At 38.7% G+C, this 144179-nt stretch overlaps 1 protein-coding gene across 1 annotated transcript; it reads left to right on the top strand.

The window, feature by feature from the left end:
- Positions 1 to 51214: 51214 nt before the first annotated feature.
- Positions 51215 to 143823, top strand: LOC146002987 (uncharacterized). The gene is made up of 3 exons (XM_083141142.1): positions 51215 to 51449; positions 51764 to 51896; positions 143589 to 143823. The coding sequence occupies exons 1-3, from the start codon at positions 51215 to 51217 to the stop codon at positions 143821 to 143823; spliced, it is 603 nt and encodes a 200-aa protein (XP_082997268.1).
- The last annotated feature ends 356 nt before the right edge of the window (positions 143824 to 144179 follow it).

Raw genomic sequence — 144179 nt, 5'->3', positions numbered from 1 at the left:
CCACAACACACGTTCGTATCAATTGAATAATGTTAATGTTTGTAATGTTATCTTCTCGTTCTCTATAGAGCGGAATCTATTGTCGAACCAGTATCTCCATTGTATCAAAGACAGCCACTGAATAGATACATTCATCATTTACATGGAATGTGGAAATAATATTCACGAGTTTTGTAATATGAATTTACATATTTAAAATAACGTACTTACTCGAATACTGGGATGCTTGATCTGAAGTGTTTAAAAAATAATGTTTTGGGATAATCTCAAAGAAAAGTTCTCCCAAATTTTCCGTACTTCAAATTTGAACCATTCACATATGTTATTTCTAGAACTGAGGCATATTCGGTCAAACCAACCTCATCAACAAAAAGCGTTCAATCGATCATAGATCATAATGACAGACGCTATAAAGTTGCGGAAGTGATGACTAATTATATACAGGGCGTCCGGAAAAATGAACCTATTTATTTTCTTTCGTTTTAAGTAACCAGTTTGCAGAGCTTGCAGACCACCAATTGCAACTAGACTGAAGAAGTTTTACTTGAAATACACCCCCCCACACACACACACACCTCAAAAACAGGCTCTTGTAAATTAGTGTAAAGAAATGCTCAAAAAATTCAACCGAGGTAAGTCAAATTTGGTGTATTACATCGTTACGGGACGAAACTTGGATCTATTCATACGAACCCGAAACTAAACAGCAATCCACTGTTTGGGTGTTTCAAAAAAGTGAGCCGAAACCAACAAAAGTTGTTCGTTCGAGGAGTGCTGCCAAGCAAATGATTGCTTGTTTCTTCGGTTATACCGGACATGTGGCAACAATAGTTTTAGAAGATCGAAGGACTGTAACTGATGAGTGGTATACAACAATTTGCTTGCCAGAGGTCATCAATGGATTGCGTAAAACAAACCCAAATCGTCGCATTATTCTTCACCACGACCCACTCAGCGCACCAAACTGTTGATTTTTTGTCCAGTAAAAATGTCGAATTAATGACTCGTTGTCCGTACTCACCTGATTTATCACCTAATTACTTCTTTTTGTTCACACACATGAAAAATAAGATGCGTGGTGAGCGATTTGTGTCGCCTGAAGAAGCTGTTGGCGCATTCCGAACAGCGGTTTCTGAGGTATCAGCTTCAGAGTTGAAAAAATGCTTTCAAAATTGGTTTGAGCGTATGCAAAAGTGTATCGATCTTAAGGGTGAATACTTTGAAAAACAATAAAGCCATTCGCAGAATTGCACATGTCTTTTTTCATATTGATTGCAGACATTTTTCTAGCAGCCCTCGTATTTATTAAGGTTTTACATTATTGTTACATCACACAGAGGCATTTGTACTGTTCGATAATGAAAAACAATTCAATGACTAACTAATTTTGAACATACTCTCTTCCGATTTCCCTCCCTCTAAGTCCAGAATGGTTTTTGAAGCTCTAAACAAAACAAAATGTCTGGCGCCACTGTTGCCTGCACAGTCCAAAGTACAAACTTCTGATCCGCATACTTATGGTGCTTTCTAGCATTCAAATTTGCACCATTGACTAAGCATCTGTTTAAAGATCATTTTCAGCATAAATGATGGTCCTCACAGATAAGAGGCCGGGTTTTGTCTGAGGATAATGTGAAAAATATTGTTATGTATTGTGCAGGAAATTATACCTAATTCATTTATCATATCGATAAGTAACTTTTGCTAACAGTACAAGTATTAGTATTATGATAATTAGTGGAATAATTTTGAAAATGATGCATCGAAATGAAAATTTGGTTAGAAAATTAATATTTTTTTATGGTTACATAAAGCTATTAAAATTTCTCACGGTTCCTTTGAAATGTTGTTTTTAACAATTGTACCTATAATTAGTATCTTTCAGGATCTTTGAACTATTTTAAGGTTACTTCAGGACTTTTTTAGTCTAATGTAATATTTTTAGAACCTATTTTAGGATTTTTGGAACTTATTTTAGAAATTTTAGAATTTTGAGAAAATATTTTAGGATATTTAGGACCTATTTTAGGATTTTCAGAGCCTATTTTAGGAACCTAAAAATTTGAGGTCTAGTAATGACACACTTGGAACACGAAGTGTACCAGAACATGTCGTAAAATTCGGCTGTATTACTAAAATGACGGTCTTCATACTGATGTTCTGGACACTTAAAGTATCAGGTATGTGTCCACATAAGTACTTTACCAAAACCATCATAGTGTCGAAAAAAGGGGGTACGTCAACTTTGTGACCACTCTGTATATTGTGACCTTGTATTACATACAATGTACAGTAAAAACTGCATATCCCGGAACCTCTATTAGAAGGAAACCTGTAGATACGGAAAAAAAAGTCCCCAGAACGGACCGATTTTATACCTTAAAATGACCTGCTTAAGGCGGAAACCTCCTTAACGCGGAAACGGAACACCATTTAAAGACCAACGAGATGTTTTTATTCTCAGTAAGACGGAAATTTCTTCCTTTATTTATTTCGCACGCAAGAAAACAATGCAATACTGTAAGTGGAACACGCCTCTGTTGCCACTCGCTTATCGGTAACATTGTTGATATGAAAGAATGCGCTACAATACTCATGGCTGTTACGATTCCGTTTCTTTCTTTCATCTCTTACCCTCTTTCTCCACCTTTCTTTGTCTATTTCTCCTCTGTTCTTTCGTCATCTTTCTATTTTTCTTGTTATCTCTCTTTGTTTGTTTCTTTCTTTCTTCACTTTTATCTCAATCTTTCTTCACCTCTCTTATTCCATCTTTCAATCTTTCTCTTTCCCTTTATGCACATCGCGCTACGACACCAGGGGTCCCGGGTTCGAAACGTACGACTGTAAGTTCTTACAATGCTGTAAAAAGTGCAGCAACATGCTTATTGAGACTGTATCGCATTTTTATTCATGTACGTACATGCATTAGTACTCTACGTTATAAGTAAGGCGAAATGTAAATCTGTCTTTCGATTATTTCCTCCAGCGCTCTATACTGTATTTAAAGTCAACCCAGTATAAGAAGGAAAACTGTTAAGACGGAAAATTTTGCTCCCAACCATCATGTTCCGGGATAGACAGGTTTTACTGTATTTGCTTAATATTATCCATTCCAGAATGGCGTGACTTCAGCGATTTTTCAGGTTAAATGCGCAAATTTTGTGGCGATTATGTCTCCCTTAAATTCACGGAAGAGAGTTGGTCACTATGCAACCGCCTCGTAGCTAGCCACGGCGCCTCTCCTTCGTACAATCTTCAGAAAGAGAAACTTCCCTAAATCAGAGGGACGAGACAGAGAGAGAGAGAGAGAGAGAGAGATAGAGAGTTTCTTGAAGCCTAAGGAGCATCCACAAGTTCACAGTAGAGAGTGCAGCAGGGAAGGACAAAATGGAAAATGTCATTCCTATTTCTGCCCCCTTCCCTTCCAACGGCGAGCGAAAGGACAAATGGGGACAGCGGAGGTTGTGGCCCCCTCCGCCCCGCAGGCGTTGAATATCATAACGACTCCTACGGACGCGGGGCTCTTGTTTATTCCATCAGACGTTCCGACAGTCAAGGTCGAGATGTCTTTTTGATGAGCACTGACCTTCTCCAGGGTCGGTCACCATGGCAACAGGCAGATCCGGAGCGAATTTTCACGCCTCCAACATCACAACCTTGAACGGAGCGGGGGTGGGAGGGTGGAATCGGATTCTGGTGTGGTCAATTTGATGAGATGGTTTTAACCGAGGACGATGTCGTAGGAAAGGTGCCCCTCTGGTGGTTTGTTATTAAAAATGGATTGCACCGGAGTTTTTTTAAACTTTTGTTTCAAGTCCACCTTTACGCTCATTTTGGCTAATTTCCACTTGACCCACAGTTTAAAGCGGGATCCGAACCACTATGTATCTCCACCGGGTATTCAACCCGGGACCCCTTGAATATGTCGCGATGACGTTACCACTATGCCATCGGGGAAGCCAGGATAAAACGGTAGTTTCGACACACAGACATACACACACACACGTGTGGCGTGTGTATACATGTGTGTGTGTGTGTATGTGAGTGTATACACGGGGGCGAATCGAAAAGTCTTTTTCCCATTTTTTCAGCCGAATTAATAAACATGCAGGGAAATCAAAATATAGGAATCGTTCTATGTATCTTGCACTATTTTTTACATAGTCACCACAGCGGTTCAGGCATTTCTCCTATCGCACCACTAGTTTGCAGATGTCGCTGTTGTAGAATTCGGTCTGTTGATCGTGGACCCACCAGCGGACAGCGGTCTTCGCTTCGTCGACGCAAATGAACCTCTGTTCTGCCAGGGACTTCTTCAGTGGACCGAACACATGGAAATCACTGGGGGCAAGGTCTGGACTATACGGTACACTCTCTAGAATCTCTCGTTGGAACGACTGAAGTCTGTCGATGGTCCTGTTTGTCACATGAGGCCTGTCGTTATCGTGGAGGATAACCACATTGTCCACATCGAGAATCCCTTCGCGTTTTTTCCTTATGGCAGCTCGCAGACGTGAGAGTGTGCCACAATAGCTGTCAGCGTTGATGGTGTCACCTCGTGGCATGAAATCCAGCAGCAGGAGTGGTCCTCGTCGATCCCAGAAGACCGTGAGAAATCTTTTCCTTTGTGAACGAGGAGCGAGGAAGCCCCGATCGCTCAATGTCGTGAAGGTGTTCTCGGCCATTTTCGAACTCACAACCACACCACCGCACTTTTCTCAACGAAAGGCACTTGCCCCATACGTCGGCTGCATTTCCCTATGGATCTCGATTGGCGTTCGTCTCTTGCTCCATAGAAAACGAATAACACTTCGCTGCTTATAAACGTGGACGTGTTGAACGCATGAACATGAAAATTAGCCTCGTCACTCTTCACACTTTTCATTCCAGTGGAAGCGTCAAATTGTAACTGCTCGAAACAACCAATCACAAAATTCAACCCTTCGGGAATATTCCCGATTAAATCATATACAATGGCATGCGAACTTCTCTCCCTAGACGTCAGTTTGATCTCGATGCGTTACTGACGCGATAGAGACATTTTAATCTTTTTTCTGACACCTCGAAAAGGAGGAAATTGGTACAAGAATTCTTTAAAAACTTTTTACTGGTTAAAGATACGTCAAAATAAACTTCACCACTGCATTTCTTGTGCAATTCTAGCCTGATTTAACCGGCCCCAGTGGCGGAGTGGTTAGTACATCAAGCTACGACAACAGGGGTCCCGGGTTCGAATCCTGGCCTGAGCATGAATGTTTGTGAGTATCCATTCATGAATTTCATCGTATCATCATTCATCCCCATCTTCGCAAATTAGACAAAAGTGGCATAAAAAGCGAAGTATGACATAGCAAATTAATCAATCAATTAATCAATCTAGCCTGATTTGATATGTCATTCGCATTTAAAATTGTGAAGTTGAATTCACAATGGCGGCCGTCATCGTCATATGCCTTATGACATTAACCCCCACCCCTATTACAAACCTAGAGTGTTAGTTTTGCGGCGCAGTACGTCTTTCAACTTTTATTCTGGTGTCTCCATATTTTTGGACCACCCCATATTTTAGGTATACGATAGAGCTAACAATTCCAATACACTTCACAAGCCAATTTCTTGTGGTAATGTAAACGATAGTGTTGCATAGTGGACACTGATAACATAATACTCCACGGCTCTAGATTTTTCAAGTTCATTATTTTGTGTTATGTTTTAATTATAATTACATCACCAGTTCTACACGAAGTTGTTGAATTTGTTAGCTTTTATCTAATGCGACAGCATTAGCCACTACCCCATCACAAGTTTTTATCCAACTGTATTAACTTGTCTTTTCTACACATTTTATTTAGGTTCTGATATTTCCTGAAACAAACAAATCACTCTACTGTACACTTAAGGGTAGTTTACGCCATCTTCCAGAATGTTTTAAAAACACTCATATTTCCCCGGTATGTTGTCAGTCAGTAAGTTGACAGGTGAGTTTCAATTCCCTATCTTAGGAGTGAATTATAACGTGTATGTACGAGGGGAATAAATAAATAACAGGAGTTTTATCCCAAGCTTCATAGAGATTTATGCACAACGAATATTTGTATTTCGGAACTCAAAATGCTTCCTTAGCAACACGCCATAAAGGTGTCGTGACGATCGAGCTGTATGCGCATGCGCATTAGCTCGTACAACATGGGTGCTACACCGTTGACTTGCACCGTAGAAGAGCAACGAAGTGTTATTCAGTTTTTGTGGTCAGAGGGAGTGAAACCTTCTGAAATCTACAGCAGAATGAAGGTTCAGTACGGAGACAATTGTTTAAGTCAGGGGAGAGTGTATGAATAGGTGGAAAGATTTAAAGACGGAAGACGAAATGTCAGTTATGAACACCGGAGTGGGAGGCCAGTTTGCGTGGCAACTGAGGCAGTGAAGCAGCAGATTGACAAGTGAATCCGTTAATTTAGTACACTCTCTTCTACTGTTTTAGAGTACCAAACATATGAGATGAACAATCACATTTTTTCTTCTTATGTATGACAAAAATCTCCCCTAGAGTACACTGTGTGTTGAATGAATGTATCTTGAAGCGAGATAAAAGTTATATTGAAAGTAACAAAAGTAAATTTATAGTCCCCAATTAAAAAAATAAAAGACAATAAAATCAAAACTAAACTTACCTCATAAGAAATAGTTTGAACAACATGTATCCTATAATATTCATGTGTTCTTTATAGTCTCATAGACATCGCACACAAATTGTGATAGAAGATAAATGACCATGTATTTCTGTTCTAAAGGAAACTCGTAAAGTATGTAATATAGTACCGAATGTAAAACCTTTTTAGCCTAATGAACGATACTCATTGTGTGCACAGAAAAAGCACCCTTGAGTTGAATGTATTAAATTTCAATTTCGTTATGTAGAAATTTTAGGCTCGAAAATGCAGGCTCGACCAGGACTCGTAATAATAGCTTAGTCAGATTAGTCATGTTTGGAAGAAAACCTGGACATTCAAAAAAATGGAACGAAACTTGCTGGAATATGTAGTACTGCTTGAGGTGTATTTGTCACAGAAAGTCACAAAGAATCCCGTTCAAATGAAAAATCAAATCTTCTCCTGAATGTGTTAATATATTTCGGACAACGTGTCAAATTGAAACAATATACTATATTTTAGAGATTCTCCAATTGATTATCTTTAATTTGGTCCGAAGGTTCTATCTTTATTCTGTGAGAAGTTATACGCGTTTAAAGATTACGCTACAAATTCAAACAGCGGCCATATTGATGACGTCATATCTCCGAAACCCTCAACAGGAATCTTTGCGACTTTCTGTGGCAAATACGCTTAAAGTAGTAGCTACTACATATTGAAGCCAGTTTAGTTTCATTGTTTTAATTTCCAGTTTAAACTCTAATTTGACTGGACTATAATACGTATTCGATTGTTTAATCTGTATCAGAATAGTGCAAATCTTCATTTATAATACCAAGTCAATAACAATCATCGTGCTTAATAGAAAATTTACATTTACTCTTTCGATCTTCCTTCCCACGTTGTGAAACAATTGTCAAACTCTTTCAAAGTATATTTTATGAGCAACCGTGTCTTACAGCCTAAAGTGGATATATCATTTAAATGTGTCTCCCTCGAGAATCAAACACCAGACACTTTGATTTCCTTCTTGCATAGATAATTTCAAACTTAGCCAAAGTCTAATTTGAAATAACTCAAAACTAACTCTCTAGGCTTCTTAATCAAGAAGGTTTATGGATGCAGCAACACAATCCTTCTATCTGTCTCTATCTGGGCAAGATTAATCCAATCTTATCCATCCTTACCGATTTCCATTAGGTGCATCTCAACATTATCCCTCCAGCTTCGTCTTGGCCTTCCTACTGGTCTCTTACCATCAGGTTTCCCAACAAGAATCCTGTAAACTCTTCTTTCCTGTCCCATAAACCGAGCTTTGAAGTAAGCCTTTCCTATGAAAAGTTGGGAATGAAGAGGGCGTTAGTGTATTGTCACGAACAAACACAGACAGGTTTTGGAATCTAGATGTGCAAAGTTACAGCTGAGCGTGAGTCATTCTTTCAATGTGTCGTTTCGTGTTTTCGCCGTAATGTCAGTTTCCATTGTACGTACGTATACAAGTGCAAATTGGATTATGTAGGAATGTGAAACTATGGTAAAAATTTTCGTTTCCGCAAAACGTATTTCTTCAATTTTTCAGAAGAAAGTATTGACCGAAATGAGTTTATTTATACTTTAGGAAAGTCTTTGAAGTGTGTTTCCCCCTCGCTGAAATTTTTTGTCGGTAAATCATGTAATTTTTGACATTAATTTCACTCCGATGCACGAAAGCTGTTCCCTTGATGTCCGTCTACTACATGAACCAAATTTTTGAGTGCGTTTCATGACGTAACAACCGGTCAGTGTTTCCAAATACGCGGTTTTGTAATTGTGGTTCGTGGGTTTTCGAACACGAAAAAAATATTTTTCTAATTTTAAAAAACAAATTTAACTATGTGCCTAACCTAACAGAACCTAACCTAACCTTGTCGTGCATGGTTCGTGGGGCTATTTATGAATGGTTCATGAGGCTATCCGTGCATGGTTCGTGGGTTTTTTGAACCCGAAAAAAAATATTTTTCTAATTTTAAAAAACAATCTTAACTATGTTTGCCTAACCTAACAGAACCTAACCTAACCTTGCCACGGTAGCGGTAAGGGGGCGGTAGGTCAATTACCCCAGGGGCGGAGCCAGGAATCGGTGGGAAATTTGGACTCAAGAATTTCAAACGAAAATATTTTTTTACTTTAAATTACCCACCGATTCCGGGACGGATAGCCCCAAAAACCATTCACGGATAGCGCCACGAAACATTACAATTTTCTTCGTAAAACAATGCGAAAAAAGTTTTTTAAAAAAAATTGCATTAGATGAGCTTTGTTCGTGGGTTTTTCTTGGGTTCCGAAGGTTGAAACACTGCATAATGAATGAAAATCGACAAAACACAAGCACGACGCGCGATTATGTAGGAAGGTGTACGCGCCATATTGTGTCTCAGGCAAGCGAAAAGACTACAAGAAAGAAGTACTCATAATGTGAAAAATGCAATTACTTTGATCATCAAAACGTCAATACACCTTAAGGAATGTTCTGCGAAGCAGATAGGTAAGTACGAATGTAAAAAATTGACGAAACGAAGATGTTATAGGTGTTCGACGGATAGTAAATTTTTACCAGAATTATAAAACAATCTGAACCGTTACGGGGGTTGCCGTAAGAGTAGTTTCAATTGCCTATCTGGACAATGTTAGCCTAATTGTCGTAACATCATGTTCCTTTTTCACAAATTATTGGGTATATGAAGAAATTTTAATGTTATGGTGAACTTGAAAATGTTTAGTGTGTTGGAAAGATTGTGATTCATATGAACGTTTCACGTTGGTTTTAGCGTGCGGAGATGCCTTGTAAGCGAATAATTAGTGATTTTACGAGGTATGATTTATGACGTCACGCACGAGGAATGCCTACGTTGTTAGGTAAGGCCTGTTAGGTTTCGTTCTCTTAGCATAAATATCGTTGAATTGAACGCCAAAGTGGAAAGTGTGCTTGCTACCAAACATGTCACGTTGTTCTACGATATTTCAAATTTACGATTTCTTCAATAGAGAGCCTGCGTGTACATTTGTGAGTTGTCAAGAACAAGAAATGTGTCAAATGTAGAAGACGTTATTTTTAAAATTTACACTTTTTTTCCATGGCGATGGTAATTTTCCTTCGATTTCCGCCGTTGATTTCTTGCCTGTATGACGAAAATTTCTACAAATAATTGGAGAAAGTTGTCCGGGTGCGAAGAATTGGACGTGCCGTGGTCACATTTCGAAGATAAATATATCTCTTCTTTGTGGTTTCCGCATGTTACAATGACGGACCTCTTGGCCGAGTGGTTAGCACATCGCGCTGCGTCAACAAGGGTCTTGGGTTCGAATCCCTCTCGGGCTTGGTTGCTTGTGAATGTCCATTAATCAATTTCATCATTTCATACCCATCTTCTCAAATTAGTCAAGAGGCACAAAACGCGAAGTAAATTAAACTAAATCAGTCAATCAATCAAAACCGCATGTTAAAATCATTTTCAGGCATCTTAAAACATCGAAATGTGCAGATTGGAAAGAAAAAGTTGGGATTTTCGAGATGGTACGATCGGTCACCAGTCTCACAATAGTATTTAAGTACTGAATGTTGGCGATGACTAAGGAAGCGTGGGGTAAGTTGTCCTCCACTTTTTGCCATTTTGCCACCGCACTATGGCATATTAATGCTAAACCTTGTCTCCCAAGAGAAAGCAAACTTCTTGATCGCATAGGTTTGGAACCCAATCGCCGCCAAATTTTAGAATTTGGCACATAAAATGTTATTTTTGGTTGACGACATAGTTTGAAATATGTGATGTAAGTAATTCACAAATTGTGTGTGAAAGTCAGATTGCTGATAAGTGGAGGCAAACCGGGGCCGTTTACCCACTGTACCCCCTCGAGAATTATGTCGATTTTTTTAATCGACAGATTTCAATTTTGACATAATGTAAAAGTGGTTCCAGCTTTAGGAAATTACAAATGTCGGAGATATTTGATCCCACGTAAGTTAAAACCTCCAATTTTGGAGTACCTTCGCCGCTTTCTTTTAGTAACAAATATTTGTATGTGCACTAAAATAGCGAAAGAACATGTCGAAAATATATATCAGTACCAAACCTAACAATCTTAACCTAACTATACGTAAAATTATAGCTACTGTTGTGGAAAGTCGTTTTGGGTGCTATATTCACTTGCGCGAAGCCTTCGGGCTGTTTTGCTACATGGTAGAGTAACAGTTTAAGGTAACAGACTTACTTTACTTCACAATAACACATTTCCAAGAGCTAAAATAAACTGAAAAAGTGCTTACAAAACCTTCATAAACCATGCAAGATATTTCACTTTCTCTAGGGGGTACAGAGGGTGAAGGCTACCAGCAAACCAAGCATAATGCCCCAGTAACCACTCTACACTGTCCCGCAGTCTGGGTCCAAAGTACAGTGCCTTAGATTGCACGGCCACGGAGGTGGACTTGATAGTTAATACCATGTGTTACACGGTAGAGTTCTAGCTTTCAGATGCAATCAAAATCTTATAATTGATATTTTTATGGAACTCCCATTATTGAAGTTAATACGATGCTTTTTCTGTGATTTACAAATTTACATTACATAACTTCATGAGATATGACCTTTCATGAACATTTCACAAAGTAACCATAACGATAATAGAATAGTTACTTTTATTACTTGCAGCATATTTTAATCGAAACAGATATTAAATTAAATTAGTTACAATATAACTGTAAAGCTATTTTAGTTTACAAACGTTCAAGGCCTTATTTAACATTTTTGTATACTTTTCTTTAAACATATTTCAGACTGGCCTTCTGAAATTTGCCTTGCCTGAAAATTTACAATGATCTGAATTAGCAATCATATTATGTAGTAATACTGGCTAAAGTGTATAAAAATATATACATTTTCAGATTATATTATTATCCACTTGGGACTTCAGTGGTCCAGTGTTGTTTGTAGGTCCATTAGGAAACATAAAAAGTTTATTCACCACTAAAGTAAATCGTAAAAAAAAAAGAAACGTTTGTCAACCTTATTTGAAATAACAACTTCTCATTACTTTGTGCCGTTATTAAACCACTAATATTATCATTTCATAAATTGCACAGAGCTACTCCAAAAAATGATTTTTTTTCTTGTGTGTATTGTTCCGATAACTACAGCAATCTTCTTGTTACATATAGGGTTTTCCAATAAGAACGATATGATTTTACAATGAAATGAAATAAAGAGACTATTTCAGATACAACAAAATTTTTATATTATTTTGAAGCATAGTTTATTACATTATGTTTTGAATAACACATTTAAGTCTCCACCTCGACTTCGTGCACACGAGTGAATTCGATGAACCCAATTTTCGATGACTTTGTGCAATATCTCGGGCCTAATGTCACGAATGCAGCGTTCGATGTTCAATCTTAATGCATCAAGGATTCGTGGTCTGTTTGCACAGACTATAGATTTCAAATAGTCCCACAAAAATCAATCTAAAGGAGTTAAATGACAAATTCTTGGAGGCCAACTAACAGTTGCATTTCTTGAAATTATCATTTCACCAAACCGTTCTTGCAATACGTCAATAGTGGCATTAGGAGTGTGACATGTGGCACCGTCTTGTTGGAACCACATGACCTCCAAATCAATTACATCTAAATCTGGCCACAAAAAATATGTTAACATCAATCGGTATCGCTCACCAGTCACTGTAAACTGCATCTCCTACCTCGTTTTGGAAAAGAAATGGTCCGATGATACCCCCATCCCATAAACCACACCATACAGTGACCTTTTGCGGATGCAAGGGTTTCTCGTGAACCTCTTGTGTAAAAAAAGAGTAAAATCCCTTTCAAAGTTTTCAACGATTCGACGAATAGCAAGCCCAGAAGAGCGATTATGTGGACCATAGTTTTCGCGAAGTACACGCTGAGTTTTCACAAATGAACGTCTATTTTCATAATTTTTTTTTATAATAACCAAACGTTCTTGAAGCGTGTATTTAGCCATGATGAATTGTCACAGTATACTAAACACAAATGACAACAAGTGACAGTTATAACATTTGAATCATAATTGCCAGTTTATTTCAAAATCATGTCATTCTTATTGGAAAACATTTTATGTAAATAAACAAACAAACAAACAAAGAGAGAGAGAGAGAGAGAGAGAGAGAGAGAGAGAGCAAGAGAGCAGGTGTCACAATTGAAACGAAATTCCTTACTTAAAAATATATATATTATTTTCATCATGTTTGCTAGTTACTACATTTTTTATTTTTTGAGGACGCAGGGTGCCCAGGCAACCAAAGTGCGCACCCAATTGGTCATGTCCCTTACCAAAACGAGCACTCGAAACTGTGACACTATACCAAATAATTCCTCGTTAGTTGATTTGAGTTGGCAGGACTGAAGCAGTGAAGTTGCCAGGTAATTTTATTCTAGTGGACTCGAGGGTGGACGAAATATTTCCAGATGAGGTCTGCTCCTAGATTTTCTCTGTATCTTTCTCTTCCCTTCTTTTACAACTTTTTCTATCTTTCCTTCTTTCTTTCTCTTTACTTTCTCTCCTTCAATCTCTCTAATCTCTCTCTCTTTCTTTACTTTTCGCCTCTTTATCTTTTCTTTTTCGGCCTCGCGGGCCGTTCTTACAACAAACCCTTTAAAAAAACATATTACAATTGACACTTTCCACTTTTTGAAAATCTTTGTTGCAGTAGAAAGAATAAAAATACAAATAATAATAATAAATAAAAAAGAAATAAAAAACATTCCTACTTATAATGTAGACAATTAATGTACTGAAGGTACAGAGTTAAATCTAAAACCACAATTAGAATTCAATTATTACAGCTAAAACTACAACCAATACCTCATTCCCATTCATTACAGAAAAGACAAAGCCAGGCACTATTGTTTGGACAGCAGATGCTTCTTTAGATTTATTTTGTATGTTGCAGGGTGGAGCTCCCCTGAGGTCAGTGGTGGGGGGAGGTTATTCCATTCTTTTATTGCGGTGACTATGAAAGAATTCCCATAGAATGTTGTTCTGTGTACAGGAATCGTAAATTGTGATTTTTGACGAAGGTTAATTTGTTTTCCTTTCTTCCTGTACGGAGCAATTTGATCATATAAATATCTTGGTTCCTTATTGTTCAGGATCCTGTACAATAAAGACAATGCCAAAAATGTTCTCCTATTCTTAACGTTTAACCACGTTACTTTATTTCTCTCTTCTTTCCCCTCTTTCTCTTCTCTCTCTCTTTCTTGACTTATTCGTCTTTGTTTTCCATCTTCTCTCTTTCATTTCTTCTCTCTTTCTTTACTTGTTCCTCTTTCTCTCTGTTTTCTGTATTCTCTCTTTCTTTCTTTCTCTCACTCTTTCTTTACTTTTTCCTCTTTCCCTATGTTTTCCGTCTTCTCTCTTTCTTTACTTCTTCCTCTTTCCCTCTGTTTTCTGTCTTCTCTCTTTCTTTCATTCTCTCTGCTTTTTTACTTTTTTATCTTTCTCTCCATTTTCTGTCATCTATCTCTCTTTCATTCTCTCTCTCTCTTTCTTTACTTGTTCCACTTTCTCTGTTTTCTGTCTCCTCTCTTTCTTTCCTTCTCTCTCTCATTCTTTGCTTCTTCCTCCTTCTCCATGTTTTTCTGTCATCTTTCTTTCTTTCATTCTCTCTCTCTGTCACTTTCTTTCTGTTTTCTGTCTTCTCTCTTTCTTTCTTTCTCTCTTTCTTTCCTTCTCTCTGTCTCTTTCTTTACTTGTTCCTCCTTCTCTCTGTTTTCTATAATCTCTCTTTCTTTCGTTCCCTCTATCTTTACTCGTTCCTCTTTCTCTCTGTTTTCTATCTTCTCCCTTACTTTCCTTCTCTCTTGCTTTTTCTCTCTCTCTTCCTTCCTTCTTTTTCTTTCTTTCTCTTTCTTCTTCCTCGTTTTCTATTACTCTCTCTTCTTCCCTATTTCTTCCTCACTGTCTCCCTGTTTTCTTTCCTTTAAACAATTCAGCTCTTGAGGTTTAAGACATGAAATGAACAATTAAAAAGTTTTTCCTCCATCTTATTTCATTTTTTAATGAGTACACTGCACTGAAAGAAAAAACTTTCATCAGGAAGTGTTCCAAAGTATCTGAAAGAGCATTGTTTGTTTCGAACACCAAGATCATCTGGCACAGTCGGCAAAAATAATAACCTGAAGCCGAGTTCAGAGTTAGAGGTTTAGGTTAGAGGTTTGGGAATAGCAACGGGGTAGCATAAATTAATCCTCAGAAGAGCTAGGAGAGATTTATGTCACGCACTCTAAAATAGTTAATTCTAAAATATTTATAATATTCTGTCTAGACGATATTTTGGGATTTAGAGAACGAATACAACAGCTAAATGGGCACACTATCACAATTGTTGTGAGGGTTAAATACGTAAAATGGCATATCGTTCGTCGACGATACATTTTGATAAGCAATTTTAATTGAATTTCAATAATTGTGTGAGAACAAAACGTGTACAGAGAAATCAACTTATAGTTAATTGTAGATAGAAATCAAATATTTATTACAATTGCACCGTATAGTTCTCGTTGTTGTTTCTGTGGTCAAGTTAATGTGGTCTATGATTTTTAACAACGGGAAATAAATTTTGATTCTGAGTAAATCTATCTATATATATAAGGGTCTTTCATTAAGAGTGATACTTTTTAATTTTTTTTAAAAAATAAACCACTCAACGTATCAAAGTAAATTGTGCTTTATTTTGAAGCTTAGACATTGCAGTTATGTTCTGAACAAAATATCGTTCAAATGTCCACCACGGCTTTGAACACACTGACGCACACGAAGCTCCAATTGTTAATCACTCTGGCCAACATTAGTGGCGTTATGTCTGCGATAGCCTGACGAATGTTCGCCTCCAATGTTCCAAAGTTCATGGCTTGTCAGCATAGACCTGGGCTTTGATGTAGCCCCAAAGAAAAAAATCCATGGGTGTTAAATCACACGACCGTGGCGGCCAATTCACACATCCACGTCTTGAGATGATCCGGTTGCCAAACTTCTCCCTCAGCAAATCGAGCGTAGCATTTAGCTGTGTGGCACTTAGCGCCATCCTGCTGGAACCACATGTTTTCAATATCTATGGTGTCAAGTTCTGGCCACAGAAATTCGCGTAACATGGATCTGTAGCGGTTGCCATTGACGGTAACGGTTCTCTCATCATCTCGAGAGAAATAAGGTCCAATGACGCCGCCACGCCATAAACCGCACCACACAGTGAGTTTTTCTGAATGCAATGGCACCTCATGGACCACCTGTGGGTTCTTCTCGATCCAATAACAACAATTTTGTGTATTGACGAATCCACTAAGACAACAATGCGCCTCGTCTGAGAAGATGATTTTTCCACTGAAATCATGATCAGTGGAGCCATCGTGTGCGTCGGTGTGTTCAAAGCCGTGGTGGACATTTGAACGGTATTTTGTTCAGAACATAACTGCAATGTCTAATCTTCAAAATAAAGCACAATTTACTTTGATACGTTGAGTGGTTTATTTTTCTTTCAAATTTTAAAAAGTATCACTCTTAATGAAAGACCCTTTATATATAAATGGATGTATGTATGTATATATGTATGTTTGTTCCGGCATAACTCTCGAAAGTCTGGAGCAATTTCAACCAAACTTGGTACACACGAGACTTACAATCTGCAAAGATATACTGTGGGGGCAAGACACACCTAGCACCCCTAGGGATGGGTGGGAAGGGGGTGACATGTAAAATAATCGAAAACGACCGATATTAGTGTGGAATCTATAGTTTTCGGGGTCGCTAAGATGAACAGTGACACTCCGAATGCCGTTCAACTCAATGTCCATCACCTATCGGCATGGAGTGTGAGAGGGGAGTGAAAAATAAAATGTCAAAAATGACCTACATTAGTGTCGAATCCATAGTTTTCGGAGTCGCTGAGCTAATTAGTGACATTCACGATGACATGTAGTTACATTTTACAATATAGTTAGAATTCAATATTTCCCTGTCTAATAGAAGATTGGGATAAATAAATACCCGGACAACGCCGGGTAATCATCTAGTATTATATTAAAACATAAACATAGTAATGAATGCACATCTACACAAATGTTTGTAAGTATGGAACACAATGACAAGTGATACAGAGAGCTAACTGATTTATTTGAAATAACAAAACATGTTTGTGGTAATTATAAACAATACGTTTGTTGGTCTTTACTAAATTTGAGAATTTTGATCAATTTTTTGGTAACCAGTGCTCGTAGTGGAAATTACTAGCAAGTTCAGTTTGGAGATATATAAGGGATGTTTGCATAAAACAACATGGAGACAATACTACAGGTGGGGGGATGTCTATGCAAATTATCTTAGCTGGGAGGGAAGTTTTCTTAACTGAGGGGACAGCATATGCCCGGCTTCCTCACACCGCAGTATGAGCAATGTTGGTATCTATAAATATATTCACACGATTACTAAGAGAAGTTAATTCTTGCAAACAAACATTTGCTGGCACCGATTTCAACAAATATTTGGCTCCAGAAAGTACTTTTTGATATTCCAAACAAACTTTTAAGTGTATACCAAGTTTCACTCCTTTCGAAAAATCGTTTCAGTCTTCCAAATTCTGTCTCTGGAATCTGAGGCAAGCAAGGCAGCGCGTAACGGTAGACAAGGAGAGAAAGAGAGAGAGCGGAACAAAGCAGTTCCTAGCTGCTGTAAATGGATGGTAGCTGAAGTTGCACTTTCCTCTCCATGCACGCATTTCCCCTCTAACGCATTCATTGATCAAGCCCTCTCGAGTCCTACTTGCGCAGACTTGATTTCGTTCGCCTTGCTCCATAGATTCCCGGGATAGAGTGTACCGTCACCGTCAATAAAAATGGGACATCTAGATCCTGTACACGTACTCGCTTCCTTGTAAGGCGTTGCCTAAATCTACGAAGACAAGTGGATTTTAATAGTACATTTTCAATGGCAACTTCTACCATCGCCGTAGAGTTAGGCAACACACATAGCGCATTGCAGGGAAGCGAGTATTTGAGGATCTAGGTGACTCATTTTTATTGCCTGTGACTGTACATCTGTTTCGAATTACTTCTATAGAGTGTCTCAACCTTAAAAGTCAGTATGGAAGTAAATGGAGTACTTCCCTCTCTCTCTAATACATGAGTTTTGCCAATAGCTCTGTCCTTGTCTACCACCACTGCGTAGCCAGATGTTACAAAATTTACTAAATGTAAAAGTCATAAATTTCAAACAGTGAAATCATTATCTTGTAGAGTTTTTTATGCTCTATTTACTGATGGCATTATATAACCTGTCACAAATTCATGTGATCTGAAATTTCCATAATTATGAAATTTTGCAAAACGATTAATTTTTTTTCTAGTAAATACTTCAAAAGCCATAAATATCACACCGCTTGAACAACTTCGCCAGTTTTCTTTCTATGGAATCTATGGTGTTTGTAGGTAGATATGATATTCTTCGCCTGAGTGAATTAATTTGCTTACGAGGAGAGTTATATATATTGCATATTTTGTATAAATCATCAGACCGTAACATGAAAAAGTTAGTTACGATACACGTGCAGACCAAGCGAGATAAGTGTTGACCATTGTTTGAAGTTATTTTTAGAAAGCATTGTTACTCCACAGCACCGTTATTTATTCCGCAATCGTAGTTTGTTTATGCGGGCCGTCTCGCTTATCAAATTCTTTGCGCCACCGAGGTTACAATTCAGTTGCAGGCAGGTGCCCCGGTTCGTAGGAAGTGCAGTGTGCTTTATTTTCCGAAACAAATATATCTTAATGTTTGTTTTGCATTTATTTAATTCTGGTTATCTAAAGGATACAACATTCAACGCAAGAAGTAACAATAGTTGCGTGTATTACACATATAATGCAAATGTAAAATAGTAAATAGTTACGTTGAAATATAGACATTTACATGCAAATCTGGAGGTAACTATAGTTATATATCATATACATAGATTTTGAAGATTTCCTATACGATATTAAGGAAGTAAATTTGTCGCAATCATTAGTTATTAACAGCGACTCGATGCGCCTCCGTTTTATGATCTGGCAACTCCGCGCTCCATTTAACACATAGGTCTACTAACGTTTAAGGTTGAGACGTTCTATAGAGCTTCGGTTCTCGAACTTTTTCTCATTGTACCCTTTAGTCGTAATTAAATGTCTACTGACCATAGATTTTCTCCGAACAGTGGGTTTTGTGGTTGCCTGATTGGTAAAGGGTACTTTATATGTTTGAAGTTTATATCTGCAATAGAGAAAAATGGCATTTGGGCTGTATGTGGAAGGATATTAAACAAATAAACATTAGAATTCGACGTTTATTATTTTTCTGGTGTTTTCTACGTTAACAATCTTTATGATTAGTTACGAAAATAAAAATGTGAAACACATGTATGCTAAGAAGTAAATAAAATACTTTAATATTCATATACTTTTCCAGAGTTATTGGGAAAAAATAAAGAACAGAAATAAGTTTGTAAACATACTATCAAGCACAATTTTGGAGCTTTTATTGTAAATCCTCAGAGTTTGTAGTTAGAAAGATGTGTCTGCATAGCCTGACACAGTATCTTGATATCTGGTTGTGCACTTGAAACTTTCGAGCGAAGATTAGACTACAAATTAGTCTATTTCGGTGTTTTTAGGTACACCAGTAGTTTACGCACCCGAGAACGATTCCGTGCTCGTATCGAGCACGTACTCTTAGCGAACACCTGAAGGAAAGGATTTGCAGGTGCGTGCTGTTAGCGAAGACACAAACTTGCTCTGCCTTGTTTGTTCATGAAAGTGGTCAACATGCAAGTGTTGCCGGTGATACCTTATAACCATTTTGTGTTTGAAATTAGCTAAATTAAGGATCCTCAACAATTTAGGTTAACTACATGAAAGTTTCTGTTAGCTATATATTTTTAATTCTATTTCACTTATCTTGCTGGTTTCACAGTTGATTGAAGAAAGGTCTCGCTTATCGCACAACACTTGAGCAACCTTGTGTTCTGACGTCACGGGAGAAAGCTTTTTAACTTAAGGCTAAATGCCTGCGTTGTTATGTTAGGCTAGCTATGTTTAGTTCTCTTAGCCTAAATAAAAAATTTTCATTGTATTTATGCTAATGGAACCTAACCTAACCTCGTAGGCATTCCTCGTCTGACGTCAGAACACAAGGTAGCAAAACTGTTGTGCGACAAGGAAGACCCGATTGAAGAATGATCAGGGGTGAGTCAGGTCAGGTCAAGAGGCACCAGCCACTGAGGTGTTTCTCCACGCAAGTTGGCTTATCACTGGCAACACTTGCATGCTGACCAGATTCAAGGACAAATAAGACAGGACAGGTTTGCGTGTTCGCTAACAGCACGCACCTGCAAAACCTTCCGTAACTGTGTTCGCTGAGATCACGTGATCGATACGATCACGTTCGCTAACAGCACGGCACCATGGTGAACAAGTCTCTGCGCAAGTAGTGACGCGAGACAGCTCCACCAATGAACAGTGAGAGAAACGGGATTGCGTAATGGACGACTGGAGTTACCCGCTTTCTCTGCTTCACTCTGTCAGTGTTGCAAACTTTCGAAAAGGATAATACCGTACGCACATGGCAAACGGACCGTATTTTTGTCTCCAGGTCCGTACGCTTGATTTAAGAATTTCTTAGGAAATATAAGGGATAAAAGGGTAAGTGCAAATTTTGACAAGCCGTGCATTTAGCATACGGAGTAAGGTCTGGACCATATGTCCGTACATGTCATGAAATTTCCATACATGTACAGTCAGGACACTGCGCTTTCACCACTCGATTTTCCTCCTCCTCTGGCGTTATGCGCGCCCTTAATTCTGAAAATTAAACACCACTAAGAAATTCTGTACGCCAGAAGCCAGTACTAACTTAGCACTAACGATCAATAAAATATAGCGACTTTTTTCCCCCCGAAAAATGGAAGCTCTACAGACCTGTTCAATGATCACCAAAGAACCAGAACATATTGACTCTCAGTAATGAAACGTCAGATCTACTTAAAGGTATCTATTATCACTCTCGGCGTTAATTTTGAGACCCATGCGACTCTCTGTCCGTTTGACGCTTGAGTTTCGTGGCAGGGGACGAGACGGCAGTCCTCCCCACTCGGCCGTGATAAAGAGGAAAGTGACAACGTTATATTTAGACCGCATAAAGCTAAACCAGTGTAACTGACAGGTCTAGAAATTAGTTGCAACGTGCGACGGGTACAATGCGTAAGTCCAGCCAAAATCGCAGCTGTCACTGTGACCTTCATAGAATTACGCATAACAATAACAACGGAGGGGGTGGGGATAACACTGAACATGACACGCATGTCGTTTCGCATAAAAGCACTTCCTGGATACTTGGTTCAAATTCAGTCGCGTATCAGCTGATGACACTGCAATTTGTTGATGATTGGGTTGTGTCCGTGTTTTCATAGCTTTTTTGTGTGGCAGAAATTAGGTCGTGTCTGACACTCCGACATCTATCGACAAGTTCTATAAGTAGTGTTCAAGTACCATTTGCGAGGCATACCAATGAGGAAAACTGTAAAGAATGGTACGATTTTGCCTGTGTTAATTATGATCAACACACATACAAAACATACAAAAACTTAATTACATTTAGGCACACACACACAGCAGATATACTACGTGGATTATTCAGCGAAAAATGCAAAGTCGACCAGCTCTACCACCGAGTTACCGAGCCTGCCTGACCTCGTCAAATTTTTCGCTGTTTTATCTGTGTCGATTCATCTCTGGAAGTGTTACCGCAACGGGATCTGTTGCCTTTGAAACACTGTGGTTTCGGTGGTAGAGCATTGGCACTGTATGTCAGAGACCCGGGTTCGAGTCCTAGTCGAGCCTGCATTTTTCGCTGAGAAATCTACATGATCAAAAAAATTGTCTACCGTTATGATAAGTGCCTCACTGCCAGTGATGTGCCACAGATTATAAGTTTACGTCTGCATGCGTTATCTACACGTAATCTACGCGTAGGTTACATTGGGTTGTAGTTTACATAGACTACGTAGACAATCTAAAGTGCATTAAAATTAATTTTCAAGGGTTTCATGAAAGGAAAGTGACATTTTCAACTATATTGGTTCCTAACGAAATGAAAATAATTCTATTTACAACAAATTTCTCTTCTCTTCTATTATCAACTATGGAAGAAGATAAATAGTATGCAAAAAACAACAACAGATGGCAGTCGTGAGGCAAGAGTGGTCTTTTCCCCATAAAACAATAGAATATTTCCTATATTAGGTTTCTTCTTAGGTAAGAAATTGTTCGAATTGGAAGAAAGAGTATGAAAAGTTCTCCTCACACATCAGCAACCGATAAGCAGTATAATTTTCTTCTAACTCCACGACGCCCTTTGATAGGTTAATAACTTTCGCCATGTTGTTTACATAGATTACGTCATCGTGTATAGAATTGTCTACGTGTAGAATGTAGACTATCGTTGTTTACTCGTAGACGCACCTCACTGGCCACTGCCATGACCCTATGTAAACAAAATATCGCAATGTTTGTATTTTTCAGAGTGAAAAATTGATTAGTTCAACTAACTTATTTCGCACTTGTGTATTTTCAAACGGGTACTTCTTTCTGTACGTAAGGTAAAGGTAAAGTTCCCGTGCATATAGCACCGTGCCATGATGGCACATTTAGGGGATGTGGGGATAAGGCCCCACACGATCTCGACCATTTTGCAGGTGATGTGCTTAGCACCACGCTCCAGCATCATTTACACCCCCACCAGATACCCATTGATTTGAGGCTGGGTGAGCACAAGGCCGGAAAAATTCGCATCTTAGATCACCCAGAATTCGAACCCGGGTCTCTCGCGTGGCAGTCGGACGCCTTACCGACTTATTAAATATATATTTTTATTCATATTATAACATTTTACAATAAGTACTGTTACAGGGTTTACTTAATTTTTATATCACTGGTTAACAAGGATAACTAAGAAGTTTTTAAGTCTTACATTTTACATGAATACAAGAGATTTTGGAGATAATTTGCATAAGTCCTTCTTCGGTCACTCTGTATGTGTCGTTCATATGCACTACGAAAGTAATCACCTAAATTGTCTCCTGGACGTAGTTTGGAGAAGATGTACTTCAGGTTCGTGCTGATGATCCATTGTATTACTCGGTGTCTTGTTGGTGAGTAATAGCCGAATTCTGGGAAGCACAAGAGTCTGGTGGTAACAGAGGAAGCTGTTGTTCTACAGATACGTAAATGACATCATTTTGTGTTGTTCCTTGCAAGCGTGTTGTGCCTTTCCATAGTTCATTATCCGGTGTTCCATTGTGTCGTTTCTGGAACACGTTTCGCAGGTAGGGTCTACACTGAATCAGAGTCTACATCGTTTTGCTTTAGGCTATGGTCTATTATCTCGTTTACCACTTGGTACCACTTAGTTCGTTGGCTATTGGAGAGATGTTTTGCTGAGGTGTTAGCAGAAACCTTTGTCCAGTTGTATTGGGGATACTTTTGAACTACGCGTATGTGCGGATCATGCAACTTTTGTTTTCTGTATTTGTTGTATAGTCAGCGAACTGTTGCTGAGTAAAATCAGTCTGTTGTATTAGTCCATAAATATATTCTAGTACTAGTTGATTGGCCGGCGTTCGCCGGGTATTTATTTATCTCAATCTTCTATTAAAGTTGTCCGCGGGAGAAACATGGCGATCTTAAATTCACTCCGCAGTACTTAATAGACTGCCCCTGTGTCTTGTTGATATCCACCACCTATCTCTCTGTCCCTCCCAAATGTCATCGTGAATGTCACCAATTAGCTTAGCGACTCCGAAAACTATAGATTCGACATTAATGTAGGTCATTTTAGACATTTCATTTTCCACCCCCTCTCACTCCCCATGCCGATAGGTGATGAACATGGAGTTGAACGGCATTCGGAGTGTCACTATTCATCTTAGCGATCCCGAAAACTATATATTCCACACTAATATCGGTCGTTTTCGATTATTTTTACATGTCACCCCTTCCCACCCCTTCCCTAGAGATGCCAGGGGTGTCTTATCCCCACAGTATTTCTTTTCAGGTTGTAAGTGATATGTGTACCAAGTTTGGTTGAAATTGCTCCAGGCATTTGAGAGTTACAAATGGAACAAACATACATACATATATACACATACATCCATTTTTATATATATAGATTGCATCTATGTACACCTTTTGAGGGGGTAGTAATTTCAGTTGCTTCACGGGACCGAATAGACCGCCGCGGCTCCTGTACTTGCCTCGTATAAAGCGTTGTTTGATATGGTGGACACACGAATTCGTTAAGGAAAAGTTACAGAATTTAAAGTTGATAAGCGACTGACTCTCTCACTCTCTCTCTGTATGTTTGTGTGTTTCATCACCGATACAGGAATATAGACGGAAAAATATAGTGGATATAATTCACGTGCAACTGGCAACATTACTGCCACCTGGAGGTGAGTAAGAAGCAGAGAAGTAGCTTTTGGCTATACAATCTTAACTGCAAATTTGAGAGAAAGTGAGAATAGCTTGTGTTGTCATGTATATTGCTTCTTCCATGCTAGCTTTATAGACCTGTAGGTTAATCGTGGCGACGAGGATGAGTTATGAAGTGATGAAATAGATCACTGAACAAATATGAGGGAAAATCATGTATCACGCAGGATTCGAACCAAGAAAACATGGATTCCCAGCCGGAAGGATACACGGACGGCGAATACTGAAAAATACTGATTTTTTTTTTCAACTTTTCTGGTTATTTCTCTTAAGGTACCAGGGGGTTTGTGAGCCCCGAACAGGAGTTCTAGAGTTAACTAGCCTACTGGGACAGACAAACAACCTAGTCCGCTAGCAACTCTCTGAGGTTCCTCCAAGTGTACCAAATGCCGCAACAGCTTCTGTGGATTTGCTGAGCCAACAGAGGGAGCTTCGGATAATCAACGAAAGTGTAGACTGGTAGGGAGAGGAGCTTTCGCATTGTGCAAAAAGGATATTCCGGTGTAAATGTTTGCCTTCGGGACTGAACAAACGCCGCAATCTTGAGCATTTAATTACTGGGGATGGGAAGGCATTAGGCGCCCCTCATCCATTCCTTTAATTATATGTATCGTTGCTACGGGGCCCGGCTGGAAACCGCGATCCCCAGGCCAGCTGGCTTGCTTGGGAGGTTTACAGAGAATTGGCTTGTTAATAATTTCCTTCGGTGATGCAGCTAATTGTGTAGACCAGCCACGTAATAACAGCGCCCTCAAAGTCTGTTCGTGGCTAGTACGCAATGGTGAGTAGTACAAAGGATATGATCACAAACAATTATTAGATAGCTGATATGTTAGTTTAGAAAAGGAACAGTAGATGGCAGTATACGGATAAAAGTAGTCAAACTACTTTCGGAGGTATGCGCTTATGCCCTAGTACCTGAAAATTAACCCAGGGCGTCAGATCCGCGAATTTTCTACGGATTCCCCCGCTTTTCTTTGATTCATCCTTTATTTACCATTTTTTTAATTACAATAATTCACTGTGACATTGGCAAGAATGCTCCAGTGTGAAGAACCAAATTTGTTCGGTTTTCCTGAACAAAGTTGGTTTTACATCATTCTACAAGGTAAGAAGATTAAGATAAAAGTTAGAAATAGTAGGAAATAGTAGATAGTGTTTAACATTAATATTATTTATGATCACAGATAAGAAATTACATAAGTGTGTAATTGGGTGGGTAATGTTTTCTTAGGATAAGTTTTATTGTGTCGTGTGCATTAGTGTTGATGGATGAGATGAGGAATAGACATTAACACGATTCTATGAATGTTAAGCAGGGTCTATGTTCTAGTATGTTATGTTTGAGATAGTGAGAGTATTATTGGCTTTGAGATGTAAGTATTAATACTAGGAAGGGATATGAAAGAGCGAGTGGTGCTTGATACAGGGAGACTTGCGGGAGACCAGCAAGAGTTGGTCGGACTGGGATGATCATCGGTACGACGGTTGGTACCCGGGACATCATCAGGAAGGAAAGAAGTAGGGAGATTTCCTGGGAAGTATCGGATACATTAGTACGTTCGGCAGTGGAAATATGGAGAATTGTCAAGAATCAGTGAGAGAAGTTTGCAGAGTGTTTAGTAACGAGAATAAAGAAGGGGGTGTAAGATTACAGTTTAAGAAAGAAACGAAAAAGAAAAATCTGGGTTAAATTCGGTTGGTTCCTGGGTCGAATCCTTGCATTGTTATCCTTTACCTTTCTCCGGGGAGGCGTAACCTTCTTTTCCTTTTTTCGTATCACTGTCTTGTGTATTAGTGTGTCCTTCTTGATGTTCCTGTGGGAGGTTCTGCTTCATTATCCTCTTAGTGATCTTAGTCCGAAGGAGGGATGTCCTGTTGTTGAGTTTGTCGAAGGTGGATTCTTTGTGATCTTCTGGGGGGTATATTACATTCCGGAGGTAGGGGTTGAATGGGGAGGTGAGTGATGCCAGATTTGAAGAGGGAATGTTCCTCTTTCGACACCAGGTTTGTTAAGTCGTTTAGTAACGTAAAGTGCTCGGGATTTCTTATTAACTGGTACGTGTTGAAGTTTGGTAGCTTTTGTCTTAAATCTCCGATTTGTTTGTTCGATGTGTGGTAAAAGAAGGCTTTATGTTCCGGTGTGTCCGTCTCGGTTGTACATTTGAGGCATTTATCAGTCTGTCTGAGGTTGTGCTTATTTAGGCGTTGACCGTAGGGACCGTGTCCCGTTAGGAAATGTATGAGACCTCTCGTGGGATGGAAATGGTCCATCGAAAGCTCTGAAGTCTCCTTCTTTGCGTAGCGTGTGTCCATTCCTGTTGCCAGACGCTAAACAAGTGGTGGTAAATTTCTGGTACCGTGGCAGGGCGTATTCCAATTAGTTTATAGATTTATAGATGGCAGTACAGTCCAGGTTGAGAGTAGGTTAGGTAGCACAGGTCTCGTATATCGCACAATTCTCAAATACCTTTTGAGTCAAGTCTAAGGTGGCAAGATATTTAAAACAACAAAATGGGACATTTTTCATATTTTTTTAAAAGAAAAGCAGGACTTTTTTCACATTTTCCTGAAGAAATAAACGGACAAACGACACAGGCAGACCTCCATTGCAGAGTGGTTAGCACAGTGCAGAGTGCTCCGGTTTCGAATCCCGGTCTGAGCATGGGTGTGTTTTCTGAGTGTTTCTTCATCTGTTTCTCACTCATCCTCATCTTCGCGATTAGCCAAAAGTGGCAAAAATGATAAGTAAAATTAACTAATTTAATAAACAATAAAACTGGACGGCAAAATGTACAAATGTACACATTTTAATACAGATCTTATTTCATCATTGTTTAAAAACTACATAATTAAACAAGTACTGTGTAAATAGCATGCATAATACATAATGCATGATATGCACTGCACTCGGATCTTCAGTACATCGTTCATTTCAAATAACATTTTGTAAAACTTCACACGTGTAATGAAAGTTCACCGTATGAATCAACATAACTTTCAATTTTTGTACTAAAAGAGCGCCCGTCACTTGTCCACAAACCAGTGAGCAGCACCAAGTTGTTTTCGAGACATTAACAAACAATTGAAAGTCAGATTACGTTGACACTGAAAGAGTGAAATGACCTTGAAGGGATTTACAAAGCAGAAGAGCATGATAAGCTTATCAGGTTGGCTATTGTTGCTGGTCAAACCAGCTGTCTCTCTGGGTAACTACCATTATTTGGTTTTGAAAACAGGCTTTCCAGTTCCATGTGTTCGCAATTAGGACATGGAATTATTTCTCCCCGTCAGGGGCGTATACAAGAAAATTTGGGGGGTGTCCTGCCAGGGGTGCCCATCATAAGTCCTAGCCGCACATCCACTAAAATGTGCCTTCATGGCACGGTGCTATGTGCACTTTACCTATCTCTTCCAATTTTCAAAATTTGCTAGGTGGAGGAGGTCCGAACCCCCTGGATCAACACCTTGGACACGCACTTGCTCACCTTCGTGTTCGCAATTAGGACGATTGTTTGCAATTGCGACACTAACAGTTAACATTCCGAAATGATTATTTTAATATGAGTAAATAGCATGTGAATATATAGAATTTGTCAAGTTCATTAGGAACGTGCGAAAAAGATACTAACTAACTAACTAACTCCCTAGCCTTCTTAAACCCGAAGGTTCATGGCTGCAGCAACACAGGCCTTCCATCTTTCCCTATCTTGAGCAAGTTCTATATACTCTTTTCCATCCCTACCGATTTCCCTTAGGTCCATCTCAACGTTGTCCCTCCATCTTCGCCTTGGCCTTCCTACAGGTCTCTTACCATCAGGTTTCCCAACAAGAATCCTGTAAACTCCTTTTTCCTCTCCCATTCGTGCCACATGGCCTGCCCATCTAAGTCTTCTTGATTTAATTATTCTAATAATATCTGGACATGAATACAAATTATGTAGTTCTAAATTATGTAACCTTCTCCACTCACCTGTCTCCTCATCCCTTTTAGGTCCAAAGATTTTCCTAAGGATCTTATTTTCAAATACTCTCAATTTATGTTTCTCTTTCAATGTAAGGGACCAAGTTTCACATCCATATAATACTACAGGCAAAATTACTGTTTTGTATATTTTAACTTTTAGTTTCTTAGATATTAAACGAGAAGACAAAAGTTTATGCTGAGAGAAGTAACATGCATTTCCTGAATTAAGCCTACTTTTTATTTCCTCTGAGTTAATTAAATATGGTGGAAATTCATTAATATGTCAAATTCATAAATTAATTGGTTTAATATGGAATAAAGAAGAAATCCCTCAACAGTGGAAAGAATCCAAAATTGTTCCTGTGTATAAAAAAGGTGATAAAATGAACTGCAATAATTACCGTGGAATTTCTCTACTCTCAACAACATATAAAATATTATCTAATATTCTTTTAACAAGAGTAAACCCATATGCTAATGAAATTATAGGGGATTATCAATGCGGATTTAAACGTAACAGATCAACTAGAGATCAAATTTTTCACATCAGACAGACACTTGAAAAAAAGTGGGAATATAATCAAAATGTCCATCAGCTATTCATTGATTTCAAAAAAGCATATGATTCGGTCAAAAGAGATAAATTATATAATATATTAGTAGAGTTTGGAATACCTAAGAAGCTTGTTAGTATGATAAAAATATGCACCAGTGAAACAGAAAGTAAAATTCGTGTGGGTATTAATATGTCTGACAAATTTACAATTCATGATGGGTTAAAACAAGGAGATGCATTATCTCCATTTCTCTTTAATTTTGCCTTAGAATATGCTGTTAGGAAGGTAAAAGAAACTAAAGAAGAACTAAAATTAAATTGTGTGACTCAGTTGTTAGCATATGCAGATGATGTAGACTTACTGGGGGATGATGTGAATACAATTAAGAATAATGCTAAAATATTTTTCAAAACTGCTAAAGAGATAGGTTTGGAACTTAACAAAGAGAAAACTAAATGTATGCTTACAGGCCGAAACCAAGTGTTAGATAATAATCTAATGTGGGAAAAAGGTACACATTAATCATTTGATTTTTCACAGATTTGGGAGGAAATGCAAATTGTTGCTCTATGTGAAAACCACCAGCATCCTGAATCCCCAAATTGCTGTCCTAGTCATAGACTCGTTCTCAATCCGAGCGCATCTTCGAGTTATGGAACAGAGATGTAATTTGGGAGGCTTCCGGCGTCTGCAGAATTCCGAAGCAATCTATCGGCGGTTTCTGAGATCATTAAACGAGCCTGCATTCCACGAAGACGGAGACAGACTTGACAAAGTTTCAAGGGAAAGTTCACGACAGTTCAACCAGATCAAACTTCTGAATCCACAATTTGTTGATCGAGCGAATTACTTTCACTTATTACAACAATTAGGCTGGGTTGTTAAAGTTCCAGGAATTTTAAATAAATTCAATTCCGGTCCTGGAGAGAAAATCAGCAAACGTAAATAGGTTCTGGACCGTAAATAGCCTTTTTATCTGTAAAGTACTTCAATTCGGTCCAGGAACCTTTTTTCCCGATCAATTTAAATACGGTCCAAGAACCTTTTTTTCTGAATGAATTTAAATACAATCCAGGAACCTTTTTTCTGGATAAATTTAAATACGGTGCAGAATTTTTTTTCCGAAATTCGGTCCAGGAACATTTTTTCCGAACGAATTTAAATTCGGTCCAGGATCAATTCAAGTACGGTCGAGGAACCTTTCTTTTCCGAATCAGTTTAAATAGTGTCCAAGTTCCGTTTTGAAATGAAACAATACGCAACTTGGATCGAATAGAACCTGACGATAAACAATTATCCACTTGTGAGATTGAAAGACTAATCCAGGTGCTGGCTGTCTCGAGAATCTAAGGTACAAGGTAGAAATTGGCGAAACGCAAACGCTGCAGTCACGTTACCCCTCTCCATGTAGTCCCATTCTATCGCGCGCGTTCCTTCCCTTGGCTGTAGAAACACTGCCCGTCCCTGTTGTGATATCTGCTGGGAAGACAGCAGCCTCACGTTATCTCATCGACGGCTGCTATTGGCTGCGGTTCCTGGATCGGATGCCGGAGCAACACGTGACGGGTTTGTTTGAACACAATGTGACGCCACACTGATATAGTCCATTGCGTTATGTACATGTACAGTAGCTCTTCGACAAGGGAGTTTTTGAACGTGGCCCACGAGAGAACAACAGCGTTATGATTTTTTTCCTGCAATACGGTTTCTACAACCGCAGTGTTACATTCCATTGGAGTTACGAGAAGGACTTGTGTTAGGTTTCATGAAAGTTTGGTCTAAGGACTTTTCTCTATCGAAGAGCCTTCACAATCGGCTCTTAGGCTCATTCAGGCTTCCATCAATGCCCATCTCCAACCCGGTAGGGGTACAAGAGAGTTTTAAAAAGCCCTCGGGACTATAGAAAATAATCCGTCTGCTATGCAGCATTTGTGATAACACCATTAAGCCTTGTTTCCATGATAGAGAGATACGAAGGGAGAAGAAAGTACTAGTGAGAAAATGGAAGGATGCCAAGGAAATAGAGATGAAAGGGGAAGAAAACACAATAAACTGGAATGGGGGAATGAAGATAAACAAAGAATGGAAGAAGGTGTTAGAAAGTGTAGAAAGGACAGAGCGAAAGAGGAGAAAAGAAGGATGAAGAATGAAAGGAAAAAGAGCGTGAGATAAGGAGTACAACCACTTTCCAGATGAAAGGAAATGTTTATCTAAATCGCCTGTCAGGTGAAACAAAAGTTGACAGGAGTAGGCCACCTGCTGGAACACCTGGAAAGGAATGTTCCAGGTAAACAACTTTCTAATATTCTTGTATTTGGTACAGAGTATGAAGAAGATCTTGCTAGAAGGTTGAAACGTAACCTTTAGTTTATGTTTTAAAATAAAATATATTCTGCCTTGGTCAGCATATTAAGTTTCCAGTTTCCAGTTGGATTCCTAAAAAAGTTGCCGACCTGCATGACGGAGTTGTTAGCATAACGCGCTACGACGCCAGGAGTCCCGGTCTGGACACGTGTTCTTTGTGAGTGTCCCTTCATCAATTTCATCATATCAGCCCTCATCTTCATCTTCGCGATTAGCCAGATGTGGAAGAAAAGTGAAGTAAAATAAACCAAATTAATCAAACCTAAACAGTAGTTTTCATCTGTTATAGAATTCAATAAAACAAGAAAGAGAGATACGTATATAGATTGATTGATTGTTATAAAACAAAACTTCTTTCGGATTGTTTAAAAATGAATAGCATGTAGCGCGTTTTCAGGAAACATGTACCATGCTGCTTAGTCGTGTGATCTACCCAAAGAGTTCATATTTTTCGACAAGTTTTGAGACGACTTAGTTGCCACGTAGCCGATGAAAACATACCAAGAAAAATCGCCATCAGGTTATTGTGTGTCCCTTGAGGTCATGTTAAAAAGAATTCTTTACCAAGTAAAGATTTACACAAACAACACATCTCATGTATCGTGCCTACAGACACGCCTGCACTATTAGCGTCCATCTTGCTTTGGCAACCTCTGGCACGGCTGCAACACCATTGGCCCTTACGGATGCCCTATCCTGCAAGCCACAGTAAGTGGCTGAAACAGCCGATCAGATGAGCATGTCCTTGGAATTTGCCCTTGCTTTTATGAACGTAATTTATTGGGTTAAAAATTAATGGTGGCGCTACGACGCCAGGGGTCCCGGGTTCGAATCCAGGCCTTGAGTGTTATTTGTGAGTGTCCCGTCAACAATTTCATCTCAAAAGTGGCAGAAAAGTGACGCTAAATAACAAAAGTTTAATAAAAAATTAAGGGTGCAGATTCATATGGATCACACCTTACCTAATCCCATGAACCCTTGATCATAAAGTGTATTTTAAAACAAACAAAAGCGTGAACTGAAGGATAGACTAACAATACTATAAACCTTTTATAGATTTTTTTCCTTGTTGTTGATATCTTACTATTATAGTTAATTACCAGCTAACCTCGGCCTATTTCAATTACACGCACTGTAACAGAGTTTTCCTGGAACGCGGTAATTGGACAAAACTCCAGAAAATGTTTTAGCGTCAATCGTGTTCAAAGAGTATGTAATTTTGCATAGCAAAAGTTTCACGTAGGTAAATATTTCATGCAGTTCAGTTGATGCTTCATCTATTGAACAAATATTAAGGAAATACACGGCTGGTATTTCCCTTTACTTAAATCAATACATTTCTCCTTAACATCTTCAAATGTCTAAAGCAGTGTTTCTCAAACTGTGGTACGCGTACCCCTAAAGGTACATGAACGACTTGAAGGGGGAACGCGATCACCTCTGAAGAGAAATGTCGAGAATACCCAGACGACAGCATACCTATGTGAGAGTGTTTTTTCATCCATGGTGTAAATAAAAGACAAGTATTGAAATAGACTAAAATTTGGAACGAATCTCCGCTGGAAAGTTTGAAGTGCGCAACTAGACATCAAGAAACTGTGAAAGAGTATGCAGACGCGTCCCTCTCGCTAGAAACTCTGAGGATTTACAATAAAAACTCGAAAATTGTGCTTGACAGTTTGTTTGCGAACTCTTTATTATTCTTTACGTTTTTCAATTATTCTGAAAAAAAAATATGTTTCTTAGCAACACGTGTTTAACATGTTTATTTTTGCAAGTAATCATAAAGATTGTATTAGAACACCTCATAATATAATAAACGTATGATTCTAATATTTATTTGTTTACAATCTTTCCACATATAGCCAAAATGCCATTTTGCCCTATTGCAGATACACGCCTCCAACGTATCAAAAACGCCCCACTAATCAGAGACAGCCAATGAAATTCCCCAAAGCCCACTCTTCGGAGAAAACCTATGGTGGGTGTACACTAGACGTTTAATTACGACTGAAGGGTACAATGAGAGAAAAAAAGTTTGAGCACCGCTGGTTCAAAGCATACCTATACCAGCATATAATATAAGTTGATAATTATCCAGTACTCACATAGTGGGGTGTAAGGAGTGAGAATTTCCGGACACCAAAATATCAACCTCCCTTCCACTACACCCTGGACTGCATTTTGCAGACAAGCGGACCCTGGCGTCTCAATTCACGGCCAGTGTAATCCTTCGTTGGGATCGTGTTGTGCTTTCCCCATATATTTGCAGTTTTGTTAATACAAAGAGAAGAAGTGATTCTATGAAGAGAACAGGAAGCCATAGGCAGTGGTGGCATCCTCGATGGCGCAGTGGAAGAAAATTAAGGGGTGCGCCGCACCTGGCCATAGGATACCACATAAAATGTTGAATGAAGGATTTCCACAACGGAAATAAAGAATGTTAGCAAAGTTTGTTTTTTAAATACAATTAGTGCTCATATAGGGTAATGGGAACTGGTCCTACAGTTTAAAGCGGGAACCGACCCACTCTGCAATGTGCCTCTAGAGAGAAACGAACGCGGAACACATTGATTAAAGCACCCCATATTTAGACATTTAGCCATCGGGAACGCTCTCAATAAGATCAAGTGGACGTCTCAAAGAAGATGGTTGGGAGAGAAACAGAGAACTGCTGACTGAACAAGATCACAACCTACAAAACCGATGCAAGAGATAAATCACACCGCAAAAGATAATAGTGGAAATAAGGATTACAGGTTAGACAATAGGATACATGTAAATTTTCTTGTTTTTTAAAGAAAACAACTTGATAATTTAAATTTTACTGGTAAATCTGTACATGCACTACTTATGGTAGAAGAAGCCTCCTCAATAGCGCAGTGGTAGCGTCGTCGCCTTGTAATCAAAGGGTCCGCGTTCGATACCCGGTGGAGGCACATAGTAGTTCGGATCCCACTTGAAACTGTAGGTCCAGTCCCAATTAGCCTTACTGTACATAAAGTGGACTTAAAACACCAACTCAATCAATTATGGTAGAAGAACAGAGTGGATATATACGTAGTATATATTATATATATATGACACGGTCGTGCCAGGTTCAACCATAGATATTATTAGCCATAAGAATATATTTATCTGAATACAAATTGAGAATGAGCAACATGAGACTGTATAGTGGTATACGCATGATACCTCCCAGGGCATGGGAAAACATTAAGATTTGCAGTAAAAGAAAAAAACTCAGCACTTACATTTTAACATATAGATTCAGAATGTATTTATCTTCATTATGCAATTAAGAACATAATTGTACATCATATCGAAACGCACTAAAAGTCACAGTAACAGCAGCACAAAAATTATCACATGCACTTCCATTAACTTCCAGCAACAAGATTCATATCTATCAGGCGGGATGGTGCACTTCAACATTCTGTTTCTTACGTCCGGGAAGCGATTTTTTTTCCAGTCAACTTGTGAATGCGAGTTCATTTCTTGCTCTCTGATTGGCCGTTTGAAACTTACGGTGCTCTGATTGTGAGAATATCTTATTGCCTATTTTTCAGCGAAAATTTGTTTACTAATCTAACCTAACCTACCCTAGCCTAATCTAACCTAACGTACAGCGCAAGTAAGATATTCTCACAATCAGAGCACCGTAACTTTCCAACAGCCAATCAGAGAGCAAGAAATGAACCCGCATTCACAATTTGACTGGAAAAAAAAATGCACGTCCGCGAAGGACATGTCATACCTGTGTGTGTGTGTATATACATACATAATATGTTATATATAAATATATGTATGTGCTTGCGCGCGCACATAAAATTAAATTAACTTTTACAATTGCGGTTCTTCGCGATGTCGTAGTGGTAAAGGAATAACACAAAAATAAACCACGCTCTTACGATGACGTACGTCTTAGATCATTCCCTATTCTCGTAATTTGAGAAAATTGTGACCATCTGTTTAAGCATTTATATTATGAAATAATTGAGGCGTTGAACAAGAGAAGGGGCCAAGCCACAAACCTATGCAAATTGAGTTATATGGTGGAATGCAAGTGACTGCCATCTATCGAATTTTTTGCAAAACAGTAGCTTAGTCGCTTGGCTCCTAAACCACGCATTGGCCTAGATCAGAAAGTGGGGAGCAGTGTTGTGAAATTACACGTAAAAATATGTTTTCTATATGATACGTAAATTACGCGTAAAATACACATCAAAACGAGGCTTTAAAAAACTTTCCTTCCGAATTTGTTTGTGCTCTTACATTGGAATTTTACAAACCTCCATATTCACATCATAATTAGCCTATGCAAGTGTATAATACGCATGAAAAAGAAATTTGAAGCTGTTACTAAAACTTTGAAATCGAATCCAAATCAATTGTCGCTATTGTAGTTATGTTATGTTATAAATAGAAGTACTAGTGCAAGACGTATACACCAAAAGGTTTCTCAATTTTCAAAAATAAGTGAAATACCAGTTCTAGTTTTAATAATCTGTTTGTGAGGGTGAGGCCGTGAGATGGCTGTATAAATAATATTCACAAAAGAATGACTTTTTACTGAAATATGTAAAAAATTAAAGTTTAAAATATAATATAATGAAAGTAGTTTTTATATTACTAAATCATGAATGAACTTTAGTTTTTTAGAGCTGAAAAAGGTTTCTACGCGAAGTAAATTACTAAGAAATTACACGTAATTTACGTAAAAAGCGAAACTAGTAAATTACCTTGCCAATCCTGGCTTGGCCCCTTCTCTCGTTCAACGCCTTAATTATTTGTATTTCTTTGATGAACTTTAATATTCTGGATCGGTTGTTACATGCGAATTATTGCAAGGGAGAGCATGGAAGAAGATTATGGAAAAACCATAAAAGATGTGTTTTCCACGCACGTGGCTTGTTGGAGCGAACGCCAGATTGCTCTAAGCAAACAAAACTGCACTTCCTTCCTTTCCTTCAGGTCAAAGATCTCGCTGATCCCAGTGGTCCACGTCAGCATCCATCCATTTAAACAGAAGGGCCCCTGGTCTTTCTCCGTTTGTTTGTCTTGTATGCAAATAAGTCCATTACTCAAGCTGTAAAATCACAGATGATACTCTGCGAATCACAGGGTGTTGCTAACCGATTTCTATGCTAATTTATCGCGTGCGGTATAATCAATTAGTTCCCCGACTGATGTTAAACATTCATCTCCAGAGAAATTGAAACGATGAAGTCATCGTGTAGAGAGCTTGGTTCAAACATCATTCATTATCACGATTGACCTAAAAAGGTAAACAGTGACCTTATATGTTGATTTAGGGTCCCGTGTTAAGTCCACTTGATGCACAGATAAGCTAATCAGGACTGGGCCTACAGTTTAAAGTGGGAACTGAACCATTATGTGTCTCCACCGGCTATCGAACCCGTGACACCTTGAGTACAAGGCAATATATGCATGGGCGTCCGCAGGATTTTTTCCATGGAGGGGCAAGCAAGAATTTTTCAGGGGGGGCAAACAAGGCCATAATAGTGTTGTTCCCTCAAGGATTATTGCTTCAATTTAAATTTACCATGTTCATGCAATAATTAACACATATTTTTGATGTGAAATGAAATTGTGTGTGTGAAATATATAATTTTTAGTTGAATTTAATTTTCCGGGGGGGGGCCCCCTTGCCCCCTTCTTGCGGACGTTCAAGAATACATGAGCAGATTTCCATGGCGGAGTGGTTAGCACAGCGAGCTACGATGAGTGTCCGTTCATCAATTTCATCATAGCAATCCACGTCTTCGCGATTATCCGTAAAGTAGCAGAAAACGAAGTGAAATATACCAAGTCAATCAAACATTTTATGACGAAATTAAAATACCATGCAGTGGAAAGATAAGATTGTTTAACACAGAGACAAATCCATGAAACTATGATCCAGAGGCATCTTCTCCCGTGGCCACCTTAAAATGCGTATTGTTACAAGTGGCAAACGATTTCCGCAGAAAAAGAAGTGAACATTTGTTTTCTGCCAAGGTTCTTAATCTTTGCAATGTTCCTCTTAAATATCTAATTATTTTAAAATCTCTTCCCGTAATTTATATATTTCTTTCAGCACACGACAGGAAATATTTTCTGTACCAAACTTCTATTTATGTAGCTTCTGATAGTTGATGGTATTATTTATTTTTGTGACAAATTACATAATTAATATGATTTTCAGAATGATAGGAATACTAGTATACTTGAAATTCAAATTGCACCTTTCATCTGTGATTCTAAGTTTTCCTTAGATTTAAAAATTTATAAATTTTCTTCTTTTCTTCCACAGGTAAGCAAGTTTATTTCCTGTCCTTTTGTTGTCCTCTCTGAGTAAGTACAATTAGAACTAATACATAATGTTAAAATGTAATGTTGAAAATAAATTACTGTTACATTTACATTTCATATTGTTCTGTTTTGAACTCTAGTGACGAGAAATATTTATTTCAATGAACTAACTATATCAATCTGTAAACACTTATTTTGAGAGATTTGGCCAGAATATTTTGACGAAAAATTGAATTGTAATTGTTGAAAAAAATGGCTCAATTAGAAGCACTGCAGACAAATGTAAGCAAGTGTTCGTACATTAAATTTAATATATTTACGTAAAATTCGTTTCATAAGACCTCTGGTTTTTAGAACAGCGTGCCTGTGTATACAGGGTGATTCAGAATTCCTATTACACACTTCTAGGGGTTGGAGAGGGGACTTAATTTACGGTGAAGCTGGACGTAATGGTAGAGCTGCGCAACGTCTGCATGCAGAGCGTTTTCCGCATTGTGTCACTCCATTTTTGCCCGATTAGATGATTAGATTAGATTATATCTTGTCATCTGTGTAGTACCAAACACGGTACGTTTCCGGACATGGGCTCCTCATCAAAACTTGATCCACTAAGTCTCTTCTACAACCCCTAGAAGTGTGTAACAGGAATTTAGAATCGCCCTGTATACTAGAGTATACTGCATGATACCACTTTCGCTCCCAAGCGTTTACAATGGAATCATTTTAATGTGACAATAATCGTATACACATGTGCGTAAACTATCCGCCTTGGTAGTTTCAGCCCACAATCGTCTATTTCATTTCATGTATCACTGTATTGGTAAGATAAACTAAACTACATTTTAACATGGAGATGATAACTATGTTCACTTTAGTTTCAATTTCACTGCGTTTTTCATTTCACGATCCATATTTGAGGGCCCACTACCACAGACAAATTACGGTTGTACGTGTACTACTGGGCTTCGAGTGTATGCCGCTCGTTTTCTTTCTGTTTGAGCGTCATTCGCTCGAAGGAAGAAGCAGCTCTAAATTCCGTACGCTATCTAGCGTCGTCCGTGGGAACTATTTCGTGCTCGAGCGAAATGCTCTTCCTGCATCACTCCAAGTGACTAAATTTAGATGTATCAATTGGTGAACTGAATGAACACAAGTATAATAACTTTTATTATATTAGTTCTGAGTTAACCAACTGATCCATTTACCGCATCGACGATCAGTATTTAACTCTCGTGCCTAGGACATACATTCCTCTGAAGTGCAGTGAACACTTCCTTTTATTGTAAAGACTGAACCACAGTTCCAGGCGTTAGCACCAACTGTATTCATGTTATGTAATATTATATAATCTAACATTAGTGTAGGAAATGAACGATTTCACGTGGAAATAATTGCAACACAAATGGTTTTTGCAGTAGAGTGTGTGAAATGGTACAGTGAATAATACATTAAATATCCGCCATCCAAATGTTTGGGGAAAATCCGCCATTTCGGAAAATAGCGGTAAAGGTAAAGCTTTCCATAAAATATTTGTAAACGGCCGGCCTGACCCACATATACGAGGGCGGGCTGAAAAGTAATGCCTGCTATTTTTTGTGACGGTGTAAGGACATTTTGGATTTTGAGCAACCATTCATTGTACTCTTCAGACTTTCCCCCTTCTCCATTCCAAGTTTCAAACTTCTATCACCAGGGGTTGCTGAACTAGAGCGAGGAAAATGGCAGCATGTAACCATACTATGTCGGTGCATCTGAAACTGCGGATGGTGACCGAGTTTCTAACTGCAGAAAATGTGTCCCCCAATTGACATTCATCAGAAAATAAAGTATTTTTATGGCAATGAATTTGTAACGTTAGTACTGTATGACGTTGGGCTGTTCATGCTCACAATGGAAACCCTAACCGAGGAACTCTCAACGTGTGTGACAAGGAATTTCTTGAGAGTTCAGCGTTCCTCGGCAGGGGTTTTCATTGTGAGCATAAACAGCATGAACAGCCAAACATCAGGAGAAGGGGAAAGTCAAAAGAGTACAATGAATGGTTGCTCAAAATCCAAAATGTCTTTACACCATCACAAGAAAATAGTAGGCATTACTTTTCAGCCCGCCCTCGTAATTTCATGATAACGACTAGCAAAGTCAATTGACTAAAAATAATACCCAGTTATGAATTAATTAGAATTGTGGCAGATTGTGTGTTTGTTGCTTACACATACACACAGATTATATATATTGTATTATATTGTATATTGACTTTCGAAATCAACTTGGCTGAATACTGTCCAACGCCGTGTACAGTCTTAGAAAAAAATACCTGGGCCACGGGACGTAGAATTTCGTAACGTCTTAAAGCCTGTTGTTTATGCAACCCAAATAACAAAATATTCGCTTCAGTTTGCCTGGTGATTCTGAGTTTTCGGGAAGGATTGAGCTTTGATAGCATGAGTCACATGACTCGTGCCCCAGCCACAACAAACAGCTGGGTGCTACGATGCCTCCAGAAGAAAATTTCAGGAACTGGTTTCTTGACAAGAGCTACTCGTAAGGAAATACTATTCTTTCAAGTGATATTAGAGTCATCGTCAAGAAGGTTCGCTGAAATGATGGTTCTCATCACAGACCACATGCCACACGTTAATTGTTTAAGTCCAGTTCACGCACTGGACCTACAGATTAAAATGGGATCCGAACCAAATGCCTCTCTATTTGGTATTGAATTCGGAAGCCTTTCATTACATGGCGAAGACGTTACCACTACGACATCAGAGAGGCAATGGAACCCCTTGAGAAATAGATAAGCGAAAATTGCTACGTGACAAACCATATTTGCCCGTAAATTTTAAAAATAAGACAATATTTTGTACTGACAGCTTCGAACCGTGGGAGAGGCATATATTTTTTTTGTACCATCGTCCATTTCACGAGTTTATAATTCTTCCTCACCGACACAAGTAACGCGAGTGGTAGAAGAAAAGCGAAGTAAAATAACTGAAACAGAAATAAAAGGAAAAAGCGAAATAAATTTTATTCATAATATTCTGCAGTCACTTGAGTTGTATTCACGGGATGCTATCTTTAAAGAAAGCCGTGGTCTCTTCCTTGTTTCGCTTTCCTTGTGCTCTTGCTTCCCCCGTCACGATTGGTCTAAAACTAATTAATGCGACGTTAATTAAACAATCCAAACAACGAAACAATGCACAATCAACTGCACAAAACAATATTCCAAATGTTTTCGAATCGGAAAACAATTGAGATGCTGTAAAATTACTTAAGATGCAGTAATAAAGTGGGAATTCGGTACCGTATAGAATTAAATCGGTAGAAATGTTCGATTTGATTGGATGTTTGTTATTTAGATTTGCTATTCTGTCACTTTTGGCAAATAGCGACGATGAAGATGAGTGATGCTATGATGAAATTGATGAAGGGACACTTACCAAGGACACCCACGCCCAAGTCGAGATTCTAACCAGGGACCCATGGCATCGTAAGCGCGCTGTGCTAACCACTCCTCCATGGAGTGGGCATTATAGCATATTTTGTGTGCTCAATTGGGATCAATCAATGGAATGAATAGGCATATTATATGATTAATAAATTCATGTCATAATACCACGTCATATTATTCGGCACGAAGTAACATCAGAGACATTCAATCTTGCATTTTTGCCTTTCAACTAATTCTTTGAATTCAGGTTAATCACAACAATAAGATAAATTATGAAGCAAATGATAGTGAATGTGGGATATTATTACGAATTACCTGACAGAAACAACATTAAGCAGGCTCGGTGGTCAAGCTCATTAAGTGATTGACATTCGATATCGTCGCAAAAGTTTCCGGGTTTGAGTACCGTCCTTGTCGGGGGTATTTGATTATTTCGTCATCAATTTCATGTAATGGTCACTCGTCCTTATCGTCGCGATCATCGAACAGGGAATAAAAATTATAAAAATAAATACGATGGAAGAGTACTTATTTCATCTCTCACGAAATCTCCTACAAAACCGGAATATATAAAATACATGTATATTCATTCACATACATTTTCGATTTCTATATTTAACTAATCGAGACCGAGAACGGGAGAGCAATTTTCAATTCGACAAACCGAGAGACGGAGAAACTGTAAAGTCTCGTTTCTTCTTGGCACCTCCGTAATCGAGTTGTTCTGTTTGTCATTGGCTTTGTATTGACAATTATTGTCATTATTCTTCCCCTGCAGGTAAACCATAACGATGAATTATGATGAAATGAAGCAGATAAAAGGGCAAGAACAAGAAAGTCATGCCTGTTCTAGACTCCAACCCAGAACCTTATGTAACGAGATTTGAAATTCTGGAGAAGGCGTCCGTGTTTCGCTTGGTTTTCTCTTTCCTCTACTTCTCTTATATTATCATACATGTATAATAAAAATGGATCTGATACGATATGTTGCGATTCATAATTGTGCTGGTTAGATGCTACAGATGTGAACTCCAACCTGCAATATATTATTCCCTTTTGTTTCGTATCTGGTTGAACATGAAATTTTCTTGCACTGTGACAATTTCTTTCTTAGTTTTGGTTTGGTGCACAGATATGCTAATCTGGACTCGACCTTTAGTTTAAAGTGGGATACTAACCACTATGTGCATCCACCGTGTATCAAACCCGGGATCCACTGATTACAATGCGACGACGTTATCACTACGCCATCGAGGAGGACCCATGACAAAATGTTATTCACTCGATCTCTACCATAATTTATTTCAGCATTTACATTTTCGTTTTCTTCTTCTTTTTTCCTTTTGTTAACTACTCTTATACAACTCTTTTTGCGTCTTCGAATTTCTTCTTGTTTCAGGAAAAAATAATACATGCAGGCTGTATAAAAATCCCCCGTTCAAATAGATAAAACGTTCACTCTCGAGAACTAATTTACATGTTTATCACTAACGTAACCATCAGGAAGGAAACTATTGAAATGTTAACTGATATAACTGCAGATGAAACAATACTTACAGCCACTAACGAAATATCTATTCTTGTGTAGCCTCACAGACAACAAGTATATGGTGAGTCATTCACTCTTGCTGACTACGGGCAAAGGTCACTGAACCAAAGGGTGGTGGCAAACAAGCAGACTTCTGCTTTACCAAAGACGAGGTCACGTGTTCCAGTTATCAATGGCGTACGAAATAAGGAGGAACACAGCTATCTGACGTATGTTTTGGTCCCGTCATTGCACGCAGAACACTTTATCGTCGTGGCCTTGAAGTTCCCTCAGGGCACTCCTACGTAAAGGCTTCTCAGCTAGAAGGATATCTTCCCCATTGACTGGAGGAAAAGTGGGTGCGTATAGAGGTCCTTCAACTTTCGTATTCTTTTTCATTTCAGAACCCGTGCTGTATCGTCGACGTAATCCAATCTATCCGATGTGGGTTTTAGGTTCTGTTTCTGTTCGGTTATTTCACGTTGTCTTCCTGCTTATGTTATTCGCGACGAAGGTTCTGGATTCGATAATCTGGACAATAACGGGATTGGGTTGGTTGCTTGATTTGGTGTCTTAAGTCCACTTTATGTCCTGTTAAGCTAATCGTGAATGGACCTACAGTTTAAAGGGGGATCCGAACCACTATGTTCCTCCACCGAGTATCGAACCCGGGATCCCTTAATTACAAGGCGCCCACGATCCCACTGCGCCATCGGGGATTGTGTTCGAAACGAATGAATCATATTTGAGTGATATGATATGCAACCATTGGAAGACTATTGAAAGAAGAGCTATGGGAACCTGCCAGTTTTTCTACTGCAGACAGGAAACCATAAACATGGAAGAGAAGCTTATATTCTATGAAACCTGACGCTATGTGCTCGAATACTTGCTAAATATAATCCATAGAGGCATAGCAATGTTAAACAACCTCTTATATGATACATATAGGTTTAAAAAGGTCGAAATACAAAGATTGTGTGCGCCTCACTGATGGCGTAGTGGTAAGGCCTTGTAATCAAGGGGTCTGGGGTACGATACCAGGTGATCGCACATAGTGGTTCGGATCCCACTTTAAACTGTATGCACTTCAGATTAGTCTATCTGTGCCGGTGACTCAGTCGGTAACGCGTCTGACTACCATGCTATAGGCCCCGGGTTCGATTCCCGGCCGGTTCAAGCCCGGGAACTTTTCTAACGTTGGAAGCGGCCCCAGCGCCCACCCAGCGTCGAATGACATGGGTACCTGGGGGAAACCCTGGGGGTAAAAGCGGTCAGGGGCGTGATGCTGATCACATCACCCCCACTCACGAACGAATCAAGAAAGTGTGGGGCGGCGTGATGCTGATCACATCACCCCCACTCACGAACGAATCAAGAAAGTGTGGGGCGTTACCCCCACACCCCCTATACGCCTTCATGGCGTAGCGCCAAGCACAGGTAAGAACTTTATTATTATTATTTTTTTTTGCATAAAGTGGACTTACAACAAAATTTAAATTTGCGATAAAGATTATGATAAGGTATTAAAGAATTGGGTCTAACACATTTTTTTATTGTTTACCAATGACATTGTTAACTAATATTCTTAATTTCAGTTTCAAGATGAAATCGGCTACGAAATAAAAGGAGTGGGTTCATATTTCTGTTACGAAATTCCACTTTTGTAGTAGACCTGTGCCACACTAAGATGTGACAATAAACAAATCTGAGACACTTTCAAAGTATTAAATTGATATCTACGTATTTGGGAAAAATCTTTCAATATAATACTTTTTTTGGACGCGTCAAATCATAGTATTTAATTCCTGTTTTAGCAGCTTTAAGAAACCTGATTTGGGGGGGGGGGGTTACAAATGCCCTTTCTGCTCCCGTCAAGTTACGCCTATGACGAACAGGAATTCAACGTAAAAGACTGACCCGACTAAATCGGGAGACACGTCTGATAGATTTACAATTGGGTAAATCATAATTAAGCGTGTAGTTGAAAACAACCTATTTTCATATATTGCATGCAGCTCTACTTTTTCTGCAATGTGGATCAAGAACTGGGGACGTGGAGAAGCACAACACACCACGTAACCAATAGTCACGTGACCCTCTTTGCTTTCCTGTCATGTTGACCTTCGCGTGGAACACATTTCTCGGTGTTAAGACAGGCAAAATCACCCGATCATCGAAGGGTGCAATATGTGTTGCCTACCCTCCTGCATTACTTGCTCCTATTAAAGCCTTATGGGGAAGAACTTTTTTCCATGACTGTACATCGGCTTTTAGTTGAAGTTGAAAGTTATATATTTTTTTATATATATCTGAATGGATTAGTATTATTTTTATTATTGAACTTAACAGCTTTACACCAATTTACATAGTTCATATTATAGTATTATAATTTCTTATACAATGCATAGAATAACAATACTGTAGAGTTTCATAACATATTTCCATCTGTTTTTCTAGCCAATGTATTCATATATTCATAACTGTTTCCTTGAATTGTGAATATGACATTGCGAACAAATCGATGCTTTATTATGTTTCTCCATAGCATTGCAAAACGTACTCATTCTCTAAACAGGTGACCTTTTTCACGATAGTTGTTCGTGCTTTGCTCACATAGAAGGTTCCATGCTTGGTAGAATATGATTCGAACCTATGGTATTGGCCTTCCAGTTTGAATGTATCACAATAATTCTTACTGTACACGTTCTAAATTTGCGGTATGTTTTTGAACCTCTGTGTTCCATTTGACAAAGCCAAATTCTAGTTTTGTACCCACTAGTGAATAATATAATACCTATTTGTAGTGTTTGTATACTTCTGAAGCCCCTGCCCGTGCGAATAATAAATCAACAAGCTTTTAGGCTTCGCTTATTACTTTGTCCAGATGATAGGCGAACGGTGCCATGTATATGAGGAAAAAATACGACGTGCCATTGCGTACTGCCAGAAAAAAGCGCTGTTTATAGGTCCCACCCTACAATATAACATGAGCATGGGAGAGTACTCAGCTACTATAAAAATCATTCGCACGTTCGAAAGGCATTGTTGAATTTAGATAACACGAAAAACACTTTCAGATCAAAGCAAAATGGCGCCTTTGGTGGACACCTGCTACATTATGCAAATGAAAATGCCACAAGAGGGTGGCTGATCCGATATGAATACTTCACCAGCAGCAAGGTTGCCTCTCCCTCCCCTTTCCTCCCTCTGGTACATTATAATGCATGAAAATTTCCCTGCAATTGAAAGTGCTCTCAAAGGCTAGTCTCGAAACCCCTACTCGATTATTGCAATGCGGCCCTTGCTAAGCTAATGGAAACTTTTGGTTCAAAGCGAACGATAGTCGATTGAATCCGGTTTTAATTTCGATGCTATTTTGTTTTTCAAGAGACTTTGCTGGGGAATTTTCCGACGGCATTTCAGGACCAGGAAAAGAAGAGGAAGCTTTTCAACAGTATTCCAGAGCTTTGTAATCGTCGTTGTCTCTTTTCTTTGGGCCACAGTTGTTTCTTTGCTTTTCAGTTTCGATTTCAAAACCAACGTCATTCTTTCCTGGTGTGAAATTCGGTGGAAACCAATAAGATACAAGTTCTCAGCGAAAACTAAAGGACTATGTTCTTTTCGTTTCACAGGAACCCTTCTGCTACAGTAATTCTGTCTGGCGACGATTGATTGACTGGTTTTATGGCTACTTTATGCACAGAAAGGCTAATCAGGACTGGACCTACAGTTTAAAGTTTATTTTAGGTCCACTTTATGCACAAAAAGGCTAATCGGAACTGCACTTAACATTTTAAAGTTGTTTTAGGTATGCTTTATGCACAGAAAGACTAATCGGAACTGGATCTACAATTGAAGTTTTGGTTTAGGTACACTTCATGCACAGAAAGGCTAATTGGGACTGGATTGTTTTAGATTCACGTTATCCACAGAAATGCTAATCGGAACTGGATCTACAGTTTAAAGTTGGTCGAAACCACTGTGCAATGTGTCTCCATCGGGTATCGACCCAGGCACCCCTTGATAACAAGGCTATGACGTTACCACTACGCCATCGGGAAGCGCCCTGATGACAAGGACATTAATGTATTACTTACGGAGCTTTTCAGACCGAACCGATACACAGCAGGAGACAAGGTGCTATGCGGGTGTTCGTACCGAAGTGACAAGCGATACGAACTCATTCAGGCTTTCCGAGCTTTGAGATGGAAGAGGCAAGAGACAGACGACAAGTGACATGGTAGCCTTCAGTTTATAGCAACATTTTCATAGCGCCTGCGCGAACAACTGACCGAGGCGTCACGATGCACGGTACTGAGAAAGCGGATCCATTTGTAACTAAGGTTCCATGTCAAAGTGACAGGTGTCGCTTGTCTACTGTCGCGTGTCACTTCCGTAAAAAAAATCCATTAAAGCCATGTATAAAGTTTAGTTTATCCCTCTATCTATAGGTGGCCCAAAAAATAGGTAACCGAAATGTAGAACCGTTGTATTATTATTCGGTTACCTTTTTTTTGGGCCACCCTGTATATATAAGAGTTTAACTTCGCTCATTAATATCAAAGCACACCTCAAACCAAGATCTATAGTCCGTCCCATGCATAACGGCAGAGAATGTGAGAAAGCGAGTGGGAGGAGCAAAGCCGTGCCCTTGCTGCAACCGGCTGGTAGTTGCAGTCGCGTTGCCCCCTCCATGGAAGCTCTCTTCATCTGACGTGTTCATTGGCCAAGCCCCCTCGAGTCACCACTTGCGTAGAGGACTTGCTTTCGTTTTCTTACTCTGTAGAGTCCTGGGACAGTGTATAGCGGCCTGAAATAATGTCGTGTCTTCCTCTTATGATGGATAATTTTACATAATTCAATCCCTAGAAAGGGGGGGGGGGGATGTCAAACTTTAAAAAATATACAGATACGTTTGTAGCCCCTGAGATCTTACTCTGCATACAAGAAAACACTTATAAACAAAGGTGCTCCATACATGCAAACTACAAACCATAGCCCCATCAAAAATATATTACAACAACTCACATCTCCTAGCAAACCTGGAAAGTAATTTTCAGGTTAGTCAATTACCAATCGGCTAAATTACAAAACTGCGTCAAAACAAATTTTTATGCCATAATATTACAAAACTTTATTTTATGTGTAACATTTTAAACATCGCATTATTTGATCACATGGGGGGCGTACCAACATTCCGATGCAATTTTGTCTTCTTGCCCATTCGAGACAAGTTACCAATTAGTATCCACAGCGCATGTAGTGAATTCACACCACAAACAAAAATCTTATTTAGTATGAGCTTTGTTGTTCCGCAAGTCTGATCCGACCTCTTTGAAAAATGTTTGCCAATGATTACATCTTACGCCTTAGAATTTTTAATTAATCTCTGTGCTTGTACACATTCATTTGCCGACTTGTAAGTTGGGATTTTCATATTTGATATCCTTGTATGGCGTGTTTGAAATCTTCTCACCCTCCAAAGTGCCGAAATCAGGTTTAACATTACCGATCGTTGCTAGGGAACGGATTTTAAGATGCAGCATCTTTCCAGTTTTCAAACCGATCTTTTGAAATATGTATTTTAGGACATGAAATCAAGTAAAATGAGCCTCCCTGATGGCGCAGTGGTAGCGTCGTCGCCTTGTAATCAAGGGGTCCCGGGTTCGATACCCGGTGGAGGTACAAGTGGTTCGGATCCCACTTTAAACTGTAGGTCCAGTCCCGATTAGCCTTACTGTGCATAAAGTGGACTTAAAACAACATATCAGTCAATCAATCAATCAAGTAAAATGAACACACTTTGTTGCACCTTTTCGTGAGATTAGCACATTTATCCCCCCTTTTCCCCCTCTTTGATGCTTCGGCACCTTTTCCCTTCCTTTTATTTCATGTTTTGTTAAAAAGATTGGAAAGAATAATAAATGATTTTCACTCTTCCAGAGCAGTTACATAAATTCCTATAGTCTCCTTTTGTAGAGCAGAACGAAAGCTATAATATTGTATTAAATAATCATTGTAGCCCCAATAGTTCCCAAGATAATGTAGCTAAACCCGCGAGAGAAAACAAAAACTTCAACAAAACCTATTCGGCAGAACCACAGTTCTCTAAGCGGTCCGCGCGCATTATATAACCACAGTTCTCTAAGTGGTCCGCGCGCATTATATAACCACAGTTCTCTAAGCGGTCCGCGCGCATTATATAACCACAGTTCTCTAAGTGGTCCGCGCGCATTATATAACCACAGTTCTCTAAGCGGTCCGCGCGCATTATATAACCACAGTTCTCTAAGTGGTCCGCGCGCATTATATAACCACAGTTCTCTAAGCGGTCCGCGCGCATTATATAACCACAGTTCTCTAAGTGGTCCGCGCGCATTATATAACCACAGTTCTCTAAGCGGTCCGCGCGCATTATATAACCACAGTTCTCTAAGCGGTCCGCGCGCATTATATAACCACAGTTCTCTAAGCGGTCCGCGCGCATTATATAACCACAGTTCTCTAAGTGGTCCGGGCGCATTATATACAGAAGACGCAGAAAAAAAGGATTGAATAAAAACATTTTATCAGTTCCTTTACTTGCATCTTTTTGAGAACATTTTCAGAACCTTTTTTTCCCTTTCTCTATCACAATTTTGCACCTTACAATCCTATTTCCCTACTTAGCGCTTACGGACATTTTGAGAGTATTTCCAATATTTTTAAGTTGTTAGAGTTTACTATTTAATGACTATTAAATATTATTTAATATCTTAATGAAATATTCAAATGGTTGGTTATTTGGATTAGTGTACATTTTCTTTATATTCATCTGTTTTCCACCAGGGTCTTTCCGATGGTGTAATGGTAACATCCTTGCCTTGTAATCAAGGAGTGCCAGGTTCGAAACTGTAGGTCGAGTCCAGATTAGCCTTTTTGAAGTGGACTTAAAAACATACCCAAGCGAATGAGACTATATCATCCACATATTAGCTGTAGCGATATTTCATTCTACCTATGGAAGTCAAGACTGATAACTATCAATAACTTGGTAATTACCACATCCACAAAGATTATCACATCATCCACATTATCAACTAGATAATTTGGTTTGTGATTTATTGTTGGCATCATTAATTACATGTAGTATGAAAGGACACTTATTGTTTAGCGCCTTTTGAAGTTACATATTTAATTAAATGGGCAGACCTGGTCTTCTCTGCCTGATGTATCCATGATGGTCAAATTCTATCGCCCATCGACATTACGTTGAATTGCTCACAATAATGATACTACTCGTATTATATATGAAAACAGGTCAACAGCATGACGTTTTGGGACACAATATATTTTATATACTTGTTCATAAAATGAATAGTGTTAAGTAAAACACCAAGTAGTTAAATGTTTCAACTTTTGAGCTTCCACAGATAATGCAAGCAATTCAATTTTTGTGAATTTTATAAAATTCAAATTTAGTTATGGAAGTTATGGACTATCTACTTTACAAAACTTATTAATACTCGAAACTCTTAACATTTAAAACTACGGTGCCATCTGTTATTATTTCTTGTACGTTCTCTCCTACACACACGCACAGTATTAGCAGAGCGTATAGAAGAGAAAGTGTGTGCACTTCGTTTTCTTCCCGTAAGCCAAGTGAATAGAGCGGTGCCCCACCGAAACACTGGCAGCACCTTCGCTTGCGACTAGCGTCTTCTGCTTGCAGTGCGGCCGCGCTTTACGTAGAGCGTTGTGTTTTGTTGTGCTAGAATAACATTGTGTACTTTTATTAATGACAACGTTGTTACGTTATTGAGTTTAGTGTCGTTAGATTTGTGATTGATCCGTTGTGACTAGTTTGTGTTGTGTTCAAAGCATTATTATTGTGTTTGAGACAGCAGCGAGCGAAAACTACAAGATTCCTACGTGTTTCGTACCCGGCTGTAGATCTGGATATGACCGCTGTTCTTCAGGCAGTAGACATTTTTTTAGGCCACCTAAAGACAGTAATGGTCTCTCAAAATGGGAGAGTGCCATCCCTAGAAAAGATAAAAAACAAGTCATAATTGCCATGTGTGTGATATTCATTTTTCCACTGACCTTTTAATGAAAGTGGATTCGTTCATAGTGGATGGCGATACAGTAGAAATTCCACGACAGACGTGGAAATTAAAACCAAAAGCAGTTCCTCATATATTTCCTAATCTTCCCAAATACCTTTCTAAGACAGTTAAGAAGCGAAAATCTCTCATGAAAAGTCAATCCTTGCGGACAGATGATAATAAAGTAAGTACTCGTCGCAATGTATCATTAAGCTTATCAGTAGAGGATGATTTGCTTCACACTGCGGATGCTAGCAATACAATAGCATTGCTAAAGAAAAAACTTAAGAATCAGAAACGCAATTTGATTAGAACGCAGAATAAGCTAAAGGTCGCACAGGCTAAAATAAATTTGCTTGAAAAATTCGTTAAAGATGCTAAATTAAAGACAACGGTCACACAGTCAAAACAGTTCGCCTCTCTTAGCAAAAATCAAAAAATTGTAATTGATACAATCTTAAAGAAATGCCAACTGAAAAGTAAGACAGGAATGAGATACAGTTCTGAGTTTATACTGGATTCTCTTCTTTTAAAAATTAACTCCCCCAAAGGGGTATAGACACTGTTTGCATCACGATTTGCTACCTTTGCCTTCTGAAGCTCATTTGAGAAAATTGGTGAACGGTCTCAAATGTCCTTACGGCGTAAATTCCCATGCCATCGACGCTATAACACATTTTTTTTAGTGAAAGGAATGAGAATGAGCGCAGCAGAATGCTGATTTTTGATGAAGTTAAACTTAGGGAAGCAATTCAGTTTAACTCGAATTCCTTAAAAACAGACGGCTTTGTTGATTTGGGAAATCTTACTCCAGACGAAAGCAAGAATCAATTAGCAAATCATGCTCTAGTTTTTATGTTTGTTCCTTTCCTGTATAATTGGTTTCAACCCATAGCAGTATATGCTAGCAGGAATGCCACCCCTGGTGACATTCTCACAAAAATACTTATCCAGGTAATCATACATTTGGAAAAAGCAGGGGTCAGAATTATTGGTTTTACATCTGACGGTAGCCAATCGAACAAAAAGTTATAGAAATGCTTAGGAATTTCCGGAAACAGAAACAATCTTAAGTGCTCTATATCCAATCCAGCTGACTCTAGTAGAAAGCTTTGGGTATTTTCAGACGCACCACATATATTTAAATGCATAAGGAATAACTTCCATGATAAAGTGCAGGTGTACTATAATGGTGATATTGTTGATTATTCATTTTACAGAAAAGTGTATGAACATGATCTACTGAACTTTCCGGTATGAAAGCTTGCTACAAAGTGACCTCTGCTCATTTGGATCCTAATTCATTCCAACGAATGAATGTAAGACTTGCAATGCAGCTGTTCAATAGATCTGTGGCTAATGGAATACAATTTTATCGGAGTATTAATGCACAGGGGTTAGAAGGCAGTGAAACAACGGAAAATTTCACAAGGGACCTAAACTGCCTGGTTGACGCATTACATTCATTCACTCCTGCACAGGCACTATATAAAGGATCAGAGGCACATACAACTTTAATAAAATGGAATGCTGTCCTTAGAGATAATCGAAATTCCTTCGCTTCAGAAAAAACTCTAGAGTCCTTAAGAGTGACTTTAGAAAGTACTTTAGAAGTGTCCGAATATTTGTGGAAGAACAATTACAAGTACGTTTAGACAGGAAAATTTAATCGAGATCCCCTAGAACGCCATTTTGGTATATTGCGGTCGTTCGCTTGTGATGATCATCTCTCCACTGTGGATTTTCTGCACTCACATATGCTGCAATCAATTTACGTACCAGCAAAACTTGCTTTATTTTCGGGCGGAAACTGTGAATACAGGACTGAATCTCCTCTGACGTCTTTTGTTAATCAAATGCGAACTCTGGCAAGAGCAACCGGAAATAAAAATCTTTTGGTGAAGAAGCAAGCTGAAAATAAAATAAGGGAAAAAATTTATATTGTTGAAGATGAAATTCAAATACCGGACTGGGAAAACAACATACAGAACTTAAATGAACAAAGTGTTAGTAAAGAATACTTGGTGTATCATTTGGCAGGATACATACATAGTGCGGTATATTTCCAAAGTGACGGATTGTAAACTGTGTACAACTTTTCTGCACGGGGAACCAACTAATGTACCTGCTTCACTTACGTTAATCCAAGACTATGGTTGGGGCGACGGCTGTAAATACCTTACCTATGCATCGAAAAAGTGTTTATGATGTGCTGTTACGAGTGGAAGAATTTGTTGCAGAAAAAATATCATGTGCTAATAGTTTATGGGGTGATATATTTTTTGAGTGTTTCGACAATTTAAATATAATTGCTGTAAAAACTTCGCAATTAGGATGCTGTGAAGATCATGTGCTGCGTACGCTACCTAAACTCGTATTTCACTATCTGAAATGTCGATTTTTCTTCCGCACCAAGGAGATAAGAAAGGAATTAAGTGCCTCGAAGACAGCAAAATCATCTCGGAAATTCTCCAAACTATCCAGCTGATGAGCTTTTCTCCAAACGTAAGTAACATGCATTTTTGTTTCTTATGTAGTAAGTTATGTAAGCAACGCGAGCATCTTCCGCGCCCTCTCAAACGTCACCACTGCCATCTAGGCGGTGGACCACGGCAACTCAGGGAGTGCGCACACTATTTCCTCTATACGCTCTGGTATTAGTATGTTTCAAGCATCCTTATTTCTAATTCTAAACCCCGTAAATTCCTCTTCTCCAATTACATTGCATCACTTGTGTATCTTCCTGTTTCTGTGCGTCCATATTTGTCTTCTCGGAGTGTCTTTGCTACAACCGACTCCTCTGTGTCGCCAGTTTTTCTGATTCGACTTGCTTCACACGGAGAGAAATTTGGTTTTTCTGTTGACATAACTCTTTCTCTCCCTTTTCCACCTGACTTCAACGACAACGTAATTAATTGCCATTCGAGAGTAAATAGGGGAAGACATTGCTTTAGTAGTAGTTTATGCAATAGCAAAATATACACACATCTATGTTTTAAACAAGGATATACCGATAATGCTAATTAGAAAGCTTTAAAAATTAGCAATATATAAATCTCACAGCCATACACAGGGGTATGACAGACCACAGAAATCTATAGAGAACATCAAAATAACTTGTTTCAGTAATTGCTTTGCTTTGGTACGTTGATTCGGCGCTACCAACGTTCTAAAGGGGTGTTTGGCCGCCTGTATACTGGCAACCCAACATAACATTTTATCGAATCCTTGACGTTCTTCCTGTATTGGAAACGCGTTTTCGAAAAATGACAAACTAGCAATCGCATCAGGTTTTGTGAAATGTAACGGAGAACGTGTTATTCAGATTTTTGCTTACATTTAGAAATACATTTTTATACATATAGATTAAATATTCTGGGTATATGTTGTCAATTTTACAATAGCCAGATGTACGAAAATTTCTCTGTTGGATTTTGAAATCACGAAATGATACCTGCTCCATGAGCAAATTTATATTTGTAAATGTTATGATAATATTTCTGTTATGCGAATTCGACTATTATATTTGTACAAGGGAGATAAACGCATACTTCTCAGGGGTATCAATTTTAATTTGTTGCCGGGGTTGCTAGTTTGGGGGGGGGGGGGCTAAATCCACAACAACACCTTCGCTCATTTGCACCCTGGGCAAACGTCGAGAGAAATTATAAGAAAGATTACATGTCCAAGTTCCCGAGCGCTATGACCGAACGGGGATTCCTTGGGTTCATCCAGTGTATGATGTGTTCGGTTCTTTCTTTACACAAAGTGACTCTCTCTTCTTCTGAAGTTTCTTCGATGTTTATCGCACATTAATAGAGAAGGTCTAAATATTGGCGAAGGTTTAAATATGGATTTTGGAGTCATCAGCGTTCCAGGGTGCTGCAGCCTGGCAGAGGCTATTGGAACTGGTTATCTGTCAAGGACAAAGGTTGCGGCGCCAATTCGCAAGAGAAAGTGGTGGTTAGTTTCGGCCTTGGACTCTGTTATAGAATTGCGACCTCAGAAAACTTTTTGCAGGTATGTTTTAACTCAGCGTTTTCTGAATTCTCATCTGCTTTGTATAGGTTGTGATATTAGCAGTACATAAAACAAATGTGGGCTTTTATAATGCCATGATTTGTTTGTTAAATATGTACCATAGAGAGCGAAAATAAATTGAAGAAGAAAAATAGCGTGATGGTCTAAATATGGGATATGACATGAGGTCTAATGTTGAGATCACATTTTCAACAACTATTTGGATGTTTTTCTTAATTTCGATTTTTACCATTCTGCGTGATTTTTAAAACAACAGATTATTCATAAATATAAATTTTATAATGTTTTAGCAATAAATTACTTTTATTTTTAAATTTTAATTGCTTTTTGTGATATTGCCACTAGTAGCCCATATTTAGACCACAATTTTGAAATACATCATTCTACCATTTTTTGGAAATTGCTTGTTTTTTTAAAAAAAATGGAGACCTTCTATACTTTAGCATGCTATTACATTTAAGTATATATTTCATAGATATGCATTTTAAGGGCATGTGCTTGATATATTATTTTTTTCCTCAGAAAATTACAACATAAAAAGGGGGGTCCATATTTAGACCATTTCCTCTAATAATAGTCATCATTATCATTATAAATGAGCCGCGAAGGACAAGTCGATAGAAATCTGAATACCACGTGGGAGACAATGAGCTTGATTCCCTCGATTTAATCTTGACTCCCACCGAGACGCGGAGAAACGCGACAACAGACCCGTTCCCGACTTCTCAGTTCGCGATATCTTATAAGCTAACCTGCAGACATCTGTTCTGGTATGAAAATTCCCGATTCGGTTCCGCGCGTTTCCCTGTAGTGTGTGTTACACCATTATATTCCAATAGAAGCAGACAACAGAAGTTCTTTTGCGTTCTGTTGCCGTGTTCCTCCGCGTCTCAGGGGACGTTAAGATTTACGCTGGGATCTTTTCCGACAATATCCCTGCATTGATCTGTTCATGGGCTCGCCCAGTCTGAGGCGTGGTGCTGATTACGTCACCTCTCCACTACGGTAAAAAATATGTGCAGCCCTACACCCATACCCCCTATGTTCCGTCATGACAATGCGAAATGCACATGGGATTACTTTACCATTAATTATTAATTAATAGTGCCGACCTCCTGAGCGGAGTGGCTAACACAGTGCACTACGATGTCAGGAGTACCTGGTTCGAGTCCTGGCTTAAGCATGGGTGTTTGTGAGTGTCCTTTCATCATATCATCATTCATCCTTATGTTCGAGATTAACTAAAAAGGCAGAAAATCGAGGTACGCGTAAAATAGTGCAAATTATTCAATCAATCGTTGTAAGTAAGTGTGTCCCAAAATAGTGGTAACACTTTATGAACGTTAATAACAGGAAAACTATTGAAGATAATTTGACTGGACTTTTTGTATCTGTGGCTGCAATGTCAGCGTTGAGTGCGTGTGAGCTCGTGTAGTCATCTTTTGTTTGTAGTTCCGTCACAGCCCGCCAGAGGGTAGCCATTAGTATACACAAAATGGCAGAGCAACGTAAGATGTGTCCACCCAGATCTCCCGATTTAACACCCGTTACATTTCTCTTTGTAGAAAACTGTGAAAACCATGTGTAAGCCACAAAGCCATAGACACTGGATGACAAGAAACTTGCGATTGAGACTAATGTGCTTTCCTGTGCAACCAAAATACCGTTTACACTTGCTGTTATTATATTTTCTGTTATTAAGGTTAAAAGTGTAAGCATTATTTTAGGACATTCTGTATATACATTTTCTGTTCAGAGCTTAGTCTAGAAATATATGACGCCTCTCAGAAAAAAACTTTCATCCACAACCTTATTTACTCTACACTTAATATATATTTATTATATTGATACATGAATATCGTGATCCAGTAACAGAAACGCAACATGAAGAGTTTGATTTATATACAAGCCATTGTAGTTCCTATCCACTTAATTGTAATCCACAAACTGTCACCAGAAACTGCTGGAAATCCATGTAGTAAGCTCCAAATAATAACTACTTCACAATTTTTGGTTTGTTGGGATTCGTATGGTCTCTAAGGATTGCCACAGATGCGACCTTTTGTACCTCTGGGAACTCCAATAAATCGATGCTTGTCTGCCGTACCATACGACTCGCTTCGTACTTAATTTTTATTCATGCATTGGGATTTGAGGGTCCCGCATGGTTCAACAATTCTGCACACAAATCGGGTGAAAAAATGCAATCTCTTACATTCAGATAACATTTTTCAGCTTGCGATATCGAGAATTTAAAGGAAATGTAAATAGGAAAAAAAGTTGTTTCGCATTAAATTCAACTATCTTCGAAATGGAATTGTGAATCAATCGTCAAAAGTATCAGCTGAAAATGGATTAAAATTAATAGAGGATAATGGTATTAAATTTGAAATTAATAATCGCGAAACGGTTTCAACTCTAACACAACAATATCACGCAATACAGATTAATAATGTGTCAAGATGTGCTGAACTATTCATTGTTATAATAATAACAATCGTGCATACTTTGTTGTTCTTTCAACCAAATCAACAATCAAATCATTGTTGTTTCCTTCTTCCTATAATTAAGAACTATCTTGCGGGATCAAAGGTCTGAAGTAGGATAATAAAAGGGAAGTGATAGGTTAACAATTACTGATGGGCTCAATTACAGTGCCGGTTCTGTAAAGCACAAAACCCCGCAATGCGGGGGTTCCAGTGATGAGTAACCATTTAGGGGGGCCTTATCATGTCCTATACTTACTCAAATTGTAATTTGTCCAGCACTGCTGAGCAGAAAAGTAAAGACCACGTAATGAATGCAAGGTGAAAGGATTTGTTATCCATTTTAAGTTTGCTAAGTTGCAGTAGTATTCACTTAATAACTTCTAGAGTACTGCATTGAACCACTTTCGCTCGAAAATACTCGATCGAATCTCCCACGCTCGAGCGTCATACGCTCGATCGTACCGCCCTCGTAGTGGAATGATTGGCAATGACCCGTATTTCAGAACCTGATAAGCAGCACTGTCAACCTAAAACTCATACATGGAAGGAAACCACTCTATGCACTCTACCACAATTCTAAATAATAATTCCGTATCTGTACATGGATGAATGCAATATCTACAGACCAAAACGTAACATGGATACACATGCTGACAGACCTGCCTTACCAATTACAAATATCGTATCACAGTGCAACAAGTACGTGGTACAGCATTGTTCACTTACCGAAAAGGATAATCATATTCTGCGAAATAATAAAACGCAGTCATAACATTCAATCAACATCATTTTAATGTGACAATAATCGTAGAAACATAAATTGTCAACCTTGATGTTTCATCCCATACTTATTTTTCACATATCTCGGTAAGAGATACAAAACTGCATTTTAACATGGAGAAAGTTGACTATGTTAACTTATATTTCAATTTCACTTCGTCTTTTACATTACGATCCATATTTGAGGATCCATTACCTTAGAGAAATGATGGAAATTCGTGTTCTAATAGGGTTCGAGAGTTCGAGTGTATTTCGCTCGTTCGAGCGTTTTTTCGCTCGAGAGTAAGACCTATTAATTTTGCATGCCATCTAGCGTTGCCCGTGCGAACGATAAACACTCATTGCAGCACTCTAATAACTTCTGTTGAATGCTCCATACCACTCCACACAACCCCGTTCCCTCTCACGTGTTCAGTGGTCGAGCCCTTTCGAGTCACTATTTTCGCAGAGACTTGCTTTCGTTCGCTCGCTCAAGAGATTCGGGGGACAGAGTATAGTTTATTTTCAGCTGTTATTTAGTTGATTAACGATTTCTTGGATGGACAACTGGAGCGTTACGTGCACGTCAGGAAAATGTGTTCGACAGAAAAACCCACACGTACACATATGTGTTCCCAGTAAGGTCAACATGAGCGATTGCTTTATGAACATGTGTATTTCATTTCACATTAGTATGCACGTCGTCTATCTCTAACGGCTACCATTTACTTCTCAGAAAGGAACTGACCGAAATTCAATGAGGACGAGTGAACTGAATACTGAACTAATTAGACGAAACCAGTTACGCGGACGCGACAGTTGAGCAACCGAATTTCGTGACCTGAACTACGCTTAATGGAAGTTCTCGAAAACAAACATAAAGCACACAATGAAAAAGCAAAAATAATAATGCAGTAATACCTCGTTAATCTGGACAAATGAGGGGGATAAGTTGATCGGTTTAACGAAAGTTCAAATTAACTAAAATAACCTAAAGAACAGTAGAAAGTGCATTAAAACTTCGTTTATAGAAACAAAAGAAGTTTATTATGGAGTATTTAAAGGACATAGGCCTAAATGCACTATACAGTACAGTACAAAGTCTGCCGGAAACAGTATGTCATCAATGGTTGACTGCCTTTTCTTTGGGAAGTTCTCTTGTTGACTTCTAGCCACATTTAAAACCTTGCATCTTGCTTCTTTGTTTTCCTTTTGCCTGTGCGGATTAAGCGAAGTCCAGCTTATCGAGGTCCGGATTAACGAGGTTTTACTGTAATAATAAAATAACGAATGCGAGCAAATGAAGTGTAAGTCTTTTAATCCTTTCCGAATCCATTACACACTTTGCAGAACAGCCATGACAGGAAATTGACCTTATTGCATCAAACAACATGAAACCAGAAGATAGTTTAATCATTTGAAATTCGTGATGTTACGATATTCCAACAATTTCAATTTCAATGAAAATAAAAACGGCATATTAGTGTTACACATTGACTGCCACAGTAGAAAAATAATCGTTGAGGCCACGCTGTTTTATTACTAGAATATAATAACAACATTGAATGCAATCCGTTTCTTGATGATTAGATGAAAAATTGTTATTTTTAATTAATGTATATACGTGAGTCATGTGCATCTCACGCGGCGCTAGAGTCAATTATTACGCTGCACAACACGCAAATTATATTGGACTCGCAGCATATTTATTGCTTTTTCTGAGCATTGAGTATTTTGTTATTAGCAACATGACATTGCCATATACTATTGTACCGATATTGTTCCAGGAGCTGGCCAGCAATAATTCAAGGCCAAACGCACAATCCGAAAAACTTGAAAACAGTTCATGAGGGAAGATGTTTTTTTCTTTACTTGTTAGATTTAAAGGCAAAAATAAATAGAAAAGTAGTTAAGGACATCTATTAATTTGATCCATGTTTTGTTCATATTAATAGTAACAATAACAGCACTAATAAATAAGATTTTCACGAATCATCTTCAAAATTTTGTTACTCTTCATGTGCCATGTATGTTATACAGAGCATTCATTCCCTGACATTCGCTACAAGGCTCGGCGGCAAGCGGCCCGGTGTTAGCGATTGTCCTTCCCGGTGAACGGGGTCCGCGACAGTCGCACGCTACAGTCTTTTTTTTTTCGATCTCCCTGCCTTCGCTCTCTTTCCCTTTCTGTTGACGTTGCAGACTGACGCCAGTATAATACTCCCTCGGAAGTTGTGTTGTGTCGTGTCCTTTTGTTGAAGATTGTGGCTTAATATGGCACCACAAGAGTTTACATTACAACAAAGGATTTATCTTGTCGAGTGTTACTTCGGAAAGAGGAATTGTGGAGAAGTACGACGACGTTTTGCAACGAAATTTCCTGGTGTTCCCGTTCCACATAGGACCACTATATTAAACCTCGTAAAAAAGTTTAGAGTAACAGGGTCAGTTCTGAATAAAAGTGGAAAGAAAAACCCACGTGTACTTACTGAGGAAAAACTCGATGAGATAGGACAAAGGTTAGAACAGTCTCCTCGGAAATCTATCCGCCGCTTCTCACAACAAAGGGTGTTTAAAAAACCACAGCATTTAGAGCCGCTAAAATTCTTAAATCTAAAAAATAAAGTATACAAAGACAATCCGCACACCATCCGTGTGTTAAAAGAGAGTATTGTACGAGAAATCTGGAGAATTACAGTAGACGAACTTGAACGTGTAAATGCCAATTTCCTTCGGAGATGCCAGGAATGTGTTGCAGCAGAGGGACATCATTTTCAACACCTTCTGTAGTGAAGGTTAGTACAAAATATGAAAACTGTAATTTTAATAGCCGACTCTAGCGACTGTCGCGGACCCCGTTCACCGGGATAGACAAGCGCTGACGCCGGGACGCTTGCCGCCGAGTCTCATAGTAGTATGGTGGCGTGAGTTGCCTGTGCACCACGAGACGTGAGAGTCAAATACGCTTCGCGCGGCCCCTGACTTAAAACTACCGTGGGTTAAATACAACTCACATGGCAGTTAAGGTGTTAAGTCACGGCGCTTGAAGTTTCAGACCGGAATGATCCATCTATTTAAAGGTAGCGTATTTGTAGCATCAGCAGATTTTTACATTATTCGGAAGAACTCAGTCGAAAATCCACGGTTATGAACTCGTCTGCAGCCCGGAATCAGCAACTAATGCCAGGAGTCAGACCTGCCCCCCTGGGGGTTTAATGGGGGGGGGGGGGCTATAACTTCGATTTCTTGACGTGAGCTCACTGCCACTGTTCTCTATGCAAATTCAAACAATTAAGCACCCTGGAAAGTTGGGCGACTCCGTCGTTCTTCCAGACTCGACGTTGCAGCACCCCTGGAATATTCGCTGGACGTCTCTCCCAGGGATAATAAGGATTAGACTTTGATTACGTTAAGCTCTCATAACGCAATAACGGTCGGCGGGAAAGAATTCAGAGTATTCTGCTAATTCAGCGCCGCCAGAGCCATCTGTGAGCTTCTTTCACATTTGAATATTGATTCAGTGGGGTGTTAATTTTTCTTTGTGTGTGGATGGATAAGTTCTTTCTTTAATGTGTCTCTTTTGGCATAAGGTGTCAGCACGGGTATCAACGAACACATCAGTGATGCCAGTACAGTACGAAACCAGTAAATTCATAAACCGTCCATTTTCAACTGCAATATCGTCGGAATGGGCTGTTATTAAAAGAAAAATCAGTATGGGAGAGTGTGAATATTTCCCCATGTTCCAAGTGGAAGCGTTTTTTTAAGTTGATTGTTTAAGCTAGATAGGGTATGTGAAAATATATGAATAATTATTTATAGACTCCCATGTATTCCTTATGGACAAGCAACTTCAAGATACGGCTATCCTAACTCAAACAAAATCTTCAACCTACACTCTTACCGTTCATGTGTTTATCTACACCATCGGAAGTTTGATATTCTCAAGATAAGTAAAATAATACTCCCCATATGCTTAATACTAAATTCCCCCCCCCCCTCCCGTAACAATCCCGCTCACAGACCTCTCTTTCTCCAGCTCACCGTGGGGAAAGGTCGATGGGGGAGGAGCACTTTCTGGTCCTCACGTCTGGCTTGACATGGAAACTGTTAATCGTGCCCTTAATTTGAAAACCAGACTTCTTTTGGCTTCTCCTTGAGTCGGAGGAGTCGAAAAGCAGAACAGGAACTGAGTGTTCACTTGGTGATCATGACCACATGTCTTAATCTCACCCCAGTGCAAACACTCCATAGTTCTCCCACAGAGAATGCAAACACTCCATAGTTTTCCCACAGGTATTCGCTTTCAAAAGCGTGGATCATGTGAAGTCGGACAATTTCTTCGCAAAGACAATCTAAACATGTGAAAATATGATCGTGTATCAACAACCTATCTTTTGTTGATACTTAATTGTGGATACTTAATTTTACACTAAATCATTTAAAACTTTCAACTTCATGAAATTTTTAAACTTTCTGTGACCGTACACCAATTTTACGGTGTCACGTATAATCTACTGTAGATTCTTCTACCTTAAATAAGAGCAACTTAAAAATAGAATCCAACTTGTACATGCATTGCAGAACTGTTGTAAAATATTTATTGTTATTGTGAGGGGTTGCAGATTAATGCTAAAATGTAAAATAACGTACGCAAAATAAAAGTTTGTATTCAACTACCAACGTGTTTACGATATGGCTATTAGAGAGCACTGCATGCAAACAAATGAAAGGCAAAGGCCGTTGTAATAGCACGAATTATTGCTTCTAAAGTTGTTGTTTTTTTGTGTTTTTTAATTGTGCAATAACAGTACTAACATCTCTGGCATTCTGGCTCGCAGTAATTCCATTATCAGGGTGGCGACAGACCTGGAAAACCGGGAAAAGTCAGGGATCCTGAGAGGTCAAAAAAAAAAAGTCAGGGAAATGTCAGGGAATTTTGTTTTGACTGACTTTTTTTTATGCAATGGAATGAATGTACCAGCCGTTTGCTTTGAAAGATGTCATTATGAAGTGCTGCATGGGAACAGGAAATCTTGTTGCTATACCTGCCGCAAAATTAGTTTGGTATTGACACTTGAGAACCACGTGTTGAAATCGGGTCTACGTCACTGCGGGAGGGTGGGTTGCTGGCATGCGAGCCAATCAAAATCTTCCCAGTGCTTCACCCAGGCCCTGGTTACCTAGCAACAGAAAACGTTTTTCTCGGTGTTGCCGCTTATCGGGCGATTCTTCCTGCGATCAGATTTCATGTTGTTGGGAGAGGACGTGTTGTTTGTTTGTTGCGTTGTGATATTTTAACCAGTCCGTTTGTTTAGTGTTTATTGAATTTAGAGTATTCTTTGTTGTATATAGCGTGTTGTTTTTGTGTGTTATTTTTTGTAAATAATTTTCTGTGTTCTGCTTGAGTGTGTCGTGTGCTTGTGTGAAGAATGTCAAGCACGGGAGGCAATACTCGAGATGACAATGTACCAAAGAGGCCATGCACTAAAAGAAAAAGGAATTCTTCTCAAAGGACAAACGCGGGAGATGGTTTGTTCTGAGCGCAAATAATGTGAGCAAGAGAAAAACAATGGGGGGTCGAATCATTTCTGTAAACAAAGTTCTGGACAGGACTGCTGCTGCTTTCGGCGTGTCTAAGAACACTATTGTTACCATAGGGAAAGAAAAATATTATGTGGTAGAAATAAATAAATAAATAAATAAATGCGAGGCTTCAAAATTGGAAACCCCAGGAAAGAATAGGAATATCAGTAAACGCGTGACAAATTTAGATACTTTTCAGCAAGATGCTATTCTCGCCATATTTACTCTTATTATAGGAGGAAAGATCATCCCACTGTTGGGAAACTGCGCGTTTCATTGAAAGATTCGGCATTTTTTCAAGGTGGGGAAACATCTTTAAGGACAGTCATAAAATTTCTGGGATTCTCATACAAAAAAAAATAATGGACCCTAAATAAAGTATGGAGGCATATGGAGATGTGGAGGTAGAGCTCCACACATTGTCGACCTCGACCTAGGCCATATTATGGAGGTGATGCGGTGATGTGGTTCACCAACCGCCTTTACCACAGGTTTGCCCCAGGTACTCTTTTGGGCTGAGTCGACCCCGGAGCCGCTCGGGATATTTGAAAAAGTTCCATAAACCACCGCGGGTCTCACGCGTGAAAGTCAGACGCCCCGCCCCACCAACTGGACTTTGTGAACTTCAGTTGCGGTATAATTGAAAGACGGGCAGACTTTAACGGCGACTTCGGAAAGAAATGATTATTGAAAGTGTATATACAGAATGGATTAAAAAGGTAACCTGTAAACAATGCTCGTTTCATTAATTCGTTCATGTTGTAAGGAAGATGGAAATGAATAGAAAAAACAATAACACATTCATCATTGTTGTCGTCATTGTTATTCCATTTTCCTCGAAAAACAATAACACATTTCATCATTGTTGTTCCTTTTCATAACACGTTTTCCTCGACACAGCGTCAGACGGCTGCAGGGCGTACTGTACCGCATGATATGGCAACACCGTGACGCGTGTTCCTTCAGCTCTCAATACCAAACTAATTTTGCGGCAGGTATAGGTCTGAGCATCAACCTTTAGGCTCTTTTATGCAGAACACAATTACAGTGCCAGAAACTAGTGATGGGAGGGGGAGAGAGATAAATTTCTGGAAGGACAGAGAAATTGATAAGCCTCTAAATATTACGTTGAAAATACATTGAATTATCATTTCTTCTTGTCTGTGTGGGAGCAGTAAAGGATACAGGTCTGTCAACAAATGGAGGGGATGGATGGGTGGGGTGGGGTGGGGGCAGACTACTGGCACCGTCCGATAGTTGTCGGACATCGTAGTACGGCATTTTGTCGGACATTCTGTAGGAACATGGAAATAAATAAGGACACTATGCAACCTTGTAATTTGTCAATGGTCGTGGTACAGCATTTGTCTGATGAACATTTTAGGTTCAATTGAAGGATATTATTTTTGTCGCATATTGCCGTCCAACTTCAACAAAATATCTCACTACAACATGCGACAAAAATGGCTTGCATGGCCCTCATGGAATTGATTGTTTTTGGATGTCTTCAGACTGCAACATCTGACGAAAATGGCATACATAAACAGAGCCTTGTATATCCGAGTGTGTCTGCTGTGGTACCACATTTCATTGAACGAACATTTTGGCTCCGTTTATGCATGCTATTTTTGTCGAACGTAACAGTTCGATATTTGTCATTTGTGACTGTCATCTTTTTATAACATTCTCAATTAAGTTGTATTAATGATAAAAAAATTTGATAAGAAGAAAGACATTTCATTATCACTGTTACTGTTCTAATTATGTATTGTGGGGTATAGTGTAATACACCAATTCGTAAGTAGATTTCTGTATTTTATTTCTTAAAATAAATAATATATTTGTACTAGTTGCTAATTCAAACATTAGAACAGCTACACATTCTGTGACATCCGACAAAAATTGCATACATTGTGCAATCCGATGTTTCTTGGATGTTCCAGTGCGATATTTGTTGAAGTTTACGACGTTTGTCGGATGGTACATCCAACAAAAATCGCATGCATAATTGGAGCCTTATACCTGCCGCAAAATTAGTTTGGTATTGAGAGCTGAAGGAACACGCGTCACGGTGTTGCCATATCATGCGGTACAGTACGCCCTGCAGCCGTCTGACGCTGTGTCGAGGAAAACGTGTTATGAAAAGGAACAACAATGATGAAATGTGTTATTGTTTTTCGAGGAAAATGGAATAACAATGACGACAACAATGATGAATGTGTTATTGTTTTTTCTATTCATTTCCATCTTCCTTACAACATGAACGAATTAATGAAACGAGCATTGTTTACAGGTTACCTTTTCAATCCATTCTGTACATACACTTTCAATAATCATTTCTTTCCAAAGTCGCCGTTAAAGTCTGCCCGTCTTTCAATTATACCGCAACTGAAGTGCACAAAGTCCAGTTGGTGGGGCGGGGCGTCTGACTTTCACGCGTGAGACCCGCGGTGGTTTATGGAACTTTTTCAAATATCCCGAGCGGCTCCGGGGTCGACTCAGCCCAAAAGAGTACCTGGGGCAAACCTGTGGTAAAGGCGGTTGGTGAACCACATCACCGCATCACCTCCATAATATGGCCTAGGTCGAGGTCGACAATGTGTGGAGCTCTACCTCCACATCTCCATATGCCTCCATACTTTATTTTGGGTCTATTATTTTTGTTTGGTGTGAGAATCCCAGAAATTTTATGACTGTCCTTAAAGATGTTTCCCCACCTTGAAAAAATGCCGAATCTTTCAATGAAACGCGCAGTTTCCCAACAGTGGGATGATCTTTCCTCCTATAATAAGAGTAAATATGGCGAGAATAGCATCTTGCTGAAAAGTATCTAAATTTGTCACGCGTTTACTGATATTCCTATTCTTTCCTGGGGTTTCCAATTTTGAAGCCTCGCATTTATTTATTTATTTATTTCTACCACATTATATTTTTCTTTCCCTATGGTAACAATAGTGTTCTTAGACACCGACAGCAGCAGCAGTCCTGTCCAGAACTTTGTTTACAGAAATGATTCGACCCCCCATTGTTTTTCTCTTGCTCACATTATTTGCGCTCAGAACAAACCATCTCCCGCGTTTGTCCTTTGAGAAGAATTCCTTTTTCTTTTAGTGCATGGCCTCTTTGGTACATTGTCATCTCGAGTATTGCCTCCCGTGCTTGACATTCTTCACACAAGCACACGACACACTCAAGCAGAACACAGAAAATTATTTACAAAAAATAACACACAAAAACAACACGCTATATACAACAAAGAATACTCTAAATTCAATAAACACTAAACAAACGGACTGGTTAAAATATCACAACGCAACAAACAAACAACACGTCCTCTCCCAACAACATGAAATCTGATCGCAGGAAGAATCGCCCGATAAGCGGCAACACCGAGAAAAACGTTTTCTGTTGCTAGGTAACCAGGGCCTGGGTGAAGCACTGGGAAGATTTTGATTGGCTCGCATGCCAGCAACCCACCCTCCCGCAGTGACGTAGACCCGATTTCAACACGTGGTTCTCAAGTGTCAATACCAAACTAATTTTGCGGCAGGTATAGTCTGCTGCACCACTGCAAATATCCTGCTGGATACTCTTCTTGGCTCACTTAACCTTTTTTAATGTAGCAATCCGCACGAAGGTTTTCCTTCTTCCCTTTGGGGTAATACTGGTTTTGCACAAGTTGCCATGCGTTTACAATGACATTGAACTATTCTTTGATATCAAGAAGAATCCAACAAATCGCGATATATGTTGAATAGTACCACAAAAAGTGAAACAGAAATCTGCATTGGTAAACGTTATAAAAATTTGACAAGCTCATGCTCCCAAGTTTTCTGCAACACTCGTATTGCAATTACGGTTCCTCTGTTTAAACTCTTGAGAGATGGATATTAGTCTGTCGCGAAGTTAATGTGCAATGTTATGAAATAAGATAATAGTAATAAATACATAAATATTTTAATATTATAATTACACAAATCATTCAGTCCTAAAAGCTATATCTTCCTTCAGTAATTGACGTTTCATTGCCAACCCTGTTAAATTTTCACATTTAATCTACTGATTTATATGAGGGACATCCAGAAAGTAAGTTCCAATTAGCAGGGACTCGCAAAAGCGATAACAGTGTACAATGATAATTGCTGCAAAGTAGTGTTTATGAATGTGCAGAGATGTCTGAACACATTTTCCACCCATTCAAAATAGCGAAATAACGCAAGTATGGAATAAAATGCGAATTGTTGACATTTTCCGCAAATTTTAAAGAATGTACTTAAACAATGAAAAATACCGTGAAATCTAACATACTTGTATTTTTTTAGGCTTATTGTAACAAAATGTGCTATATTTGTGTGTACAGTACGTGCAAGTTTTCCAACATTTTATCCAAGAGAAAACTAAAATGCATGTTATACATGGAAAAATTCCGAAATCCAAATTAGATCACATATATCCCACGATTTTTAAACTTATATCAGAACAATTTGCATCACAGAGCAAAGTGGCGGGGTTGTGACAGGAGATTGAGTGCGTATCTACAGTCACACCGGAGCCGCATCATCAGTAGTTGTCGCTCGAGAAATATTTGGAATTACAGAGCTAAGTGGTACGATTCTGGCGTGGATTGAATGCTCACCTACCGCCACAGGGGAGTCGTAACATCGGCATCTGTAGAGCGATAAATAATGGAAAATAACTTTCTGAAAAATCTGTTCCAACTTATCAAACTATCACGAAAATACGTAGACAATGTGAGGTACAATTTAAAATAATAAGTTAAAAGCACAATGGAAGTGTACGTTTTGGTATATTTAGCAGGAAAATGTTCTAAACTAAAAACACAAATTTGGGGAAATATAACAATAAAAAGTAAAAAAAAAAGATAAGTACAATTTTTGGTGCCATGATATATCGGTACATGTCACGTGAGAGTGATTGTTTGATTTAGAATTTGTGGATGCGTCGCCACGTATGGCCATTTTACACCCTTCAGTATATATGGGGAAAAACCTTCTTATCTAAAACACTTACCTTAAAATTATAATGGGATATGAAAATAACTTTCCCGAAATAACTTCTATGGTATCAAACTCTCACAAAGGGGCATAGGCCATGTGACCTACAATTTAATACAGTAGATTAAAAAGACCATGAACGTATAATTTTAGGTATATTCCCCAGAAAATGTGAATAGGGGGTGCGGTGGCACCAATTTGAAAAGAATGACGAAAAATCAAGATCCCTATCGATTAGGCATATATCAAACAAGAATATCAGTAGTAATTTATTTTACTTAGTTTATAATTGTCAGGGAAAAATGTAAATTTTGTCCTGGAAAATCTGGAAAAGTCAGGGAATTTCATTTCTCCTTGTTTGTAGCCACCATGATTATAAAATTACGGTCACGTTTACAGCGTGGTAAATTTTAAAAGAATGATGATAATTATTCTTTACTGGTTGTACTTTCTATTTCAAGAATTTACATCTAGCATAAAAAAAATTTCACACTATGATTGATTACGCCATCTTTATGTTATGACATAGACTAATCGAAGAACAACTTTCGTCAACTATACGATCGACGGGAAAATTCCAACGTAACTTTCTCGAAATTTTCGAATTTGAAACCTTCAACTTCCACAGCTTTGAACCATTTAGGAGAGATGAAGTAAGGAATTTGAATTCACTGCACATTTTACAACTGTTTCGTGATGATGTAGCCAAAACCACATCGCAAATTGGGATACTGCATATTTGTAGCCCGCCTCTATGGGAGAGTGGTTAGCGTAGTGCACGTTATATGCCAGGATTACTATGACCTATTCAATCATTTCATCCGATTGTCAAAAACTAAATTAGAATATATTAAAATGGGATTGGAAAGAAATTTAGTAATAAAATTAATTAAAAATGGAAATATCTAATTGATCTTTGATCTTGCAGATGAGATTGATGTCAAAGATATCTTGAGAACTGTGATATTTTATGAGAGCACGCTGCCATGCAGTACCAATCTTTTTTTCGCGAATACCTTACTAGAATGTTGCTTTCCCAGATACTTCTCTTGTGTTTTTTTTCTCCGCCTTGCAGTCAGTGACTAAGCGTAGAGTTGCTAGGAGGGTAGGCACAAAAATGTGATAATATCCATTAGTTGCTTGAATCTGTACAAGATGGAGGGGGGGTATGTCATGGAGAGTGGTTCTATGTGTCTCCAAGCCGCTTCTTTCCTTGCCTGTGGCGTGACGTTTTTAAAAAATGTTGTTACCGGCCACCAGTACGATAATTATGTATGTCTGTTAGACGTTACATCCTCCTGCCCACCAGATTACATCGATCTAGATTTTTGTTCATTTCCGTTTTTTTTAAACCCCAGTGATTTATGCACACACCTCTAGAAAGAACAACCAATCATGAGACATCGCGAAAATCCAACGAATAGTGGTCGAACCCTGTTGTCAATAGTTCATCACTTTTCTTCTCAATGTGTTTATTTATTTTGGAATTGAGATGAAAGGGGATGAACAACCCCATAATTTTCGGGTCGGTATGTGCCGTGAGCAGACGACATGATTCCGCACAATCAGCGACTGTCAGTTTGGTACGAACTACTGTTGCCAACTTAGTTTTTTGGAGCAAGACTTCCTCGCACCAAGGAAATCACCATTGTTATATGTTGTCTTACCAAAGGAATGGTTGTAATTAAATCCAGTCTTGGCTTTGCAGATAAATTAATATCTGACACTTGTATGTGTAAATAAATATAATTTAAATTTTGGTTGTTTTCGTCTCATTTGTTCTGATCTAGGTTAATCGTGACGACGAGAATGTAAGGAGAATGGAATTGATGAATTAAAGAGGATCAAGAAACATTGATATGACCATAATAAGGTCATCTGGCTTCGTAACGTGTTAGGATGACCACTACGGGGCAGAAGCTTTCAAGGAAAAACAAAGGTAAAGATGGCCTGTCTCATTCAGTGTGAATACAAAACGTCGCATTGTAGTTTGTTCTGCCCCTCGCGTAAGTGGACACCTTTACGTGATAACAGAACATAGGATCCTTGCTTGGAACCCTACTATGATGACTACACGACAGTTTACTATAACACATAAACAGGTTATAATAAATGTAGTTGCTTGTGAGAAATGAATCTCAATTTTTAGGCGCGATTTAGCTCTTTTCTAACCAATCCAATGTGACAACACTGGAATGTTCCGCCAGACCTGAACCGGAATGACGGGAATGAGCCCATAGCACTCTTTCTCCTAAACCCAAAAAATGTCTTCCCTTGCATTGTACTCTCAAAGCCCTCCTCTTGTTACCTCTTCAGGGTAAACGAAAAGGCCTACCTCTTAGCTTGTGTCGGCTGCATAAAAATGTCCACACGATGACAGTGTCAACGCATTAAATAACGTTTCAACAACTTATTATCATTAACTTCTTAAATTTTTCAAATTTTACTGTCACTTGCCACTGTTACTTGCAAAGGAAAATAGAGTTCAAAACATTTTAGTCATGAGCACGTTATAAGCATACGTACAATACTCGTAAGATTAGGCTTCCCGCATATACGACCGGACCGTATGTCAGAATGTGAAGAGTAGAGGCCCCAGCAAATGTACCTCACTCCGTGGAAAGTTCGTATACTGGACAGGGTTGTTTTTTTGTAATTATTATAAATGTATATTCCAAAGTTTTGCAAGGCATTACGTATGTTTTGACGAAATAAGTAAAGACACCTTAAAAGAGTAATGAAGTGGGTAGGCCAGCCTCCTGGCCTCATAGGACGCTTCTCCACTGCGTGCAGTACACAGCGTCTCCCGTAGAATTCTTGAAACGTTACAATGCCCCGGTTACGTTAAATATACCTAATTCTAACGTGTTCGTGTATTTTGTATGAGTATATTCCCGTAATTAAGAATTAAAATTTCATTATCTAAATTAATTGTATGCTGGAATAAATTTCATTGAAGGTTATGAAATATGTCAATTAACTGTGTAATTTCGGTTGCATACTTATAACGTATGAGTTCTAGTTTGCAACTTTACAGAACCCTTTGGGCACATTAGTGCATTTTAGTTTCACTTCTCTTTTTAACTCTCTTTGCACTCACGCATCTAAGTTATTTACAAAGTGCAACACCAAGTCGTATACTTCGATTTGGTTTCACGTCTTGTGTCGTCTGCACCGTTTGCAATACGTTCTGGAGCGACCGTTTGCACTACGTTCTGGAGCGATGTGCAGTGATGTATGAGCACGTGGCACGTGTTAACCAATCAAATGAACGATGAAAGTAGCAGACAGGCATTTGTCGAATCTTCTGAAGTTGAACACCGCTCTTTTATGCACAGCGTCTACTTGGTTGAATGCAATTTCGTTCTATCAGCCTGACACTGGGATACACCTGCACTATACCTAGTGTCAAAAACTGTCGCGATCTAGACGGGTCCATTATGTTACAATTTCCTGATCTTCACAAGAAATGTGCAGCCTATTGGAAAGCACAAGCTTTTAGTTCGCTTTCACGGCGGTCCGCGCTCCGTAGTCTTAGGTGGAATTGAGCTGTTACGTAGCACCAGTCTAGCACGTGCTTAATCCTGGCCAGACAGGAGGAACGGGCGTTTATGGGCTTTTAGAGAAAGGATTCATTTTATTTCGCTGAATCTCCACTGTTAACGACCGGCCTTGCCTTCCTCGGAGGATTATCTAAGCCCGGGGTGACTTCTGACGTTGTCTTTATGGGAACCCTGGAAGATTGCAGATTAGTAGAAAGTTTAAAAACTCTAGCTGCTTAGCTAACGGGTTTTATGACGTCATCTCGCGTACAATTCACTTTCTCACGTTCTTCTAGGCAGGAATGGCTGGAGATATTTGAATGTCCTAAAACTGCTGTAAAAGGAAAGGTTTAAGGGATTACATTTTCGACTTTTCACTCCATAATCTCACTTCTTTGAAACTATTTAACATCTTAACGTCCCCGGTGGAAGATTGCTTTCAATGCCGTATGCGAGAAAGGGCATAAATAACACTGCCAAATTTACACCCATGTCACAGAATTTGAAATTTTTTTATTGTAATATGGACGTACAGCAACGGATACTATTGGGTTGTAATGATTCCATTGAATGTAATTGGGGTTGTTGTAATCCAGAAGTGTCCGTGACCGTACATAGTGGCAGACATCGATGAAAGCAAGTTCGATGAACAGTTAGATTCAGAAGTTATGTGAAAAGGGATAAGTGTTTGAGAAGAGAGTAGGGGAAAATGCAACTGAAGACAGAGGAATTTGAGAACATATGGATAATGCGCGCCATAATTCTTATTATATTGGAAACGAGGGGTGTCCTTCATTGCTCTGTTCACGTATAAATAGGATATGGACAAACTACAAGCTTATGTAACATGTTTTTTTTACTCTTATTATTACTACCAGTTATATTATACTGTCCTACGGGGCTTCCGCCGTTAATAATTTGATTTCGATAGCTATGCTACGGGTTTTCAGTCGTTGATTCTATTTCAAAATTCTGGTTATAATAATGATTATGCCTTCTATATTTTTATGTTAGAATAACACTTAGATATTTTAACTTACTTAAAGTCTCAACTGTCAATGATCATTGATTTTCTTTACACTTTTACGTGCCATATTTTTCAGAGACAAATACGAGTAAATTTGGTATTTTAGGTACTTACTTTGAAGTTGCAATATTTACGTGAACACATTCATGAAAGTGAATATTTATGGCAATCAATCAGGCAAAAATCAAGATATTAGTGTGGCCTTTAATGTGCGTTTCAGGAAATCAAACCGTACCACATGGAAAGTTTTACTTTGAAAGATGTCCAGAAAAACTGTTTTACAATTTGCAGACGTATATCTCCTGCAATTTATGCTCTTTCCTCTTTGCTAAACAAACAAACGTAAATCCGTTTAATCACAGAGTTTGCACAACATCAAATCGTGTGCGTAAATAGAGTACCCGATAGTTAAAGTAAACAATTTCAGAGGTTCTGAAAATCTAAAACGCTTCTCCATTTAGAGTATGTGCAAATAGATAGACTGAGTGTCATGTACAAATATGTTCTCAGTGAAGTTTTGTGTTATACTATAAAATTCGCAATATTGCCTTACTAATTATAATCATCTGAGGGAATATCAGTTACGACGCAATAAAAAGGTAAACAGATGCTTTCTTTGAAACCAAAATAAGCATGTTTGCATGGTATTTTGGGTATAAAACATGCTCCCAGAAAATATCACAACTTTCTTGCGTCGCTAGTCATGTTTCTGTAGCTCCGTCAATGAGTATTATATATGGTTGTTTGATATTAACTATTTTATTTATATTATTAAGATGTCAACATTTCCATGACAATAATAATTGAGTTTGCTACAGTGAGCTCAATTTATATCTAACATTCTTTGAAAACTAAAAATGAACGGTTAGAATTGATAAGAGGCGAAAGAATATGTGTTTAATGCTAGGCAATCATTCTTTCAATCAGAAATCAGACATTGTTAAACGTTTTTTGTTTTTTTTCGAAATTACCAATATACTACAATATGAAAATATTTCAAATCCACTTTAACATAAAGTGCCAATCATTGCACTGAATGGGAGAAAAGTTAGGTTCTCTGTTATATCTGCGGTAACTCGAATATCAGTTTGTATACTCTCATCAATCTGTGTGAAAATATTGGTAAATTCTTAGAAATTAGCGTAAAATTTACAATATTTGTCTTTAAAATTTAACAATCTGCCTGTTACAATAAGTGAGAAAAATAATTGGAAAAGGCTATTTTTTTGTTGCCGATAAAACAACAATGTTCTGTTTTTTCATGGTATAAACTAATTGAAAGTTTCAATTTGAAGGAATATCTCAAATATTTGATTTGTTTTAGTAAACAAGGAGGTGGTAGTCTGATTTCAGAGACCATGCCGCTATAAATGAGAGATAAATAAATGAATTTCTCGTTGAATCAATTATTTGATTGTTGTTCGAGTGTACGTGTTAAAGTGAGCGTTCACGCTTGAACTAGGCAACAATGCACTTCTTCTTTATTTTTGTTGGCTCACACCGCGTAGTTTTGCGATTTCTAGCCAAAGTTACTGAGTTCAGGTACTATTAGGCTATATATGTTACAAACTGTTGATGAATATCTTTCACTTTCTTCGAAACACTATTGCCATATTGAGTGATGTAGTCCATTCTGTTCTTATGATATAAAGACTTTGCGAGGTCTTGTGGATTTAAATTATCGTGAGAGACATGGCTGTTTACATTGTAAACCTATGTTGTCGAAAGAAACTATAAAGTATCCAAATAACTGTAGTACGAGGTTAAGATATTAATGTAGATAAGGATATCTGAAATGGAACCTGTGCGCGTTGTAAGTTTTTATATAAAGAGTCTCGGTCTTGTTCCCTTAAGTGATAAATGATTAAGTGTTTGGATAGCTTCTCCGTACTGACAGGATGTTGATGGTACAACCTTTAAACGGACCAAATGTAGATTTACTAATGCATTGCCTGTGCGCATTCTTAATATAAAGACAACCACTGTCCGAGGTAGTTTCATGCTTTGGTACCAAGGTCGATGATTACTAGGCGACAATTCACACTGAACGTTGTCACGTCATGTCGTGCGGTGTAATAAACATTTCTTAGCTACTCACTTTGAATATCTGTTACGTGGGTACACCCATATAACAGTAAATGGTGTAGCGATGTTACAGTTGACAGTAATGTCTGTAGAGATCGTGAAGTGGAAAGAAAATTTCCAATCCCGAGTATCAAAAAGAAAATGAATGGAGGTAATTACAAAGTAGAATAGACGTTTAGGTGGATCACTGATGACATACAGGGTGAGCATAAAAGAAATAGACCGTTTAAAAGCATTATGAATCAAAAATTGTTTGTTTTATTAGGAAGAATTTAGTATTGTTATATAGAGAAAGTCTTCAAGTTTACGACCTCCACTTTTCGTTATTGTCGTGACATCAGAATCACGCGAGCAATATGGACGCTAGCCAGGTAGAAAAAGTTTTCTGTGTGCTTGAATTTGCAAAAGAAAAACGGTACTGGAAACAACCACCACAAGGTAGTCTACTTACGATTGGAGCAAGAAATTTGAGAAAACTGGTTGTTTGTGCAAGGGGGAAGTCCTGAGAGAGGAGAACTGGACTTTCGCATTGATATCTCTCGTGTTACAAAACTGTCACACACGGAACATTTTCAAATTAGCCATCTAAACTTCAGAACATACTCTTCCAACCATGTAAGTATTTCATCCATGTTTTTAATACTCTTGTTTCTGTAAAACTTTGAAATTGTCTAGTTCTTTGACACTCACCCTGTATTTGAAAACGAATATAAGAAAAAGTTTTGCAACTGACGTTAATATTCAGTGCAGAATTATAAAAAGATACGCAACAGATCAAAATGATAATTTTATTTTGAAAGAAAAGTATAATGAATGTTTCTTAAATTGCTTCCAAAGTATAGAAAGAAACGAAAACGAATCAACTCAAAGAGGAACTACACTATATTGATCCTAATATTAATACGTAATACGTAATCAGTATTTTTTAATATTATTTAAGTTTGCATAATATTATGCTGACTTATGCTGAAGATTTTTTTTATCGATTCACATTGAAATTTTTAATTTAAAGAATGGATAGAGGCCTCTCATTGTAATGTCATACATGGCCTTACGATATGTTGCTACATCAAGAATTAACTAACTCTCTAGCCTTCTTAAACACCAAGGTTTATTGCTGTAGCAACACAAGCCTTCCATCTGTCCCTGCCCTTGGCAAGATCTGTCCAATCTTTTCTATCCTTACCGAATTTATTTAGGTCCATCTCAAAGTTATCCCTCTAACTTTGTCTTGGTCTTCATACAGGTCTCTTACCATCAGGTTTCCCAACAAGAATCCTGTAAACCCTTCTTTCCTCTCACACTAGTGCCACATGGCCTGCCCACCTGAGATGTCTTGATTTAATTATTCTAATAACATCTGGACATGAATACAAATTATGCCGTTCAACAGTAGGTAACCTTCTCCACTCACCTGTCTCCTCATCCCTATTATGTACAAATATTTCTGTAAGGGTTTTATTTTCAAATACTTTTAATTTATGCTCTTCTTTTAACGTAAGGGACCAAGTTGCTACGCCAATGCTGAAAAATGATCTTTAGTCAAGCAAACGTAAAAGATCTACAATCAACCTATCTCCCTTAAAAACCATCCACCCTCAGTCTCTGCAGTTTTCCGTTTCAGGAAATCCTGTTCTGTATTTTCCCCTGGCGTTTCCTTACAGAAAAAAAGAAGGCCCAAAAATGTTTCCATCAATATCGGCATCTCTGTTAAAAATGAAGAAGAGAGAAAATTCTCTGCGAGAGATAGAGACTGCAATTTTACTAATGAGGGACGCCTACCTCGGTGAATTATTCCTTGTGACAAGGTTTCAAAGCAGGTAATCGATGATATGGTACCACCGTGTACTGCTTCTTCTCAGCGAAGTTTCTGCTACTCCTCATCTATCCGCGAGCGCCAAATGGTAATTTGACCTCCTGTGCGGATGATAATTTTATAGACCTCCATTTAGGGATCGCTATGAATTGCTAACAGAGAATGATGATCGAAAAGTTTTTATGATGTTGGATTGTTCTGTGCGAAATTCTCGTTACGGTGGTACCGAATGTTCACTTCATGATAACTTTTGGAGATTTCATATTAGAGCTTCCATAATGCACAGGAGCTAATCGGGTCGTCTGAGATCTTTATTTAAGTCCACTTTTTGTTGCTGGTAAGTTACAGGACTAGATCTACTGTAGGTTAAAAGTGGAATGGAACCCAGGACTCGTTGGTTATAAGGCGACGAAGTTACCACACGACAACGCAATGAATTTGGTGTCAAATTCATCACCAAAATGCATCTACAAGGGTTGGATAAAAAGTAATGGCAACACTGGCATAATTGCTACTTGACTGTATTGGCAGAGGAGCACGTGTTACATTCCTTCAATGTAATCGCCCCCCCGTATGGAAGGCGTCGTACACCGTCAGCGCGTCCATCTCTGTCGATGTCCCGCAGTGACCGCCCTATAGCACGTATCATGGCTTCGCGCGTGTCGTAGTGCTTCCCACCCAGTGGTTCCTTCATTTTGGCAAAAAGGTCGTAATCACACGGTCTCATACCGGTGAATACGGCGGATGTTCCAGTACCTCCCACTACCAGTTATGCAGGAGCGCCGTCACAGTGTTCGCAGTGTGACACTTTGCATTGTCAAGCAGGATGATGGGACACCGTGCCAGAACGTGCCGTCGCTTCCTTCTTAATGCGAGACGAAGTTGGTGTGCAAGAAGGTGCAGTAGTAGGCTGCGTTGACCGTCTGCCTAAGAGACGTTATTCTTCTTGCCTAAACATATTGTTAGAGCGCTTGCACTCTAGTCCTATGCTTCAGAGCACTGCTGTTTTTGACTGAATAACATACAATCGTACCCCACTCACTATACTTCCTCTTCTGACATTCCTTTATCAACCACGAAACGGTTGTGGCGCTGTGACTCGCCCCTTTCACGGGACAGCAGTGTTGCCAGTACTTTTTATCCAACCCTTGTAGATATTACCCAGAATTCTGTATTAAATACATTAAACTGTCCTCATTATAAAGGATGTTTCATAATGGACTTTACAACTTTGTAATTATATAAAAATTTATTCACACGCCTCACAGAGCTGCTTTTGGTGTCATTTTGTAGCAAAATACATCAAGTTTTGACTCACGTAGAATCTTAATTCCGAATCACACCACCGCTAGTGCTAGCGACAGTTGTACCACAATGGCTGCCTTCACTGGTTTCCAGTGAGTGTTTGCAGAGTTTGCAAATTCACTTCCAGCAAGATGGCGCACCGCGACACTATCACAATGACGTCCGGGTTTTCCTTAGTAACTGCTTTCCACATCAGTGGATATGCTGATTGCATGGCCATCTTGTTCACCAGACCTCACACCTCTTGGATTTTTACTTCTGGGGATTTATCAAGGATAAAGTTTTCAGACCACCCCTACCTGCTACACTCGCTGACCCCAGAGCAAGAATCTGCGCTGCAGTTGAGAAAGTTACGCCTGACACGCTGCAGCGGGTTTGGCAAGAAATCGACTTCAGATGGGATGTCTTCCAAATTACTAATGGAAGTCACATTAAACCTTACTAACTTACAGGGTAAAAACTTGATGTATTTTTCTACAAAATGACACCAAAACCAGCTCTGTGAGTCGTGTAAATAAATTTATATATAATTACAAAGTTGTAAAGTTCTTTATGAAACACACTATATTATTAGTTCCCTTAGCCTTTAAAGTACCTAACTCAGTACAATCACAGAGGGTGTTGAATGAATAACTCACGATCTCGGCACAGAAGGTTTATGGATCGAACCGCCTTGTGCGTTTCACTGAAAACAAAGAAACAAATAATAGTGTCTATCTCTTTCTTTCTTACTTTGATTCTGTACTTTATTTTTCTGTCCCTCTCTTCACTCCCTCTCTTTCTTTCTTCGCGTGTTTCTTTTAATTATCTTTCTCTTTCTTCATCTGCCTCTTTTCCCTCATTCTTCGCCTGTTGCTCTCCCTCAATTTTCCAGTCTTTCTTTCTCATCCTTTCTTATTTTCCCGCATTCTTTCTCTAACCCTTCTCTCTCTTGTTTCCTAGTCTCTGTCTTCCTTCACCTATTTCTCTTAATCTTTTTGTATTTTCTTTATCTTTCTTCATCCCTCCCTTCCTCCCCCTCCCTCTCAAATCTAGCCTTTCCTTTTTTTCTTCCTTTGTACATCCTCCCTTTTCCCCGCGTCTCTTTTCCTCTTCCTTCTCTGTTCATCCGCATTGTTTTTTATTTTTTTTATTTTCCTTTCTCTAACTCTTCCTCTGCCCTCTTTCTTTCTTATTTTGTTTCTCCAAATCTTCTTCTGTCCTCTTTCTTTGTTCCTTTGTTTCTCCTCCCTCCTACCACTGTGTCTCTCTCACTTCCTTCCCTGTTTCTCTGTATCAATGAAGGACACAAGTAGAGAGTTTATTTTCGTAACATTTCTGATTGTTCTGCATTTGCAGCTTGCAAGCGAGTCATAACTCAAGCAGCATCCAATCAACAAGCGAGCGGGTGACGTCATCTCAACCCAGCACCTATCGCTAACTCATTTACTAAAGCCCCAATCACACGGAACTGGATTTCTAGTAGGAATGCCCTAGTTGGCGCTGAACTAACTTTCTAGGTAGCAATCATGGCTGCCTGGCTGACTGCTTGACTGGTTTGGAGGAATAGGACATGTTCTAATTGCTACTTGCTTTCCTCGACTGGATTCTGTGGAACAGCCAATCAGAGCAAAGTTTCGCCATGTGATGATAATCTGTGAGTGTGCAAAGGAGCGCTTTTGTCTGTGGTTTCCGAGTGTTACTACAGCAATGTATAATGTATACAGCATGAAAGGAGCGTTGAGTTACACCATCTATGCTGAATGCAAGGTGTTTACATTTGAAACAACTAAAATATTCTTCCATACGTGTACAGTAAACGTTGCAAAGTATGTATTTAAGCAGCGCCATTGTTTTGTACCTAATAACGTTTGATACGAAACGTTATTCCTCTCGGCTAAATAGTCATCGACTTTTAAAAATGTGAAGTGATGCATTGTTTACTTCTCACGCGGCCGCCATTACAACTTCCCTCGTATAGGAACAAAAGTCTATCGACAAGTACGCTGATAAGTATCGTGTGAGGCGAAAACTAGCAAATTGGTAGCCAGTCCAGCGCCAACTAGGGCATTTCAACCAGAAATCCAGTTCCGTGTGACAGGGGCTTAAGGCTCTTTGATAGGCCTACTAGCTAAACTCGACTCAGATGCAGATGTTACGAAAGTAATCTTACTCTACCAAGCTCTAGACAGAGATTTATCCGTGTTCAATTTCTTTCTCCCCCACCGCACCAGATTGCGGATGTTCTTCCTATTCTTCACACTTCCATAATTTTCTACCATCGTATTTCCACTTACTTTATTCACTGAAAAAATACTACTAACAAGAACCTCGGTTGTGTTTTATTTTTCAGGACAATGTTCATTATCTTGATTCACCCTTCCGGAAATGTTTAAATCCTAGAGGCAATGTAACTTACTTTAGTTTAGGGTCAGGTTGTTCAAGGTTCAGGCATTTTAAATAAATTTAATTCCGGACCAGGAGAGAATCAGCAAGCCTAAGTTTGTTCTGGACCGTAAAGAACCTCTTTATCTGTAAAGTATTTAAATACGGTCCAGGATACTTTTTTTACGGATGCATTTAAATACGGTCCAGGAACCTTTTTCGGGTCAATTTAAATACTGTCTAAGTTGCGTATTGAAATGAAACAAATACGCAACTTGGACCGAATTGAAATTGTGCGAGAAAAAAAATGTTCCGGTCCGTCTACGGAACCCAATAGAACCTATTAGATTAGAATGTATGGGATCCTGGATCTTTAACAATCTCAGGTTTTTTAGGGGTACAGGAATTTTAAATAAATTCAATTCCTATCTTGGAGAGAAAATCAGATAGTATAAATTGGATTTAGACCGTAAAGAACATTTCTTTTCTTGAAAGTGTTTCAAATCCGCCCAGGAACCTTTCAATTTAAATACTGTGCAGGAACATTTTTTCCGGATCAATTCAGATACGGTCCTGGAACCTTTTTCTTCCGGATCAAATTAAATACGGTCCTAGAACCTATTTTTTTAGAATCAATTTAAATACAGTCCAGGAACCTCTTTTCCGGATCAATTTTAATCCAGTTTGCGTTCCGTATTGAAATGAAACCATACGCAACTTGGACCGAATTTGAAATTGTGCTAGAAAAATGGTTCCGGTCCTGTTGCGGAACCCAATAGAACCCATTGGAATTGATGGGTCCCTGGACCTTAAACAACCCGGCTTTAATTTACTTCAGTACATTTCAGGATCATGTGTTTCTTACTCTTTGGACAACCTTCGTACAGAGAATACAAATAAGACAATAGATAATGAGTTGATATAATTGATATAATTACTACTCGCAAACCATTGATCAGTGCTTCCCACCCTTTGTCCTGGGTGCAAGTTGTAGTCACGAGGTGGTGTCGCAGCTCGTCGATTGGGCATCAAATGTCCTCACCCACAGATGTCCATCGTCTTTCTATCCGATTACACCCAATCACTTAACTTGATTAGTTACCTCCGTCAGCCATTACCAAATGTGTTTACAGGAGCAATTAGACAAGTGAGCCTATGACGGGGGGTTTACGCTCTGCTAACTCGGAAGCGGAAATGATTGGGCAACCAAGCGAATCGCCACGAGGAATCCATCTGCCGGACGACTGAAAACTCAAACTTTTATCTTCTCTTCTCTCTGACTGTCTGGCATTCAAGTTAATTTATTTGTGCTACTTAACATGTACATTTTACTTCTATGTGACGTCACTGCATTAAAGCTTATTTTTTTATTTTCTTGACCGCATTGGTAGAAATTTGTACAACTTCATGTCAGGCTAGTCGATCAGCTAGATATATTCTTTTCTTCGATCGTTAGCAGGGTCCGCAAAAATGCCACCCTTCACTTTTGCGGAGGAAGTTATGCAAAATTCCTTTCCATTGATTTTGTAGCAATATTGAAAGACAACTGTGTTTTGTGATTATATAACATATTTTTATTTTCTAATGTAATTTTTTAATATTTGTTACTCTCTCTTACATTTCGTGGGTAAAGAATCGATGGGCTTGCGAAATCAAGAAAAGGAGGTCACAAGTATTCATATTTGCAATATCAGTGCAATACCGTCCGTCCAAGGAGAAAAGGGAACCGCGTATAGGTGTATAGGTGTATAAAACGTATAATAATGCCTTATCGGGTGTGTGCCAATCAGACATCATTATTATACATATCATACAACATATATTTATCGAGAAGAAGATAAATACGAACATTACAATGGCTGGACGGTGTTGTAGAACTGAATACAATGAATATGAAAGGAGATGAGATATGAAGTACAGAGGGCAGTGGAAGCTCAGTGTTGAAGAGGTAGAGATTTACCAGGGCTAAAGCATCGATTGGTAGATAGGAAGTTAAATAAAATGACCGAGAAATGAAATTGTCGTATTTATTTTCCTCGCTGGCCTCAGTGTTGAAGTGGTTAGCTTAACTTGCTAAGAAGTCTCAGATTCTCGAAGTAACAAGCATAGAGGAGCATGTGCTATACCGTGCGATCCAGATTTTATTTATATTTTGTGCTTCACAATTAGTTTTTGATGGCAATAAACAAAGTAGGCTAAGTGCAGGTTGTTGTTTTAAAAAATTATGTTTCAATTGCTAACCACAATGTATAGCTCTTGCCCAGTTTTACCTGGTTTACTGCGGGCGCTCTACATGCTGGCAAGGGAAGTGGGGAGCGGGGAAGCGACCAATCCAGCACCATAAGAAACGCAGCATCCTGTACAACGAGGTGCGCGTAGTACTTCCTCCCTCCACGTGCTATCTCTCGGCGTCACCGCTCTTGTCTGGTTAGTCTGCTGCGTATTACCCGCTCCTCACTTTCCTTGCCAGCATGTAGAGCGACAGCCGTAAGAGTAGACAAGTATACTTTTCAATTCCTGTTCGAGACTTTCCGCATTGAGTTAAGAGTAATAATTCATAAGTAAGAATTTGGGCTCCGTGTAGCCAAACGGTTAGCCCTTATTGCGAGAGGTTCCAGATTCGATTCCAGGCGGAAACCCCAAAATTTTCTGTTCGCTCAATTTCGTGAGGGCAATTGGGGGAGCTACTTGAGAAGTAGTAACAGCGGTTCCGGTCTCAAAAGCCAGAAAATAGCGGCGATGGGACTCGAGATGCTGACCACGCGTCACCCAATGAAGAGCCACCAGCAGGCCTTGCTAATTGGAGCGTACCTGTAGTTTGAACATGCCTCTCCCAATCCAAAATCAAAGTTTGATCACTTTATTACCACGTTTAATACAATAAATTGTATTTACGAGATAAGTTTATAACTGAGATTAATGGCGGCGATTTTGTTCGAAAACTGGGGGCAAGGTGCCAAAAGTTGGGGGAAAAGGAGCCAAAATTGAGGGGGGGGCACGGACAGTTCACTTTCCCTTGGTATACAGTTAAACATAGTGCGGGAGCAATAGTTGCAAAAAATGGGTTATAACTGCCCCCCTCGCCGCCACTGGCTGAGGTGAAGATTTGGGGTATCGCCACCCTTTTCACTCCCTTATGCTTTCGATTGCTATGTCCACAATTATCGAAAAGTATTTTTTTTTTTTTCAAATATTGTTTTAATTGTGTTATAAATTTGCGTGTGCACGTGAACACATATTTCCTTATCATTGAAACTAAAAGATAGAATATAAATGTGCCAATTTTAAAATCATAAGCTTGAGATGACAATAAGGACTTGTCTAACTTGTAATTGTTCAATTCCTTTTATTCGCCTTGGTCAAACATATTTGCGAGACTTACAGTTCTGAACCTTCGCTCTCCTTGTCTTTCTCAAACTTGGCACCAATGTGGTTCTGAACCATCGCTCTCCTTGTCTTACTCAAACTTGGCACCAATGTGGTTCTGAACCATCGCTCTCCTTGTCTTTCTCAAACTTGGCACCAATGTGGTTCTGAACCATCGCTCTCCTTGTCTTTCTCAAACTTGGCACCAATGTGGTTCTGAACCTTCGCTCTCCTTGTCTTTCCAAAATGTGGCACTAATGCTTGTGAGTATTCGCTCACAGTATCTATCCCAAATGTGACAGCAGCCTGCTGCTTCCCAGTCACCAAAACTAACTTTAAGAAGACCGTGACAGTGCTTTGAAACATGTGTTTCTGGGCAACATTATTGCATAAATTCTGAATGCGTTTCTTACCGTGTTTTCATTTTTCCTTAAACCCACGGGAATGTCCTCACTGTTTGCAGGATGGAGGAAAGTTTACCGGAAGCCAGAATATATATCCCAGCGCAAGGTGCTAAAAACATGTTTGGACTTGCTGTGTAAATGGAGGCACCGTTTATTAGTCCGCACACTGGAAACAACAATGTTTGCTTAAGCGAGTCTTCTGCATAGCTTTGGGGTTCCGACATTTTTTCTCGGCTTGGCTTTTGCAACGTCACGCTTCACTCCACGCTTCGGAGGAAAACTACGGAGTTCGGGAATAAACAGGAGCTAAACGTGGCTCCGTAAAGTGTAACAACGACAGGGAACTGTTTATCTGCGGAGGCTGGGTATGCGTGAGCGCCGTTCAAGGAATTCTCCACGTCTCCCATCTTTACTGGGGGAGTAAAATCGTGACCTTATAAAAGTTTCAGACGCCGAAAATAAAGAGCGTTAGAGGGACAATACGTGGCCCTGTCGGCATGGAACCTGAAATTTTTCACCTGGAGCCTAAATTTTTTAATTCAGTTCTTAAATATATATTTTTTTAATATTTCAAGTCCGCTTATGGAAATTTCCATTACGTCTTTTAGACAAAGAATACAGCTTGTGTGTTTTTTAAAATATATTTGTGTTTTCTGCATAACATGTTTCAAGAAATCAGAATTAGGCCTATTTATTTAGTTATTTACATTAATGAGCCGAACAGGCGACGCCCAGTTAGAGAGTTCATGTTACATAATGGAACAGATATACAGGCTATCATACAAGCTTCAGTGGGCGTTATTTGAGAGTGGTTTCCTTACAGCGTTTTAAAATTGCATATACGTAATACATACAGAATAAATCAATATTTTTGTTACGCTTTTCTGAGGTATTGCAGAGAACCGGCATTCTCCAGACAGGAATTTTTTGACAATGTAAATTCGCGCTCTATTCGCAAAAAATGTTTGATGATTAGGTCGCGTCTTGTTGTTAGGAACGCGTAATTTAAATTATGAGATCCAAAGAGGAGAACGAAGTTTCCCATTAAATATTTTCCAGAGCAGCAGCAGGTCGCGGACTGTCCTTCGATCGTCAAGTCTGTGCATTCGGGGCTCCTCTATTAGATTATTGTACGAATCATATCTGGGATAAGCACCTTCAAGTTTGTACTTCATGTAACGTAACATTTTCGATTGTACTCGCTCTATTGTTGTAGTCTACTGTATTATATGTACCGTAAAACCTGTCTATCCCGGAACATGATGGTTCCCAGCAAAATTTTCCGTCTTAACAATTTTCCTTCTTATACAGGGTTGACTTTAAATACAGTATAAAGCGCTGCAGGAAATAATGGAAAGACAGATTTACATTTTGCATTATTTACAATGTAGAGTACTAATGCATGTGCGTACATGAATAAAAAAGCGATACAGTCGCAATAAGCATAGCAGAGATTACAATTATGTAACGACACAACATGTTGGAACACTTTTTACAGTATTGTAAGAACGTGCAGTTGTACTTATGTATCTTTTCGAACCCGGGGCCCCTGGCGTCGTAGCGCGATGTGCATAGAGGGAAAGAGAAAGATTGAAAGATGGAACAAGAGAGGTGAAGAATGATTGAGATAAAATGGAAAAACAAAGAGAGATAACAAGAAAAATAGAAAGATGACGAAAGAACAGAGGAGAAATAGACAAAGAAAGGTGGAGAAAGAGTGTAAGAGATGAAAGAAAGAAACGGAATCGTAACAGCTATGAGTATTGTAGCGCATTCTTTCATATCGACAATGTTACCGATAAGCGAGTGCCAACAGAGGCGTGTTCCACTTACAGTATTGCATTGTTTTCTTGCGAGCGAAAAAAATAAAGGAAGAAATTTCCTTCTTACTGAGAATAAAAACATCTCGTTGGTCTTTAAATGGTGTTCCGTTTCCGCGTTAAGGTTTCCGCCTTAAGCAGGTCATTTTCAGGTATAAAATCGGTCCGTTCTGGGGACTTTTTTTTTCCTTATTTACAGGTTTTCTTCTTATAGAGGTTCCGGGATATGCAGTTTTTACTGTACATACTGTCAGTATAACAGAACCGAATTCAAGGTTTGAGCTTACTAATGAGTAATATAATACCTTAAGTGTGTGGGTGTCTTGAAAGCCTTTACCCATTCTAATAATGAAGCCGATAAGTTTGTAAGCGTCGCTTATAAAAAAAAGAAGTAACACCACGTAACGTTCCCCAATAGAACTGGGGATCGAATCTGGGTAGTGTAGCTCATTCATCATTCATCCTCGATGATTGCATACTCGCTGCTCATGGATAGCTTAAAGTAACGTGCGAGAGGTGACAAACGAACATATGAATGGCAAAACACAACACTTGAATTATACCCTCGAGGACTGGATCAGCATGGTGAATGGAAATGCCTGTCTTCCACTGTGTGGAAGTGCTTCCTCGAGGTGTCGAACTACGGACTGGTTAATAAACTAAGTGTCCGTCTGTGGTGCTATTGTGAATGCTCAGCCTTCACTCCCCTTCTCCTAAACTTCTTGATTGTGATCCTGCACCCTCTGACTGATAGCTCAATACTGACCAATGACCTCTATCGTCCCAGATATTTATTGTGATGTATTTTACTAAGTAGTGGAGATTCAGTTACCTGTGGCCTCTTCCTGGGTTTCACTTGTTTACATGTTTACGCCGCTGGTGACCAGGAAGAGCTTAGGTAATGTCTGACACTGCATTCCTGATTGTCAAGTTCCTGTCTGGAAAATGATAGCTTCTGTCTGGGATTTGGGGGTTCTTATATATTAAAGTATTTCTATTATTTGTGGATTATTACGATGCAATTATATTTTTTTATAATATTACTAACCGAATTTTAAAGTCTTCGGTAGTATGGTAGCGAAGGCTACTCTGGCGTAGTTAATAATTACTTTCCATCTAATCTTGTACTCATTAATAAATTAAATGTTTAAAAAGCATCTTTCAAAATCTTAGTTTATTTCATGGCTTTCTTGCACCTTATTTTTTTTACCTCCCTGTATAAATGGGTGTGTTCATAAAACTAATGTTAAGCTACATCCTATGCGTTACAACGGGCCATATGGGCACATTAGAAGTAGGATCCCATTCTCGATCATGCTGAAAGTGATGTGATCAGTAGATTGCTCCTACTGCGTTTACTCCCCACGGTTGCCCCCAAGTAGCAGTTTATGAGGCTGATGTGTGAAATACGGTGGTCAAGTTAGTAGGACACCTGACTGTCATATGAAAGACCCGAGTTCGAATTCAGGAACTGGTTGGGTTAGGTGGGAATTTTCAGAAAATATATATCTTACATATATATGCAAGGTGTCTCATAAGAAATAGCGCAAACTGGCACAGGTGAAAGTACACGATAATAGAAGCAAAAAAGTCTCAGTAAACATGAGTCTGCAAACGAGCAGTTTTCGAGATAATTGCGAATGTGTGGTTACAAGCCGTCATTGATTGCATTTTGTAAACACCGAGTGCTTTATTCCTTGCGTGGTCAGAGGTTTGCTCTTTGTTTACAAAACAGAACATTTCGAAACTCAATGCGGAATCGCGTACAGTATTGCAACCAGATGCAAGGACGACACTTTGAACACCTCCTTTAACAGGTGCGAGTGTACGGAAATTGTAACGTAGAACATACTAAAGTAGTGCTGTATTCCTTGTTCAAGTAAGTAGAATGTTCAATAAAAGCAATGAGATCTCCTGATTCTTCATACTGTATTATTGGTATTTTACCAACTAAGACGACGTTTTCAAACACTGAAGTTTGTGACGGCTTGTACCCACACATTCGCACACATTATTAGCATTTTACCAACTAGGACGACGTTTACCAACAATAAGTCAGTGGCGACTTGTAATCACACATTCCCGATTATCTCGAAAAAGGCTCGTTTGTAGACCCATGTTTACTGAGACTTATTTGCTTCTACGTATTATCGTGTACTTTCACCTGTGTCAGTTTGCGCTATTACTTTTGAGACATCCTGTATATATATATATATACTAATGTTTGCGTATTGAAAACTGTGATAGTAGGATTTCTATTATATACAGGATGCTTCAAAAACTTGTCCACTATTTTATTTGTTTATTACAAACGCTTGGTATTACACGATGTAAGTGGTATGGAACGATGGTTTAGTAATTGGCTTGATTTATATTTCGGCGTAATCGTCAGTTCCTCTACACTTATCCATTACGCGCTGATATATTGCACTGCTTGCAAATGGAATCAGTTTGAGTTTGAGTTGAGTTGAGTTGGTGTTTTAAGTCCACTTTATGCACAGTAAGGCTAATCGGGACTGGACCTACAGTTTAAAGTGGGATTCGAACCACTTGTGCCTCCACCGGGTATCGAACCCGGGACCCCTTGATTACAAGGCGGCGACGCTACCACTGCGCCATCGGGGAGGCCCTGCAATTAGAATCAGTTTATTTTTCTCATGAATTATTACTTCTAACTTATCAGTTCAGTAAACGCAACGCTTTCAGTTTAAGATACTCTAACAGGTGTTAAAAACTGTCGAAAGTTATTGAGCTTGACCTTCCCGTCGGCAAGTGAATGTTCTCAAGATTCCTTGTTACCCGTCCGGGAAAAGAATTGGCATGGTGATATCTCCACTTGATCTCAGTGTCTGGTTCAAAACAGGAGAAAGGTGCCTGTCACTGAAGTACAGAAACCTGCCTCAACAAGTTTTTCAATAATTTTGTCTGGACAGTTATCCACCTGTAAAGAGAAAGAAAACGTAAGAAGCGTAACGGACAAGGACGACAGTACACTCTAGCGGTGCTTCAGAGAAACATAAAGTTTGCCATGGATTTGAATATTACACGTTCCTCTACACATGTTTCCCTGAGAGTCTGAAACTTCTTAGCATGTTAAGCTGATCACTTCACTACTGAGACAGCGAGGAGAAGAAATGCGACAATTTCATTTGTCAGGCATTTTAATTACCTTCCTACCCATCAATCGAGGTTACAACCATGGGCGAGCCTTCGCCTTCTCAATAGCTTCCACTGCCCTCTATCTCTTATTTTCTCCCTTTCACATTAAATATCTTGCTCTACTACTGCCATTGTAATCTTCATATTCCTCTTCTTTTAGATGAATATATGTTTGCTTTATCCTTTTGGGCATGAAGAATATCCATTCCTATCTTCTTTATGTCTCACCCAATGTAACCTAGAATTTAAAGTTACTAATACTATCCACCAAATGTATACCAGATTTGCTAGATTTGCAATGCTGAGGCCAAATTAAGTGAAAGAATATAGGATCTGGTAACATTGACTGCTAATAGATGGCAGTGAGTGAATGGTTAGGTGGGATGCCTGAGATTAAACAGTGGATTTAAATGTTAAAGGACTATGCATAATAAGATTATGAAGATGGTATAGCTGAATAGCAAAGAAGTATCGATTACTTAATTGAATGATTGGTTTCTCTTCGCATTTCTGCCATTTTGGATAATCGCGAAGATGAGAATGAATATTGATACGATGAAATGGGTGAATCCTAAACATATACGGACAATGCAACGCAATCTTACATAGGATTATCTTGGCTTCAGGCCAAGGCCCCGGAGCCTTTTTTTTCCGAGTGATCAACCTAGTAAACGTACATACCGAACGACCCTCGTATATGATAAAATACAGTGAAGAACTAGAAGCTCCATAGGCTCGACAGTGCTAGATCATGTCTAGCGGAAGTTAATAGCGACATATATTAGGAAGCTCGAACCATAAATATAAAGCAAATCTCCACAATGGTGTACTACATTTCAACATCGCAGTTAAGAATTCAGAGAACACAATTGTATTCGAATGGTGCCAGAAAAAGAAAATGGCACAAGAAAAAAACGGCTGCGGTAAGGGCGTCTGGAATTGTCCTTTTGAAATGGGAAGAGCCGCCATTAGGAAGAGTGAGTGAAAGAGAAGAGGCGCCATTTTAGTAACAGCGCAACCTCGGAAGAACTTCCTCTTGAGACGCTGAAACATAACGACCTGTGAGCGAAATGAGAAACATTCGTTTTCTTGTCTTTCTTGGGCCTTCCGTCTGCGGAGATCTCGATGGGATTTTCCCCACCTTTAAATGGCAGATGTCTTCAGAACCCTCCCCTTCCCTAGACTCTTCCTTTTAAAACCAAACCCTCTGCGGTTCCTGTTTTCTCCGCAGAAATTGTCTCTTGGCCTGGTTCGGAAGAGTGGGGTGGAAGCAAGGACGTCATTATCTTTTCTAATCTACCGGAAGTGCCGTCACCAACACGCCTCGCCACTTACGTTTTTTTCTCCTTTTCTCGAGGAGGTGGTTTCCTGAGATGCTGAACTTCGTCTCCAAAATCCTAGATGGCTCAATATCCAGCTACTGCATCTCTCAGAAGTATTGTTTTAAGCGTGAGGATTGGTTTAAATGATGATGATGATGATGATGGGGGTAGGGGCATGTAACGTTCTACCTTGTATTAAGGAACACGCTATGGACTCTAACACAATAATAGGAACCTTCCATTTATGCTTAACAATAGTAACATCCTCAGTCATCCACCTCTTTGTGTTATATTTGTCCTGTGTAGATTCCTTAACAACCTTTCACGTTTAACCACTCTCAACCAATCTCCCCTTTTTTAACTCTCAGGTTTGGATTTTAGCTAACGGGATTTTCACCCGTATAATTTAGAAGGTGCAAAATGTCCATATGTAGATGTATATGTAATATGTCATTCATTCATTGCTAACTTGTTCCAAAGCAGTTTCAGTACTATACTCCGCGACACGCAATTAGGCGGCTGACAGAATTTGCTCTGTTACCATTCTATATGTATGAACTTCCTCACTATTAGAATTATTCGGAGGCTTATACCAATGAATAATCTCATTGCGCAGTCGGTCTTCGTACCTATCATTCATGATGCAAAAAATGTCTTTCATGTTTGTTTTCAGTGCACTTATGCAAAAATAGGCTAATCGGTGCTGCACTTACAGTTTAAATTGACATGTACATTTATATACATGTCTATTTGAATTTCATGTGCTATGTGTGCATAAGTGTTAAAAGCATATTATGTAAATTTTCGAATTTCTTGTACCCTTTATGTTCCTCCTACGTTTAGCTTTTATGCTTTTACAGCGAAATTATGACTATTGTACTAATATACACAGAGTGGCGTACACAAAGGGGGGTTGTTGGGGATCATAACACCCCTATTGGCCCATAATTCCTATTAAGAACGTCAAAGATAGGCAAGGATGGCAAAATGGGGATTGACTACTAAAGAGACTATACATATCCCCCCCTCTCAAAAATACTTAGAACGCCACTCTATTCAAAATACAAATGTAGCATACTCTAGACCAGTGGTTTCCAACTTCAAAAGGCCCGAGGGCCAAAATTATATCCAGCAGTTGATTGGCGGGCCTCATTTCTTTTTTTTTTTGAGGGGGGGATTAAAAATTACAAAAATTGTAAGTACTGAACTGAAAATGTAGTACTTTCGCATGATCTAAATTTCTAAAATGAGGCAATAAAAACAATGGAATCACAAATCAAAATTGTATAATTACAATTTATTTCACAAAAACCCAATACTTATGGATGAATTGAAAGAATTGAAAAACACACCATACAAATAAGAATCCTTCATAGTAAGTGTTCAATGTGAAAATTGAGGCCGATCTGCTTCTTTTATTAAAGTTGGAATGTAAACTTCAATTTCTGTATTTGAAAGTCTCAGAAGGTGAAGTAGTGAAGAATCTGCCAGTCGACTTCTGTAGCGGTTCTTGATGAACTTCATTGAAGAAAAAACTCTTTCACACGTGTATGTGCTGCCGAACATCGATGTCATTTTTTGTCCAAAACTACGAAGGTTTGCAAAGCGTTCCTTTGAAAGGTATTTGAACATCTCTGGCCCCTTTTCTTGCCTAGTTTGAAGGAACACATCGCCTTGAAAATCACACAATTCAAGTTGGAGAGAAGCTATTTTCATTTTCAATCTTACGTTTTTTTGGAGATATTGCTCATTTCGATATTTGCACGAACTTGAATAATCAGTCGCAGTACAATCCGAGTTGGAACACTGGAAATCTCTTCGTACTTCGTGCGTAATAAAACAGATCTCTATAGCGCTGCTCTGCAGTTTGTTTCTAAACACAAAGAGTGAATGAAGCATTCGCGGAAGCTGTGGAGTTCATTCCGCATAGCAAAGGGGTGGAATGCATGGTTTGAAGAGAAAGTTACGTCACTTTAGATTCTTCTGATGATCATTATTGACTGCCAAATCAATTGTACCTGTGATATTGTCTTTCTTCACAGAGCTTTCGTTCCTTCAGTAAAAATAGAACGTATTTTAATAAAAATAAATAAAATTAAGGTTTTTTGCAAACTGGCTTCGCGGGCCGCAAAAAAGACAACGGGGGCCGCATGCGGCCCGCGGGCCGCCAGTTGGAAACCCCTGCTCTAGACGCCTGACGGTACGTGCAAGTAGCTACCGCTTGAATATCATCTTGAGAAGAACTTATCTGTTTTGCACAATTTACATGCTAAAGATATACAGACCAATAAAAAAAAATTATGGAACACTAGCCATGCTTTGGTGGTTAAATATAAATGCTAATCTTCAGAAAAAGCTTTCCTTGTAAAATGGCTGTCTGTCAGCACCACTCTCTGCAGGCTACATGCTTCCGGAAGTAAAAAAAACAAACGCAAGAACACACTGCCATCTATGGACCGATAGAGGACATATGTAAGCATGCTACACAGGGGTACTACCAAGATTTTAACAAACGTTGTGTCCAGAAAAGGTACTGGTACTTTAAAGTACCATCAGTTGATAAAGGGTTAACCAATGTAGATATCAAATTTGTCATTTAAAGGCAGGTAGCTGGTTTAAAGTAGCAGTCATTTAACGCATCGTTAAGTAAGACGTTAATTTAATTTCCTGAACGGCGAACAAGGAAACTTTAACGAACCATTAAATTCTTGCTTAAGCCTTAAGTGTTAAAACATTAGGCAAGTTTTAACGAACTAGTTAATTCTGATTTATAAGTTGATGATTTAATATTGTTGTTGAGGGCGAGCAATAAATACAATTAACCTTGTATTAAAAAGAACGGTGTAAATGCAATTTTGTAAGAAATGTTGAACTTCAGACAAGTTTGAACAGTGTTGTGAAAAAGAATGAACTGGTTTTCCATCAGGAAGATTCAACAAGAGAAAGGGTGAGAGAATATAAACGAGTTTCTCTGAACTTTACAAGGCTTACTTGATTAGATTTTCAAGTTTGAAGAATGATCGATACAAAAAACGCTTTCTTCTTTAGCTTGTGTAGTACGGAGAGCCGGGAAATATAAGGAAACTGGGTAAAATAGTCACAGAGCGACCAGGTTTAGCTTTCAGAACGAAGAAAGGAACTTGCGAATCAGCATTTGTGCTGATTCTTGACAGAAGTGAATGTGAGGTGACGTAAGATCCGTGGACAGGAATACCCTATTGGACAAAGAGGCCGGTGAGTTCATAGCGTGGCCTTGGAGAATGAAATGCTTGTTGGCGGAAACGATGCGTCATAGGGTGAACAAGGGGTGCGATGTGTTCAGTACAGACGTTGGCCAGACTGGTGAATGTTGCTTGTCACCGCCGACGAGGAAAAGCGTTGGTTGTTCAAGATCAGCGTGTTCGACGTGCCTCAACTGGATGCAATCCGCGTAAGTGACTCATTCGATGACACAAACAACCCGCAAAATAATATTGATCACTAAAATATGAAGAAGATCCCTCTAAATCTCTTGTTCATTCGTCCGTGTAAACTGTTGATGCTTTGGAAAAGGAAAATCGCAACGTCCAGGGATTCAAACGAGAATATTTGCAGGTGTTGATTAAATATACGAGGATATAGTAACAAGAGTATTTTGATTAGAATTTAAATGTGAACTTACCCATGACAAAAGTATTGTTTCATGCTTTCATATTTTGCCAACGCAATCCATGACAACACATATGACTATTGTGAATCTAACAATACGTACCGACTTTAACAATATTGTATTTGTTAATGTTTGTTAGGGAAAAGTAATATAAGATATAAACTATATTAATACATAGAATGATTAAGTCAAGAAGACTTAGAATGACAGGCCATGTGGCACGAATGGGAGAGGAAAGAGCAGTTTACAGGATTCTTGTTGAGGAGCCTGATGGTAAGAGTCCAGTAGGAAGGTCAAGACGAAGATGGAGAGAGAACTTTGAGATGGACTCAAAGGAAATCGGTAGAGATGGAAAACAGTAGATAGATCTTGCTCAGGATAAGGACAGATGGAAGGCCTGTGTTGCTGCAGCCATAAACCTTCGGGTGTAAGAAGTTTAGAGCGTAAGTTAGTATAAACGCGCTTCCAAACGTTAAGCACGCGATGGTAAAAACAACAAATAGGAAAAGTAAAGCTCTGATTAACACAAAATTGCACATGAAGGTAGCAAATGTGTTTATGCATTAAATAAAACAAGAATTGTATACAAAGATGAAAAAAATACTTTTCGTACTTTATATGATGACGTCACATTTGGGTCATTAACATAATGATGTTTAAAGGTAAACAAACCAAACAAAACGTACAGTATTATGGCCTGTGATCAAAACAAAACTTACATTAATATGGTATGTGACCACCCCGGACCTTCACACAAACTTTACAACGATTTTCAATGCTTTCAATGAGGTGATCAACCATCCCAGATGCGAGCAATGGCCATTCCTCCATTAGGACAGTTTCCCACTCTCTCTGACTGGCTGGAGGAGGTAAACGTGCAGAGACAGCACGCTCGAGGGCATCCCAAAGGTTTTCAACGGGATTAAGGTCAGGGGAATACGCCGGCCACTCCATACGAGAAATGCCCTCACTTCCCAGGTACTCGTCAACGATGTTGGCTCAATGGGGACGGGCATTATCGTCCATAAGGAGGAAATCAGGACCAACTGCTGCAGCGTAGAGTCTCACAATAGGGTCTAGGACTTCATCCCGATACCGCGCAGCCTTCACAGAACCGCCTTTAAAGATGTGCAGCTCAGTGCGATATCCCATTGAAATTTCAGCCCACACCAGCTGCAACCTTTGAATGCATGATGTTCGATGATGTTCTTGGCCTGATTGCGTGTGCCTCGTTCTCTCCAGACCCTTACACACTTATCATCCGATTTCAGGGTAAATCTGGACTCGTTCGTGAGCAGGACGTTGCACCAATCTGAGACAGTCCAATTGACATGTTGACGACACCACTTTAATCTTGCCCCTCTGGCTTGGACGGTTAGTACAACACAAACGCATGGTACTCGGGCGTACAATCCCTTCATGTGGAGCCTTCGGTGCACAATACTCGCAGATATTGTCTTACTAAGTGTCGCTGCAACCATGGATGTAACAGTTGTGGAGGTCGCTCGTCGTCTTTGCTTGGCTACTATAGCAATATATCGATCATCAGAGGGGGCGGTAACCCTTGGACGACCGGGCACAGGTCTCCGGATAACTGTTTGACTTGTTTGGAATTGTTTCCATAATCGAGAAATTACCGAATGATCAACGACAAAGAAAAATACATCTTTGATTAACTGTCCTGCTTCAATGCGTCCGACATCATGCCAGCGCTCACTATCTGTTATTCGTCTTCTTTTAGCCATAGAAACACGAATATTATAAAAAATAATCCTACAAAAGTTATAAACACTTCGTATCAGCTTTTAAATGCACCTCAAACCCTTCAGAATGCTAGCGTCTTCAACGAAAGTGTGATTATTCTTGAACGAAATCCTCGCTTTCAAGATCACAGATTAAGCACCTAAGTACAGATGATTCACTCAAGTACAAAAAAGGAAAAAGAACTGTTCGCCAACAAAGTGATAGATGTTTATGGAAAGGAAGAAAGACGAATCAAGTTTCTATCTAGACTGCAGACTGGACTCTGAACTTGTATACTTACAGTGCCAAAGTATTTTAAAATCAATTTGAATTTTCTTATTTGTTAAGCAATAATGAAAATAATAATAACAACAACAACAACAATACAAGTTTCTATGTCTGAAGGGAAATATATACGAGGGTTATTTTTTAAGTAAGATCCGTTTTGCAATAAAAACGAATTTACATACACTTTTCTATTTATCTACTAATTTCCTTGCCGGTTTAAACATTTAAGTAACGAGTTTTTGGATCCCCTCCTCATAGACCTCTGCCGTCTGTGATGATAGCCAGTGTTTTGGGAGAGGCAGGGTGTTTTGTTAGTACACTTTTTGCCGCAAGGAACAACAATTATCTCAGCTTCCTACTGTGAGACCCTAAGAAAACGTCGACGAGCAATCCAGAACAAACGGCTTGGAATGCTGTCAGCCGGTGTCGTTCTGATTCATGACAATGCAAGGCCACATGCTGCTGCTCAAACTCAAGATCTGATCGAATATTTTGGCTGGGAGGTATTCGATCATTCGCCATACTGTCCAGACCTTGCGCCTAGCGACTACCACCTCTTCTGCCATCTGAAGACCTTCGTAAAATCTCAATTTCCCCCGTCCAGAGAAAAAATCTGCGGGAGGCCTTTAATTCGCACATTGGTCGTATGTATTTTCATGGATTGTATTGCCAAAATATGAAAGCATGAAACAACACTTTTGTGATGAGTAAGTTCACATTTAAATTCTAATGAAAATACACTTGTTACTATTGGCCTAGTAGGAGGCATCGCCTAATTAATACTACCCATTGAACTACATATTAACGTGGCACCAGTGACAACACTACGAATTATTATCACCTTGCCGTAATATATTATTCACATTGCCTTCCGAAATTGAAAATTTTAAAAATTCACATGTGGAATAATTAATTTCTAGAATTCATATATAAAGGAAACTGGCAATCAAAAGTATTTAAAAGATATCTAAATGAACGAGGTTTCATAATGTAGAAAACGTAATGTAAATCTCTCTTATAGTTTTCATGCGATCAAAATTTGCAGTGAATAATTTTTGAAACACTCTATACTTCCCACTTTCTAGGTGCGTGGGGAGAAACCTCACGTAGTGTGAAACCTTAGGAAGGGAGAGGTGATTCATATATTTGAAGCTAACATAAAGACCCAACTTCCGGCTTAGTGAAGCCGTTTTAATGCTCTTGAATTTCCATTCGAGTCTAGCCACTGACATTACCTCATTTATGGGACTGAGCACATGCGATTTAGAGTATTAGATGATAGAAACGAAATGATTTGACGCTGTGATCAAAACTTACTTGATTTATGAAAATCAAAATTAAAGGATAAGAAAACTTGGAAAACACTAACGTGAGGCGTGACAATTATGCGTTGCTAATTTTAAAGCCAATAATTACTGTTAGTTAATATGGTGGTGTTCTGGACGCACCTGTCTCGCATAGTGCAACATAATGTACCCTCATTGGTCAATGGTGTGAATAGGTTGAGTGTGAAACCGTAAACCAATTAGTTTAATTTACTTTCAATCAGTGGCGTCGATTGTGTTACAATACTAGGAGGTGGGGGCAAGGTCAGTTTTACATATATACATATATGTTACATTTTCGAAATTGTCTGCTTTATCTAACAACATAAATGAAGGGGGGTGTGCGCTTATGTCCTGGTGCCTTTAAATAAACCAGGACGTCAGTTGCTCTGAATTTAAACGGTTCCCCCGCCATTTTCTCTTTTCTTTTCTGTTTATTATTCAAAATATACAATACATAATACAATAATAATAATAATAATAAAAACATGGTATTATAATATTGCTTGTGAGATTTTACACACTTGAATTTATGCTAACCCATTCTGGGAGCCAGAACGGTAATTATAATTAATTTGGTTAATATAAGAATATGATTAATCATTGGTTAGTTAATAGAGTTAATTTTAATTAGTATTATATAGTTAATTATAAGTTAGTAAAAATATTTAGGTGAAGAATTAGTAATAATGAGTTATTTATATGCTTCTTTATATTAGTATCATTTTCGATTCGTGAATTAGTTATGGGAGTATTGAATAACTTGCATATGCACTTTGAAATGTGCGATATATGTTAACCATGATAATGATGATGAGAAAAATTCAAATGATTTTGTTTCTGTTAATTTTTCTATTCTGGTAAACCAAAACAGTTTTGGTATAGCCTAATGCATTTTCACAGGTAAAATTTACTAAAGTTCACCATTATGTATTATGTTTTCCTTAAACACGCGAAGACGTTCCCCTCTCGATTCTGGGGGCCAGAACAGGGCCCAATTGCCAGGCTGCAACAAGCTAATCTACGTATTTGAGACAGGAAACAGTTATTCGATGCTCATTAAAGTTTTTAACCTCTTGTAATTCCACCGCTGTCGCGTGTAGTGATATGCTCGGAACACTATGCTGATAGGAATTCCGTCTCAGCATTCTTTCTCGGGGGAGAGATGACTGCAGCGGTCAGTTTACTTCGCTTGGTAGATAAGGATTACCATAGAGCGTGAGCAAAAGTGGTAAAAACGGGGGGGGGGACAAGTCTCCCCCATAATCGCCGCCACTGCTTTCCACTACACAAGTTATCAAGTTGATGTGTAAGGGATGTTTTTTTCCTGAAAGGTACTCAAATGTCATTGTCTCTTGGATCCCACTTTAAACTGTAGGTCCAGTCCCGATTAGCCTTACTGTGCATAAAGTGAACCTAAAACAACAAATCAATGAATCAATCATTCAATCAATCAATGTCTCTTGCACTGCCATATTGAAGGCATATTTGATTCTGCCATCTGAATTCACATTCAAGTCAAATGGGCCTCCCATATGACATATTGGTAACATTGTCGTCTGCATTTTAATCAAGGTGTCCCGGGTTCGATACCACATGGAGACACATAGTCGTTCGATACCAGGTGGAGACATATATTCGTTCGATACCAGGTGGAGACACATAGTCGTTTGATACCAGGTGGAGACATATATTCGTTCGATACCAGGTGGAGACACATAGTCGTTTGATACCATGTGGAGACACATAGTCGTTTGATACCAGGTGGAGACACATAGTCGTTTGATACCAGGTGGAGACACATAGTCGTTCGATACCAGGTGGAGACACATAGTCGTTTGATACCATGTGGAGACACATAGTCGTTTGATACCAGGTGGAGACACATAGTCGTTTGATACCAGGTGGAGACACATAGTCGTTCGATACCAGGTGGAGACATATATTCGTTCGATACCAGGTGGAGACACATAGTCGTTTGATACCAGGTGGAGACACATAGTCGTTTGATACCAGGTGGAGACACATAGTCGTTCTATACCATGTGGAGACACATAGTCGTTTGATACCAGGTGGAGACACATAGTCGTTCGATACCAGGTGGAGACATATATTCGTTCGATACCATGTGGAGACACATAGTCGTTCGATACCAGGTGGAGACACATAGTCGTTTGATACCAGGTGGAGACACATAGTCGTTTGATACCAGGTGGAGACACATAGTCGTTCGATACCAGGTGGAGACATATATTCGTTCGATACCAGGTGGAGACACATAGTCGTTTGATACCAGGTGGAGACACATAGTCGTTTGATACCAGGTGGAGACACATAGTTTTTTCGATACCATGTGGAGACACATAGTCGTTTGATACCAGGTGGAGACACATAGTCGTTCGATACCAGGTGGAGACACATAGTCGTTTGATACCAGGTGGAGACACATAGTCGTTCGATACCAGGTGGAGACATATATTCGTTCGATACCAGGTGGAGACACATAGTCGTTTGATACCAGATGGAGACACATAGTCGTTTGATACCAGGTGGAGACACATAGTCGTTTGATACCATGTGGAGACACATAGTCGTTTGATACCAGGTGGAGACACATAGTCGTTTGATACCAGGTGGAGACACATAGTCGTTCGATACCAGGTGGAGACACATAGTCGTTCGATACCAGGTGGAGACACATAGTCGTTCGATACCAGGTGGAGACACATAGTGGTTCGGATTGGATCCCAATTTAAATTGTAAATCCAGTCCCGATTAACCTTTCTGTGTATAAAGTAGACGTAAGAAACAAACTCAAAACATTTAACATATGGTCTATTTTGTTGTATTGTGTTTTTTGTTTTTTCTTAATTTGTACTATTTTCCTCCTGTTGTTCTTTCTTTCTTTCTCTCTCTCTCTCTCTCTCTTATCTCCTGCTCTCTATATTTCTATTTTTCTATTACACTATTTCTGAGGACATTTTTATTGTATCGTTGCCTTTTTTTAGATGCCCTTGACACCTCCTATGATAAAGCATATGGATGAGAATTGGATAAATGCAATGTTTTATGTTTGTGGATTTGCATTGCGTGACTTGAAGAAATGAATTTTAGAACTGCATTTTAAGAGCCTTATATTATTTAAGAGCTAGTTGTTTCAAATACCAGACACAATAACGTTTGTACTAACGTCTTTACAATTGTATCGCTAATTGACCAATTTACCAAATTACCAATTCGCTGGTAGGGTTGGGTTCTTGATCTCGCATCCTAAGATAACGTGTGCACGATGTGTTTGTTCATTCACATATTTCATCTAATCATCATTCATCATCTTCACGACTAACCTAAAGCGACTTAAATAACCGCAATATAAACACAAACTTGTCCAAACAGTATGAAATAGCATTTACGTTTGCTTTTCCCTGGCTTCATACTTATTTCTCACCTCTTGTCTATTTTCTGTTCTCTCTCTTATCTCCTCCTCTCTCCCTCTCTAATTTATCTTTTCTCTCTTTCTTATATCTTGCTCTCTTTGTCTCTATTTGTATTTTCTCTCTCTCTCTCTCTCTTATCTGTTGCTCTCTCCGTCTATATTTTCTTCTCTCTTTTATTTCCTTCTCTCTTGTTCTATTTTCCTTTCTCTCTTTTATTAGTTCCCTTCTTTGACTCTTGTCTATTTCTTAAATTATATTTTTCATTCTCATTTTCTTTCTTTCGCTTTCTATTTTTCTCTTTGTATGAATCTAGCTGAATTATACACGCCATTCATCGTATTAAAACTCTTATTGGAGTTGTTTGAAAAATTAAATTTGGCTATTAGGTGGGCAAAATGCGGGCTAAAGCTATTTTAGATGAACTAGAGTCTAGTCTTGCTTACTGGGTGTTGTTTCCCCGAGGCCCCAAACAAAGCATAATATTATGTTTCTATGCTTCCGAGAACTGTCCAGCCACTAGCATTTCTGTACCAACCGCGATTTTTACACAAATATCTACTGAATTTATCCTATGGAAATGGTAGATGTCACTGCAATGATCTATATTTCAACCTTGAATTTAATACACGATTGCATATATAAATCTATAGTGACTGCACATCTTAATTAAAAACAATCATTCTGCGTTGCTGTGATTTTTAGGAAAAGTCCAATACAGTGAAGCATGCTAAAAATAACACACACCAATTATTCCATCCCGCTTAGAGTAATATTGTTTTAATTCTAAAGTAAATATTTATCAAATTAAGTGACAAATATAATAATTGAATACGACATTGACGAATTTTGTTTGTATAGTTTGTGGGTGTATGTTTGTTTACTTTTTACTTACGAGGTAGCTTTAACAGCAGTATTGTTTGATATTTATGTCATTCAAACACAGTTATTCGATCGCTCAAAGTTCAAGTTCAGGGCATTTACAGATAATAATTTGCAGTTTCGTGTGGATCCAGGACAACCTGATGTTCGTCGAAATTAGAAAATCATTAATTACACTGAGACAACAACAAGGCTACCTTTTTCGAAATTACATTCCTTTTCCTTTGATAGTGTTGTATTATAGGTTACATTATTCAGTTTTATTTTCAAATGTCCATAGAGAGCATCATTTTTCTGCAACAGAAGAAAGAACGTATTTATAATTTCAACTGTAACATTGAACTAGTAACACAACCACTAAAAGTATAAAATATTTCATGTTGCTACAGGTGACTTTCATGTTCATCGACATGAAAGTCACCACAGTACTCTCCACGATATTGTAAATTATTATTAACAATGGAATTGCGAATCAATTCCTAAGGTTGTTTCCTTACTCATTTAGAAACGATTCTTGAAGTTCTGTTGCAAAATTGGTCAATTCTTCGATATGAGCTACTTTGCAAATTAGTTCGCATTCTCGACATATGAATTACTTTGTAAAGTCGTGCTGTTTTACTTCATATATTCGTTATTGGATACTCGACAATGCCGACATATTAATTGCTCTGTGAAGCTGTTTCGTTTTTCTTGACACATTCGTTGCTTGATTGATTGCAACAACAACTTTCAAATGCTGTTCTGTGTGTACATATGCGAGTGACCTTGTAATATTATTATCTTAGTCGGCATACGGATTATTTAATAAAGATGTCAGTATCAAATTCTTAGATATTCGAGTTACTTCACAAGATTGTTAACTTGAGGTAAGAAGTTTGTAACGATGGTCGATCACTCTACGCGATCGTTTCTCAACCTATGGGACGCGACCCACTGCTGGGTCCCGAGGAGGCGCTTGGTGGGTCGCGAAGTCGGGTTAGAAAATTTACTTAATGTGTCTTAAAAACCTATTATATTTAAATTACTAGGATATATTGTTTTAACAATTTAAATTCAACCCGTGTTGTCCATAGTCTAAACTCGACATTTCTGTTATTCGCGCTCCACCATTGTTTCTACTGGCATATCTCTGATGTTTAACTTAAGAGAATTGAATATCTAGTTTTCGTTTCGTTCGCTGCAGTAAGTTCTTAATTATATGTGTCTCACATGCATGTTGATTCAAGGTGTCGCTTGATATCTCCGACCGCCATTCAGATGAGGCGTTAAAGTTGCTCATGTCGTTCTCCACCTCATATTCGTGTGAAAAGGGATTTTCTTTCATCTCTCATTCAAGTGGACAGGGGTCCTGGGTTCGAATCCCAACCTGGGCATGGATGTTTATGAGTGTCCATTCATCAATTTTACCATGTCTTCACTCATTCCCATCTTTGCAAATTAGCCAAAAGTGGCACAAAAAGCGAAGTAAAATAAAGCAAATCAATCACTCAATGATTCAAGTGGAAAGCATGTGTCAAAAATAGACTTCACGCGCACTCAGATTTATGACTATTGAACCCCCAACCTCCACATTAGTTCGATGAGTAAAAAAGGTTTTCAATTTCTGCACGTGTGTTTAGTTAGATGTTTGACTAGGGTAAATTGAGTCTTCTAAATTACATATTTACTTTTATATAACGAAGTATGTGTAATTTGTTTAAGCAAGCGTAAAAGAAGACTTCTTAAAGTTCTTGATGTTAGCAGAAATATGATTATAAAATGGGTGCACACCCCTGTAAAAGTAATTCTGCCGGCGCCCGGGCTTATGGGTTCCATGAAGTGCAATATCCTTCAAGCTTGGTCCCTGACTGAAAAAGGTTGAGAACCTCTGCTCTACGCCTCATTAATTCCTTTGTAAAGTTTATCGGTCAGTCGATATATGACTGTTACCTGATGAGTGCGTTGGGCAATTCTAGTTTCTCTGATCTCTTCAATATTGAAGTGGTCGGATAGCATTTAAATTGTAAGTCTAGTAATGATTAGCCTATCTGTGCATAAAGTGGACTTAACACAAACATTTCCACATACTTGTCCCACTGCTCTCTCTTCCTTTTAGTTTTCAATTCAGTTCCAAGCGGCTATAACTTCGTTAATATGCATTTTGCTTACTATATTACACAGCTGATGCCAGGTCACACAAAGGACGGCATGGAGCTACGTTGAAGGTTGCTACACTGATATCTTTCCCTGGAAGCTCGTTGCTTGTCTGGAAGGATTTCGCTGAGAGATCCTGATTCCACTGGAGCCCATTAATTGATTAGTTCCAGAGCAATTTACTGTACCTTGGATATTAATTAGTCACCTGTCACCAGCCGCGTTGTTCAGGAAACTTTCTCCAAAGCTTCCACGATGGAACTTTCACTTTTTTGACTCTCAAAGCTACTTTGTGATGGCTTGTCCTGAAAGATCTCCAAAATGTTCGCAAATGACTTTGAGTTCTGAGTTGGGGACAAATGAAAAAGGGGAAGTCTTCCCTTCGATCGAATTCTCAGGGTTTGTTCCAGGTTTTGGGGTTTACTCATATAGACCACAGAAGACTTGTTTGGAAGGACATACCTTATAATGATTCCTGCTATACCATGCGCATTTTGAAATCTACTTACTTCAGCCATTTGTTGCAGTGCTTACTCGAGACGAACGCGTTCCAGTAAATTGAACGGGATATTTTGTCGACTCTAGAATCGTACAGAATTCAAACCGTACACAGAGGGTCATACAACATTTTCTGAGTTGGACCAAAAAACAAAAGGTTGTGTTCTGAAGTGAGATATACCAGTATTGAAAATCGTGTGACGTCATGTATAGAGTTTAATGTAGAATAGAAATGTGTTAAGACAGAGAAAGAGAAATATAGGTATAGAGAGAACAAAAATAAATGAGTGAGTGAGGAGATAGAAAGGATAAACGCGGGTGCACGCGAGAGAAGCAAACAAATAAAAGAATCAACAATGAAAGAGAGGAGGAAATATAATATGCTTGAGAAAGAGAAATGGGAGAAGAGAGATAAAAAGAGATGGAAAAGAGAGAAAATGAGAGAAGTAAGGAAAACAAGAAATAGGGAAGTGAGAGAGAAAGTAACATTCGTGTGGGTATTAATGTGTCTGACAAATTTACAATTCATGATGGGTTAAAACAAGGAGATGCAATATCTCCATTGCTCGTTAATTTTGCCTTAGAATATGCTGTTTGGAAGGTAAAAGAAACTAACGAAGGACTAAAATTAAATGGTGTGAGTCAGTTGTTAGCACATGCAGCTGATGTAGACTTATTAGGGGATGATATAAATACAATTACGAATAATGCTAAAATATTTTTCAAAACTGCTAAAGAGATAGGTTTGGAAGTTAACAAAGAGAAAACTAAATATATGCTTACAGGCCGAAACCAAGTGCTAGGTAATAATCAAAATCTAATTATTGATAACAACTCGTTTGAACCAGTTTCCAAATTCAAATACTTACGAGTAATATTAACAAGTGAAAATTATATTAAAGTGGAAATAAAAAGTAGGCTTAATTCAGTAAATGCACGTTACTTCTCTCTTCATAAACTTTTGTCTTCTCGTTTAATATCTAAGAAACTAAAAGTTAAAATATACAAAACAGTAATTTTGCCTGTAGTATTATATGGGTGTGAAACTTGGTCCCTTACACTGAAAGAGGAACATAAATTGAGAGTATTTGAAAATAAGATCCTTAGGAAAATCTTTGGACCTAAAAGGGATGAGGAGACAGGTGAGTGGAGAAGGTTATATAATTTAGAAGTACATAATTTGTATTCATGTCCAGATATTATTAGAATAATTAAATCAAGAAGACTTAGGTGGGCAGGTCATGTGGCACGAATGGGAGAGGAAAGAGGGGTTTACAGGATTCTTGTTGGGAAACCTGTGTAAGAGACCTGTAGGAAGGCCAAGACGAAGATGGAGGGACAACGTTGAGATGGACCTAAAGGAAATCGTAAGGATGCAAAAGAGTATCGGGTTTAAGAAGGCTAGAGAGTTAGTTAGTTAGTTAGTTTATGGAAGGGAGAGAAAGAAAATAAATTCGGGAAAGAGAGAGACATAGAGGAAGTAGAAAGGGTAAAAAAGTAAAAAGAAGTAAAGTGCTCCCCTGTGCTTAGCACCACGCCATGAAGGCGTATAGGGGTGAAAGACGGAATAGAAAATGTAGTAAAATAAATAGTCAACAAGAAAATAGAGATAGAAGGGAGAAAAGGAGGACAGAGAAAGGAGAAAGTAGCGAAAGAGGAGTAAGTGAGAGAGAAATGAGAAAAGAGAGAAAGATGGGAGAGAGGGAGAGGGAGGGAGAAAGAAATGAGAAGAGAGAAAAATAGGAGGGAGGGAGAGAGAGGAAAAAAGAGAGATAGAAGGGATAGATAGAATTTTATCTATTTTTCACTCTCTCGTGTCTCTCTCTCTCTCTCTCTCTATTGAAATCAGCCATTTCTCGAATATTTTGGATCTGTTGATCGAATTACGAAAGCAAACGAAATCACGAACGGTTTTACTCTTCCACTGTTTCTCTTTTTAATCGACATCTTTGGTTTGAGTTATATTCTAACATCTCCTCCCAAACACAAACATGGATGTAATTTCGGGTTAGGCTAAGTTTCTTTTGAACTGTTCCGAGCTCCAACGGAATCCTAATTCCACGGGGCGTCGGATGCGCTTTTCTTCATTTGGTTTCTCGGATAAACTTTTGAGCGCGTGCCGAATATTAATCCTTCCTCAGAAAGCTTACCAGATCTCCCTCCAGGCACAGGGGTGATTCTGCAGGCCCGGCGCTCTCGTAAAGTTCTGAATATGTGGAAGTGTTTCATGAACTCCTGCAGAATCTCTGCCTAAAGTTTGCCCGCCTGAGGTACTTGCAGTGCGCCTCATTAATTGCTTGTAAGAGGTCAAATTAGATGCCTGTGCCTGTTATCTTAAAGAATTTGTTGCACGAAATGTGTCTGTGATTATATACACTCAACTAAAGGCCGAATTACACGGAACTGGATTTCCAGTAGGAATGCCCTAGTAGGTGCTGGACTGGCTGCCTAGCTAGAAATGATGGCTGCTAGACTGGTTTTGACGACTAGACCGAATTTTTGAGACTGTAAAGTGCCACTGCTTACCAAGCTCAAACACAGAAATATCACCGTTGATAGTGCATCGTATGAAAAAACTAAACGAACTTCGTCCAGGTATTCATCAGAAAAGGGGGACTAACGGCCTGTACTGGGTGAATGTGTTTCACGATAACGCACCACCGCACATGCCTCACATTGCCAGGGCTGCAGCGAGCAGACAAACAGAAGTTCAGAATAATCAGTCACCCACTTGAATCTCCATACCTGGCCTCCAGTGATTTTTTATATGATTTGATTTGAAGTTCGAGTTAAAGGGGCAGCGATATGACGACAGCAAAAAATTCACATGTGCTGTGAACTTCTTTACTTTTGAGTTTCGGAATAAATCCTTGTACAACATTGAAATCCATGTTGTTACCATCCAAATGGGAAGACTGGGTTATAGGGGAGACCATATTGAAAAATAATCAGTTGATTTTGACCACGTGCTATTTTGTGAGTTTTCTAAAATCAGCGTTCATTTTTCATGTACAAGTTAAAAACAATTTGCAATATTCCATGCTTCTTTACTCTCTGTCCGGTCTAAGAACAAATGCACGTGGCTTCTGAAAAATCCAATCGGTTTTTGGAATGGCAGCTGCACAATAATCATGCGCGTAAGAAAATAGTGTACGAGAACTCCTATATTGAAAGTTCTGCGACCTTAATTATGAGCTGTACATGTACGACCAATACATTAATGGGCAAAATTACACCAGAACTAACATAAGAGAACGGAACTATTTTCAGAGTGACATTGTTATAAAACCTCGAAAAGTGACCTAGGCTTATGGGTCACCCTGTACTTCTGAACATTCCTTAGGGTTCTATGTTGTCTTTCGTTCTGCAGGAAGAACCGGTTGTGTATGCGGAAGATCACAAGAAAGATGAGTAATGGGACGTCCAAACTCTCCACAAGGAAGCTCGAACAATTTTACGCTGCAGCGCACAGCCTCCTCGCGAGCAAATATTTATCCCAGCCCAAGGTTAGCCTAACCTCAACCTGCGTGTTTGGGACATTTTGCACCACCGCTAAACAGCCGGCAGTAAGATACGAGCGACTATAAACAGCAAGATGGCCGTAAGCGATAAGTGCTTCGAAGGGTTTTCCCAAGAGTCGTTGTGATGAAAATAAAACTATAGTGGACGTCTTGTTTGCCAGTACGGATGTGACGTTCCCGCGGTACTTTTTGATTGCCGTTCTGACGTCACAACCTGGGAACTAATCAAAAAGTGGTACCTCTACGTGGCGGTCTGGAAAATAGCCGTGAGTTCCTCGAGCATACAAAGGCCGAACCACACGGAACTGGATTTCCAGTAGGAATCCCCTAGTTGGCGCTGGACTGGCTAGTTTTCGCCTCGCATGAAAATTGTTACCGTACTTGTCGATATACTTTTGTTCCCATAAGACATTATGCAGATCAGATAATCAAAAAAGGTGGACGAGCAATTTGAAGAACGTTGCCTTAGAATTACTGCTGTATTAAACATTTTAAAAAATAAAGTATGGACTAGAAATTGGCTCGAAAGTAAATATGGTAATCAATGCGTACCGAACAAGTTTTTTGATGAACTTGGGTATGCATATTAATACACGAGATTCGCAGGGTTCATTCATAAATAAATATTTTGTTCAACTAAATATATCAAGCATTTAATACACTTGTAATAATAAGGATTTTCATTATCGGCTAATCATATTTGTCATGTACAAATCTCATCGCTATGCATAAAATCTAAATATTAATGAACTGAGCACGAATGCACATCATCGGAGTTACTTTTTATTTTATCGAGAAGCGAACGAAAGCATTCAACACTCGGAAACCACAGACAGAATACCTTTCTTTGGCAAAATCACAGATTATCTTCACATATCCAAACTTCGATCTGATTAGCTGTTCCACAGAATCCAATTACAGAAAGCCAGCTGCAATTGGAACATGGCCTATTCCTCAAAACCAGTGATGTGCCGTAGACTATAAGTTTACGTCTACATGCGTTGTCTACACGTAATCTACGCGTAGGTTACATTGGGTTGTAGTTTACATAGACTACGTAGACAATCTAAAGTGCATTAAAATTAATTTTCAAGGGTTTCATGAAAGGAAAGTGATATTTTCAACTGTATTGGTTCCTAACGAAATGAAAAGAATCCTATTTATAACAAATTTATCTTCTCTTCTATTATCAACTATGGAAGAAGATAAACAGTATGGAAAAAGAACAACAGATGGCAGTCGTGAGGCAAGAGTGGTCTTTTCCCCATAAAATACTAGAATATTTCCTATATTAGGTTTCTTCCTAGGTAAGAAATTGTTCGACTTTAGAAGAAAGAGTATGAAAAGTTCTCACACATCAGTAACTGATATGCAGTATAATTTTATTTTAATTCCACGGCGGCCTTTGCTAATTTCTCACCTTTCGCCATGTTGTTTACATAGATTACGTAATGTACGTGTATAAAATAGTGCACGTGTAGAATGTACACTATCGTTGTTTACGTGTAGACGCACATCACTGCTCAAAACCAGTCAAGCATCTAGCACGGCGACCATGATTTCCACCCAGGTAGCCAGTTCAGCGCCAACTAGAGTATTCCTACAGAAAACCCAGTTCCGTGTGATTCGTCCTTTAGAAATATTACTTCAACGTGGTGGTCCGGATGGTAGCCATGCCTTCCTCGAGCATATAAGAAGCGTTGCTAGATAAGGTGCTAAGTTGCATGCAAATTAGGGTCCTCCAGATAAGCCCTTCATTGCCCACATCAATGTTGTAATTACAGTGGAAGGATGAATAGATTTTCCGCACGAACACGGCCTGCGTGGCCCGATGCTCTGTTCCGCACTTGGGAACGTTTCATTAATATTCCCCGGGGGATAAGTTGACCATGAATTAGCCATTAACGTCGCACGAATATTGTGGAATCTTACTAAGTTATTAATATATTCGAAACGTTTAGTGGCTTGGGCGCTGATTCGCTGCATGAAAATGAATCTCCTCCCCTCCTGTTCGCCTACAACGACTGCACAGGGAAAACGGAAGCTTGTATGACCCCTGGGCTTCACATACTATTATATACGAGCAGCTGTGTATTCTAAGCAGGGCTTTGTAGTCTGTAAGGATATTGCACTATTCTGGGATATTGCTAACCATGTATCTTGTAAACAAAAAAAAATACCAGAAGATGGCGCTGATAAACTGTGATGAACAAATAATTTAATGTCGCAGCGTAACAACACAGATTATCAACATTGTTAAAAAATTATTTAGGCAATTATATTCTGTGAATTTCTAACAATAATAGTGATACATGTAGTTCTAATCTAATCTACAGAATCCGGAAGAACTAAAATAACAGAAACGTTGACCAAAGTCAACAGGATATAGACGTGCATAGGGTCATTAAGTACATGTAGACTATCTTTCTTCCAAGTGTTCATCATTTGCATTGCTGAAAAATTCAAATGTAGTAAATCCAGTATGGAGAAAGATTGAACAAATTAATCTAAATACGATTTGATTCCGTGGTTTATAACACAAACGAGCAGAACATATTGTAATAACATTATTTTTGTAGCCCTGGGATATTTTGTAATACATTTGTCGAAACAATGTCACAAGAACAGTGGCTGTTCCACTCTTTATGCTGGAGTTAGGCAACTGGTTGGCTTCAACAAAAATACTTGTTATTCAAATCTAGTATGGTCTCTCATCATATTTTGATGTTCACATTGTTACTAAGCAACTGGCGTACGCAAAGGGGGAGGTGATGGGACAATTTCTCACGAAATTTTGTGAAAATCAAAATTTTACACGTGAGTAAAGAATTATCACGATTGGTGGCACATGGATGCGTACGTGAAATATATATGAAGTTAAAGTGGTACACTTTGTCAACATAAGTAAGAATCTCATTATTCACAATAGCTGGCTGGCTACATCGTGTAAGGAAATTCAAAAGCCAACAATGGTTAGCAACTCTTCTACCACTCAATCAATCACCAGCTGATAATTATTCCCAGATTCGACACGTTGAAGGGTGGAGTTCTAATACGGTAACAATGTTTGCCACAACAAATTTTAAAGTGTAACGTTCTACGTATGTCCACAGTGGAACATCCACATCAACATCCGGTTCTCGCAATTTCACCGTACATTTTTAGTGACCGAAATAAATATTAGTGACAATTATGTATTTTCATTTCAGAATAGACTGTTAATTCATTATTGATAATGTTCGATATTAAGTATACCCAACTGTATCAAATACTCTCATTTATTCTTGAGATTCTCTAAGGGTATTAGCTAGAGCCAGTTCCAAACGTGCTTTCGATATTTCGAGAGTTAACGTCAATCTCATCATCAGGAATTCGAGTGACTCGAAGAGTGACGTTAGCTCACAAAAACTTGGCAACATACCTGGTACTGGCCTAAATGATATCCAGAGAGAATCTCTTCTTCACTTGACTTCAATTCCTGACAGTGAAAGCGACCTTTACTCTCGAAAGCTGATATATCGAGAGAAGCTCTTCTTCACTTCAATCCTTGAAAATGATATGAGTGTTAGCTCTCGAAAGCTAGGTAGTATATCCGGAATTGACCTGGCTGATATCCAGAAAGAATCTCTTCTTCACTTGACTTAAATTCCTGAATATGAGAGCGACCTTAGCTCTCGAAAGCTCTGTATCATATCCTGTACTAACCTGTCTTATATCCAGAGAGAATCTTTTCTTCACTTAACTTCAATTCCTGAAGATGAGAGCGACCTTAGCTCTCGAAAGCTCGGAATCATATCCTGTACTAATCATATCCTGTACTAACCTGGCTGATATGCAGAGAGAATCTCTTCTTCACTAGACTTCAATTACTGAAAATCAGAGCGATCTTAGCTCTCAGAAGCTCGGTAACATATCTGGAACTGACTTTGCAGTTATCCAGAGAAAATCCTTTCTCACTTGACTTCAATTCCTCAAGATAAGAGCGATCTTATTTCTCGATACTCTGTATCATATCCTGTACTAACCTGGCTTATATCCAGAAATAATCTCTTCTTCCCTTCATTTGAATCCCTGAAGATGAGATGGATGGTAGCACGCGGTATCATGGAACTGGCCTGGGTTATATACCGAGATATAAAACCTTCGGTACCTCAGATAGTTGTCTGTCTTTGTTTTCTAGTGGAGGAGTATGGTTTTAAAAGGTGAAGCTTTCTTTGGTGTATTTCATAATCTGACATCTGCTGTTTCTTTGATTTACTGGAGCATCTAAGGCACGGTAGAAAAGCTTTATATTAATACAATGCAATGGTTCGAAAAAGAAAAAAACATCTTTTGTCATCACCACTGGAACTTTTATTTTTAAACATTTCACTTGATTAACAAAAGTAACTACAAAGTAACTTAACTACAGACACACTACTACTGTACAGTTAAATATATATATATATATATATATATATATATATATATATATATATATATATGAAACCCGGAGGTTGAGTAAGTAGGACCTAGGAGGGTGAGTGACAGTCAGTATTGCCAGAGCATTTTCTCGAATATCGTCTATCTTTCGGTGACGTACTCAATAAGTGTGTATGAACTATTCAGCTAATGAAAGTGATTCACTTTCTACTTGCCTAGTGATTAACATTATTTGGTGCGATAAATATTCTAGAGCTCAGTGTTGAGGCAAGGCATATTTCCTCGAGTTACAAAACACTCTGACTCTACAGAATAACCTAGGAAAAAACAGATGATTTTATTGAATGACTGAATTGGGTTATTTTAACGTCGCCTTTCTTACATTTTTGTCCAATCGCGACGATGGAGATCAATGGTTATACGATGAAATAAATGATGACACATCCACAAACATATATAACGACAGAGCACAATTCCTAAAGAGAATTATCCTTGCATGTTCAAGCACCAGAGTCTCATTAACCTGCAATGGATATACGGTATTATTACGAATATTGCACTTACATTGGTTGGTAGATTGATTTGGTGTTTTATGTCCACTTTATGCACAGTAAGGTTAATCGGGACTTGACCTACAGTTTAAAGTGGGATCCGAAACACTATGTGCCTTCACCTGGTATCGAAACTGGGAACCCTTGATTCATAGGCGCCGACTCCCAATATTAACGATGTGGGGGCAGAGCCCCCACAAATACTTCTGCTTAAGAAGATCTAATGTATTATTTTGCTTCTCTTGTAAAGTTTACTCTGAATTGTGCCACACGAACTTAACTTTAAATATACATTTAAAATTTTCTACACCGTCAACTTTGGGGGAGGCTGAGACCGCTAAACCATCAACTTTGGGGAGGCTATGACCAGAGACAGAAAAACACATGACTTATTATTATATACTAAGTATGTAATTATGAGTATTGTTAATATTTTTACTAAAAAGAGTTTCAAAAGACGATGTGCATGAACCAGGGTAGTGGATGGGCTACAAATGGCTCTCACATGACATTCAGAACTAGGTCATTGATATATTAGGGAGATCTGTTTTGCGCTCCGTGGTAGCAGATATTAAAAGTCAGGAATATTTTGCTATTATGGTTGACGAAACTTGTGACATATCCAACCGTGGACAATTAATATTCTGCATTTAAACTGTGAATAATAAAATTTGATATTTTTGAGGAATTTATTGGCTTTTATTAGGGGTGTGCGGGACGGGAAATATTCGACATTTCCCGAAGCTCTGAAAATCTCGAATTCTACACGTCATTTTCACTTTGAGTGATTTCTGGATTAAAAACTAACAATTTACGATAAGTTCCAGAAATTGACAATGCAGAAAACGTCGAGAAATAACGACATTTTAAAATGAGCATTCGGTATTTCCCGACTGCTAGGAATCCCGAAAAGTCGGGAAATCATTTCCCGAAGTCGGGAGCGGGACGGGAAATTTTTTTCCCGTACCCGGTCCCAACTTTTCGGGATCCCACACACCCATAGCTTTTATGAGATTCCGAACCCTGAGGCCAAAACTTAAAAAAGGGAGAGAGTGAGTCATTCATTAATTTATTTCAGTGATCAGAGCCCCCCAATAATTTTGACAAGTCGGCTCCCCTGCCTTGATTACAAGGCGACGTTACTATCCCTGCGACATCGGGGACGCCCCATTTCTTGGTAGAGTAGTATGAATGATGTTAGGGGAAGAACAGAGAAACAATATTGAATTTACTGAATGGTCAGGTTTTTTTTTCTACTGGACGTTGCATCGTTTTCTAGTAGCAACGTCACGTCATTGTCTGAGTAACACATTGTTGGCAAGCAGTGTTGGCGATTAATGGGCGTGATCGTGCAGTTACTTCACCCCAACCACTATTTAATACTTTTGCCCCCGCACTATGGTCTCTTAATGTTAACCCTTGTCTAGCAAGGGAAAGTACACTGAACGTGCACCCTAATTTTGGCACCCAATCCCCTGTACTGTTGGTAAATGTTGCCTCTGGTTGTTGATATACGGCATAGGTTCTTTTAGGTCGCTTTTCTACCACTTGTGGCTAATCGCTGCAGTGGAAATGAATGATGATGGGATTAGATGAAGGTACAGTCACGAATATGGACAACACAACACAATTCCTCCAGAGGCTTCAGGTCAAGCCGCCAAAGCCACGTGCAAGAGAGGTTAGTATTTGGATGGATTCCGAAAGGGTTATCCTTTATCCTTTACACCCCGTTTTTTGGGTTTAGGTTTTGATTTACCTCGAATTATCGAGATTCTACTGTATATCTTACTTTCATACACCATATTCTCTGAACTCCCTGAATAATATTCTAGATCGCTGGATGATCAATGCCTTACCTTATTTTGAACCAAGGAACCTTGAATTCTCTTCACTTTAGCGCACGAAGGACTTAACCGTTTACAAGTAGAGAATAGAACATTGCATAAGAGCTTTTAGCTTTGCGTTCGTGATTCAAATCTCAAACTGCACGGCGAATTCCTAAACTTATCTTGTAGTCATGCAACAACGTAAGGTGCGAACGTAACACTAGAGACTCGTTTGTTGACAGCATGCAACAAAGGCTTGAAATTTTATTGTTGTTCATGTGGACGTGTTAATGGTGTCCCCGGGGAGGTCATAATGCAGATCGATAAACTAACAGCAGGGGAGTTGATGCGATTTTAATTTCATTTCACACACTGCAGATGGAATCACTTGCGATCATATTTTTTTCGTCAGTTGGGCAAACAAGATTATCATCTCCTGACGTGAATTTAATCGACACGTAAAAAATGATCTTGTCGGGATACGTTATACAGGGTGATCAAGAGCGAGATAATTAAATTTTTGCTTCGAGGGAGATGCCTTCTTTGCCTTATTCAGGTTTAAACATGCATGTGTTTCCTAGGAAGTCCACTCAACTTTTAATATGTGACAACTGTATACATCCCAGATATTTCTTCAAAATCAGTATATTATGCAAGGGACAAACGATGTTTAACTTGAAATATTTCAATCTTTGCTCGATTTTCAATTTTGGAAATGCAGATACGAATAAAGCATGAAATGTCTTGATTAATCTGTTAGGTATTGAAACAGTTACATTTCGACATTTTGAACCCAATTAATAAAATTTCAGGGATTTAATGTAAGAAGTTTCATCTCTTCTTGATTATTTCTCTTATATGTTTTCTCTCCCATTTTTTTTTATCTTCTTTATTCTTACTCTCTCCGGATCATCTGATATTACTCTTCCTTCTCTCTCTCTCTCTCTCTCTCTCTCTTTGTCCCTGTCTTATTCTGCCATTCTCTCGCTTCTGCATTGATTTCTCTCTCGTTTTCTTCACTATTTCATTCTCTCCATTGCTTTTCTATTTCTTTCCTTCATTCTGTATTCTCTCTCTGTCTCTCTTTCGATTCTGCACTTCTATTTTTCTATCTCGATTCTCTATTCCTTGCTCGCTTCTCTGTATGTTTCTTTTTCTCCCTGTCTTCTGACTCTCTTTCTTGGTTCCCAGAGTATAGAAGTCGGTTCCCAATATTTTTTTCTCTATCTGCCACGTCTTTATTTATCTCCCCCCCCCCTCTCTCTCTCTCTCTTCTTATCTATCTTGCTCTTTATTTTTGTTTCTTCTCTCACCCTGTACCGCTCTTTCATCTCTCCCTTTTTTTCTATCTGCCTTAAAATATTTCTTCCTTATGACACCATGTAAACTGATGGCACTAACTTATACCGCGTTTGTTACAACCTGTTCGGGTTCCCGCGCTAGCTGTTCGCTGGCTTTTCTCCGTGCTGGGGAAAGTCAAAGCCATGCAGCCAATTAAAATACGCAACGTCGCAACAGCGTCTACGTAAGCGCCTCTCTTCTGGCTCCCATTCGCTCCTCGCTGCCCAGCAGACGATTTTTTTCCTCGTTTCTCAATGGCACCGAAACTGTCGAGCGATCGCTAGCGCGGGAAAGGGGACAGGTTCTAACAAACGCGGAAGGACATGTAACTTTTCAATTTTGAGCCCCCTTGGAATGTTTTTCTCTGGCGCTCATGGACACCAATAGAAGAAAAGTTTACCTCCCGTATCTCTGCTAACGCATATACACAGTAAGGTGGACGAATTTCCACCCTGACTTTGGTTAAACACGAAACAAACAGTAACAATCGTGCAGGCAGTTTTCATCACAATCACTCAGTCTGACAAGGGAGCAACATTCGATAATTTAATGTCAGCTTGAATCAGTGATGTAATCAAGCTGTAAATATTGTGATGCCGGCAATCAACGTCAAAACCTTGAAGTAATTTCATGCCAGTCAATGTTCGGTCTCGTGAAAGTTTCCCCTATCGAAAACAGGCGTCTGGACGTATAGAATGATGCCAGCTTGTACAGGGTACATTAATGAAACATTTACCAGTAATGCTGGAACGTTGCATGTCATGCTATGATATGATCTGCTTCTGTTTATATCGTTTTCGTATTGAAGTCAATACATCTGTATAATTTATGGACAATAGTTGTTAAGCAGGTTCTCATTCATGTTATTTCTCTAATTAATCAATTTTATGTTTGTTTGTTTCAAATGAAAATTCATGTCTATCCCAATAAATAATATTGAACTTATGAAGATTACATGAAATGTTTAATTTTGCACATAAAACCAATCATAGATATAAAAAATTTTCTTTTACATGCCTGTTAGTAAATATGGAGACTGAACATTGGCGGATCCAGGATTTTTTTTTTGGGGTGAGGACTGCACAGATTGCACCTTTATATTTATCGCGAACGGTCCGAATCCTTTCCCTTTAAAACCGAGATGTTAACTACATAACATAACTCGTGCGAGGGCCGTCGAAATAAAACTTCACCTGACTTCGCCAGATGGGCAAAAAACTGAAATTCGCATTTTAAAAGGCCAACTTTTTTTTTCTACGTCACCGGAGCTCGTTTCGCGAGAAAACGATCACTTTGGACGACCGATATAAATCCTGCAACCGGGTTGGAGGAGGAGGTGGTTACGACATCAGCAGAGGATGAGATTGAGAAGGGGGAGTGGCACCAGCCGTTCCTCAACATTCAGATGAGCCGAGTTGGCAGCGAAGGTGACCGAGTGTTCCCGAAGATTAAAGATAGGTCGTTTGTTGTGGTCGAAAGAAGGAAAATATCCTTTTGGGCGACTGCGTCAACAAAATCTCTCTTCTGCGTCTGCTACAGAATTCATTCTAGGCAATTTTTCATTTGGCTAGTTTGATTATTCTTCTAGAAGAGCCTGAGGGGAAAACTTCCGTGGAAATAGAAGTTGGAAAGTACAATGCATAATAAATATGAGCGTGGAAAATCAGCCTGTTGTCACGGAAGTAACTACTAACGGGTTTAACTTAGCAGCCAAAGAATGGTACAGTTATTATTTAATTGTTACTATTCATTTATTATTAATAAATATTTTTGAAATATAACCAATAAAATTTTATCTTCCAAAAATTTGGATTTAAGTAATGACCTGATATAGTACATTAATTATATTAACCGTAATATTATATTCAACTTCGTTAGAGTTTGGTATTTTAAAACTCTCCTTTTTTGTTTGTTTGTTTGTGTGATATTCTTATAATTTCATAATGTGTTCAACCAATGTAGTGCTTTGACTCATTTTGAAATGTTTCTTTGATTATACAATTTGTGTAAAATGTTTACTAAAGCAGAGATTTGGACTCGCATCAGCTCTCCCTTATATATTTCACTTTACTTCAAACTGTTGAAGTTTTAGGTAAAGTATGAATACATTCATTATGTAACTTCAAAGAAGATATAACAAGTGCGATCAGCATCACGCTCCGGTCGTCTTTTGCCCCCAGGTTCCAATTTATTAGAGGCTCAATATACCCCAGAGTCATCAGACCCCTGGTAGAGTTAAGTCACACGGATAAATACCGCTCCCTTGAATAATACGTATCCTATTGCATGTTTGTTTATTTAAATAATGGTTCGTAATTATTTCAGACAACAGAAGCTGGCTCCAGTTGCAGATTAAGGTCTGGGGCGCCGCCCTAAAAGTGGGAGGGGGGCAAACCAAGGTGTCTAGCGAGGGAATTGCCCCCACCAATCTTGAACAGAAAGCAATTCTAGGAGGGGCAAAGGGGGCAAACATTGACGGCCAAGGGCACCTGCAGGGGGTACAAAGGGGCAATTGCTCATCAGTTCCAAATTTTATGCAAATAAAAAAAGTTAAAGTGTTCCCCTGTGCTTAGCACCACGCCATGAAGGCTTATAGGGAGTGTGGGGGTAACGCCCCACACTTTCTTGATCCGGTCGTGAGTGGCGGTGATGTGATCACCACCACGTCCCTGACCGCCTTTACCCCCCAGGGTTTCCCCCGGGTACCCATGTTATTCGACGCTGGGTGGGCGCCGGGGCCGCTTCCAATGTTAGAAAAGTTCCCGGATTTGAACCGGCCGGGGATCGAACCCGGGACCTTTAGCATGGTAGTCAGATGCGTTACCGACTGAGCGACCGCGGCCACTGCAAATAAAAATACATTTCGTGAAATTTTCTTGTTCGCTTCGCTCGCAATACCTACTTTTCTTAGTCTTATCAAGTTCAGGGCCGTAGCTGAGATCGCGGGGAGTCGGCCCTGGGTTCCGAGCCGAAGGATCTAAATGAAAGAAAGTTGTAAGAGAGAGAATGTCTTGGCACCCCGTGAAATTATTTGCGCCCTATTAAATCAAGTGTTTTCGGTTTGCAAAAAATTGAATTAAAAAATGTCTTGCTCGCAATATATTATTGCTATCTGTAATTCATTGTAAGTTACCAAAGAGACAAGTTAGACATCTCTTAATTGATTCTGTCTTAAATGCATGAACAATTGTTCGGAGGCAAAGGAGCGTGCACATTTGAGAGACAATTTATTAAATTTTTGCAGTTGCTTTATTATGAGGGGGATGAATTGATGCTGTAATGTATTTAAATAATATATGTTGTACATATACGTATATACTAAAGAAATTTGAATACGTTCTCAATTTAGTGTTTCATATGTATTTTCTGATTTTACGTCGCTCCATATTGTGTATGTGTAAAACATATGTTGTATGAAAGTTATACATGTTATATGTACAAAATATATATATATATATTTGCAATGCATTTATCATACATTTTCTGTCTTTCAAAAATGCAGTTTGGTGCTTGTTTTCCATTATTAATGTGAAATTAAACACTTTGAAAAAATTAAATAATAATAATATTAAACCATTGTTTATTATTATTATTGTTGGTAAGTTTATCCTGATATTTGCTTGTCCCCTCCAGACAAAAATTTGTGGTTGCGCCTGTGGCTATATGTTTCAAAAAGGGATTGTTACACACCATATATATCATATTGGAAACAAAGACGCAACGTAGAAAGAAGGAAGTTTCAAAAAACAAAAATAGATGGCAGCAAAAGCTAAAAGAATATAAATAAATTGTTAGAGGATAAGTATTAATTTAGTGAAAGTAAGAATATTATCAAAAATTGTAGAAAAAGATGAAAGCTATGCGTAAAAAGTATATAATAGGAGAGGAAAATGTAAGTGGTTTTTTTATCATTCAACAAGTTCAAGACTTTAGTAGATAATTGTTATGGACTTCAGAAACAAATATCAGTATAGCCTTTCTTTATAGCAATAATCCTTGCATGTGGGTTTGTCACGCCAGAAAGGTCATACATTGCAAGTCATGTAGCACAATTAAGAGATTAATATTATTAGGGTATCATTATGTGGGTATTAAATACATGCATACGTAGAATAAACATATGTTTTAACAGTAATACAGTATTTAAAAATAAGGCTATTATTTTTCTTATTTAAAACCGTATGTATGTAACATGGTCAATGTTTTTATTGGGAGTGAAAAGTAGGGGTGGGGGGCAAAAATCCACATGGCCTCACTGAAAATTTTATCTTGAGCCACCCCTGGTTGGTCCTTTCATTGACTAATTAGACAGTCTTTCTGTACCTCACTAATATGCGTCGTATAACTGTAAGTGGCATACCTACAGTCAGTGTCAGATTATCTTTTCTTGCCCCTGCATGCGCGAGTTAAGTTCAATGAAGGTTTACTGTTAGTTAAACATTACAGTGATAAATCAATGCTTAGATTTGCATCCTCGTGGCGATTTTGCAAAAAACACACCCCATACAGGCATGAATATGTTATTGTGTTCGTTTTCTCGCCATTCATAATCAATCCTCAGGTTTGAAATTCACCTGGGAATGTAAAAAATTACGTAAATAAATCAGAATACAATAATTCACATTTGTAAGCTGCTTGTTCTCTTTGAACTCTCTCTCTCAGGAGAGAAATTATTGTTTAACCTTGTTAGTTATGATCGATTGCTCATTCCTGTTTTTGCATTCGAAATTGCCGCTTGATGGAAACAATTGAATGTAGGTGTCTAATCCATTTTACTTGGAAATGAGTGTGCATGTTCCAAGTTTAGAGTAACCGACTCGATTCTTCTCTTGAACCTGTTGATAACATCGACAAGTACTCCAAAAGTTTTTCTGGTTAGGAAATAAGAATTTCCTGTGGCAGTCACGAACCCATCGTAAATCTGTCTGACTACCAGTAGCGACATCTTTGAAGGAAACTTGGAACTGTCTTGCAGGGGTGCTATATCTGGAAGTACTTGGATAATATCTTGAATTTAAACCGTGTACCCACGCAATTGTGCAGTGCCATGCGTAATTTTAACTCTGAATGCGGCGTCCTGTGACTTTATGCAGTAATCTGCCATTTCCAGATACATTCTCTGTGGTCTAAAGTTGGGTCATGCAGGGAATGAGTTCTCTGCATGATTTGGTACAAAATACTACGACATTTTAAATATTTTTTTCGCTTCCATTGTTAGTTTGCTGGTATAAGGTCGTCATCCTCACAGTGCACGTTATTAACATCTATTGTAAATTGTATTTAAATGCATTTCACGTTTTCAAATATGACAAAACCATTAGTAACAGTTCAGACTCTTGAAATAGGGTCAATGTGTCAAGCGTGTGTGTGTGTGACAATGAGAAACTTATCGATCGGCTGCAACATGAAAGAATAAAGATGAAGTTAAAAGACATCGTGTTGCAATATATGCAGTGTCTGGTGCTATTTAAACTGGAATAATATACTTATTAGTTTTTAATCCTAAAATTCAGGTGAGCATATTCGTTTTTTAGATTCCCGATGCTTTAGAGCAACACAAATATAACACATAAATATTAAATAAAATTAATGTAACAGATTCAAGTAGATGACTGAAATAAATAGTAATTTAACGACTAATTGTAATGAGAAAGTTAGTTAACAGCTATAACATAGGAATATCAACTCTAAATTATCATAATTTTTTTTTTAAATAAATTCAATTGAGAGTGGTAATCAACAACATGTAAAGAAACATACACTATTATCACAACTATTACATCTACAGAAGCAACATTCTGTAGTATGGTAGAACCGTCCATAGTAGTTAAACACATCATAAATTAACTAGATTTGTCTCTCGGGCGCTGAGTTTAATAATATAAATCTCCCGAAACTTTTAAGTTAAAGCGATAAATGAAAATAAAATGAATAAATGTTTATTATTTTAGTAGTAGTAGTAGTATAATATATGAACATGTAAAATTGATATTTTGTGCAGCGAAATACTTTTAGAGCCACCTTGGTGGCAGAACACGAATGTTTTTCGAATTTTTACATCGCTACCGAGGTTCCCAGATTCGAGTCCCGTCTTTTTGTTCTTCGTGGGTATACCTTCATCAATTGCATCTATTCATCACTCATCCTCATCATCGCGATTTGGCAGAAAAACGACAAAAAGTAACAAAAAATACAAAATACGAAATGCCTTTAAAAGAAGTCCGAATGGATGTGTAACCTCTATTTATTTATAACTCCATTAAGCCTTGTTTCCATGATTATGAAAAACTAAATATGCTGACCATGGCAGTAATTTATTTTATTAAAAACATAAACTAACGTAACGTTTCAACCTTCTAGCAAGGTCTTCTTCAGACTCTGTATCAAGTACAAAAGTTTTGTACTTGATACAGAGTCTGAAGAAGACCTTGCTAGAAGGTTGAAACGTTACGTTAGTTTATGTTTTTAATAAAATAAATTACTGCCTTGGTCAGCATATTTAGTTTTTCTATTTATTATTTATTTAGTGAACACAACAGGCGAATGCCCAATTACAGAGTTCTACATTTCTTGCCTTGAGCTTGAAAATTACAGTTTGATAAGAAATATTATTGTGCAGAAATGTAAATAAACATAAAATAGTCAACGCTAAATTAAAACAAACAGTTAACAAAGCGAGATATAATAATACATGTTAAATGAAGAGAGTGGAATAAAATATCTGACAATTATGTACAAAAATAGCCTACATGAATACAATATTTCAATTATTACAATGTACAAGGTATTTATCTTTACACTCAGTATTTCAGATCTTTACCACCATGTACATATTATATATATATATATATATATATATATATATATATATATATATATATATATATATATATATATATAAAAGGATATAAGGATAGTAATTTGATAAACTATAGTCTAGTTTCCTCTATTGGCTATTTAGAGAGCCACAGAAAGTCTAAGATTAAATTGTATATAACGAATTCAGATTCAAATACTAACTTGTTATCCCTTGATTACAAGGCTACCACGTTAGCACTGCACCATTGGGAAGACCCACAGGTAACACGAAGAGATAGGTCTGCTAATCAAGAAGTTCAAAGTTCAATCTTGGAAAGAGTCAAACTCTGAACTGTAGGTTCAATCTCGATTAATCTATGCGAGTGTGGTGTGGAAAGGAAACAAACTTTCACAAGATATTCCTCAAGAATATGTGCAGCTTCGACGGCTTTTATATTACAGACGGGAAGATTTATGCATCAGAAAGTATTACTCTAGTTTTCATCGACTCTAACGAATGTTGTGTGAGATAAGCAGGGAACGGATGTTTATGTAAATACATATTTATGTATGAAGTTGAAATCAGTTATATTTTGTATTATCTTTGAGCATCATGGCAGGTAGACCCGAAAATTTCAGTTTCTATTTTCCATATTTGTACATATATTAGGCTTTGGCTCATATTTTACATATTTCAGTTACTATTGCATATACTTCATATTCTCGCAATAACTACATGTCCCCGTGTAACCGAAGGAGTTGGGCGAATTTCTTGCGAAAGTCCAAAGCGACGTTAAACAAATGAACATTTACGATCTTTTTTGTACCCTCCAATTGCGTTAATTACAAGTTTTCTGTCATCCAAACAATAATGTTTTATGTTTTCAATTTTACACCTCCCAACTACAAAACACTTGAAAATACTGTTTATTTACAATTGTTGTTAACAATAGAGAATGAGGGCTCAAGCATCGGCTCGGTTGTTACAAACGTTATATTGGCAACGTTGGAAGAGAGTCTTAGGTCGAGCAGTCCATTGCTAACCCCATCCTCGCTTCTAGTTGCAACGCCAGAAGCAATGATTTTGTGGCACGCGTACGGGATTCGCTTCTGGTTTCTCTTCAAGACAGTCAGGACAGCAGCGCAAGAAGCAATGATTTTGTGGCACGCGTACGGGATTCGCTTCTGGTTTCTCTTCAAGACAGTCACGGTAATAGTTCAATGCCAAAAGAAGTGCAATCAATTGTTTTAAAACTCAAGAGTTAGTAAGTACGTAGTGTCTTATATTATTAAATAGGTATTTTTTACAATTTTAAATCCAGATTTAACTCCATATTTTGGTGTGAATAACTGAATATGTATTTACATATTTAGCAAATTCTTACCACATATAAATGCGTTCCCTGATGATAAGAGTAATTTGATGTCTTAAAGTATGTGAAGAGAAGACTTAGTCGATAATTATTTCTAGTCATATTATTTTCGTAACATTATAAACCGGCTGTGCAAGTCTAACTAACGAGCCTACCATAGTCCAGACGCTGAGCAAGTGGGCTAGCGATATGTTCTGTGTTGAGATGACGCACGGCCAGCTCGGTTAGAGGCCGGAATCCTAAAATTTGGCAAGACTGTCTCGCCGGCCTAAGCATCAAGCTACATAACATGGGCTCGAATGGCAAAATTGATGTTGACTCTTAAAGAAACAAGCAAATCTGTATCTTTTTTTTCACACAACTTTTCTCAACGTGGAATTTAATTTTTGCGTAGACATGTTTTAAGCCTGTATGTCATAGTTATAGCTCTTCGACGTCGCTAATATTTTGTACATGATAATTAAGAATATTAATGACATCAATATTGGATATTTATTATATTTGATGATTCACCACATGTGAAACGTGCGGAATGCCCCGTAAAATGCTGGTATACGGCTCAAAAAATGTAATGTATATTTTTAACAACTTAATGACATACTGCTTTACTTATGAAAGATAACGTTTAATACACTATCGAATACAATTTGAGATTACGGGATGAATAGGCTACATAAAATTATTACTTTCTTTACTTTTGGACGTTCATTCTTTAATGTTCATTCCGAGTAACATCGGCCAGCTGATGTCACGGTTTACAGGGTTGCCAAATTGAATAAGAACTAAGTGAACTGTTGAATACAAATAACGATTGCTTTTCTTGTAGTGAGTGAAATGATCCCGTAACAATCCGTAGTATCTTTTAATTATTATGGACAACGAACTCCAACTTCCAGTCATTCAACCATCGTTTTCCAATCTGGAAATATTCAGAAACATCACAGGAATGCAGTGTCAGACAGCACTGAAGCTCTTCCTGTCATCAGCGGTATAAACATGCAAACGGACGAAATCCAGGAAGAGGCTACAGTCCTGACTGTGTATTTGTTTAGTAAATTGAATTGCAATAACTGTTTGGGGGGCAGAGAGTTCGAGGTCAGTTCTAATTCAGTTATTGAGGAGCAAGTTACGATTGAATAGAGAAAGAGGAGGAGGTTCTAGGGAGAGCGTGTTAACGCTAGTCGCAAGTCAGACTCTACGTACAGTCACAAGCATAACCTCTCCCAGCAGATCTTCAGTTGGAGTTCAGAGACATGTATATCCTTACATTCCCCATGCTGATCCAGTCTTTAGGGGTGTGAAACTCAACTGTCATGTCTTGCCATTCAAGTGTGTAAATTTAGTACCTCTAGCGCCTTACCACCAAGCTCACCACGAGCAGAGAATGCTTTAGCATCAAGGATGAATGATGATTAGTGAGCTGCATTCCCAAAAGATCCCCCCATACCAGAGGGTATGAGACGATCCTTAGAGATTGCTGTCAACTCTACTAAAATATTTAGTATAACAAAATAAGTTGATCAAATATTTGATATCGTTTATTTACCAGTACATTTACATGCAATACATAGTTTCAGTCTTCATTATTTTTCTCTCCTTCGTAGCACATACATCCATTCTTTAGCTGTTGAAAGAATACGCCATCTGTTGTCCTTAAATCTTCATTCTAGTCATTATATTCCTTAACATCAACAAATACCATCTTTATAGGTTTTTATATGAAGGGATGTGACAATGCTCTGGCTACATGGTTGGCTTGTCAACCCTATCGCCTTTATTTTAACAACGTGCTGTATTGCTAAACGATTAACATAATTTAATATAGAAATTTCTTTAGGTAGGTATGACAATTGAGAGAGTTTTATTTTAACAAAGTAATGAGAAATTGTAGGATGCCAGAATCGATATCCGGTGGAGGCACATACTGGCCCGGATCCCACTTTAAACTGTAGGTACATCCCGATTAGCCTTTCTGTGCAAGATGTGAACTTAAACAAGCAGCATGTTATCTGCACATTTATCTAGTACGCATACAAAGGCAGTGAATGGCTTAAGGGATCTTTGAGATTGAAACGACAGGCGACAAGCGACACGGGTATTTAACACCGAAGCGATAAGCGGCACCGGCGCCTTCAGTCTGAATCAAAACATTCACTTCAAATGCGCGAACGACGGACCGAGGCGACACGATGGACGGTATTGAGAAAACGGCCCAGTCCGAGAGACACGTGCCGCTTGTCGCATCTCTTCGGATCGAAAGATCACATTGATTACTAAGAGATCGCTTCCAAGTGAGACGCTTGTCGCTTCGGCTTGAAATCTGCCTTATACATGTATTTATTTATTGAATTAGATTATTTTCTGTCGATTTACTGCTACTTCTTGGCTACTTGCAGCGATCAGGATGAGTGATGACATGATGAAATTGATGAAGGGACACTCACAAAGAGCACTCATGCCCAGGTCAAGATACGAATTCACTACCCCTGGCGCTTTAAACGAAAAGCCTACCAGTCAGATCTATATGCATTTGCTAAGAACTTACACAATGACTGGACCTTATTGGGAACCAACTTTGCAGTATAGTGTATGGTGAGACATGATTCTCGTTTTGTTTTGTTGTAATGTTTGTAGACTTCTGCAAGATTCAAATCTAAAATTATATTGGTAAAACATGAATAGTCTCAATTGAAACAGGTAAAATACAATTGGGTACCTTTTAAATTTCCTTGATGCCTAATTTGAAACATTTGCCTTGGTCCCATTAATGCACATCCACTGTTTAGCTCATTTAGTTCGTTGTGAGTTGGCAACACTAAATAACATTTCTTGTCCGTGTAGAGAAGTGACAGGCCGAAGAATCGATCCTCAGTTAAAGGGAAAACAATAGCGAGAAGCACTCACACAAATCTCCGGTAGTCGAAGCTCAGCGATCATTTCCTCTCAAGGATTCAGCTGGCGAAGAGTAGAGGGGGTAACCGCTGCTGCCAGGAGGGGTGGGGAATCGCCTCCATAAGACAAGGGCCCAGTTGCCATCTCCAACCCAAATCCAGAAAAGATACGGTCGTAAAACCGTCTGATTCCTCTGCTGGACTTCGAACGAAAAAAAGGACCACCTGTTCACAGAAATCGGAGTCTTTGGGAAACTTCGATCGTGCATTTGTAACATCTAGCGGGATTGTGCGCCTGTGCTGGTAGTCCACCAGCACTACATCCCAGACAGCAGTGTGGAGTAAATGCAGGATATCGGTGAACAATTATAGATCTTGGGCTTATAATACCGTGCGTCCATTTCGATCTGCAGCCGAGAGATCGGGAGAAGCGTGGCGGGCGGCGCTGGCGGTGATGCCGACATTTGCGGCCTGTAATGTCCGCTTATTTTTATGGACATATGCAGACATTTATATAAATATTGCAAAACGAGCACTAACCTGTGTTATAAGAGTTGTTCAAACTGATATCCACCAAGTGCCAAGTGTGTAGACTTTCGGGGAGAATACGTTGAATAGCCTGAAACTTTCGTGCCTGTAGGTAAAGTCGTTCTGGGTCGGGCCGAGAACTTATCAGCCCTCCTCGTAACGTGAACCTTGCAGCTGGCATTGCAATCCTCTCACTGACACAACACACATACACACTGCAATAACACAAACAACTAACGGCAAGTAACCAATAATAACACTCTTGCGCACAGTACGAAATTAACACGCTCGCCACTATATTCACAGCTCTGTCGCGAAGGAACAAAAAACTCGAGCTCGGAGATTTCGGATTGCAAGGAAGCTCACGAACACCATTGACTTTTAACGGTTTCGTCTACAGCGTAATCTTGATACAGTGTTGCACATTCGAAACCTCCAAACGATCCCCATCGGCACAAAACTCTTTCAAGGATATGAACTTAAGCAGGACGTTACTGGTCAAAACTATGATTAAAATGTTTTATTATCTGTGGCTCTTAACATCGTTTCTAAAGCGTATTTTTTTGTGTATATAAGGGCAGAACTTGGATGAATTACAGATGATAAATTATAACACAGGTTAGTGCTCGTTTTGCAATATTTATATCATTGTCTGCATATGTCCATAAACATAAGCGGGCATTACAGGCCGCAAATGTCGGCATCCCCGCCAGCGCCGCCCGCCACGCTTCTCCCGATCCCTCGGCTGCAGATCGAAATGGACGCACGGTATAATCGAAGCCCATTTTATGCACAACGATAATCGATTCTTTAGTGTATGGTTAATTTAGTCGATATATATCTACTTTTGCAGTAGATTTGATTTGATTTTTGTTACTTAACGTTTTTCTGCCACTTTTTGGCAAATCGCGCCGATTAGGATAAGTGATTGAATGAATGATTTATTTACTTCGCGTTTCTGCCACCTTTGACTAATTGCAAAGATGAGGTTGAGTGGTGATAAGGTGAAATAGATGAAGGGACAATCACAAACGCACACAATACAAGTTTCATTAAGGATTATGCTGACCATTATTCCAGACGCCAGAGCCTCGTTAGTCTGCAAAATGCAGTCCGGGGTGTTTTACTTAGAAGTGTGTTGTGTGTATTGTGGGTCTTGAGAAAAGGAGAGTGATAATATGATTTAATTGATTAAGGCACACCCACAAAAACACCCTTGCCCAGACCGGGTATCGACTCTGGACCCCTGGCATCGTAGCGGTCTGTGCTAACCACTCTGCAATGGAGGTTGGCTCTTGTGCAGTCGAACTAATTACACATGATTTTTACATTGCACTTTTCAAAGTGGACTGTATATAGTAGTAATAGACAGGGTGGCGCATATTGTATCTTATCAGTATAAGTTGGCAACTGTGTCGGAACGCAGGTGCACACGCGCAGAAGTCTACTATCCTTCCGAAGCTGCAAGTCTTGCAATCAGTCTGCCATGGAATGTTCACCTGTTCAGACACGAATCGTAGCAGTGGACGCTTTCATCAGAACGGGTACAAGTCTGGAGACTCAGCAGGCACTGCGACGACGGTCGAATGAGCGTCACAACATGATACGATGTGCAAGATAATAGAAATTCAATGGCATCGTGCAGAAACAATCTCCAGGTAGGAGGAGCCACATTGTCAAGAGTGATCCAGGCCCAACTTTAAACTGTATGCCAAATCCGATTTTACTTATCCAGGCATAGAGTGAACGTAAAACAAATTCGACTGGTTAGATACGTAGTGTAATTTGGGCTTCCGTGTAACCAAATGTTTAGCGCTTTCACCTTGGCGACGATTCCGGGTTCGATTCCCGGTGAAATGCCCCAAAATATCAGTGTTGATCCTTTCTTGATCGGCAGAAAACAGCGACGATGGGACACGATGCACTAACTACGCGTTGCCTAATGAGAAAACAGCTTGTCAGCCCTTGGTCCTCGGAAGATTGTCACGCCATGACGCTTAATTAAGTTTAGCGTAATTAATAGACTGTAAGTGTCTTACGAAAGCTCGCCTCGTAATTTAATCGTCATTTAATGAACGGGTCACAAAGACGATCCCTTATGAGGCACAATTACAGTGGACAGTCAACCTTTCTAAGATCCTGGTTGTCGGCACTAAATCTAGGTGAATGTTTAGATAGTACAGGCAACTCCCAATCGAGCTATTGATAAATACGAATATATTGTTTTGTACTCATCTCTTTCAAAGTGAATGTGCATTTGATCCAATCCCGAATAGTCTATTTGTGTACCTAAATACTCATAAAAGCATCTTTGAATTCAGTGCTTTTGCTTATACGCATTCGATTGCTTATTGCTCGCTCTTTTTCTGCGTGCGCGATTTCTGTTCCATCACCTAAGAAACAAAAGAAAAACAACTTGGACGATATCTGCTTCCTTGTCTGCATTGCACTCTCAGCCATTACCCCACATTTGCCACTGAACTCGTCCAATTAGCACATGCGCAGCAGCAGAGTAATTTCAAGAAGCATTTTTCTGCATTCTAGTAGCAGCGATCACTCCTATTTTGCCACTGCAATCGTCCAATTAGCGCATGCGCAGCAGAAGAGAATATTCACGGAACCTGCTTCTGCGTTCCACTCGCAGCCATCACCCTTATTTTGCCACTGGACTGGTCCAGCTAGCATGCGCACTTGCGTCGATACTTGCGACTAAGCAGACAAACTGTACATGAATGAAGTAACAATATTTTACTGCAAAAGTATGCGGTTGTGTATGTTGTTCTATCATGTACTGTCTCGCAGATGGTGTAGCGGTAACGTTGTCTCCTTGTAATGAAGGGGTATCGGTCTCAATACCCTGTAGAGCCACAAAGTCGTTCGGACCCTACTTTAAACTGTAGGTCCAGTTCCGATTAGCCTAGCTGTGCATAAAGTGTACTTAAAATTCAAACTCACAAGGTTTCTACTATATTACTACACATGGTTTTAAACGTAGCGAGCTCATGATAGAGATAAACTTTATTATCCTATTACTAAGCTTTACTAAAGCCTTTACTTCATCAGCCCAAACCCATGAACTCTCCCTTTTCTTCATCTAACAGAGTAAGCTAGTGGCTGAAAGTTGTTGCAAAAGTGTAAAAACATATTCTTGTTAGTGAACAGAGTCGACTAGGTTTAGTGGAAAATATTGCCAAAGAAGGAGAAACCTAGAAAAGCCAACTACGAATAGAAGACTCCTCTGCCGAGGGAAAAGTGGGCTTTGGTCGATTTTCAAGAGGGGATTTAGAGACCAAGTGGACCCAGCCTCCATGCTCGAAGGAACGTTACGGATATTCCCCACATAACTCTTCCAAGTCCTCCACGAAGTAGATAAGTATCTAGATCGCTTTGGGCCCGTGGCGTCTGGGAATTTGGGAACGGTCTTACGCCTTCTGTGTTGTATCTGGAGCGACAAACAGGAGTTGACCGAATAAATCGCAACCAAACCGCGCTAAAAGGCTTAAACTTAAACGGAGCACCAGCGGAGAGATTGAAGGAAAAAGAATATACGACGAGATAAGTACGAAGAAAACGTATCAAGAGTCTGAATATACGCGACGCCCAATAGCATGTAAAAACCTAACGTTTGTGTAAATGTAAATAAACATTGAATTGATTCGGCAAAAATACTGAACGAAGGAGTGGTGAAAATGGGAAGTGGCTACAGTTATTTCACTACACTGTTTCTAGGGAATCTGTGGAGCAAGGCCTCGCATAACGGTATAAAATTAGAGAAATCGAGTGGGTGGAGCAAAGCAGTGCGCGCTACTGCCTACTCCAAGTGGCTGGTAGCTGCAGTTGCGTTTTCCCCTCTTGGCACTCACTTCGCCTATCACGCGTTCGTTAGTCGAACCTCTGGAGTCAATACTTGAGCAGAGACTTGCTTTCGTTCGCTGGCTCCAGAGATTCCCGGAAGAAAATGTATTTCTCCGTTTTTAGAGTAAACCATTAAGCGTGTGGAGCAGTGTGTCCGAAGTAATCGACGTCAAACAATTGAGGAAAGTTTCTATCTGACTGCTAGTGCATACGCCCTAAGCGGCCTGAGATGTGGCAAAGTGGACAATGGTACCTTCTCCACGATAATACGCCTGTCCACAGGTACATACTCGTCGCTCAGTTTATGGGCAACATGGAACATCACGCCTATTTACAGGACTTAGCCTCCTGTGACTTCTACCTTTTCCCACATGAAAATCCATATAAATAGACGTCGTTTCGCGTCAGAAAGTTAAGTGAAAGCTGTATCGCAATAGGCTTTACGGGAGGCTGCAAAACATGGCTTCCAGTACTGCTTCCAACATCTTTATCAGGACTGGAAAAGTGTATCATCGCCCAAAGGGGTTCCTTTGAAGGTGGTTGTGCATGGTAAGGAACTATGAGCCGAGTCCCTGAACTTTTGGATTGTACCTCGTGTCTATATATATATATATATATATATATATATATATATATATATATATATATATATATATATATATATATTGAATAAAGGATCACAAATTCAACATTAACTAACAACAGATAATAACAACAGAAAGTAAAAATTTCATGCTGTAAAAATAGTTGTTGATGGACTCGTTGCCAAGCAATATGTGTCTCGTTTCGCTTGTCGCTATGGTCTGAAATCTTTCTTCTAAAAAGTGCTTGATTTTTTAAAATGGTTATTTAGTTTGGTGGATTATTGTATTGGCTAAGTAGTCTGTGGAAGAGACTGGCTTCTGACAAAGCGAAAAATCCAGAGCTTTGGGTGGTGTCAGGCGACACTCGAAAGCGTATTTTCTGGAGTGATAATGTATTAAACCTCTCTTTAACTTTGACGTTTGGTTAAATCTGGAATTTGTAACAGCAAAAATCAGAAGCTCCGTTTATTTCGCTGCACTCTGTAGCACTAGGTGTTTTGCAGGTATAACGTTCAACCAAGTAGATGAAAAGCGGTGTTCAAATTCAGAAGATTCAACAAATGCCTGTTTGCTGCTTCAAACGTTCATTTGATTAGTTAGCACGCACCACGTGACCATACAAAAAAACATTACACCACTCGAGAACGTAGTGCAGACACCACATACACTATATTACACCAAATGAACGAAGTACACGAGTCAGTGTTGCACGGTGTAACCAACTACTATCGGATTAAAACTTATAGATACGTACAAATCCAGTATGGTCTTGTTTTGAAGCCTAGCCCTCTGCATCTGTTTTCAAAATCCATTATCGTTGTCAATCCACATTGTGAAACCGATTTTAAACAGATTTTTATTCACCGAAATATGGCAACACGGCACATGTCCGTTGAACCGTGGATACTGCCGGGCTCGTACTGCTTGTCGGTTCGTGCGGTGTTGCAACGTTTCGCGTGCATCTTTACTCCTCTGAATAAAAATGTGTATAAAATCGGTCTCTCAATCTGAATTGACTACAATAATGGATTTTAAAAACAGATGCAAAGAGCTTACAAACAAGACCAATATTGGATTTGTAGGACTACCCAATACTAAGAAAAAGTTTTCTTCGGAAAATTGATGATAATTGTTTTTTGACAAATTTTAAAAATCTGAAAATGAAGATTTATATTTAAATCATTTCTGCCTGCACAATATTAAAATTCCATCACGATCGGACAACCCGTTTTTGAAAACTTTTATAAAACGACCCTTTTTTGTTCTCAAAACAATAAAAAATATCAGGCCTACTCGAAAAAACATTTGGTTACATAGATTAACGCAGAATTGAATAAGCTAAATTTTGATGTAACTCGTAGAGGAAAAGGTCTAAATATGGGCGAAGGTTTAAATATGGGTTTTGGAGTTATCAGCGCTCCCGGGTGCTGCAGCCTGGCAGATTGTATGGCAACTGGTTATCTGTCAAGGACAAAGGCTGCGGCGCCAATTCGCAAGAGAAAGTGGTGGTTAGTTTCGGCCTTGGACGCTGTTATAGAATTGCGACCTCCGCAAACTTTTTGCAGGTATGTTTTAACTCAGCGTTTTCTGAATTCTCATCTGCTTTGTATAGGTTATGATATTAGCAGTACAAAAAACAAATGTGTGCTTTTATAATGCCATGAATTGTTTGTTAAATATGTACCACAGAGTGCGAAAATAAATTGAAGGAGAAAAATAGATATGGGCTATGACATGAAGTCTAATGCTGAGATCACATTTTCAACAACTATTTGGACGTTTTTCTTAATTTCGAATTTTCCCGTTCCGCGTGATTTTCAAAACAACAGATTATTCATAAATATGAATTTTATAATGTTTTAGCTATAAATGACTTTTTTTTAAAAAAAATAATTGTTTTTTGTGATATTATCACTAGTATCCCATATTTAGACCACAATTTTGAAATACATCATTTTACTATTTTTTTGGAAATTGCTTTTTATTTTTTAAAAAATGGAGACCTTCTATACCTTAGCATGCTATTACATTTAAGTATATATTTCATATGTATGCATTTTAAAGGCAGGTGCTTGATATATTATTTTTTTTCCTCCGAAAATTACAAAATAAAAAGGGGGCCCATATTTTGACCTTTTCCTCTATTTTTTAGGTCTGCTGGTTAATTTTTAATTCGAGTCCAAACTCGAGTATCTATAATTTTTAATCCGACAGCAGACGTGTGGGTGGAGATAGTCAAAAAGTACAGCGAATTTGACGGGGCTACTGTCGCGAAAATTACCTTCCATACTGCACAAAAGTAACCTTATAAATTAATTAAAAATATTGTAAAATATATTTGCTCTCCTCTCGAACTCGGCCTTGCTAAAACTTTTGAACGTTGACCGAGACTTGTGTCATTCTAAATTCCATTATATCTTAATTCTAGTTACGATACTTAATTACGAATGTGGTCCAGATATAAGAGACAAAAAATTAATTCTCTCTCCCACCCTAATCAATCTGTGTCAGCATGCAAGGCGTGACGAGTGCAGACATGTTTAAGCTTGCACATCGTAACGATCGAAGCATTCGCCATCTCATCACTCAGTTGCTCTTGCTGTGTCTGAGCAAGAAGTGCCGAACAGTGTTGAGCAAGGAATCGCTATCAACTTTATCTCGAACAAAGGGGTCAGGGAGTCTAAAATTTTAACAAGACTTGGAGCAGGGTTTGAAAATGGATGTTGGTTGCAGTCTGTGAGACGGTCGGCGAAGTCATTTGCATGCATTCTGCGTTTTCTGAAACAAAAATTTCGTTCAGATTCCCTCACCAGCTAAAACGGTATCGATGCGAAATATTATTCAACCCTTTTGTTTGGATAAATTTCCGCACATCCGCTCTAAACAGAGAAGAGGATAATGGGTTTATTTTTTTAAGACAATGCACCTTCTGAAACTTCTTATTTAAGGTTTCATTCTTTTTCCTGTTTTGTTTAGTGTCAGTGCAATGTATAGGGTTTTCCAATAAGAACGATATGATTTTGAAATGAAATAAAATAAAAACTATTTCAGATGCAACCACACTTTTTATATTATTTTGAAGCATAGTTTATTACATTATGTTTTGAAAAACACATCATTTAAGTGCCCAACTCGACTTCGTGCACACGAGTTAATTCGATGAACTCAGCCTTCAATGACTTTGTGCAATAACTCGGGCCTAATGTCACGAATTCAGCGTTCGATATTCAATCTTAATGCATCAAGGATTCGTGGTCTGTTTGCATAGACTATATATTTCAAATAACTCCACAAAAAGCAATCTAAAGAAGTTAAATCACAACTTCTTGGAGGCCAAATAACTGTTGCATTTCTTGAAATTATCCTTTCACCAAACTGTTCTTGCAATACGTCGATAGCAGTGTCACATGTGGCACCGTCTTGTTGGAACCACATGTCCTCCAAATCAATTTCATCTAAAATTGGTCACAGAAAATCTGTTAACATCAATCGGTACCGCTCACCAGTCACTGTAACTGCATCTCCTACCTCGTTTAGGAAAAAAAATGGTCCGATGATGCCCCCCCATGCCATAAACCACACCATACAGTGACCTTTTGCGTATGCAAGGGCTTCTCGTGAATCTCTTGTGGATTGTTTTCACACCAAAAACGACAATTGTGTTTGGTAACATATTCACTAACCAGAAATGAGCTTAATCTGAGAAGATAATTTTTTGCCCAAAATTATGATCCGTTTCAAGTTCAATAGAACGTCTATTTTCATAATTTTTTTTGGATAATAACCAAACGTTCTTGAAGCGTGTATTTAGCCATGATGAATTGTCACAGTACACTAAACACAAATAACAATTAGTGACAGTTATAACATTTGAATCATAGTTGCCAGTTCATTTCTAAATCATATAATTCTTGTTGGAAAACCCTTTATTTTCTGTTTGTTCAATGACAATCTCTCATATTTAAACCAAATTTTCAGTTTTCGTTGATTAAATTAAGTTATTTTACGTCGTTTTCTGCCACTTTTGAATAATCTTATTGATTCTTTAATTTTTTATTTAGCATCGCTTTTATGCCATTTTGGGTTAATCGTGACAATGAGGATTGTTGATGACATGATGAAACTGAAGGGACACTCCCAAAGGACACCCATTCCCAGACCTCTCTCGTTGACTATCGCGCTAGTACCGTCTTCATGCAACAAAATTTCACAATGAATATTCAACGGTAAATCATTTTTGTACACTCAACGGCAATAAAAATGGGACGCCCATATCCTGAGAAACTCGCTTTCATTCAATACGTTATGTTGGTATGTTGCCTAAATCTACGCCGCTGGGAGAAATTACCATTGAAAATTTGCTCCTAAAATCCACTTATCGCCATTGAGTTAGTTAACCCACATAACACCTTTCAGGATCTAATTGTCCCATTTGTATTGTCATTGACTGTACAACTGAAAAAGAATGAAGCCTAAGATTGAACTCCATACTTTGATGCATTTAAAATGGATTTATATTGTTTTCTCTTTGGTAAGTACGATTTCATAATCTTAAACCCAGACCTCCGTGCCGAAGTTGTTGGGACAAGGCGGTACGACGCCAGAGGTCCCTGCAGTCAACGTTCTGACCTGTGAATGTCCTTTCATCACTTTATAACTTATCACCATCGTTGCGATTTGCCAAACATGGCAGAGTAGTGGCGCTAAATAGCAAAAATTGAAATAAATTCAAAATCATAATCTCAAAGCATTACGGGATAGGTAATCAGGATGACTATTTTCGTCTATTTATATTGTTATTTTCTTGTTATAGTCGTTTTTTTACATACCAATGCTAATGGTCACAATGAATATAAACCAGGAACCTGACAACATAGATGATGGGAGAAACATACATTCATGTTTCAACCAGAATTCGAACATACGAACATAGAAGCACGGCTGTTGTAGTGCTTTACTCAAATCACTGAGGGGTGCAAGGGGTGACCCTTTCCTAAAACACCCAATTCTCAAACTCAGTTCCTCGTAGTACACCCTAGCCGGCATTTTGCAGACTAGCGAGGTCATGGCGACATGATTCACAGCGAGTATAATCATCTGTGTGTCTTGCGTTATAAGCTGTCCTTGTGTGTGTGTGATTGTTCTTATATCCATTTAATGTTATCACTATTCATCCTCATCTTCGCCATTAGCCAAAAGTGCCATAAAGGTGAAATAAAGAATTAATGAAATCAAACCAATTAATACAAACATTCAGCCACATAGGCTGCCTAAAAGTGACCAATCAGTTGAGCAGTTCCTCACATAGGAGTTCTGTAGGAATATTAGGATATTAAACGTGTAATCACCGGGAGAATACGTAATGATCAGTAATTACCACTTTCGTGTCCCCATAACTCCCTTATCATTAAAGTTATCATAAATCTGATTGCACCACTGAATTCCTGGTGAAATTCTAGCCCAAAACCATACCCCACATGCCCCCTTTCCCATTTAAAGAAATTAAGTTCGATCCAAAATGGCGGTCACCAAGATGGCGGACGGTGTCATGACATGCACCAAAATGTTTCCCCCTAGGCCTAATATATTACTACCATAACTGCTGCAATCTACACTCCCTTTCATTTTATAAGGGGTGGTCAGGGACTTTTGACTCACCCTGTACTTATATGTTTTTGGAAATTTTTGTTTGCTTCATACCCTCTATGAGATGTTTAGATTTCTTGATATTGTACGACCACATACTGATAATTCTGTCGTATATATACCAGCTAATACAAACTTAGAACTTTGGAGGTGTGTGTTTTGTCTGAATTCACAGCCAGCATAATCGTCTAGGGCTAGTGTTCAGTAATCCTTATGTGTTTGTGAGGGTCCCTTCATCCATTTCATCTTAAACCATTCTTGCTAATCTTCTCGATTAGCCAAAGGTGGCAGAAGAGCGAAGAAAAATAAAGCAATCAATCATGGTAAATTTTGTAATTGACTTTGCAGACACCCTGTAGGTAAAATATAGTTAGGACCAAATTGTTAGTCTCCCACTGAGGGAGGCTTCCATCACAACGACCCAAGCTAACCACCAGTGCTTCGGTAGCTGGTTGCCATCAGGACGAGTTGATTGTTTCCCGCGCAATTACGGGCAGCAGGCTGCGCGGATATGTTTGCGCAACAAACAAATCCCGTTGTTCATGTTTGCCCTTCGGAAACAGCTTCAGTTTGCCCACCATAATAGTCCTCTCGCCACATGATTTAGCTTGGGTTGGAGGAATAGCTACGCCGCACTTAATACTCGATGCACCTAACCCCCCCCCCTTGTTTCTGTTCCTAGGCTTTCCTCTACTCAGTGTTGCTAATTTTTCGTACTTTTTTTATTTCACTCTCTTATAAACAGATAAACTACACTGCAAATTCATCTGAGTACATTCCATGAAGGGTTAATGTTTCTACAGGGCAAACAGATACTGCTAAACTACAATAATCTTTTACGTTGACTACAAGAGTTCGGAAACCTACTTTTAAAAAGTAACTTAGTTACAGTTATTGGTTCAAAAAGTAACTGAGTTAAAATTATGGGTTCAAGAAGTAACTGAGTTAAAATTATGGGTTCAAGAAGTAACTGAGTAAAAGTTATGGGTTCAAGAAGTAACTGAGTTAAAGTTATTGGTTCAAGAAGTAACTGAGTTACAGTTATTGGTTCAAGAAGTAACTGAGTTAAAATTATGGGTTCAAGAAATAACTGAGTTAAAATTATGGGTTCAAGAAGTAACTGAGTAAAAGTTATTGGTTCAAGAAGTAACTGAGTTAAAGTTATTGGTTCAAGAAGCAACTGAGTTACAGTTATTGGTTCAAGAAGTAACTGAGTTAAAATTATGGGTTCAAGAAGTAACTGAGTAAAAGTTATGGGTTCAAGAAGTAACTGAGTTAAAGTTATTGGTTCAAGAATTAACTGAGATATAGTTACTTGGTTCAGAAATTAACCGAGTTACAGTTACTCATTTTGAAAGTAACTGTAAGTTACTTTTACAATTGTTTCTGCTCGAAACTTTATCGAAAACAAGTTGCACACAATCAATCATTATTATTTGTAATAAGTGTGTGTTTTATTTGTCTGTGAAACACTGAAGCCTTAAAGTGCATTTAGAAATGAATTGTAATGAAGAGTCGATATTTTAATTTTAGCATGTAATGAAGTCTAGCTTCCTTTTCCTGGATGATTCTACAAAAAAATCATTTACGTTAGCATCCAGAGAAGACACATAGTTGGAAACAGCGTTGCCAAATTTTGCTCTCCTGCTTCGTTATAAATTTTCAAGTTAACAATTTAATTATCGTATAGTAACTGTAAAATCAAATGTTGATAATGTAACTTCTATTGCAAAGATGTAAGTCTGTTACCGTAACAGCAACTTACTTTTCAAAGGAGATGGTTACTGTTAGAATTTCTCATTATAGCAATAGTTACTTGTTTTTATTTGATTTTCATATTTAGCGTCAATTTCCTTCCAGTTTTGTATAATGGAGACTTTGGTGTTTTTTAAGTCAACTTTATGCACAGTAAGGCTAATTGGGACTGGACCTACAGTTTAAAGTGGGATCCGAACCACTATGTGCCCTCGCCTGGTATCGAACCCGGGACCCCTTGATTAGAAGGCTGTATAATCGAGATGATGAGGATGAGTGATGATATGATTATATTGATGATGTGATACAAAAAACAACCATACCCTGGCCTGGAATCGAGCCCGGGACCTCTGGCGTTGCAGCACGCTGTGCTAACCACTCCACCACAGTCGGCAACTGTTACTTGTAAATACATTACAAGTTCCTAATTATTTCCAAATACTGAACTGTGGTATTACACTGAAATATAACCACATACAAGTTACATATTTCCTATAAAATTGTCTGATAAAAGTACGGGTGGTAAGTCACACTCTACACTCATCGCCATAAAAATATTATAGTACATAAAAACTATACCACCAATCTATACCCCTATAGATCATCGTTCCAGATTTACTATAGATATAATCACCTTGCATTTAATTTTCATAACAATTTGTATTTTTGACCAAACAATTTGGGGAAGTAAATACTAGGGAGAATCAAATGAAACCTTAATTTTTTTTGTTTCTTACCTAGTAGATTTCTCTATATAAGGTTGCACAAGTTTGCTACATTTTAGCGCAGACCAATTGTTGATCTACATATATTTTCAACTTGAGATAGTGCCTCCACACCTTAAGAAGAATAAGTCTTTTGGAATCCACGTGCAGTCATTTATAACCCACTGCGAAGGCTATTCACCCATCTGCCTGCGAACTGAGGCAATTGTCGAACTTTCACCTCCATTAGTAAACTTGATGGTGTTGTAATCATGCACAGAGATATTGAATTTTCATTTTCCGAGAAATTTCTGTAAGTTTTATGCTAACAGAGGGCAAGAAATCACTTCTCTTCACTGGTGCAAGTGAGTATAGGAGGCGCCATTCTTAAAATATAAAAAATGGCGTTTTGAAGCTCAATTAATTAGTGTTGCAGCCTTGGGGTCGGTTTGTAAATAACAGTTGATAACTGATGTAAAATTGAGTTGAATACATACATTGATTGATTCATTTGCTTTATTTTACCACGCTTCTTGTGCCACTTTTGGCTAATTTGCGAAGATGGGGATGAGTGATGATATGATGAAATTCATGAATGGACACTAACAAACATCCTTGCCCAGGCCGGGATTCGAACGCAGGACCACTGGCGTCGTAGCGCGATGTGCTAACCACTCTGCCACGTGGGCTGGCTGCATACATACAACTTTTATTGGACTTTTAAGATTTTCATTTAATATACGTTTCAACATTTTGGTGAAATATGATTACTTTCGTTCACCGAGCGTACAATTGCAAAGCGACTGCGGCAGAAGACAATATAAAACAACACGAACAACACGTTTCTGTAACTGCCTTCAGTATCTGACTTGATTGAATAATAGTGTCTGCTGTGCATTTTACTGCTGGGAAAAGCACAGCTCTCCGCAAGACGTCACGGGCACACTTCCCATAAACAAGCAGCTCAGCTCACTTAACGATTTTTACTGGAGCGTTCTAAAAGTGACAAATTTACTGCTTTCGCTATCATCAAGAAGCCAGTTTACGTCTTAAGACTTTTGTTTTGAGAAGAGTTTTATAGTCATCATTAGGGCTGAGCCGATACCACTTTGAACCGATACCGATACTCTTACCGATTCCCACCGATACCGATACCGAAACTTGAAAATTGCAATAATTAAAATATGTTCAAAATATTGACCAATATTTGTGTGTAAATATTTTTCTCCAATGATGCATCAATTTACAAAGAAATTTGCTTTAGAATATTCAGGAATAAAATCAGAATATTTAAATAGATGTTATGTATCACAAAATACAGTTTTTTCGTGCAAAAATGTTGCAAAATAAAAATAAAGTTTGAATGTGGCATAATTTCTAGGTGTATAGGAATGTGTTTCATTTAATCTTGTTTTCATTGTTTGGTTTCTATGTGTGGGTTAAATTGCTTTTGTTGTCAAGAGATGGCGTATGTAGTCCAAGTATCAGCTATGGTGTGGGCACCAAGAGAGAGGACGGTTAGCGAGTGAGAAGCAACATGGCGCGAATCGCGGTGACATGCAGTTGGACATTACCAAGAACAATCGTCGTCTGATGTGATCAGTATTGCTTTTCAGGTATTCTCCAATGTAGTGCTTTACAGGTAGAATATACGAGCATTCCCTGACATTCGATACGATACTCGGCGGCAAGCGCCCGGCATCAGCGCTTGTCCTTCCCGGTGAACGGTACCGTGACAGTCGCTTATATTAAACCTCGTAAAAAAGTTTAGAGTAACAGGGTCAGTTCTGAATAAAAGTGGAAAGAAAAATTGGTAAATAGAATATACAAAGACAATACGCACAACATCCGTGAGTTAAATTAGAGTATTGTACGAAAAATCGGGAGAATTACAGTAGACTAACTTGCACGTGTAAATGACTATTTCCTTTGGACATGCCAGGAATGTGTTGCAGCAGAGGGATATCATTTTCAACACCTTCTGTAGTCAAGGTTAGTACACAATATGAAAACTGTAACTTTAATAGATGACTCTAGAGACTGTCGCTGACCCCGTTCACCGGGAAAGACAAGCGCTGGTGCCGGGCAGCTTGCCGCCTAGTCTCATAGCGAATGTCAGGGAATGCTCTGTAGATATCTTAAAAGAACCAGCGTGTGCTTTTGTGATTGTGTTTTCTTCCGAGAATCAACGCAACTCCCTAGACTAGGAATTACCTAACGCATCAAAAGAAATTTATGCAAGGGAAATGTAGGTTGTTTACAAACCAATAGGTAATTCTGGAAGTATGTTGAATGCTGATGACAGATATGACATAAATTTCTTCCCATCACGTCAGGATTTTTCTCCACGTCAATAAGTTCAATCACTACATTATAACATTAAGTTTTCGACATTTTACGAAGGAAATTTTTATGAGGGATTTCGAAAATGGAACTTAACGTAATCAAAGTTTACAATTTTCTTGTCAATGTGTCTTGTGAAAATAGAAGGTGGTTTAAATGCTTACTATTCTATGTGCATTTATCGTTCAAAATTGGAGGATTTCTATTCTAGAAAACTTATACTTTAACACCATCTAAACAGAGCCATTTATTGACGAAATGATGGAACTACACATTTTAGTGTGAAATTAAGGCAATTCATATAGGGTAAGGACGGGGCAAACGGACACCGGGGCAAACGGACAGTCCCTAAGAAAAATACGAATAATTTGGCTTTGAAGTTTGCAACAGTGCATCGGTTGGCGTTGTGATTTGAAGCAGAACGTTGGCGAGAAGGTGTGTTGAACATCGGTTGAAATCTTGAAGAAGAACGCCAATCCAGCCGTAAAACCTGACCAGGTAAGGATATTTGTACTAGCAAAAACCTAAACAGTAAAAATCTGTGTGCGGAACATAAGGATTGCTTGGATTATGATGGTCCCGCCAAAGTTGCGCTTTGTAGTGTCGATATGTCATTGCCTCCTCGACATACACAGCCTGTGTCAACATGCTGCTGCCATCTGGTGGGCTTTTTCGAAAATGTAAAGCCCGAGGCTACAGGCGGGGCGAACGGACAGGCTTGTGTTGGGGCAAACGGACATGCATAAAGTGCATATCATTTAAATACTATAAGGTATTATGTAATTCAGCAACTAATCTACATTTGACTCAAAGTCAAAAGGGCATGTGTGAATTGTATGTAATGCAGGTTTTACCCTTCAGATGTATGCCTTTCTAAAATAATGTGTCCTTGTTACAGGATAGTGCGACATCGTGAACGATCCACAGACCGCTGTTCCTGGACAGATGACAATATGCAGAGGGCTGTTAATACAGTACAAGATGGCATGCCTCTAGCTACAGCCGAAAGAACATTGTCTGTTCCGCGAATCACTTTACAGAGACGGGTGAGTAGCAACGTGCAAATTCCGAAATTTGGCCAGCACACTACGCTTTCAAATGCAGTGAGGTACAACTGGTGGAGCACCTTCTGAAACTTGATTCTATAGGATATGGTCTGACCTATAAGGAACTCCGCAGTTCGGTATATCGGTATGCATTTACAAATGGTGTGCCACATTCCTTTAATGATCTACAAATGGCAGGGAAGGACTGGATACAAGGATTTTTAGCTCGTCACAAGTAACTCAGCTTGCGTGTTGCAGAGGCTCTGTCATATGCTCGCGCTAAAGGATTATCTAAGGCAAGTGTTAACATCTTTTACAATAATTTAACAAAGCCTGCCTGAGCACGCATTTATTCCTGGAACTGTCCATGAAGTGAATGGTCAAGATCAGCGATCACCAGAACCTTTAGCGACAGACGATGCCTCATCCCAAGGAAGATTTCA

The sequence above is a fragment of the Lepisma saccharinum genome, chromosome 19 (assembly GCF_977018435.1).
Source record: "Lepisma saccharinum chromosome 19, izLepSacc3.1, whole genome shotgun sequence".
In the NCBI taxonomy this organism is placed as follows: domain Eukaryota; kingdom Metazoa; phylum Arthropoda; class Insecta; order Zygentoma; family Lepismatidae; genus Lepisma; species Lepisma saccharinum.
The sequence above is the reverse complement of the archived record's forward strand: the minus strand, read 5'-3'. Positions and strand labels throughout refer to the sequence as shown.

Excerpts from the sequence above, each read along its gene's own strand:
- LOC146002987 (XM_083141142.1), top strand. The coding sequence starts at position 51,215 with ATGCTGATTTTTGATGAAGTTAAACTTAGGGAAGCAATTCAGTTTAAC. Across the intron at positions 51,450-51,763 it reads CATTCTCACAAAAATACTTA|CTTGCTACAAAGTGACCTCT; the intron begins TCCAGGTAATCA and ends CCGGTATGAAAG. Across the intron at positions 51,897-143,588 it reads CGGAGTATTAATGCACAGGG|GATAGTGCGACATCGTGAAC; the intron begins GTTAGAAGGCAG and ends TCCTTGTTACAG.